The following is a 116,277-nucleotide window of genomic DNA, read 5'->3' on the forward strand; positions in this document are numbered from 1 at the left end:
GGTACGCCAAAACTTTGACATAGAAATATGAGTAAGCTTTGTGCTAAGGAATTCGCATGGGCGATTTCCTCCCATTGATTTGTGTGGAACCATCAGCAGTCATAAATTGAATACATGCACGTGTAAGCGATATTTTGACCTAGTTGCATTATAATGTGTGCCAGCCGGTCGACGGGCTGCGCAAAATATGCCCGTCCAAATGTTCGTAAATATGCACATCATGCTGCATTATTGTTAAAACTAATAATTATTGAGTGCGACATTAGGCAGGAGGACGATTGATCGATCAAAGTCCGGCCCCCATATGAACTTGGAATTTTGTCAAGTGGTCCTATGAATTTGCAGCCTAGGTTTATTACTCTACCCTGGGCTACGAGCCAAATCAAATAATGCATGATTGGTATTCTGGCTGAGTTCATGACCATGATTTTTGTGTGTGGAGGTAATAGGCTTACTGAACTTTTGGTGCAGCTATTTGCAGTTATTTTTTCCTAGACTATTTATGGTCTAAAAATGGGGTAACCTATTATTCGATCTTTAATGCAAAGGTGAAAGAGATTTAGTTCTTGTTCGACGTTTAATTTTTATTGTTAGATTAAAATCGATCTGTAAATAATTGAACCATGAAGTTAGAGGAACGAGACTCTTATTTTAAAACCAATACATGATATATATTTATATTTGACTCAATTAACAAAATGAAAAGGGAAAGAGAAAAGTCGATACAATATAGACAAAGTAAGAAGGTGACACCTCATAATTAACTATCGGATAAATGTAATTAATGGCTGGAAGTCATAGACATGAATACAACCAAACCAAAAGGTGCAAGTTGCACAAGAATCCATTTCTTCCTAGCTCTAATTAGGGCACGCCAAAAATTTGACATAGAAATGTGAGCAAGAGTTGTGCTGGTGCTATCTATGGAATTCGCATGGGCGATTTCCCCCATTGATTTGTGTGGAGTGACTTCTAACCATCAACAGTTACAAGGAGAAATGTTAAGGAAACTATAAAGTGAAATTATTTATATAGATTTTCTGTCACTTTATGTTTTTGCATAATGTTTTATAATGTTTGTCATGAGAATTAGCGTTAAATTGTGAGGTGATTGAGAGTCTATAGAGTCACATTTTAAGAGAGTCTCTTTAGCATTTCTCCAGTCACAAATTGTATACATGCACATGTAAGCAATTGTCTGCTTAGTAAATTCCGTACAAGTAATTGAGACGATAATTAAAAATATTATCATAAACACAAAGAAAATTTTAAATAGAGAAAGATTAGGCGAGATTAGCTCTTCAACAACGGTCGCATGCGAGGCACCTACCCTATTACGAAGGGGAGAGAACCATTACAAGCAAAAATCCCCTGCTCGTCCCTCCTCCACCAAAGTTATTGATAACAAATAAAAATAAACGAAAAAGATACGCACTAGAGGACTATGCCAAGAACTTCAAAGATAAAAACGATCAACGAAAACGATAATACGAACAAAACAAAATGTCACGAGCATAAGCAGAGGCTACAAAATTTGGAATTGTAGACCACTAGTAATAAGTCTAACTTTCTGCCCCAAAAAAATCTAAAGTGTCTGCAACTTGATTTCCATCTCTATAAATATATGTACTCCATAAATCGCATTTGACAAAGTCGCTAAATACAACTTTTTCAGTCCATCGTAGGCTACCACGGGACTGCTTACCTCTATAATTTAACATGTGATAGTGACAAAATTTGACATTTTTGCTAACATTAGCTCTATAATTTAACTCACGGTGACTATTCTAAAAATCCCCGCCTAGGCGCTAGGCGGCTAGCCATCGTCCCGATTAATGCCTAACCATTTGAAAATTAAGAAATGACACAGACCTGATGAAGCACCTGCCTAGACAGCCTAGGCAACCGCCTAGCCCACCCAGACCCGCCTGGGCACCCGCTTAGGTTGCAACTCATTTAAACATAAAGTAGATAACTTTCATTTTGTATTTTATTTTTTTTTTCAATAAATTGTAAGAGACTTACTGAATAGTTAAATGAACACACATTATATGCTTGTTCCCCATATTTTTATTATGTTCCAATACTTCATAATATATATGTCATTCTATTTTGTAGTTTATGATCAAATTATATATATTTTAAGTATAAACAAACACTTATTTACACAAAATATAATATATTTACTTACATCCGCTTAGTCCGTTAGGCACCCGCCTAGACCCCGCCTAGTTGCCTAGGCGCTAGGCCCCAACCCACAGCCCGACTAACGTCTAACGTCTTTTAGAACCTTGCACATGATAGTGAGAAAAATTGACATATTTGCTAAACCCAGATCGTATCTAGATCTCAAAAACCGGAGCCTAGGGATCAAATCATCCGGGCCATTGAAATTTGATCCAACGGCTACAAACAGGGGACCCCTCCAAAAGTTAATAATTGTAGCCGTTGGATCAAATTTTAACGGCTCAGATCAAATGATTCCCGGGCTCTGGTTTTTGAGATCCGGATAGGATCTGGGTTCATATTTGCTATACATGCATTTAAGAGGTGTGAGCTTTGTCGTTGCAAGCAAAAATCACGTGTATTAAAGAATATTAATTTTGTGTATCTAAGCATATCACAATTAAGATAAGTAATGATCACTCTACAGATAGAGAAATTTTTCGGTGTGACCGGTACATGGAATGCTACACCACGTGTCACTATACAAATGGTGGGATATGTGTGTTAAAAAATTAATAAATTTAAAAATAAAAATTTTCATCATTTATATCAAAACACATTATATACCTCCTGTATTCTGATCACAATAAAAAATTTCTCTTATAGAAGTGAAACCAGTCAAAAAGAGTCACTCACTCTCTTGATTATTATAAGGTCTTACATCATCGTTATTCATTAGGTGAGAGGATACATTTCATGACACCCGTTGCAGTCAATTCAAAAAGTGTTCACCATTTTTGGCACACTGCAATCTTAAAGCCGTGCGGAAATCTGAATGGTCACAAAAGCTTTCAATTTTTGTCCAATTTCTTCGCAGTATAGTCCAATACATGGGTACGTATATCATCTTCTGAGAAAACGAAGGAACATATCCTCTTTCTTGCAGACCTTGACAAGATTTAACACTGCTCGATATAGCAAATAGCTATATGACAATAATCAGTAAGGTGACAAGAAGTTCACCCTCTCTTACCATCAATTATTGTAAAGCCCAATTGTTTGTGTATAGACGTGATATTACGTCATCAATCCGAGCAATCAAGGTTATTGAATGAGCAGAGTTTTAAGGCGTTGAATGTAAAATATAAAATTGATTTCAATTACTTTATATTATATGGTTGTGATATAATCCAAATTGAGTTGTGATTAATTTATATTTATAACATGAAGATCATGCCATGCATTCAGGTGTTGGATAAGAGTTGTATTAGTCAGCAAGCAGAGAGAAGGAATAGCGATTAGCCTTTGTGCAGCGTGGTGGTCAGCACGTAGCAAATGGGATAAAGATGAAATTAAATGGGATGGTGATCAGAATGGTTTTGTGGGATAATGCAAAACTACCAAACAACAGGGTGCTCGTGCTGTATTTAAAATGATTTGGATGGAAGTGAAATTATTTGGATGGAAGTGAAATGATTTCAATGAAAGACATTTTGGTCAAATGTCTACGTTCTGAACAACATGGAAAAGTTAGTGCTCATCGTGTTTAAGACCACAAGGCTGTACGTGAATATTTGTCAAGAGAGTTATAGTGCAATTTGGAATTTTCACTTTGTGGCTGAGTTACTCTGGCCCTAGAAGCCTCTGCAACGTGAAAAGAACTCTTAACTCAACACACAAAAATGTCTTGTATAAATTTTCACTCTACATAAATCTTCTCAAACTTTTAACTTGCCTAACTTCGTCAACACATCTTTAGTTTGGATTAACAGCACTATGTTGACAATGATCGGTGATATTTTCAATTTGAATTAATAGAACTGGAGCCGTAGAATTAAGAGACCGAGAAGCATCTTCAATTTGGAGTTTGGCTGACTACTTATCCAAGTTTCTGTTAATGAGAAGTCCTCGTCTTCTCATTGAAAGATGTCATCTCATTAGCTTCTCGGCGAGTGAGGTGTTACCCAGTTACTTAGTGTTCAGCATATCGAAAGCTGAACCTCATTCATTCTACTCGCCAACCATGATCACTCAGATACACAAGTCAACAGTGTTTGACAACACCGCCACATTCATTCTACTCGCCGACCGAGCTTGGTGACGAGTTGGCACGTCCGCATTCATCATAAGAATGTAGTTAGCTCATTAGCTATTTGGCTTGCGCACCACGTAGGCTAAATAATTTTTAGAGTGAACAGTTTAATCTCATTTTCTGATGATGGTCTTCTTACTCCGACTCCTTACTTTAACCCCTTCTCATTTATGTCTATGCGGTTAAAAGTTACGAGCCATCAGACTACTTTCTCCAGAGTATCGTGGTTAGTCACTTGATTGTTGAAGCATGTCTTGCATAAAAACCTCATGAAGTTTCATACTAATTGAATCAAAGTTTTGTGTATAAAACCTCATACCTATTGAATTACCCTATTAGTGATTAAGTTGAGAATAACACTATCGATGTTGATTACTAGTGAATTGTTGGATTGTCTCCGCAACTTTGAAATGGACTCAATCATCCAAATTCCAAAATAACAAGAATATTATATAATTCAACCTATAAAAAAAGATTTAGAAGTTAAAGAAAATTTAAAAATATATATCATCGAATATCAGCTAACCTACATTTTTATATAGTTTTGTTAGGAAGGAAATAACAATTATCTTCCTTAGGAATGAAATGATCCTTCTACTATTTTGTCTCATGCCGGTCATATTGTAGAAGACACGAAGGCTTTGCAATCCACACGATCATTAGAAATATGTTTCGTCATGTTCGCTGCCAAGCTAACAATGTAGTTCATCTCCTTGCATGATTTGCTGTCCATGGTGAAAGATCTTAGCTATGGTTTGAAGACCCGCCAGATTTTAATTCTGATTTACTTTTGAAGGAATGTAATTCTGTTTAGGCTATGGCCTCTGTGTTAGAGTGATTGGATTAAGTTGATCACGCAAACACTCCAAATATACGCATGCATGTCGATTCTGCAACGTACGAGAGTTGGCAAGCATCAACCTTAGCCAAATGCACACACCGAATACAAATACAATTATTTGCGAAACTCAAGGCCTAACCCTAACCCTCCCAAAAGAGGCAAGCCTAATTACACAACCCAACCTTTCTTATCTATTGGGTCTCAATTTTGGAAGAACTCATCGTGTGAATAGTTTGTGCAGGGACCACATAATTTGTAATTCTGGAGTACCTCATGGAAGTGGTCGCATGTGCAAAAATTTATGCATGTATATGCCTTGTTTTGTGCTTCTTAGTTTTGTTTGGAGCCTGCTTATAGTTACATAGGTAAAAAAAAAGTAGAGAAAGATAATTAACAAAACTAAGAATTAAAAGAATAGTGAAGCAGTAATTACTTTTTAATTTATATATATATACTAATTTTAATTATTAGGGTATACTTTTTATTCCCTACAAAGCCTCAAACACATGGAATCAATCACAGATGTCTTCATATTTAGAATAAGGAAGCCGGGAATGTGGTGGAAAAAAATGGCTATACGGCCTGATGATGTAGATCAAATGACGGAGTGGTTTGAAGATCAAAAGAGCTAATTGGACTAAAAGAACATAGCTTTATAAATTTAAGCTCTAGTGTCCGACTTGTGTCTATACATGACCCTTTATTTCGAGGAGAATGACTATACGCATCAAACTCACTTTTTGAAGTTTTGGACAATTTCAATATTTGGTTATTTCTTAAGTTATATTCTTACTTGGACTCCCATTGCTTAAATTACATTTTAAATTTGTCATCTTGGCCTTATGTTGTTATCTTTCATGTTCTTACCAATTAAACTCTAAGGTTTTCTTCTCTAGTGGATTTCAATGTTCTTGTTCTTTAAGAATAACGTTGTGTATTCTTCTCTTTGTCACACTGCGTCACCCACTAGCCCTCCTTACTTATCAATATGACCCTTGGTTTTTTCAAGCTTAGGATTACAGGTTTTAATATAGATCACCCACATACTGTTTTATTAAATTTGCATGGCATGAAAAGTCAAGAATCATAGTAGCTTCAATATATCAATTTCACGCAATGAGTTTAGGGCATGTTTGATAAGCATTTTGTTTTGGTTTTTTTTTTTTTTTTGTTTTTTTTGTTTTTTTTTAAGATAGAGACACAAGAAATGTATACCGAGAGATGAGGAATGTAGAAAAGTGGAGAAAGGGTGGACACAAAAACAAAAAAAACAAAAAAACACTCACAATGGCAATGGCTAGTCACCATCTTGTTTTCCTGGGTTTTGGCCCCTACAGTAACCTATATATCCTACTAATTCGTGACTAGTTGCTTTAGTCACTCTCCAGTTACAAATGAAGAGAAGGTAGGAAACAAAAGCCAGAAAAGAAAACCTACTAAAAATTGTTTTCACTTTTTACTTTGTTGTACCATATATTGGATCTTAGTATTTGGACTTCATGACCTAGTCTATGATGTATGAAGTGAAGGAAGCCGTTATTTTATAAAAGGGATAATTCATCCTCACTTTAAGAGGAGTAAAGAGAACTAACCCTAGCCTCTATTTCCATGCACATTGTAACCCTCAATTTACATGGTGAAATCGGATCGACACCAATGTAAACGTAGCTCCAACTTGGGGTGAACCACGATATATCTTTGTGTTTTTGTGCGTTTGTATGATTTACGGTCGGATTTACGTTGGTCCAAGATCAATCTGATTTTGTGCATCAACATTTGGTGCCGTTTGTGGGAATCCACATGAAAAGCTACGTTGGTTCTCTCTTAATATTTCATCCCACAACCGTGAAACCCTCACAACCTTACCACACTCCACTGTGAATCTACAAAACCCAAGAACCCAAAACCCCCTCTTTGGCTTTTCCAAAAAACCTTCGTAGCCTCCATCGTGCCTCTCTCTTCTCATTTCCAAAACCAACGCAACCCAGTGCATCATCATTGGTAATCCAGCCATCTGCAACATTGCACACTGTTCCTTAGTTTTGTCCCATTTTTCTGTAACGGTTCATAAACCATGGCGGCATTTTGCAGGACGAAGAACGAAAACAACAAGGGGAAAGAAGACAGAGGGTTCGATTGGGAACCAAAGCCGAGTACTAGGCGAATCAGCAAGAAAATGGGGCCAGGAACCCATATTGCAAAGGTAGTCGAACTAAGCAGCTTTGTTGTGCGACTCGAAACTTTCAAATTCCCATAATATAAGGTTTCGACATTGTTGGCGAACTCGTTACCACTGTCTTTGTCGAGATCAGCAATGGTGTTCCTTCTCTAGCCTTTCCCATTAAAGAAGATAAAACCTTAGGCCATCTCAAACCGATCTGGCTAGAGGGCCATAATGTTAAAAATAGCCCAAAATGACACGAAAACCGTCTCCAACCGAGGGCTACGCTAAAGGGCTCATGGGCCGCACCAGGCCAAAATTGTGCAATCAAGCCAACCGGCTGGCTAGTTCTTTGAAGCTCAACGATTAGCTGATGTCATGTTGACTTCAGGTTACCGTTGGATTTTAATTTTTTTTTTTTTGACAAATTTTTTTAAAATAAAACATAAAAAATTCTATTTTTTTTTTTCTTTCCTATAACTACCTAAGCCATTAAACAACATTAAAGAACACAATCTCCACCCTAGTACTAGTTGGGGAAGTTATTCAAACTTAAACAACATTAAAATATATATATATATATATATATATATATTTAACAACATAAAACTTAAACAACATTAAAAATATATATATTTAACAACATAAAACTTAAACATCTACTCCATGCTTCTTTTGGCCCAAAGATGTGCAACAAGATCATGTTGTAGATACTTGTTTGTGGCACGCAAGCGTATCATCCTATGGCGCCTCATGTACTCATTTAAAAAGATATTACCAATTCCTGGATCCAAATGCAAACTAGGCCCATCATATATTTTTACACGAGCCATCTTTGACCTATTTGGATCATCTTGATTGTCATCAGACTCTCCAACAATATAGCCATCATGCTTATCCTCTACAATCATGTTGTGTAATATGATGCACGGTATCATGATGGAGTTCAATTTATCTTGACTCCACCCTCTTGCAGGTTCCTTGATGATATTTCATCGTGCTTGTAGAGTACCGAAAGCTCTTTCAACATCTTTCTGGTATGCCTCTTGGTGTAAGATAAACACATTTGGGTGTTATCCATAGGGTTTGCAATTGCTTGGGCAAGTGTTGCCCCACTTTGGGTAGATGTCATCTGCCAAGTAATACCTCATATTTTACTAACACCCGTTGATGTAATAGTCAAGTTGAGGTGATTTACCCTCCGTCAGGTTGTTGAAAAGGGGTGAACACCCAAGAACTATAATGTCATTTTGGGATCCTTGGACTCCAAAGAAAGTATGCCAGATCTATGCGTTAAACGAGGCAACCGCCTCTAACACAATATTTGGCTTTCTCGATCTTCTACTAAAACATATTTGCCATCCGGTGGGACAATTCTTCCACTGCCAATGCATGCAATCTAATGACCCTATCATGCCCGGAAAGCCACGATCTTCAGCTTTGTGAAGGAACCGATCCATATTTGCTTGATTTGGTTCACAGAGGTACTACTCTTTGTAAATCTGAACAACTGTATGACATAATTTAGCAAGATTATCAAGGCCTATAAATTCAAACATACCATATGTATCATCCATCACATCAGCTAGGGAGGCATATGCCAGCATTCAAAGTGCAATAGTAACTTTTTGATGAGGTAAGAAACCAAGGCAGCCTGCTATGTCCAGCTTCTGTCGAAAGTATGGATTGAATGTTGGACATCATGAAGTAAACGCTTGAAGACATGACGCCTTATCCGGAAGCAACATTTGAAATTCTCTTATGTATACACCGAGTTGGGGTTGAAGTAGTTGTTCATTAGAGTCTCATGCGCCATTTCTTTATTTTGTGGTTTGTAAAAACAACCAGCAACAGAGCCACCCCATTGAGGATGTTTTTTAGTTGGCTCACACGCCATGACCCCAACCATGACTGCGATATATGTTGTGTTGCACCATGCTTCATCTTCTTCATCAAACTCCTCATCTTCTCGTCTCATATGCGCCTATTTATCTTCCAATTCATAATTGGATGAGCACCCCCAGTTGGAATCCGAAGAGGATCCAAAGTTGGAATTCATTGCAAACTTAAATTAAAGGATATTTAAAAAAAGAGATATTGGAGAGGGCAAAGATGAAGGTGTGTGAATTATATCCCAATATCCACCCTATTTATGGACATTGGAAGCTGAAGATAAGAAATGTCATGCAGATAAAAATCCTATCTAAAATTCGCACAACCAATTACATCTCAACATATGGCACTCGAAATCTTATCCGCAAAATTATTGAAATTACATATCGACAAGAAATTTGGAGAGTTATTCACATATCGACACATGACACTCGAAATCCGAGCCGAAGAATTATGAGATTACCTATCGATAAGAAATCTGCAAAGTTACTCACATATCAACACTTAGCACTTGAAATCCTATCCGAAAAATTATTGATAATACATATCGACAAGAAATTTGGAGAGTTACTCACTTTATTGACACATGTCATTCGAAATCCTATCCGAAAAATTATTGAGATTACATCTCGAAAAATTATTGAGGTAGTTTAATTTAAGTAACTATATTAATTTAATTAAAATAATAAATTATATTTGGCCTATGGCCCTTTGGCCCCCTCGGTTGGAGATGGTAAGATTAAAATATTAATTTCTTGGAGAGCTATAGGGCGAAAGGGAGCCTTCTGACCCTCCCGAAATGGCCTTATCTTTTCCATTACAGCTCATATATTATATATAAAGAGAATGGAAAAGGTGAATAGTGATTTGGTGTCACCATACTTCAACAAAAATATTTGGACAAAAATGCCCTCAAAACAAAAAACTTCAAAGGCATTCTGCATCAAATAAGGTAGGGGCATTTTCTTCATTTTAACAGTATTTTTTTAACAATTTACTTTTTGGTGCTTCTTTATTTTTATTTTTATTAGTACCTCATAATAAGCTAACAATAATATGATTCAATTTCTTTATTTTTAAACACGTTCAAAATATGGTTTTTCGCACGCGGATAACAATGTGATTAAATAAGTTGTCAAATGATTGTTTGTTATTTTTTTTTTAACAAACGATATTATCTACACTAAGGGGGAGGGTGGGCTTAGCCTCACAATGATCTATCAATAATGTGATTCAATCAGTTATTTGCTAAATATTATTTTCTCTATTTTTAAACACATTCAAAATATCTTAAAAGGCGTGTAATACAAGTTATAAAAAAGGTATTTCGCACACGGATAATAATATGATTAAATTAATTGTCAAATGATTATTATTTTTTATTTTAAATAAATGATATTATCTACACTAAGGGGAAATGCGGTGGGCTTAGCCTCACAATAAGCTAGCAATAATATAATTCAATCAATTGTTTATTAAATATTATTTTCTCTATTCTTAATGTAAATTCTATAGAGACCGATTTTATTATGTAAATTCAGCTACTTTAATTGGTTTATGAGGGGTTTTTTCTAGCATGATATAAAATTATTCATTTACTTCAAATATTTGACTTTCCTTTTGTCAATTTACGTATATAAATATATTTAAAATGCGTAAGTTGCTAGTAGCACACCGTGATTTAAAAAATGTCTTATGCACGCGTGTGAGAGCGTGCATGAAGGCTAGTTGTTTATTATTTTAATATTATGTTGACCGAAAACATATCACATCACATACCATTTTTTTATTTTAATCCATAGACACATGGATAGGCTGATCACATTCACACACTTAAATCTGTACACTCACCATGAGTAGGCTGATCACATTTACACTTTAATCACACTTTAATCTGTACACTCACTATGGGTAGGCTGATCACATTCACACTTTAATCTGTACACTCACTACACCATTTATATTATTATTGTTATTATTGCATGACAATTGCTAGTCATATGGCAAAGGTTGACAAATCTCATACCTGAATTCTTACAATTATTATTTTATTTGACAAAACCAGTTCAATGACTTGTCCTCTTGTTAAATAAAAGGGAACTTAAGTTTTCAAATCATTTTCATTAGTTTTTCTTAAATAAAATGATGATACACAAATAAATTTTTATTTTATAATTTTTATTTTATATTTTATAATTTTTATTAATGTTCTATTGATATAATAGTTTTATCATGGGACATGGCAACAGCACCATATGCATTCTATGGCATGTAACCTGTTACATCTTATTGAATCTGCATTCAGCATGCCATGTTATTATATTTATAGCATGAAATTGTATAGTCACACTATTTAAGGCATACTCATATGACAGTGTTCACAATATGTACACATTGACAATTAATTGCTTATAGACAATGCTCATTCATTTGACTGATTAACCAGGAACCAAAATTATAGTAGTCCACACTACTGAGCCACATGCTTATGGTGACAAAGATTTAGTCTAAACAATGGCTTCTTGTTTGACCAGACACCCACTTGCTCGGACACTCGCTCATTTGGATACTTATATGCTCGGACACCCGCGAGCTCGAACACCCATGCGTTCGGGCACTTACGAGATTGGACATCCACAAACTTGGACACCCTTCAGCTCGGACACCGACTCACGAACCCAACTTGTGGACCTGACTCAAAGACTTTACTTATGGCCCCAACTTAAAGACCCGAAGTGTGGACCTGATATGCAGACCTGACATATAAACCCAATATGCAAACCCAACAAGCAAACCCGAATCATGTCGAGAGTTAACTTATATTGAGCGCACACTCACATAGACGCATACTCGCAACAAGGAACGCTACAAGCTGAGCTATCTCGCAACGAACATAGCCCCCAACCGAGTAATCGCCTCACCCCGAGCACCGCTATAATACCCCGTATTTAAAAAATGGTTATATATACATATGTATGTATGTGCGAAGTTATTTTTATGTAATAATATGGGTTCCTTATATATGTTAGTAAACACGAAAAGTTCCTGAAAACAAGAGACAAGAATAACGTGTACAAAATATATTTTTTGGTGTTTATGATTTTGGGGTTACAATCTCTTTGTAATTTGTTCCTCTGATTCTATCTTCGTAGGGTGTAGGTTTGTGGATGAGCTGTTGATCCAAAGGGCCGTCGGGGCTTGATCTAGGGATGAACAGTTGATGAACGGATCTTCGAGGGCTTTTGGGCCTAATCTTGAAGACTGATGGATGAGCGGATCTTCAAGGGCTTTTGGGCCTAATCTTGAAGACTGGGATGAGCGGATCTTCAAGGGCTTTTGGGCCTAATCTTGAAGACTGATGGATGTGTGGATTTGTTGAGGTTGTTGATCCAAAGGGCCGTTGGGGCTTGATCTTAGGACGAACGGGTGATGAACACTTTCTTCAAGGGGCCGTCGGGGCTTGATCTTGAGTCAGTTGGAGTTCTTCAAGGGCCGTTGGGGCTTGGCCTTGAAAGAGGATTTTACGAAGAATGAAGAGTATTTTCTTGATCCTTCGGGATTTGCTTGAGAGCTTTAGAGTTTCGAGGCTTCAAGGTTTTGGTGTGATGTAAATTCCTTTCTTTCTTTCTTTTTTTCTTTCTTTCCTCTTCCTTCCTTTCTTTCTCCCCCTAAATGAATGTCTTGGCTTCCTATTTATAGAATTTCAAAACTTGATTTTTGGATTTAAATAATCAGATGAAATAAATCATTTCTGCCAAGTAATGACACGTGTCCTATTTGATGACTTTTCCAATTTATTTCGATTTTTCATTGAGTCACACGCTACATGTAAAATTTATGTGACACGTGAGTGTTGAAATTTTAATTATTGGTCAACATTCATTTCACCGAAATTTCGATGTCCACAAATGCCCCCACTTCAAGGCGCGTCGTAGACATGTGCTTGTCACGTGTAGAAGATGCGTTTTGAAGTCCCTTAATGTAGATGTCAACCCAAGGGCCGTCGAGGCTTGATCTTGAATTGAGCTGGAAATTTCTTCAAGGGCCATCGAGGCTTGATCTTGAGTTCGACTGGAAGATTTTCTGGTTTCCTCCAATCGTTGATTTTCCACAAGCTTAATCTTGAACTGGGCTGGAAGATTCTTTTGGTCTCCTCCGAAGGTCTGAACTTACTCCTTTTATCTGGAGTTGAATTTGATTCAAGGGTGGTGAACACTTGATTTTGAATCGGACTTGTGATTTCTTCAAAGAAATAAAATGTTTGCATTTTTGAATTTGCTCTTTATTCTTCAAAGCGTTTTTTTTTTTTTTTTTTTTTTTTTTTTTTTTTTTTGAGATGTGACTGTACTTGAAGTTTTGAAGTTTCAAGTTGCCTACGTACCCTTGGTTGAGGAGGGATCAAGTCATGACGTAGTTCAAATGAGTGATGGTTTTTTATGATGATTTTGCCGTACACAGTTTATGCTCTTGCGGGCCAGGAGCGTGACGCGTTTGCTTTAGGGGTAGTAGCGCTTCAAAAATCTGCCGTTGATGGGGCCGATCTTCAACCCGTCTTCTGCCGTGATTAAGTAGGCGCCACTGGTGTAAATCTCTTGTATTACGTAGGGTCCATCCCATTTTGATGTGAACTTGCTTTTTGTCTTATGGGTTGTAATGATAGGCCTACGCAATGCCAGCACGAGATCTCCGGCTTGGAAAGACCTTAGGCGGACTTTCTTGTTGAATGCATTGGCTAACCGTGCTTGGTAGCATTCCAAGTGTTGTTGAGCTTCGAGCCTTCTCTCATCCAGCGCTTCCAACTCCTGAAGGCGCAACTTTGCATTTTCTTCATCAGTCAAGCCTTCTTGTATAGCCATCCTTAGTGAGGGGATTTGACTTTCAAGCGGTAGAACAGCTTCTACGCCATATACGAGAGAATAAGGTGTAGCTTGGGTAGGAGTCCTATGTGTAGTCCTATATGCCCAAAGTGCTTCACTTATTCTTTCATGCCAGTCTCTCTTTGTTCGGCCGATTACCTTTTTCAGGAGGTTGCACAGCGTCTTGTTGAATGCTTCTGCGAGGCCGTTGGCCGGAGCATGATACATGGAAGACTTGTGCTGCTTGAACTTGTATTTGTCGCAAAGCTCATCCACGAGTCGGTTGGAAAACTGCTTTCCATTGTCCGTGATAATGTAGCGAGGCACCCCATATCGGTGGATGATATGCTCCTTGATGAAACGAACAACAGTTTCCTTTTTTACTTCCCTTAAAGGTATGGCTTCAGCCCACTTGGAGAAGTAATCTGTTGCAGCTAGGATGTAAGCTTCCCCTGCAGATGACTTTGGCGTAATTGGTCCTACAACGTCCAATCCCCATGCGTCGAACGGCCATGAAGCAACTGTAGGGTGTAATGGTTCAGGCGGTTGATGTATGAAGTTGGCGTGGAATTGGCAGGCTTGGCACCTTTTGGCATGTTCCAGGCAGTCCTTCACCATGCTCGGCCAGTAGTAACCCATTCTTTTAAGCTGGAAATGTAGCTTTGGTCCAGATTGATGTGCCCCACACACACCTGAATGTGCTTCTTCCATGGCTTGATTAACTTCTTCCTCACCTAGGCATCTCAGGAGCAGTCCTTCAAAAGAGCGTCGGTAGAGTGTTCCTTTGTAGTAAAGGAAGCGAGGTGCTCGTCGACGTATTTCGGAACGGTGTCTAAGATCATCGGGAAGCTTTCCGTGCTCTAAGTAGTCGATCAGCGGCTGTCTCCACTCTTCAGTATCGACTGGAAGTACTGAGATGACATTTGTATCATCTAGTGACATTTCATTAACGAGCGGAATCACCCATCTTTGGCAAACTGGCACGTCTGCAACTTCATCTTTTCCTAGTGTCATACTTGAGGCTAGATTGGCGAGAGCGTCTGCCATTTGATTTTCCTTTCTTGGCACATGTTCTAGTGTCACAGCTTCGAACCTTTGTAGCAGTTGGGTCGCTAGCCGGAAGTATGGGACGAGATCATCTTTCCTCACCTCATATTCAGTTAAGAGTTGATTGATTATGAGCTTGGAATCGCCATATACCTCAAGAGCTGTGATTTCCATGTTGATCGCCATTTGGAGCCCGATGATCAATGCTTGGTACTCAGCAACATTGTTGGAGCATAGCTCATTCAGTTGGAAGGAGTAAGGTAGTATGTGCCTTTGTGGTGACATAAATACTACTCCTGCCCCCGCTCCGTCTGCTCGTGCGGATCCGTCGAAGAACATCGTCCATGTCGGGAAGATGTCGATGTAGAACACCTCCTCGTCAGGCAAGTCGTCTGAGATTTTCCAATCAGCCGGGATTGGATGATCGGCAAGGAAGTCTGCTAGCGCTTGTCCCTTGACGGCTTTAGCTGGGACGTAGATGATCTCATATTGATTAAGAAGCAAAGCCCATTTAGCGAGTCGCCCTGTCAAGACTGGCTTAGTCATAACGTATTTGACAGGGTCGGCTTTAGCAACCAAGTGGATGGTGTAAGCATGCATGTAATGTCTGAGTTTCTGAATGGCAAACACCAAAGCGAGGCACATCTTTTCTATTGGGGAATAGTTCAACTCAGCGCCGGTGAGAGTTCGACTGAGGTAGTAAAGTGCTCCTTCTCTTTGGGATTCATTCTCTTGCGCCAAGAGTGCTCCGATTGAACTTTCCTGAGCAGCAATATACAATATGAGTGGTTTCCCGGGCACAGGTGCCCCCAGGACAGGTGGACTTGACAAATATTTCTTTATGCTTTCAAAAGCATTATGGCATGCTTTGTCCCACACGAATGGAACATCTTTCTTCATAAGGCGACTAAACGGTTGACAACGCCCTGCGAGGTTGGAGATGAAGCGTCTGATGAAGGCTAGCCGTCCTTGTAGACTTTTCAGCTCGTGCAGGTTTCTTGGCTCGGGCATGCTTTGAATAGCCTTGATCTTTGATTGGTCTACTTCAATACCACGGTGCTTGACGATGAAGCCGAGGAATTTTCCAGAGGTGACGCCAAACGCACACTTTAACGGGTTCATCTTGAGGTTGTATTTTCGCAGCCTTTCGAACACTATTCGCAGATCCTTCAAGTGTTCTGATCTTTTCTTCGTCTTAACCACCACATCATCTACGTAACATTCTACGTTTTTGTGTAGCATGTCATTGAAGATTTTCTGCATTGCGCGTTGATACGTAGCTCCAGCGTTCTTTAGACCAAAGGGCATTACCTTGTAGCAGTAGATACCTTTTGGAGTACGAAAGGCTGTTAGTTCCTCGTCTTCGAGGGCCATGCGAATTTGATTGTATCCAGAAGAGCCATCCATGAATGATAATGCCTCATGGCCAGTGGTTGCATCCACCATGATTTCAATGATTGGCAAGGGGAAGTCATCCTTTGGGCAAGCATCGTTGAGGTCCCGGAAGTCTACGCAAACACGTATTTGTCCTGATTTTTTAAGGACAATGACGATGTTGGAGATCCACTTGGGGTATTGCACTTCTCGAATAAAGCCTGCTTCGATTAGCTTGTCGATCTCGACCTCGATTTGTGGGATAAGCTCAGATCGATAGCGTCTTTGAGTTTGCTTTATCGGCCGTGTTCCAGGCCTGACCGCAAGATGATGAACAGCGATGATAGGGTCCAGGCCGGGCATTTCTTTGTAGGTCCAGGCAAAGACGTCTTTGTACTCTAACAACAGCTGATAATACTCCTCTATCTCGTCTGTACTTAATAATGCACTTACGAAGATAGGTTTTGGTTCCTTGCTTGTACCTAAGTTGAGTTCCTTGAGATCATCAATTGTGGCTTGTCCCCCATCTTCGAGCTGTGGTGGTGCAGCAGTGACATCTTCCTCGGGGATTTCGTCTTCTTTACCTTCTTGAACCGTGACGTGGAAAACATCTTGGATCTCCTCTTCGGTGCTGTCTTCTCGGGCTTGTCGGCATAAGGATTGTCTGGTGTTCTGGGAGAGGCGTTCCTCGCAATCTTCATAGGAAGGAGCCTTGACCGGGTAATTGAAGAAGTCTTCTGGGAAGAGGTCGCACATTGTGATGGGGATGGACGATCTTTGTGTCGAAATTTCATTATCTCCAATACTTTCACATTGTTCTGGAGGTTGACAGGAGCTGTTTTGCCCCCTTTTCGACTGATAAACTTGTGGACAAGATGGTTGCTGCTTGTCCAATTTCTTCGAAGCGATCTTCGAAATGCATTCCTCACAATCTTCATAACAAGGAGCCTTGATCGAGAAATTGAAGACATCTTCGAGGAAGAAAAGATCCCGCATGAACGATCTTTGTGTTGTAATTTCATCATCCTCAACATTTTCATGTAGCTTTGAAGGTTGACGGTAGCTGCTTTGCCCCCTTTCCGATTGGTGAACTTGTGGACAAGACATATGTTTCTCGTGCAGCTTCTTCGGAGTGACCTGAATCCATCCTTCATCTTCACTTGACTTGACTGACATGGTTTTGGAACATGCCCCCAGCGGTTGAGGTGAAGACTTTGAGTCGAAAGAGCCAGAAGTGACATCTTTCTTAGGGATTTCATCTTCAGTGCCGTTCTCTTGGGTTTGTTGGCATGAAGATTTGCCAGTGTGGACGATGATGCGCCTCCTTACCTTTAGTGGTCCTTTTGTGTCAACCTCTAGGATTGCTTGGCGCTTCATCCTTGAAGGAATCAAGCTTCGAACGTCGTCCTTTTCTCCTAACCCATTGAGCTTTTCTTCCTTTAGTGTTGTCTTCCTTTTTCCAAAAGGCTTCCCATTATCTTCAAACCTTTCTGAAGCTGATCGTCGCAGAGGAGAGATAACTGTGTTGCTTTGTTTCTTAGGCTTTAACAACCTTTCAAAAACAGAGTTTTGGGATGTCGGCGCGTTAAGCCTCTTGAAGACAGAGGTTCGGTCTTGACCACCAATGCGATTAAGCACTGAAGTTCTGGAGCTTGACTGGCTCATCCTATCGAAGACCGACGTCCGAGGGGAGGGTTTAGGCTCTTCTTGGTCTTGTTCAATGCTCATGCTGACATATTGAGTGCTAGTGTTTTTCGCTTGGCTTGAAATCATCACAGGTGCATTTGGTGTGAAACCAAGTCCGGCTTTGTTGTTGTCAACTCCGTAACCATGCTCCTTCAACTTCTTTTGAGTTTTGGTGAGGTTACGTTCTTCGTCATTGACAGTGTTTGAAACTTTCTTTCCAGCCACCGCAGAAGAAGCGAAGTCGTACCCGGCTTTTAACATGAGTTTGTAGGCGTTAGGGTCAAAACCTTCCTTGGTCCTCTTGGTTGGAAGAAAGCTTGATTCCACCTTCTTTGGTAGAGCTTTTATGAAGCCTTGTGGTAGTCTTGCGGCCTTAGCACCCCCTAGCTGTGTCAGAGGCAAAACTGCATTCGTCTTGAGCAACTTCACGTTATCCGTGTGCCACTGTGTGTCGGCTTTTCTAGTTTCGAATGGAGATTGACCATTCTTTCTTCTTGACATCGGGATATACCGGAATATGGGTGCGTTCGGTCCTTCTGACGGCATCCTACTCCCTTTGGTTGTTGCAGGTTTAGCAAACTCGTCATCATCTTTGCTTGAAGATGGCCCAGCCTGCTCTTTTTGTTTTTTAGGCATGGCTTGCCACTCCTGCTTTTTAGGTGCTGCTCTGCCCGTGGATTTGATCTCTTCCGGAAGGGCTTCGGGTACCGTCTCTTCATCCATGTAGAACTTGGCATCTGCAAAGTGTGATTCGGCTTCGGTGAATGGCTTGGTATCACCTTGGATCACCTTCACTCCTTCTCGGTAAAATTTTAGGCATTGGTGAAGGGTGGACGGCACTACCCCATTTGCGTGGATCCAAGGTCTTCCTAAGAGCAAGCTATAGGAAGTTCTTGCATCAATCACGTGGAATATCGTGCTTGATTTGAGCTCTCCCATGGTCATCTCTACTCGGATCATACCTATCGCCCTTTGTCCTCCTTGGTTAAAACCCTGGATCAGCAGACGGCTCAGGGATAGTTCATTCACCTTGATGCCGATTATGGTCATTGTTGATTTTGGCATGATGTTTATGGCTGACCCACCATCCACAAGCATGCGGTTGACTTTGTATTCCTTTATGTACCCGGAGACGAAGAGAGGACGGTTGTGAGGCTTTGATCCCAACAGTAGGTCTTCGTCAGTGAAGTTAATTACGTCATGGGTGGCACAACATGTGGCACATTCATGTGGCTGAAGCTTCGAGCCTTCGTCGTTACTTTCTTGCACTTCGTGGTCGTCGGGACCTGCCAAGACTGCTGCTAGTGCTCTTCGCATCTTTTTTGGCAATGGTAGCGCTTCCTCGATGCTAAAGTGTGTTGGCAGACCTTCTCCAGGTGTAATGGTCTTTTCTACCTCAGTGGCAATAGCTTTGCCTTTTGAGGGCTCTTCTATTTCTACTTCAACCATGTGACAGGCCACGGTAGTGCACTGTTGGAAAAAGTCATTCGGGAAGTACTCACGCAAGGAAACGGGAATGCGTGGCTCCTGCTCCATAGGTTCCCTAGCATATGTTGTTTTATTATGCTTTATGTTTCTTTTAGGCTTCGCATTGTTGCGGCCGTGGTGATTTCTTCTTTGTTCCACCTTTGGCTGTATGACTTGTGGTCTTGGTTTCCTTGTATTTTTGTAGGTTACCAATATCCATCCTTCTTCATCATCAGCATGTGTATCTTGGTCGCTTCTCTCCAGTGATGGTTGTGTAGGAGGTGCCGTGCAACTTAAGCATTCACGGGAACGGTCAGGTGTCATTTGGAGAGGCACAGGATTAAACGATCCAAACGCAATTGTAGTGGTATGCGTTGCGGCCGTGTCCTCAAGGTCGAGCTCAATTTGCCCTTGTTGTGCTAGCTTCATGATGAGTTCTTTGAGAACGAAGCACTTGCCAACAGGATGGCTCACAATACGATGATACTTGCAGTACCTAGGATCGTTTGTGCGATTCATTTCTTCAGGACGCTTGCATTCGGGTAGCTCAATCACCTTTTTTTCCAGCAAGTCATCTAACATGGCAGCCATGTCAGAGTCAGGAAAAGGGTACGTTTTCTGTTCCAACTCTCTCAAGGTGCTCTTGTATCTGTCTTGGGTGCGAGAAGGCTCACTTGTCTTTATCTCCTTCGCTTTCTTCTTGGAGGAGATCTTGATGGGCGCTGAGGAGGTCTTGATGGGCGCTGAGGAGGTCTTGATGGGCGCTGAAGAGGTCTTGATGGGGGTAGTGTTGACGATGAAAGCTTCCTTAACGGGCTTCTTCCCGGTCTTGTCTACATTTGGGGCGAATACTTTCTCCTTATTGAAGTTAGTAATTGGCTCCTTTTTCCCATGATTAGCGATACTCAGCTCCATGTCGTGGGAACGAGTTGCTAGCTCTTCGAATGTTCTTGGTTTTATGCCTTGGAGGATGTAATGTAACCCCCAGTGCATGCCTTGAACGCACATCTCAATGGCAGAGGTTTCAGAAAGCCGATCTTTGCAATCCAGACTTAAGGAGCGCCATCTATTTATGTAGTTGACGACAGGTTCATCTCTCCACTGTTTCGTACTGGTCAACTCTAGCATGCTTACAGTACGACGAGTGCTGTAGAAACGGTTGAGGAATTCCCTTTCTAGCTGGTCCCAACTGTTGATAGACTCAGGTTCGAGGTCAGTGTACCAGTCAAAAGCGTTACTTTTCAGCGAACGCACGAACTGTTTGACGAGGTAGTCTCCCTCTGTCCCAGCATTGTTGCAAGTTTCAATGAAATGGGCGACATGTTGCTTTGGGTTGCCTTTTCCATCGAACTGCATGAATTTTGGGGGCTGATAACCCCTTGGCATCTTCAAAGCGTCAATCTTCTTGGAGTAAGGCTTTGAGTACAATACGGAGTCATGCGAGCTTCCTTCGTACTGTGTCTTGACAGTGCTTGCGATCATCTCCTGTAGCTGCTGGATAGAGAGAGATCCCATGAATGCCGTTTCTTGGTCTAGCTTTGGCTTCTCTTCAACTTTCTCCACTGGTGGCTCCTCTTCTTCGTCGTCTTCTTTCTTTAATAGGCCAATATTTGGGTCGACTTTCACGTCGGGCAGCGCATCTAGTTGGTTGACAAGTGCGGCAATCTGCAAGTCCTTCTCCTCCACAGTCCGTGTGAGCTTTGCGATTGCTTCATTCATCTGAGCTAGCTGCTCCTCGATTGAAGTTGCTCCAGTGGTCATAACTTGCATGGTTGTACTGCCGCTCGAATCAGCGTCGGAGAGTAGGGACTCTGAGTATTTCCTCGGGCCTTCCCCCCTTGATGCCTTTAGCGAGGCTAGGGTGATCACAGGCTCGTACCTCAGGTGCTCTTGTTCCTTTGACAGAGTCAATGCAGGGGCGGAAGCCGCGGCAAAAAGAGCTCTTGCCTTACTTCGGGTTACGATGCCCGAAATATCACCACTTGCGGCGATGATGTTCTTGTTCTTTGCTTTGATTGCAGGAACAGCTTGATCCTTTCTTGATGCCATTTGCGTTTTTCGATGATTGGAGGATAGAGATGAGAGGTAGAGATTGTCCCACTGGGCGCGCCAAATTAGTAAACACGAAAAGTTCCTGAAAACAAGAGACAAGAATAACGTGTACAAAATATATTTTTTGGTGTTTATGATTTTGGGGTTACAATCTCTTTGTAATTTGTTCCTCTGATTCTATCTTCGTAGGGTGTAGGTTTGTGGATGAGCTGTTGATCCAAAGGGCCGTCGGGGCTTGATCTAGGGATGAACAGTTGATGAACGGATCTTCGAGGGCTTTTGGGCCTAATCTTGAAGACTGATGGATGAGCGGATCTTCAAGGGCTTTTGGGCCTAATCTTGAAGACTGGGATGAGCGGATCTTCAAGGGCTTTTGGGCCTAATCTTGAAGACTGATGGATGTGTGGATTTGTTGAGGTTGTTGATCCAAAGGGCCGTTGGGGCTTGATCTTAGGACGAACGGGTGATGAACACTTTCTTCAAGGGGCCGTCGGGGCTTGATCTTGAGTCAGTTGGAGTTCTTCAAGGGCCGTTGGGGCTTGGCCTTGAAAGAGGATTTTACGAAGAATGAAGAGTATTTTCTTGATCCTTCGGGATTTGCTTGAGAGCTTTAGAGTTTCGAGGCTTCAAGGTTTTGGTGTGATGTAAATTCCTTTCTTTCTTTCTTTTTTTCTTTCTTTCCTCTTCCTTCCTTTCTTTCTCCCCCTAAATGAATGTCTTGGCTTCCTATTTATAGAATTTCAAAACTTGATTTTTGGATTTAAATAATCAGATGAAATAAATCATTTCTGCCAAGTAATGACACGTGTCCTATTTGATGACTTTTCCAATTTATTTCGATTTTTCATTGAGTCACACGCTACATGTAAAATTTATGTGACACGTGAGTGTTGAAATTTTAATTATTGGTCAACATTCATTTCACCGAAATTTCGATGTCCACAATGTTATGAGTACAAAAATACTCGTATTTTTAGCATGTAAGTTAGTAGAGATTCTTTGACTACAAAAATATATCTAAGCCTAGCTAGTACTTTTAAACCCAAATTTCTCCAACTAGAAAGGTTTCTAGTGTTTCCCATCCTCATTGTAGTTTTATAATTTTGTACATAACTTATATATGTATTAGATTGTTTTTGGTAGGCCTTAAAGTTGTTTTTACTTGCTAAATGGCAATTATCATTGCTATAGCCGAGCTTCAGGTGGGATTACTTGAGTAGTTTTTGCTTGATTCATTTTTCTCCCAAGGATGAGGTGGAAGTTGGAAATTAATAGAAGTTAATGCTTAGGGTGAAGAGGTGGAGGTCTTAAGGGTGAATTGGCAAGTTTGTAATCATTAGGAATGTAGGAGTTAATGATTTGGTGATGATTCATCCCCCAAGCCTGTAGAGAAGTCAACGATATCATTTATGATATCTTGGCTTAGTTTAGGAAATAAATTTGTATAGATTTATTTTCCTGTTCTATACCTAGAATGTATGATTTTACTTCTCTGTCAAGAGTTCTTCTTTGTATAAATGTCTTGGTATCAATAGAAGAAAATCACTTCCGTAAAATATATTTTTACTCTATTTTACATGGTATCAAGAGCTAGGTCAAAATCCTAGTTCTTGCAACTACCCTTTTTTTACTATTTTTCAATAGCTTTTTCCGTCAACAGTTATGGCCATTGACGACCTTTCCAAAGGTGTCACGACTGATGCCAAGGATGATGTTTCGAATCCATTGTTTATCCATCATTCAGATCACCCATCTATGATGTTGGTTTCGAAACCCCTTAATGGGGACAATTACTCTACCTGGTCACGTGCGATGAGGATCTCCTTGAGTGCCAAAAACAAGCTCGGCTTTGTTGATGGTACTGTCACACAGCCTTCTGAGAAGATCAAATCGGACGACCATGCTACATGGCATAGATGTACATGATCGTTGAGTGGATTATCAACTCCATTGATTCAAAAATTTCTAATAGTATCCTCTACATGACTGATGCTCATGCAATTTAGGAAAAATTGCAAGAGCGTTATTCACAAAGCAATGTTCCTTGGATTTTCCAGTTACAACGGGACATCGCTTCACTTACTCAAGACCAACTTTCAGTTGCTGCGTACTACACAAAGTTGAAGAAATTATGGGATGAACTGGCATCTTACAGTGACTTTACTTCCTGCACATGTGGAGTGCAAAATGAAAGGAACAAGTTGATGCAGTTTCTCATGGGCCTTAATGAGTCATATGGTGTCATTTGAGGACAAGTCTTACTGATGAATCCTTTACCCATTGTTCGTCAGGCCTATGCTTCAATTTCCCAGGAAGAGAAACAACGATCTCTTATTGCTTCATGTGGAGTCACTGAGACAGCAGTTATGGCTGTTCGATAAGGTGGTTTGCAATCATCTAGATCCTCCAGTCCCAAGCCCCTACATTGTACTTATTGCGATCATGACTATCACATAATTGATACTTGTTACCAGCTTCACGGATATCTACCGGAGCATCATCTTCACAAAGTCAAGCCTTAAAAAGGAAGCAAGCCTTCTAAAAAAGAAGGCAGATCCTCTTTTTCTTCAGCGAATCAAGTTTCCGAATGTGCCACTTTGGAGGAGATGAAGTCGGTGATGTCCGGGTTATCTAACACCCAATTCCAGCAAATCCTTCACATAATGAATAATAAATTAGGTGATGCATCTGTTCCTCCAAAAGCTAATGTCGCTGCCATGAAGACAGGTTTGTCGACATCCCCTTTGCCTTTACGTCGATGGATAATCGATAATGGTGCAACGGATCATATAACCTCCTCATCAGATTTACTCACTAATGGTGTAAAAAACACCCATTTGTCACCAATTTTGTTACCAAGTGGAGAACAAGCTCGCATAGTCTCCACTGGGAATGTCCATTTAAGTTCTACTTTTTTGTTGCACGATGTGTTATGTGTGCCCACTTTCAAAGTAGATTTGATGTCTGTGAGTTGAATTACAAGTGGAGTACATTGTTCCGTAACCTTTTTTCCTTCGTGGTGTATTATGCAGGATTTGACGACGAAGACTGTGATTGGTTTAGGTAAGCAACGCGGAGGGCTGTATTATTTGGTGGCATTGACTCACACAACCTCTTGTAGTCCACGCCGAGTCTACAACTTTGTTCTCTCCCTTATAAAGTTATGGCATCGGCATCTGGTCACTTATCATTGTCTAGACTAGATTTCATGTCAAAACACCTATTGCATTTTCTTTTTAAGTCAAATAATGCTTGTGATGTTTGTCCTTTAGCCAAGCAAAGTCGTTTACCTTTTGGTGTCAGTTCTATTACAACTACAAAACCGTTTGATTTGATCCATTGCGATATTTGGGGTCCTTATAAAATTGCTTCTACTTTTGGAGCAAAATATTTCTTAACTATAGTGGATGATTATTCCCGGTTCACATGGATTTTTCTTATGCAACACAAATCAGAAACACAACTTATCCTTAAAGAATTTTTCTCTTTTGTTCACACTCAGTTTAATACATCCATTTGCCAAATAAGAGTAGACAATGGTGGAGAATTTTTTTCACTTTGTGGTTTCTTTCAAGACCATGGAGTAATTTATCAACACTCTTGTGTCTATACGCCTCAAAAAAATAGGGTAGTCGAGCGCAAGCATCGTCACATATTTGAAATTGCTCGTGCCTTGCATTTCCAAGCTAATCTTCCCTTTCATTTTTGGGGTGAATGTGTGCTAACGACTGTCCATATCATTAATCGTCTTCTTACCCTAATCATTTCCCATCAAATGCCTTTTGAACGGCTTTACTCTAGACCACCTTCTTTTTCCCATCTTAAAGTATTTGGATGTCTTGCTTATGCAACCGACACCCATATATCTCACAAATTCCCCCTAGTTCACCAATGTGTCTTCTTAGGGTACCCCATTGGTCAAAAGGTGTACAAACTTTACAATTTTACCACTCACAAATTTTTTACTAGTCGCGATGTTGTTTTTCATGAACATATTTTCCCTTACCATTCTTCTCCATCTTCTACCTCACCCATCACTGCACCAACACCTACATCATCCCCGACCATCCTCCATTCCTTACATGCACCTCCATCACCACTACTTCCAGACCCCACTTTACCATGCCTTTCTTCACCTCTACCTCATTCTCCACCACCTGAGTCTAGTGATTTTCCTGCTGCCATCCTTCAGCCCAAGTCTTTTCCAGATTCTTATGTCCTTGCCGAGTCTTCTCCACTTCCTGTTGTACTATCTTTAAAGTCTATTTCTGCACTGTCTGTGCCTCTTGCCTATCCTACACCGATGTTTCGTAGCTTTAGCCGTCATTCCTCTTCACCTCTAAAGTTGTGGGACTACGATTGCCCTACTTTCAAGCTTACCCAACCAGCTTTTCTGTCATCTTCGTTGTTTAGTCACACCACAGGTACACGTTATCCATTTGCTAATTACCTTACTTATCATCGTTTCTCACCCGCACAACAATCTTTTCTTGCAACTATTACTCAACAAGTTAAACCTCAGACTTATGTCAAAGCTGCTGCTTCTCCTCATTGGCAGGTTACTATGGCTTCCGAATTACAGGCTCTGGAAGCCAACAATACTTGGACTCTTACCCCTCTTCCCGTTAGCAAATCTCCATTTGGTTGTTGTTGGCTCTACAAAATCAAGCATCGATTAGACGGCTCCATTAAACGTTATAAAGCTAGTTTGGTTGCCAAGGGTTATACACAGCTTGAAGGTATTGACTTTCATGATACTTTCTCTCTCACTGCCAAAATGATCATTGTTCACTATCTCTTAGCTCCTGCTGTTTCCCATCACTAGTTCCTCCATCAACTTGGTATCAATAATGCGTTTCTTCATGGTGATCTTTATGAAGAAATATATATGCTTCCTCCTTCGGGTCTCCGGCGACAAGGGGATAATTTAGTTTGTCGCCTTAACAAATCTCTATATAAATTGAAACAAGCATCTCGTCAATGGTTTGCCAAGTTTTCAGAAGCTATTCAATCTACTGGTTATGTCCAATCAAATGATGATTATTCTTTGTTCACACGGCAGCAAGGCAAGTCTTTTACAGCACTCTTAATTTATGTTGATGATATTTTGATCACTGTCAATTACCCTAATGCAATTGAGGCTCTCAAAACATTTCTTAATAATCATTTCAAGATCAATGACCTTGGTGACTTGAAATACTTTCTAGGCATTGAAGTGTCACGTTCGAAGAATGGGGTTTTCATTTCCCAACGTAAGTATGCTTTAGAGATTTTGAAGGATCGTGGTCTCTTGGGAGCTCGCCCAGTTGAGTTTCCCATGGAACAGAACCTTAAGCTTTCAAACAATGGTGAGTTGCTTAAAGATCCGGCACAATATAAAAGGTTGGTGGGCCGATTGATCTATTTAACGATTACTAGGCCAAACATAACATATTCAGTGCATGTCTTAAGTAGATTTATGCATGAACCTTGCCGTCCACACATGGAAGCAGACATCCAAGTTTTGAAATATATAAAGAATACTCATGGGCAAGGTTTGTTTTTCTTTTCTAAAAATGACTTGACCTTGAGTGCATATTGTGATTTGGATTGGGCAGGATGTTCTACGACAAGAAGATCAACTACAGGGTATTGAGTTTTTTTGGGCTCTTTGTTGATGTCTTAAAGATCAAAGAGACAAAAGACCATATCTTTGTCATCACCTGAGGCCGAATATAGAGCCATGACTGGAACCTGTTGTAAATTATCGTGGCTTCGATATCTTCTAAGGGACTTGGGTTTGTTGCATCCAAATGAAGGGAAAAATGGTGGGATTTATATTCCTTAAGAGTTTGGACGTGGCTTTTGAGAATTTGTCCACATGTATGGTAATGATTATAACATGATTAGATATTATTGCTTCCAATTACAAGATGTACAGGTGTAGCAAAGAATTTGGGACATGTCATTGAAGGTTTAATTGTGGATTCCATTTCTTCATCCATAAAAGCAGAGGGAGGAGAGAAATGGGGGAAGAACAACACACACACCAACAAGAACACACGGGGAAAAAAGAAGCAAAACCTCCTCTTCTTCATAGACCACTCTTCCCATCATCCTTTTCTTTTACCTTATGTAAAGGCTCTAAGCCATCTTCATTGTATTTTGCAAATCTCTCTTACATAATGAAAACATAAATGCATATGCAACCTTACTAGACGTAGCCAAATTGCTGAACCACTTAAATCTCCGTGTTCCTTTGTCTAATTGCAATAAATTTGAGTTGAGCAAACCATTTAAACATTGAGTTATTAAATAGAAACATAATGGAAAAGGAGGGTCGACCAAATGAAGAAATGGTAACATATTGCTTATCATTTACATTAAAGATTATTATTTTGTTAATATTATGATTATATTACTCTTGTTACTAATCAATTTGATTTATGTTGAAACTTATAGGCTTGTTAAAGAAAATGTGAGTATTGATGTGCACATGACATATACATATGCATTGCAAAGCAAGAAAAAGAGTTGTGTTGTGTCAAGTGCTCACTTGTGTAAAGTGTTTAAGTTGTGAGGATATTCAAGGGCTGAAGTTTGCCTTTAATATAAATTAATGAACCTTGTATATGTCAGGCGTAGGGTGCAGGGCTTGAGTATACAAATCGGTTGATTATAAAATAAAATAAAAAATCTTGTATATGTCAGGCGTTGGGGGAATGGCTTGAATATACATTTGGGGTGTCGAGGGAAGTGTCTGTATAATAAAGTGGATACTGAGAGCTTAATTACAAAAAAAAATTGGGTTAAGGGATAAATGGGAGTTAACTCATATTCTAACGTATCTGGGTATAAGCATGGTATGGGACGTGCAGGCTTGGGTGCCTTAGGTATGTGTTGACGAGATTATAAGGGAGTGAATACATTCATGCATCTCATTTGCATATATTTTATGCATTTGTAAGAATTCTTACAATTTAATTATTATTTTGTTGGTACTTTTTTATGTGAATTAATTTGTGCACTATAGTTATTCCGCTACGTATTTGATAAATTTTATGTAAGATTTTGTTATCTAATGTATGTGTAATCGTTATAATTTTATTTTATTTTCCACCATATCTTGGTTGTAGAATTTATTTCTATAGCTAAGATATGACTCACACCCTAGCTCGTGAATAGCCTTTATTCTCGGGTCGGGGTGTGACAACCACCTCTATCCGAGCAGCCTCGTAATGTGTGCTACCTCTAGCTGAGTATTGCTTCACGTTGAGCATCGCCTCATGTCGAGTATTGATTTCTGGACGACATTTAGTCATTTCAGCCCGTACATGTATTGGATTTGAAGTCTCTAGCCAAAATACTCTCTTGATTGAAGACTTGAAGGACTCTTGTTGTACCATATATTGAGCCTTATGACCTAGCTCATGATGTATGTAGGAGGTGAAGGAAATTCTTATTCCATAAAAAAGATCCTTCATCCTCACTTTAAGAGGAGCAAAGAAAGTAAAGGAGGGAAAAAAGAAGAGCAAAGAGAACTAACCCTAGCCTCTATTTCCATGTACATTGTAACATTCAATTTACATAGTGAAACCGGATCGACACCAGTGTGGACGTAGCTCCAACTTGGGATGAACCATGATATATCTTTGTGTTCTTGTGCGTTAGTGTGATTTACAATCGGATTTACGTTGGTCCAAGATTGACTCGATTTTGTGCATCAACATTCTTCATGCATATTTGTTCCACTTGTGTATATAATCCTTCTATTTTTAATAAAAAAACATTGAAAATCAAAAATTCAAAATTCCTACTCTACAGTTATTTTCATATCATACATCTCTAATACAGATCAGATTCACATATGTTTGTAGACCCTACTTTTATTAAAGAGTGGAGAGATTTCTTAGTGTGCCAGAAATACAGCCAAGTACTCCAAGTGTAATACTATAATTGTTTGGAAACTTGAGAAAAATAATTTGAACCAATTGTATTATGACATTGGTGTATTGAACCGTGTTTCCGGCATCTTGAAAAATTTCTCGTAGAGGTGATAATGTGATATAAAAGATGTGATGCGTGTAGCATATATTACTCTTGAAACTAAATTATTATCTAACAGATCCTTTAATAAACATGTAATAAAAGTCAAATGCTCTGTATACAAGATTAGTCTTGCTCCACACAACGATGACTATTGGATTTATGAAATAAATTAATGTACATCATATTTGGATATGACAGTCACTCGTACATGACTCTGTTGCAGCAAAAAAGAGCTTCAGCTGGATGCATTTAAAAGAACAAGAGCCTGGCTAACCTCACAAACAGAAAACACAAGTAAATTGCCACAAGGCCACTCCCCATATATCTATCCAGCTTCATACCCTTCTTTGGCAAGATCACAAGTGCCCAAAGTAAACCACCCATCAAAAACCCTATTGTTTCGTAGAGGGAATGGTCGGTAGGTATGACATATGAAGATGGATACTCAAACCATGATGACAGAACCAGTGACGTTCCCACTCCCACCAATGTGTTAAACATGGGCCCCGCATAGCATCCTGAAATAGCAATTTGGGCCCCATCTGTCCCACCCTTCACTGCCATTGTAGCATTAGCTATCAAATCATTGAGGGAGTTACCCCAAGCTAGGACAGTAAGTCCTAGAATTGAAGGGCTTATCCCTAAAATATTACCATATGATTCTAACAAGCCAACCAACTCTTCAGCAGTAATATATGTCCAGGCTACACTCATCAAAAACCCACCAACAAGCCAAGGGAACAAGCACTCCTTTGGTGGGCTACACTTATTTGTAGTCACGTATGCAAGGTTACTCAAAATTAACCCAATCAGCACTGCTGTCATGTAAGTTACCAACTTACCTCTTGAACTCAAATCTTCCCTCTGTGTGTTACAAAGGGCTGCCAGTAACATTGGTGCCAAAGCTACAGAAATAACTGCATAGGGCTTAGACCATCTTTCTTCGCTCACAACAGGTATGGTCAATCTTCTAGGCAAGTAGAGAGGTAGCTCCAAGATATAAATCAATTTTCCCAAATAAAAAAACCAATAATTTTGTTCTTGATCATCATGAAGACCCGTTTTCAAATTTGCGTTGGAAACGGGTTTATCATCATCAACATAGCCAAGTAATGGTATACTTGCAGTACCATCCGCTAAATCATCAAAACTTTGCACCACTGGTAAAGACTTTGAAGCTGCAAGATTTTTGTTCCTTTTGTATATTTGAGATACTGAAACGGTACCAACATAAACAAAGTAAATAGCAAGAAAAGAAAGGGAACCCCACAAGTTGATCCTCCCAATGACTATGATTGCCAGAAGGGATGAGAGAGAGAATAAGAAGAAGATGACATCCCTGACAAAGCTGGCCTCATCAACTGAAACCTGGTGAGGGCTTATTAGTATACTAATAACTCCCACCACAATGCTGGACACGAAGAAGGCACCTCCTAATACACTGTTGAGGCCAACATCGCCGTCTGCGGATTTTGTGAACGCAACGATGCTGGAAAAGACATCAGAGGCCCCGTTCCCAAGGGAGAGGAGGGTGACGCCGGCGATGGTAGGAGAGAGCTTCAAGATATTGGACAAACTCTCTAAGGAGGAACAGAAATAATTAGCAGCTGTGTTGCCCAATAGATAGAACAAAACAATAAGCCAAAGTAGAACTGCAGCATGACCCAGAATTGGAAAATTGCCAAGACTGCAGTAAAATATTTTCAGATAATGTATATACCCTTTAGGGTTGCAACCTGTGTGGGTTTTCACATACAAACACCTGGATTTATAATCTGCGTGTTGATGGAGATCTTTGCAGCCATTAACAGATTTGATATCCTCACTGAGAATATTTGCACTACTAATACTATTGGATTTACGGGTTGGTAAGTCTAAGTTATTAGGATGGAGATATGTTGTGATGAGAGAGAGACATAAGAGAAAGAGAAAGGAAATGTTGATGAATATGGAGAGTTTCTTGAGTTGAGGAATGGAGGCTGAGCTCGCCATTCAAACCAAACAAGAGAGAGCTTGTAGAGAAAGTGTGCTTAAAGATATGTAGATATAATTGGAGTCCACCAACTTTGGAACTTCTGGGGAATCTGTTTTCTGGTGGAGGTAACGTGAAGTATTAGCTTATATATATCACCTAAAGAAATGGACATTTATTTTTTGGCCGTTAAAAGATGAAGAATTGAGTTTATCATAAAATTAATTGAAAATATGAGAAATACCATTTTCTCATATGTGATAAATTTTCAAGTCTAATACGTGGACAACACAAATCGGATGATATGAAACACGTGTGTCATTGGGCTTCCACATAAACAATATACTTTGATACCATGAAAAAACAAAAAAAATGGATTTATGAAAAATATTAACTAAATTACTTATAAGCACAAGAAAAGTCTCTCATTTTCCTGACTTTGGATTCAATCTCAACAAAAGAAAGGGATATATATGAAATATTTCATATTAGAGGAAGTAGGTGTTTGAAATTTTGAATTACATATTACTCAAGTACTGACCTCAAGGTATTTTAATTTGTTTGTGGTAAAAGAAAATGTTTTCGGTGTTTAGGATTAAGCCAATCAACATGTAAATTATGTTTAAGGGTAGAAAGTGAAGGTACGATACTTGGCTCCTTCCCTCTACTTTCTAGTAAAGAGCCAAACAATGCTCTTTTAAAAGTTCATGAGTCCGGACTTAATTCGATAAAAGTTTTGGGCACCTTCATTTCTGTACGTAGGAGGATAGGAAATAATTATGATATATGGTTTTGTACACAAAAGAGGTTAAAAAACGAAATTTCCGAAAAGCATTAGGGAGAGGGGGTGCCAAAACAAAATATATATATCCACAATTCCACGTGCAATCACATCATCCATGGCCTCATATTTTAACAGGCAATTTACTTACTGTGAGTTGCACTTGCACACACCCTTTTGGCATCCTTCCGTGGTATGCCGACAACCTCAGGCCGCAAACAGACAATGAAAATTTGTATTTCCCGTAACTTATTTGATCAGATAGTGGAAATGCATGCATGGCAGTAGAGAGCTAGATTATAATTAAGACATTACAAGAAACCAGAACTACTTTGGCAGCACGCTATTGTTTCTTATGGTGGTGCATCTGGGAGAGTTTTTTTTTTGGGGTGGGGTGGGGGGGGCGCGGCGGGGCGCGGGGCGCCTTTAAAGTTTCATGGAACTTTGAATGAATTGTTAGGAATGCACTAGAAAAATTATATTTGCGTTTGAAAATGATTAGATGTAATACATAGGTTGAGGAGTTCATGGGTTGTCAAAGTTTTAAAGAGACGGGTTGAATAGTCCAACATCGAGATCGGTGAGACACAATTCCAACTTATATATTATTGTTTTCTCAAGTTGCCCCTAAACTGTAAACCCGAAACCCTAGCCATATACATAAATTAATTATTTTACTAAAAAAAAAGTTCATATATAATTCACTGAACGCTAAATTACTTTCTTTCACGTATGATTTCTCACAGCCATTTTGAAAGTAATTGTCTTCACAACATAACAACTTCATAGTCCAAACCAATTGTTAGGAATGCAGGCAACTCATGAATAATACTCTGATCCTCTCATTCTCAAAAAGTTTTATTCATAACCTTTTTTTTTATCAATCCTAGAACATGTCGTGTAGAATACGCACATGTAATTCGTCTCTAACTACTAAACCATTCCGTGTAGTTATAACCCTTTTTTTCAGAATTAAAGAAAGTATGTAGCATATTGATTGGATCGTCATCTGATAAAGTCGTATAATGTAGTTACTAGTACCAAGGGCGGAGGTACGCTTGGGTTGGACTGGGCTCCAGCACAGGGCAAATTGTGGGTTTTAAAAAAGTGCCATGTAATTTTATTGGTCTAAGTTGCCTTTTAAAATTTAGCCCAGCCTCTTTTCGAAAAATGAGGCCAGCCTTTAATGCTTCTCTATTGAAATTTTTACGCACCATTTTTAGCCTTTTATACACCTTGTTGGAAAATTTGGGTCTAATTGCTATAATAAATCACATAAAAAATCACAAAATAATTCATGCAATTATATATCACAATAATGCATGCACATGAGTAACCAATGTTAAATGAACATGATAGAATGGATTAGAAAAACTTAAAAAATACGATCGAGGCAAGTGTTGGACACTTTGTCCTTAAGTTTACGCACCACTATAATGCTCATGGTTGATTGGCGCATATTTCCCAAGATACAACGACCACATCCTTGTAATAGTAGCACTCCAAATCACAAGGCTTCATGAACCACAATTGTGTTGAAAACTCTCTCATATAGACTCAATGAGACTCTCTAATATTTAGTACACTCTATGTATGATTATGTAAAACAATAAAAAGTTATATTTTGTGATTATAGGGGATTTCCCTATTTATAGAATGTGAGATACCTCTTTGAAAAGCATGTGACTATTCATGAAGAGTCAAAAGTTGCAACTCTTCATTTAAGTAGACATATCTTTTTACCAAAAGGCTCCACTTCTAATTTCCATTCAATTAATAAATTTAATATAATAATATTATTGTAAAATTTTCCAACAATCCCCCACATAAATGGAAATTGACGCAATACCATGCAAATGACAATGTATGTCACATACCGGGCTCGACTCCACCGTAGCACGATATTGTCTGATTTGGGCCCCTACCACACCCTAGTGGACATTTGGGTCGGGATGTGTCAATGTAGACACTAGAGAGAGAATTTAGTAGGAAAAGTACCACATCGAGATTGGTGGCTTTTGGCTTTGAACCTTCCGTAGTAAATTACTATCGGATTTACTTGGCTAATCAGTGAATGCGATGTCTTGAACTGCTCAGCCATTTGTGTAAACCAAGACAATAGTAATCACACAATACCCTTCCAGACACCTCGTGGTTGCTCTGTTGTGTTCATTTTGGCCCTGAACAATTCTTGGTTTCTCATGAGCGCTTTTAGATAACTAAGCCCTTCAAAAAATTCTCACAAGAATGACCCCATTCCTCACTCAAGATAGGTGACTTCCAATTAAGAGTATCCTGCAATACCCCACTTGTTATTTCCAAGTATATGAATCATTAAAAGCAAAGCTTATCATATATACACTGCAGCTAGCAATGTTTCATCATAGGACATGGGTAGGAGATTATCTCCGCAGTGCTCCCATTGAATCATCCACAATTCGGTTGTCCCTTTAAACCTAGATCTTGGGATCTCCAGTCAGCTAGGTTGGGTTGCCATTATGGCGATTCTTAAGACGTAGGCTTTTAACCCATTCCCCTCGATGATACAACTTACTCTCTAGTCAAGCCTTTAAAAATTGGTGCCACCAGGTTGACTATTCATTATATGGCCATCACAAACTTTATATCCATGCATGGAAATTATCTCCTTTGAGAGTAGTTGTTTTCCAACGTAATTTCTCCAAACATGTGTGTTTGGATTTGATAAGTAATTTTGCTAACACTCGGGTAAAATCCCCCACATTTAAAGTATTTGCGAGAAGATCTCCAACCTTTCAATACCTTAAAACTTCAATTATAAGAGATAATCGTTGTCTCCTTTTAGAAGCAAATTACTTTTACATTATTTTTAAGTATATCCTATTTCTCAAAATAGCTAAGCCACCCCCACAATTCACACATATTATAGTTGCTTTAATGCTATTGGTAACTCACTCATCAAACTTAAGAAGTAAAAAACTATCAAGATGAAGGACAACATCACTCTTTGTGATCATAATCCTGTACCAAATTTGTTGAACTAACCATGACTAACATAAACAAATAAGGCAAGACTTTCACCGTGACTAATTGGGGTTAACTGCAAGACTCTATTACGATGTTCATAATACTTGACGTCTTTTACTATTATTTCTAGTCTCAAGATGTAGTCTGCATATTTTATAGTGCCACAAAGTTACGGTCTGCAAATGTTCCTTCTAATGCCCTGCAATACCTTATGGCGAAAGGAGCATAGGCATTTTATGCTTCAATTTTGGTGACCATCATCACCTTATTGTGATAACTAGCAACAAATAGACACGATACTACTATCATGCTCCGTCTTGAAAATGTTCAAACACCTTCTCTTTACCAACTATATAATTGTTGGGTGACTGCACAGTCTGCAGATGCTTGATACATGACCGAACTCAAACGATCCTTATGCGGTTATCCAGACCGGATACCACATCGCCATAGTACCTTTTCCAAGTGAAATGGTGCGTAGAAAACATGATTAATCTGATCATTAATTGTAACTCTAGACCGTGCATGGTTTAGAAATACCAAATGAGATTACCTTAAACAATTGCAAGAGATTCCAAGAAATACATATATCCCAAAAAATCACATACGCATATGTTCTAATATGTAACGAACAAAACTCGTGTCCTTAGAATAATGTCAGAATATTTAATATAATAATAATAGAGTGAAGCCGTATCTTGATTAGTATACCCAACACCCTCACGGTTTGCAAAGCCAAAGCATTTCACCATTTCATATATTATTCAACTTAATTTCTATTGCACGTATAAGATTATTTTTATTTCTTTTCACCAAAAGAAACCAATGCAAAATAGAGCAGAAAAGCATGAAATCACATAATTACATTCTGTACGTACAACGTACTCAATGTATTTCTTCCAAAAGTAAAATTCATTAATAACTTAGTTGACATACAAAATCTACCCCAGTCAAACAAACAGTTCATGCCAAACATCGTAACCTTAACGCTCAGGCATCACAAAATTGAAATTCAATGCAAGGCAAAGAGGTAACCAATTAACCAAGAATATAATAATTATTTTGGCAGTAAACAAAACAAAACCACCTCTTCATATGAAACTTGTCTTAAGATTGTTGGAAAAATTGGGTCTAATTGCTATAATAAATCACATAGAAAATCAAGAAATAATTCATGCAATTATATATCACAGTAATGCATGCACATGAGTAACTAATGTTAAATGACCATGATAGAACGGATTAGAAAAACCTAGAAAATACGATCGAGGCAAGTGTTGGACACTTTGTCCTTAAGACAAGTTTATGCCCCACTACAGTGCTCATGGTTGATTGGTGCATGTCTCCCAAAATACAACGACCACGTCCTTGTAATAGTAACACTCCAAATCACAAGGCTCTATGAACCACGATTGCGTTGAAAACTCTCTCATATGGACTCAATGAGACTCTAATATTTAGTACACTCTATGTATGATTATGTAAAACAATGAAAAGTTAAATTTTGTGATTATAGGGGGTTTCTCTATTTATAGAATGTGAGATACCTTTTTGAAAAGCATGTGACTATTCATGAAGAGTCAAAAGTTGCAACTCTTCATTTGAGTAGACATATCTTTCTACCAAAAGACTCCACTTCTAATTTCCATTCAATTAATAAATTTAATATAATAATAATATTGTTAAATTTTCCAACACACCTCCATATATTCTGGCCGTTGATTTAGTTTGATTTATTCAATCCAATTGCTATAAGTTCTAAAAGAGCATGTATGAGAAACTAAAATGGTGTATGAAAATCACTTCTATATGAAATATGATAAAGTTCTAATGTGACTATTCTTGCCAGGCTCTCTCGTGTTGTGGACTTTTGTCCTATGTTTTTTCATGTCTCTCTTCGGATTGAATTTGATTTTTTGCAATGACGACGATCCATGCGTGAAGATTACTAAAAAATAAAAATAAAAAATAGCTTGGTTTTGTGTTTGAATCACCCTCTCCTAATAAATCCGAGTTTGAATGTGAATCGTACTACTTGGATGGTTCATAAACCTGAATCAACAAGCTCAAACTAAAATTTTATGTCATCATTATATCATCCTTCTTCAAACCAACGGGTTGCACACGCATGAACATTCAACTGATTAGTTAACATCAATGTCTAAGTGTCCAGTTCATACTGGTTACTTGTTAGGACTACGGGATCTACATGACAATGGATGAAAAAGTACATAACATAATATATCCAGAGAAAATATAAATAGTATCCAATGAAAACTAACAGCACGATATACAATGAATGGTCACGATCACAAATTCTCTAAGATCTCCAGAAAAAAGATCCGGCGAGGATCCTTTTCCTATCCAGAGCTGCCATTCCTGCGCGCAGGGCATAGTCAGTTCACATAAGATCCTTCATAAGTAACCAGTTGCAGGTCCTTGTTGGAAGTGGTAAAGAAATCTTTTTCAACAAGTAAAAGTTAAACAGAAGATAAAAACTCACAAGCTCCATGAGCACTAATAAAATGCAGCTCTCAATTTCCAACCAAAACCAAAATTAATCTAGCATTTATTTAAGAGTCAAATATTCCCCCTAAGAAAAAATGTTGGTCACTCTTGTTACCAAAATCCTAGGCAACCAACAAGCATATCCCTCTCATATTAATATTGAATTAATTAATTTTTGTCAATGATCAAAGAAAAAGCTTCGAAATGCCCAAAAAATCTCTCCCAAAAGGGTTATCATTTTACTAATTTTCAGAATCAGAGCAACCTCATAAATTTTGAAACATAATTTAATAAGTCATATAATATTGGATATATTCGGAATTGTAATTGGCACTTTAAGATTTTTAGACATAATTATTTATGACAATAAGATTTGTAGAGTGCCAATAACGATTTCCTTTAAATATGCTCGAACTTTTTTGTGCAGACAATTTATTGTCATTTTTATGTATTTTCGTATATGCTTACGTATAAATTCAATTAATATTTAATATACTACTATGCTTACATTGAGGGGGCAAAATGATAGTCCTTGTTAATTTCAGAGGCAAAATGATAGTCCTTGTTTAAGACTTTCTTATTCTTTTTTTTCTTTTTCTTTCAACCTTGCGCGCCTTTGAAATAAGCGGATAAAGTCAGCTGCTGCTGCCTCTCTCTCTCTCTCTCTCTCTCTAACCAGTAGAGTGAAGAAGCGCCACACTGATAGAAGCAACAAATGTTGGCAAACCCTAACAGTTGCAGGCTCCACTGCCCCAATCCTTCCCAATTCCTGCATCCAAACAGGCCCAAATGTTTCCTCTTCCCAAACTTGCCTCGTTCCCCCTGCTTCTCCAGCAAGTCCAAGTTCTGCAATTTGTCCCTGCTTCTGCCCAGAAAGACCAGCAAGAAGGGGCTTGGCATCAGAGCTTTGTCTGAGCCCGGCGGTGTTCCGTCGAGCGGTCCTCAGGGCTACCCTCAGCCGTACTCTGTCAAAATCCCTGTTGGTGATAGACATGTGAGTCGAGTTTTCACAAAATTTGGTAGCTTCATCTTTGAAGATAATGTATTTTGCATGCTTATTAGCCGCCCTTGTTCCGTGTTCTTTCGTGTTTTTCGTATCTTTTCGTTCATTGGATAATTGGGATTATCCTAATCAGTTTCTTCTTCTGTTTATATGCATATTTAGAGAGATTTTGGATAGGATTTGTATCAAGTGTGTTGAATAAGTACTACAAAACTCCGTAAAGCGGTGTTAAAACTAAAGGAAATTGTATTCAGGAAGCTTTTGTAGAAACTCAAATGTAGTTTCTTCTGTTACAAATTAGTCATATAGCTGAAATGGACGACATGTTGAAAGCGGAGTATAATAGGATCGAAAACCCAATTTCAAAATACTTCTGGTGTTCAAACTTGAAAACGAAACAAACTTAAAGTAGAGGTGTTGCTGATTATTTCGAGTGTCATATGAAGTACTAATCTGTCACTTCACATTGTTCGATTATTTTCTTTTGCGCTACTTTGTATCTTCTTCAAAGGGCTCTTATCATGTGTTCCACTCATTTGCGCCTGGCAGTGCCTTATGAATTACTTTCCGGAAAAATTAACTTCTGCAAAATGCATTTGAATTGAATTCTTCCATGATTGCTATAGATTATTTATAGAATGCTGGTATATGGAATGTCCCTTAGGACTGAAAAGTGTCCAAAAGTATTGGTTTTACAGAACATGTTTATCAGTTCAGTTAAATTGTGTGGATAATTGTGACGCATCTACTTATTATTTAACAGAAAAAGATAATACTGAATTAAGCTCGATTGTTTTATCAAGTAATATTTATTTGGAATCTTTACAGATTTTGGTTGAGACAGGTCATATTGGGAGACAAGCCAGTGCTTCGGTTACAGTGACAGATGGAGAAACCGTAAGTTATTTGTGCCTGAAAGCAAATGGTTCCTTCTCTAGTCTTGTACTTTTTTCCAGTACTCAGCAGACAACTTTGTTCAGCATGTCATATATATACATATATAACTGTTATATTATTTGAGGAAATTTACATGTTTTTTCTTTTACGATACTGATTTACTAAGCTATCATTTAGAATTTCCAGTTTTAAAGTGAACTTATGCCATTTCCTGATTTTTACTTATATTTCGAATTTCCATAAATTTGGAATATTGATGTTTCTACTAATATCATTTCATCCTTTCCTAACTCATTTTGTCATCTAATAATAGAAAGCTCTAAGGTTTTGCATTTGATATGCGGTAAAAATATGTTTTTGCTGTGTTGCTTTTGATAATAATCTTTAATTCCCGCTGTTATTTTGTAGCTGAATTTAGGTATTCTTCCTTTGAAGATTTAGCAGATTTATGTTTCTTGTTGTAGATTGTTTATACATCTGTTTGTCTGGCCGACACTCCAAGTGAGCCTTCAGACTTCTTCCCTCTTTCAGTACATTATCAGGAGCGCTTTTCAGCAGCAGGTCGAACTAGGTTTGTCTTGGACTTTATTCCTCTTTGGTTAGTTGGTTAGACTCTTACTTATTGCTTGTGCAATTTAATACTTTGTATTTGACATTGTTTTAGTGGAGGCTTTTTCAAACGAGAAGGAAGGGCGAAAGATCATGAGGTACTTGCCACCAGCTTTTAGTATTAAGAACCATTGATCACCCCCCAACCCCCGCTTGACAGCTGGAGTTGTCTTGATTAATCATAGACATGCAGTTTGAAATGCTTGTTTCATGCGATTGCTATCACATTGCTTTATAGGTCTGGTGTAGTGGTGTGTTTATCTGTTCTTCCTTAGAAAACATGCAACAGTTTGCCTTCTTAAGTTTTACATGTAACGTTTAGGTTCCAGGAATGAAACAATCAAAGGTTGAATGCTTACTGTTTCTTTTTATTGAAAATGATGTTTTCTTTGATTCCTCTTTAGAGGTCTGTGCTCTTTTATCAGCCACTGAAAATTCAGGTATGCCTTTTGGCCAGTTGGTAGCTCCTCTCCTCATCAATAAGGGTGGAAGGTGTGGTTGTGGGTTCACGTCGTGCTGGTTCTGAGTTTATTTACCAAACCAAAAAAAAGAAAATCTAAATGTAGTATGGCTTCTTATCAAGCATGTGTATTTCAGATCAGATTTAAGAGCAGAAACGGTAGCTTGGAATTATTGTCCTAAACTTTCTAAGCTTTTCCTCTCTTTTGAGTTCCCATATTGGGAGATCGTCTCACTACAAATCCCACGTAAATGTACTGTTACGTATTCATGTTACATAACTCAACATTCCACCTTTTTTATTTTTAAATATTTGTTTAGCTTTATTTGAGAGGTCTGATTCTGTACTATAGTGGATGGAATCAATCTGTCTGGTTCTGTGCAGGTTCTCATTTGTAGATTGATTGATAGGCCTTTGCGTCCAACTATGTTGAATGGCTTCTACCATGAAACTCAGATACTCTCTTGGGTACGTTCCATATGAGTGTCAACTGCATATATGTATGTGTTTTTAGATTTGTTAATTGCTTTATTTAAGCAAATAACTAAATAGGTGGCTGTGTCTATTTTATAATTATTTAAAATTTAACTTATCAAAAGTTTTTATGGTGCATGTGGATAGAATGCAATATAGAAATAAGGTGCCATTATATTGCTTGGTTTATTTTTCGTCTTGCTAACAACTTCCCCCTACAGGTTCTGAGTTATGATGGTTTACACTCTCCTGATTCTTTGGCAGTCACAGCAGCTGGAATAGCAGTGTAAGTCAGGCTGTTCCCAATTCTCTGGAGCATTTATGACACACATCTTACAATTTAGTTCACCTTTCTTACAAAAGAAAGTGACATTTTTTGTGCCTAATTATTCAACTTCCACAGGGCTCTTTCAGAAGTTCCAAACTCAAAAACCGTAGCAGGAGTGCGAATTGGTCTTCTTGGTGACAAATTTATCGTGAATCCAACAATAAAGGAGATGGAAGACTCTGAGTTGGACTTGTTGGTTGCTGGCACAGATAATGCAATACTGATGATAGAGGTAAGTTACTGAAAAGTTAAATGTAATGTTTGACAATTCCGAATTCTCAGCCTCTGTAATTTTCCTTAGGTGTAGCGGAAGGAATGTCTATTGCAGGGTATGGATAATCAATATTTAATTTATCTGTTCATTGATATGCTATTGTAATTGGGGAAAAAAAAACATGTTTTAGTAATTTTCATCTCAATTTACACCATGTAGAAAACAGTATTTAGAAAGGGTACTTTGCTATCCAATACATAGTCAGCAGTGAATCAAATTGCACCCTTGCTGTTTGTAATTGAAAAAAACAAAAAAATCTGTTAGTAATTTGCATCACTTCAAGTAGATTTTTACTTAGTTTTGGGCTTTTAAATTCATTTTTTATCTGCATTACTCATTATACATTTGACATGAAAGTATTAATTAACAGTTTTCATTCTCTGGTGGTAGATATAGTAGTTCCACAAAGTTTTCTATGTTTCCTTGTCTTCATGCTGACTCACACCCATTGGTGTAACATCTTATTTGCAGGGCTATTGTGATTTTCTCACAGAGGAAAAGTTGCTGCAAGCAGTAGAAGTTGGGCAGGTTGTTACTTCTTTTGAGCATGCAGTCTACTGGCTTGCACGGGTTATAGTTTATTATTTGTTTTAGGTTAAATAAAGGATTAAGCTAAGTTCAATTATCTTGGCCTTGCCAAGACTAAACCCTAGATCTTCTAGTTAGACCAGCAGCAAGCTTGTAGCTTGTATGTTATGTACTGTATGGAAGTTATATTTATATAAAATAAAAAAAATCCAAACCATGTGTACTAAGTTGTTGCTGGGAGATCTGCAACTCTATTTGGTTGGTAAAAGAGTTTTTTTTGTTAGTTATTTATTTGATTGTTTATTAGAACAATCCCACAACAGACACAAATCCACATTAGATGTATAAACTTTACTTATACACCAATGTCAGGATGCCATACGAGCAATTTGCAATGAGGTAGAAGCTTTGGTGAAGAAGTGTGGAAAGCCAAAAATGCTTGATGCAATCAAATTACCTCCCCCTGAGCTATATAATCATGTTGAGGTATGCTTTCTCTCTGTTTTTTGTAACTGAAAGATATCACCTTTTGAATTAGATGATTGCCAATTACCTAGTTTTCCATAAGAAAAGTGTTTTTCCTTTACTTTTTGATATGTGCCAAGCATTAAGTACTCACGAATTATAGATTACCATGTGCAGGAAATTGCTGGTGATGAGTTGGTAAGAGCTCTGCAGATTAAGGGAAAGATTCCTAGAAGGAAAGCTCTCTTGTCATTGGAAGGAGAAGTTTTAACTATACTTACAGAAAAGGGATATGTTAGTAAGGATGCAGCTCCCGGAGGCAGTGAAACGATACCGGATATATTTGAAGATGAAGAAGAGGATGAGGAAGTGGTTGTGGATGGTGAAGTGGATGAGGGTGATGTTCATATAAAGCCTAGTTCACGAAAGTCAACCCCCTTGGTATAGAACAGTTCTTTCTATTCTGCATTCAAGTGTTTTGTGGTTATGTGAACGACATTATCTTTTATTGTAAATATATATATATATATATGTAGTGTATGTATTTATCCAAATTTCTGTTAATATTTAAGAAAGATGGAATTATCTTATTCTTATATGTTTTCTTAACTAGAAGTTTTGATTTGTTGATTGCTCTGGAATGGTTTGTATTATTCTTGGTCTGTCTCTGAGTTTTCTGAACACATGATTGTGAGTGCAGTTTTTGATACAGTAATTTTTATTGTTTTCTAGTTCTTTTCTGAGGTAGATGTGAAGCTGGTATTCAAAGAAGTTACATCCAAATTTTTGCGAAGACGCATTGTGGAGGTATGAACATTTTCTTCTAGTTAGATAAGCTTTACTTAACAATATTTGAGGTAGATGTGAAGGTGGTGCTTACTTAACTAGGTATTGTATTATAGGTTAAACTTATGACCTTAAATATTTAAGTATCAAACTGATAGGAACCTTATTTTTAACTGTGAAGTAGATTTTTGTCATCTAGCTGTTACAAGTGCTATTCTAGTTCATGTCTTAAATTTTTTTTGGTTGTTACAGGGTGGTAGAAGAAGTGATGGACGTACCTCAGATGAGATACGTCCAATTAATTCAAAATGTGGACTGCTTCCAAGGGCACATGGAAGTGCTCTTTTCACACGTGGGGAAACACAGGTTTTGAATTTTATTATTCAGCATGACTCGATAACTTACCTGGTTGTGTTTTGTGTACTGTAGCTACTCTTTTCTATTGTGATTAATATGTGTAGTTAAAACTTAAATCATGTGTAGATAGTTACCTGTTGTTCATGTATTATCGCCTTTGCGACATGTGCGCTTGTATTTTAAGGATTTCAGCATGATTTATTTCTTCCAAGCACTTAGTTCCATGAATGGAGCTGTCCCAATAGTAAAAGCCAGTTACCTCTCATATGACTTTAATATTATGAATGGTTTAGTAGTATTCCTCTTCACTTATAAGTGAGAGGTCTTAGGTTCGATTCTCACCGAAGGCGGGTTTGAACCATATTATTGCTAGCCCATTGTCAGGCTAAGCCATCCCCTCCCCGCTTAGTGTAGATAATATCATTTGATTAAAAAAAAAAAAAAATATATATATATATATATATAGTATGAATGGTTTTACAAATTAATGTGAATGGCTTTTGAAATAGGGTTATGTCTGGCTATCCCAGTCGTCGAAGCTAGTTACCTCTTATATGTTGTTAATGAGATCAGTATACTAGTGATGGAGCCGAAGAGTATCATTGACTTCTTTAATTCGTTTAAAGCCTCTCAGTTGGCTCTCATTTGTACTAACTAAGCCTATTGCTAGTCTCTTAATGCACAGTTTTTATTTATAGATTTTTTAGGTTGTCACATTGCCACTCTTATCTTTATTTAGTTTAATCTCATATCTTGCCAGAAAATGAATTTCTCAGGCAATCATTTAAAAAGTGTTATTTATTCAGTTATGTGAGTATTTCAAGGCTGTAAATGTTTTTAGTTTAGCTTCATTAACCATTTCTTTTCATTTTTTCTTTTGTAGTCATTGGCTGTTGTTACACTCGGGGATAAACAGATGGCACAGAGGTTAGACAACCTAGTAGGTGATGACGAATGGAAGAGATTCTATCTCCAGGTCTCTCTATATATCTCTTATTCTTAGTAACTTCACTATGTGGTAAACATTTTATGGCAATGTAGTGGCTCTGGCACACATGTAGTTTCATACAGATATAAATATGTACATCTGTTCATGATGTGATATTCTGCCCTTCTTTTCTGATCTTAAGTAAATTTGTCTTTTGTGATTTCATCTGTTTCCTTTAAGCATTTAACTTATGATTGTCATCTATTGTCGTTTTCTTTTGTGTTATTTTGGAAGTTATCGTCATAATTACCAACATGGTCATAATTGGAGTTACAGAGAAACAAGTTGTTTGATTTCATAACAATTTTCTCTGTTTGAACTTTGGAATTACCACCAGTCATTGATGTTTGAACTCCACTATGTAAATCATGCTGCAATTATTACCATTGCCATTTCAAAATATTTTTGCATTTCTTCATGTTATAAGCATTTGGGAACCTGGCTAATAATGTTTTGATTTTTCAGTACACATTTCCCCCTTCTTGTGTTGGGGAAGTTGGACGGACTGGAGCCCCTAGTAGAAGAGAAATTGGCCATGGAATGCTTGCTGAGAGAGCTCTTGAACCAATTTTGCCTTCCGAAGATGATTTTCCTTACACTATACGTGTCGAGAGTACAATTACTGAAAGCAATGGCTCTTCAAGGTTGACCTTCCACCGAATAATTAATTTCATTATCAAATATATTTCACACATCTATAACATGGTCAATATTCTTTTGAATGGTTTTGCACATATTAATCCAACTTATACCACTAAGATGTACATCTTAACACCATTCTTCTGCGGAATACAGTATGGCATCTGTTTGTGGGGGCTGCTTAGCTTTGCAGGATGCTGGGGTTCCAATCAAGTCCTCTATAGTTGGGATAGCAATGGGTATGGTTTTGGAAACTGAAGAATTTGGGGGAAATGGTGCTCCACTAATTCTGTCTGACATAACTGGATCTGAAGATGCATCCGGGGATATGGATTTCAAGGTCTTATGTTCTAGAATTTATTTAATTCACTATCCTAGAGTTTTTGTTGGTTTTTCCTTGATTTTGTTCACATCTGAAATCATCTGTTGTCAAAGTGGTCTGCAAAGATCATGTTTTATGGCATCATATTTGTATTGAATAATTCAGTGATTGCAGGTTGCTGGAAATGAAGATGGTGTAACTGCATTTCAGATGGACATAAAGGTCAGCCATCACATATGTGCTGTTTCCGTTGTGTGGGATTTCTGTGCATTTTAGTGAGTAATAATCAGAAGCACTCCTATCTTAGGTGAGCGGGATTACATTACCAGTTATGAGAGAGGCACTCCTACAGGCAAAGGATGGCCGGAAGCATATTATTGGTAAAGTTTACTAATTTCTTTTCTCTCATAAAGGTAGTTGCACTGATTTACAAGAGTTCCTAATAAGTCTAGTAAAAGTAAAGTTATTACAAAGTCAACTCTCCTAACTAATTTTACACTAATTATAACCTAATTACAGCAACAAATGCTAACAGTTTTTGTTGAAAATTTATATCCTTCTGACAAAAGTTCTACTATGTAAAAGTGCTACAAGGTAACAATACTGCCTCCAAGCCACACCCAAACATGTGCCAACACAACTAGTAAATTATCTGCAGTTGAATTGATTAAACACTGTTTTTGCTTTAGACGGCTGCATGTGTACAGATGTTGTTGATCATCTTAACTTCTTGGAGTAGAGCTAGTGGGTCAGTTTATATGTTTGTGTGTTACACTTTTGTAGGTTCTAAACAACTACAAAAGATGTTTAGTTTAGTTGTTTCGATTGTAGAGATATCGTATTTTGTAATATTTTGTTCTGTCAGTAGAAGTCTGAAGTTAATTTTTTGTGTTTCTGTTATTTTGGGTAAAAAATTAGCGGAAATGTTGAAGTGCTCACCTCCTCCTTCAAGATCGCTTTCTATGTATGCACCACTGATTCACATAATGAAGGTTTGTTGATTACCGGAACAATATTGCTACGCAAGTAATAAAACTGATGATCTGAAGTATGTAATCTGGTTCTTGCTCACGACCTGATATTGTGATAGGTCAACCCTGAGAAAGTAAACTTAATCATTGGTAGTGGTGGGAAGAAGGTGAAGAGTATTATAGAAGAGAGTGGAGTAGATGCCATCGAAACACAAGATGACGGGATTGTAAGAGCAGACAATTACCCAGTCAGACCATATTATTCCCTTAAAAATTTCACCATAAAACATTACTTATGTTCTGGGTATTGCAGGTGAAAATTACTGGCAGGGATTTGTCTAGCATAGAAAAGTCTAAAGCTATTATTACGAACTTGACAATGGTTCCGTCAGTTGGCGATATCTTCAGGTAGCTGTTTCTTATGTAGAAAAATATACACATTCACAAAAGATACTGTTATTGCCTTTATAATTCAAAAGTATTAAATATCACAGCTATTGCAATTTTATTTTTTTTAAATTGAAAAGCATCATAGCTACATTCTGCATTATCACTTTTACATATAGTTTATACAGTTGGAGAACATTCCTTGATCTCTTTCAAATATGTTGTCAAGAACCATGCTGTATATAAAGTTATGTAAAATACACGTCAAGTGAAAGTAATGGTAATGGTAAATTCTGAGGAAATGTAGTAATTATTAATTATATTTAATACCATGACAATTATAAGGTGGTAGTGACATTTTTTTCTGAGTCAGCCTGCTTGCAAAAATAGAGAGATCTCATTTAATCTAAAGCAATTTATGGAACTATTCTCAATAATCTTATGGACTAAAGACCAGGATCTAATACTCCCCTTTGATTTTGTACCTTTTCATATTTATTTATTTTCTGAGGCTTAGTGAAAGAGTATATCAATATATTAGCTGAAAACTGGCCAAAGTCCCTGTACTCATAAGCACTCCAGGCACTCTGTTGCTTACGAGAAATTGTAGGCTATCTGAATTTTGTGTCTGCTACTACCAGAACGTAGCTTCTACTCAAGTGTGGTATGGGAACTCATAACTGATGCATGTTGTCATTCATTAGTGTATCTGGAAACAGGACATCTTTTTCATATGCCTTCTGTGTGGTTAATTATGGTTTAGATTACTAGCTAACTGTTTGACTTTCTGGCTTTGATGTATCAGGAACTGCGAGATCAAATCAATAGTTCCATATGGAGTATTCGTGGAAATAGCACCTGGGCGAGAGGTATAATCCAGTGCATCCTTAGTACATTATTTATTAGTTCTTTTGCCCCTGTAAGCGTTATAAACCTAGTGTTATATAGAGATAGGCCTCAACTTATAAATAAATGGGGTTAAATCAGTACATCAACAGAGATCTCACTTCTCAATCTTTTACAGGGACTTTGCCATATTAGCGAGTTGACTTCAGAGTGGCTGGCCAAGGCAGAAGATGTAAGCACATAATGTTTTTCTATATTACTATATGTGTGTGAGTGTGTTATGATCATGGAGATAAAAGCTTTCTTGTTTATTTTTTTAACAGGCTGTTAAAGTTGGAGATCATATTGATGTTCAACTTATTGAGGTACGTTCTGTCATTCCTGACATCTTTAAAAAAACAAAACCTAACGTGAACTGTTCAGTGATAAGTGATTAGTTAGTGTCAAATATTCATCTCAGTGGAACAATAACATTTGCTAACAGCCAGATCAATAAGAAAATTGTAGAGTTTCCTTATCCTAGAAGCGTGAAGAACACGTCTTTTCTAATAAGATAAGCAAAATCCATTATAGTCTATGGTCCTGCAAACTCTGGTCTCATTAAGGGAAGTTTGAATCCAGTCCTAACCTTTGCATCAAGTTGCTACCTCATGACTTGAGCCTGTGTAGTTGTGTTTTCTAGGCTGAAACTTTTACCATTGCACTCGACGAACTTTCTAATACTTCATCCTCCATTGTAAGGCCCCTTTCAAAGCGAAGAGTCCTTGCACATTGATAACATGTTGACAAGACCACTGATTAGAGTTGGTTCAAAAACTTTATGCCGATGCATACAACTGCCAGCTTTTGATGGCAACAACTCTAGCATTCATGTGAGAATTTGAAGTACAACTGTCCTTTGCACAATCTGTCCGTTATCCCTGGCGTGAAAATTTTGGAAACATTCCTGATGTCGTAATTTCAGCAAACATTGCATCATTGGTTTTAAGAAAGCTCTTTTATAAATAGACTACTGACAGGAGTAGTTGCAGACCAGATGGTTTGTTTTTTCTTGTTAGGTAATCAGTTTAGTTGTTTTTGTAAATTTTTGTAGTGTTTGTTTATGTAGTCTGCCATAACCGTGACGGTGCCTTCTTTTTTCATTCCTTCCTATCTGTTGATCAAGTTTTGCTTTTACCGGGCCAACTATGAAGGACTATAATCAGATAATTTGGCCGTAAAATGCAGGTAAATGAGAAGGGGCAACTTCGCCTTAGCCGCAAAGCTCTACTTCCAGATACAGGTGTAGAGAATGCCAGTGCAAAGCAGTCTACAGGTGACTCCAATGATGTAGCTTCTCAAGAAACATCTGACAAGGATTCTCCAAAGAGGGAAGAGCTCCCGCAAAAGAAGTTTATTCGGAGATTAGTCAGCACTGCCAAAGATAGACCAAACATCAACAAAGATAAGACAAAGAAGAGCAACAGTAAAGTAGCCAGTAGCATCTCCAGCAAGGACGAAAATACTTTAGTGAATGGAGAGGCTAACATTGGATAGTATGGAAATTTTCTTCTACTAACTCACGAGGATTATTTATTGCTCCTGTTTGTTGAAAAATGATGGTGCCATGCCTTCAGCTAAGGAAGAAATGGTATGAATTACCTACCTATATATTCTTTAAATGTCATATATCAGGTTCATATGATCTACATGAAGTAAACTAGATTTTGAGCACGATATATACGCTTTATCTGTATTACTTAAGCATTCACTAATTGGAAAAGATGGAATCTGCTTTCGACAGGAAATCATTTATTAGCATGTTCCACCAAAAGGCTCGCGTAGCGTGCATTGACGTGAATGTGTCACATTTTACCAAGGAACCTGAGTAAGTGTAACTACATCGTGTGTTCTTTAGGAAAGCTGGGAAAAGTTGCTGAAGCAATGATTCTTACTTGCTCAAGACTCCATATGATGTGGGGTAAGCTTCCTTGCTAGATGCTTGAGAGTTTCTTTTGCAGTACAGGAGGATGCCATGGCGCATTTTTTGTTCAGATTTCAACACGGAGTTTCATTTCCGTTGGCTGTCTATTGCAGCACCACAATAGTTTTGCTAATATGTTGTAAACGATCACGGTTGAGCGCCGTCATACGTTTTCTTTTAAGTTTTTCTTGGCTGTCACTCAAACACCATCCGACTCTAGCTATGGACTGATGCTTGTAAATCTTTGAGCCATCTATTAGTCTTGTAAGCGGAAGAGGGATTGTTGCCTGGTTCTGTTGCTCCTCGAACCACACACCCGACAATGCTGTCGGGTTGTACACAACCACGTTCAGAATCGGATTGTGTATCCAACCCGCAATCCCAACCACTGCGGCATTACTAATCAAAATAGTGCCGTCGGGAAGTAACTCACGAGGGTTTGGGTCGGTTATTTTGATCTGCCCGTATTTTTTTTTAAGGAAAATTAATGAAAAGGGTTTGAAAACTTTAAGTTTTAATCAAAGAGACAAAAAATTGTTGTAAGTGAATAGTACCATGAGTGATTTTTTAGAGTAAAAATGTTTTTTTTCGTTAAAGTGAACAGTATCAAGAGTTTTTTTGTTAAAACTCTTTTTTTTATGCTTCCACAAAAGTCCGGTTTACAATCATTGAAACAAGACCACAAACCAAAACCTCTGCCTCCATATTTTGTGCTTGCAAGTTTTTGAGCAACGGGAGTTGAACTTAAGACTTCTCCACTAAAAAATAACTTGGTTCAAGCCTTTTTGGGCAACTCAAATGATTTTTTAGAGCTTAAGTTTTGCTCGTTTGTTAAGTGAACTCTCAACTTTTGTTTGACTCAACTAATAAAACTGAAAAATTAATATGAAAAAAACAAATAAAATATGTTGAAGCTTTTGCCCAAAAAAATATATAGAATAAACTGCTGATTTAGTGTCTGAATTATCACCTCAATTAAATTAGATCTTTAAATTATTTTTTAATAAAAAAGATCCTTAAATTGATTAAAAACTACTATACGAAGAGCTATTTCATCAAAAAATTTGTCAACTTATATACAACTTTAAGGGCTTATAAGCGAGAAAATGACACTCTCTAAAATGTGTCATGTGATTTAAATTAATGAAAAATTGAATACAATAGTTTTGAACCTTACATTAAAGATGTAATTGACAGACTTTTATTAATTTAATTATTAAGGACTGATTTTTTTTCAAAAGTAATTTAAAAATATAATTTTTATTTATATAATAATTTAGAGACTAAATCACCGTTTATATTTTGATTTAATAAAAGGAGTTCTAGCGCAACATTTTCAATAATTTTTATATTTTCATGTTATTATTCACTACACAATTGTTTGTTTTTTTCATTAAAATTTTTTTTTTTTTTTGAACTTTTCGGTAGGTTTTTTTATAATTAAATTAAATGAGCCGCACCCCAACAAATCCAGCCGATTTACAGCCCCAAACGCACCAAGAGAGAGAGAACAAGTTCCCGCCACTTTTGGCGTCTCCTTCTTCTCTCAGTGAAGAGTGAAAGAAAAACAGTATTCTCAGGATGTTGTGGGTCGACAAGTACCGACCCAAAACCCTAGACCAGGCAATTGTCCACCAAGACGTCGCCCAAAACCTCAAGAAACTCGTAAATCCCTAACCCCCTTCCTCCTCCGATCATCTCTCTACTGCCTTCAACCTTCAATTTCTAGGGTTTTGTATTTTTTCTTTATCTAATTCGTTGGAATTTTCATTTCTAACAGGTCGCGGAGCAGGACTGCCCCCATTTGCTATTTTATGGCCCTTCTGGTTCCGGCAAGAAAACCCTAATCATCGCCCTTCTTCGTCAGATTTTCGGACCCAGTGCCGATAAGGTCTCCGATTATTTAACTCTCACACTTTTTAATGTTTTTTAAACTGTCTCCATGCGCATTTCCAGTTACCGAATTGTGGGTATTTGAGAAAATTCTCTCTTTTATGATGGATTTTGAGAAATTCTTGTGATTTTGGTTGGCAGGTGAAGGTGGAAAACAGGGCATGGAAAGTCGATGTAAGTGAATCGCCCGCTTTTTAATTTATATGATTGATCATTGATGCTGCTTCTGCAGAAACTATTGTTGATTTGTTATTTAGATTTATTTGCATTTTGCTTATTATTATCTATCCGTGTTTGGTTTTTCGAAAAAGGAACAAAGTCTTCGTCTTTAAAGGAAAAAAAAAGGTTCAAACCATCATCCATGTAATCGATGCTTTAGGAAATGCTTCTGATATCTCAGATTTGCCTATTCCTCTAATGTGTTGTTCCATTTGTGGCTTCACGAGCTCTTGTAGCATCTGTCACCTGAAAATCATAGGTTCTAGTTGAAACTTGATGAAAGGCTGAAGAACACTGACGTCTCCCATCTTAGCTCAGTATAGTGTATCAACCCAATTTATTTGTTTTTTTCATCTCGCTTTGTTTCAACATACTTTTGGGCATTCTGACTTTAAGTAACATTGTTTATGTTATATAATAGATCTAGAGTTTTTTATTCAGATATCCTCCTTGTTTGATTTGAAATTGTTGATGCATACTATGCATTTTAATTTTTAACTAAAACTTTCCACTTTTAGTATGTTTAATTTGCATTTTATTTTATCTGAAATTTTCGCATGGTTTATTTTCAGGCTGGGAGTAGAACGATTGATATAGAGCTGACTACATTATCGAGCACCAATCATATTGAACTGAACCCCAGTGATGCAGGGTTTCAAGACAGATATATTGTTCAAGAGATAATCAAAGAAATGGCTAAAAATAGACCCATTGACACAAAAGGGAAAAAAGGATATAAAGGTACCTTCAATGAATTTACACTTACCCAATAGGTAAGTAGTTGGGTATCCAATTGTTTAAGTATTATATACTAATACTATGTCCTGTTTTCAATGTCAGTCCTAGTGCTGAATGAAGTTGACAAACTTTCAAGGGAAGCACAGCATTCTCTTAGAAGAACTATGGAGAAATATAGTGCTTATTGCCGGCTAATACTATGCTGTAACAGTTCTTCAAGGGTTACTGAAGCAATCAGGTCTCGATGTCTTAATGTGCGAATAAATTCACCAACAGAAGATCAGGTTTGATTTTTCTGGCTTCCAACTAGTAGAACTGCTTGTGTGAAATTAACTATTGTCGAGTGTGTTGCCTTCCACCGTAATCTATCCTTCATTTAACGTATATCATTTTTTTGGGTGCCAGATTGTGAAGGTATTGGAGTCCATCGGAAAGAAAGAAGGGCTGCAACTTCCTTCAGGATTTGTTGCTCGTATAGCTGAAAAATCCAATAGGAGCTTAAGGAGAGCTATATTGTCATTGGAAAGTTGTCGTGTTCAACAGTTAAGTGCCATAGTTCTTATTGATCATCAGCTGCACCAAGCAGTTCTTTTCTGTCTTAGGCTAATGTGCTTCATGTAGCAATTGCACAGTTCCTGATACTTAAGGTCTTTCTGTGTACCATTGATGTGGTTGCAGATATCCGTTTACAAGTAACCAGGCCATACCACCTATGGATTGGGAAGAATATGTTTCTGAAATTGCATCTGATATAATGAAGGAGCAAAGCCCTAAAAGGTTTGGTTTTTCTGCATGTTATCAAATTGGCATTTGTTGTGATATTTTTTTTCTCTGCAGTTCAGTTTAGAATCGTCCTTTTGTAGTTTAATTATCAAACCCAACCTGAGAAAAGCACACAAGAAAAAATTGAATTCCACAGATGTATGTTACACATTAAACCCTTCTACAAGGTGGGAGGGTAAAAAAGGAATAGCTTAGAAGCTAAAAGATGACCATGCCATTCATGACAGCATTCATGGCTGCCATTTAGCATAAAACAGAATATGTATTTACGGGATCATGCCCTTCTCTTATCAAAAAGTCACTTTTTTGGAAACTTATAATTGAATTCAAAATTAATTCGATTTGAATACATTTATCATATTTGTCCTTATTATGTCATCTTCTCACTAATTGAGTTTTGTAATTGCATGACTAGCAACCTGCAGGCCCTTGTTCACCATAACACAATCATATTATATGAAAAGAAAGATGATTGTAGAAGTTATTTTGTTGCATACGGTTATTGATGTCTAAAGTTTTTCTTTTCATTTTGCCTACACTATTCACGCTTGTAGAAGTAGGAAAGATGATTCTCCATCTTCTAGTGTTTCTTGGTACCCTAATCAAAGATTGTTCTGTTGCTTTTAGGCTTTATCAAGTGCGGCAAAAGTTATATGAGCTGCTGCTTAATTGTATTCCTCCGGAGATCATCTTGAAGGTAGAATTTTCTTTCCCTATAATATTGTTTCATACAATTTTCTCCACATCTATTTGCTTTAGGCCTTTTCAAGTGCAGCAATAGTTGAATAAGCGACTTCAACTTCGGACATTATCTTGAAGCTTATATATTCTGTTTCAGAGACTTCTTTTTGAGTTATTGAAGAAGTTGGATGCGGAGTTGAAGCATGAGGTTTGTCATTGGGCTGCATATTATGTAAGTATATAATCTATGTCAGAAGCCTTGATTTCTGACAGTAGTTTAATGTGGTTAGATTAGGCTTTATATATTTTTCATCAACATCTCTGTACTTGTAATCTCTTGTGCTGTGTATACATGATTAAGAATCATGAGCATACTGACCTCATTACATCGGGCCACAAGTCAAAGTTTGGGAATTGTGGAATAAAGTCAGGTCTTGGTTTCTCCAATTTTAATAGTATTTACATTGCAGATTTCTTTTTCTTTTTTACAGGAACATAGGATGCGTCTTGGGCAAAAAGCCATATTTCACCTTGAAGGTACTTTCTTCTCTCAAGATTCTGGTTGAGATAATGATAAGTAGAAATGAAGAATCATTACGTATTAGTTCAATTGCTTGCTCTCGATTTATAAAGAATCTCATTTAGGGTTCTTGAAATCTCGTTAAGACTTTAATTTTTCTTTTTCTACCCATGATGCATGATGTTCTGTGTTGTGATCGTGTTTCATCTTATGTTACGTGTGATTTCATCATAAAGTGTGAGGCGTGAGTTTTCAGATCCGTACTCATCCATCATGTACATGTTTTGCCTTTGGTAGCATGTATATTTAACATCAGACCTCTATCACATCACACATTTTTCGTATGGGTTGGGGGGCATGTGCTCATGAATATGACGACGAAGTGGCTTTCTAATCTCTAATGGGTTTTCGCTTTTCTCTCTTTTTTTTGTTTTCAGCGTTCGTGGCCAAGTTCATGAGCATTTATAAGGCATTCCTCATCGAAGCGTTTGGCTGAGCAGTAGACTGGCATAATGGCCTTCAACCAAACATTATGGCAACGAATTGTGTGCTGATGTTACTAGACATTATGAGATGTGTACTTGCAAACCGGCTTTGTAATGCAGTTGTATTTTCACTCCATTTCATTATTATTACTGTACTACCTTTTTAAGTTCTAATTTTGTCGGAACTCTTTTAGTTTCTTCGTTCAAATGGAGGGCTAGAGTACATCAACGTATGATATATCGTTATTGAATTTAATGGTTGGATGTGCTTGTAAGAATTCCACGGAATTTAACGGGTGGATACAGGGTTTGGGGCACTTTATGTTTTGCCCCCCGATATTATATGCGTTTGCTTGACTATGCAGAAACCTAGGTGATGTTTGTGCAACATTCTTATGGAAAGCTATTTTAGAATCAACTTTCATCTGACCAATGTTTAAGCAACCAACTTTTCAAACATTTAGGGCTTAATTGGAAAAGTTTCTTCGGAAAGCACTTCTGCTTTAAAGCGCTTATAGTAAAAGAACTTGAATTGCTTCCTTCCATAAAACACTTGAAGTGCGTTTTGAAACACACACCAACTTCTTTTGCAAAATATGGTCAGAAGTGCTTTTGATGATTGAAAATTACTAAGTTATTTTAAATGCGCTTCCAGACATGCCCTTAATAAACCTGTAAATATGTCAATGAACACGATGGATGAAGGCAGAATGCTTATCCCGAACTCAAGCAATCGGGTTGCCATGGTCAACACAAACATAAAGATACAGCAATAGCCGCAATGAAAATAAGCACACTTGATGAACTACATTGCTGGGGTGTCTCAGCATTATTTCAACATATTTACCAAAAAAGTTCTTTAAGTCTTCCAACATGTAAGTTCATAGGTCCAGTGCCAAAAGAGAGATCTTCCTAATACTTAGAGGCTAATATTGACATCGGAAACCATTCTCCATGCATAAACGAGATCTGATCAATCACCTCCCACCTGCCTCTTCCAGGAGTCTTCGACGATCAATTCATCTACGCCCCAGTCTTCGTAGCTGAAAATATTAAACCTCATTTAATGTTTTTCTTAAACCACCTACAAATCTTAAAATACAAGTTATGGAAAGTTTTGTGCCCGTGTGTGCAATCATGAACAAGCTTCTCAAAAAACTCGTAAACTGGTAGTTTGAACCAAGACCTCTCAAATCATAGGCAAAACTAAAACTAGAACCTCACCTTCCATCAGGCAGGTAGCGGCGTATGGTGAATGGTATCTTCCGCTCACGAAGCTCCTTCATAGCAATCTATGAAATTCAATATTCCAGAGATTTTTGTTAGCACACTAGAGTATAGCACAAGGGAACAATACCTGTTCTATCAATTAGATTACTTTGTGTACTAACAATTAGACAATATGTAATGTCGCCTAAATGGTTTAATTTAAACCATCATATTTGACCATTGGAGCAATGTCGACCCCATGTTAAATTTCTATGCAGTCAAATGGATTAACGATATGTGATTCATGCCGGCACTTTTTATAGCAACTTATTTGTTTCTGACTGTTTAAAACAACTAAAAAGTAGAAAATGAAGGGAACTTTTTCCCTCCCAACCCAACTGTAATAGCTACAGAGTAAATTAAGGAAATTCAACAAAGCGTATACTCCTCTCCAATTCTGAGTGGCATGGCTGGCTTAACATGTCATTGAGAACAATAACCAAAGAAGTCATTAATGTTATATTTCATGCAGTGATATTCTTCTTCGCTGTTAATCCAGATAACTAGCAAATCTTACTTGGTTATAAGCTCTACTACCCTTATAGAGAAACAATCTCATTTCTCGTAAGAATGAGAAACATAAAAAATCTCTTTTCTCTCCCATGTAACCATTACTAACATCTAGCTATATGTATGCATCTGGAGTGGAGAGGCCCAACACACACCTAAACCATGCCTACATATGTGTGTGTGCGCGCGCGCGCGCGCAAGGCAACTATATATACCACGTTCTTTAACCTCCCAGAAGAGTATAAACAAATGAACACAAGGGATGAACCACCAACTCCATTTGTCTGTTCACAGTTCATAGAGAGATGACACACACAAACCACAGTTGATTAAACTGAGAACCGAAAAGATATACTTTGTTCTTATGACATATACTGATATCACTCCTTTAGAGTCATCCTTTCCATTTTCTCCATCATTTCCTCCTCTTCCTTAATTAATTACCAAGAAACACCAGTTGCTGACATATATAATCAACAATCAGAAACCTATAGCCTTACCCACTCCCAAATATATCAAGATTGATAATGCAGCACCTAATGTCACATTCATTGAATTGGGTAAGGATGAACATTATTCAAGATATTCACGCTCGTATTTTCAATAGCTACCAGAATTAAATATTTTTAATGCATTGCATCATTCATGTTGCTGTTGCATATCTACATTGTACTACGAAGAATTAGATGCTACCAGGACAATTAAGCACTCACGAAAACAGCATTTCTACCCCTATTTCCATTCTGCAACACTCTAGCTACCAAAAACTTTTGAAGAAATAGTCAATAAGGCGGTTGGTGAACGTTGTACATATATCATTATCGACATTTTCATCTTTTGACGATATAATCTCACATTACAAGTTTTAGTCCTTAATTTACCTCAACTCAACGTGAAAGCAGCAAAATGACAAGATCGAAACAGAGGCTAATAGATTTACAAGTGATAAATATCTGTAGGGGAATGGAATCTTACCTCAAGCGGGTCAGTCTCGCCCTCCAATTCAACCATAACAGGGGCATTCATGCTGTTCATCCAACCCAAAGATTAAAATTTTGTCAGCGTCCATCGAAGCCAAAATCAAACAAATAAAAATTGTAGACAGATAACGTAAAGTTTGGAAATTTGAAATACCTAATCTGCAGAGCACGGGTACCCAAGATTCTAGCACGCTCATACTTGGTCATATATTTCGAGGTTTTCCGAGGCCGTTCCACGCCCTCTTGTTCTTCCTTCTCCTCGGCTTCGATGGGATCTCCTGCAACATCATCATCATTGTTCAAATTGTCAACATCCTCCTCCTCTGCCCCTTCCTGCCCATCATTCCAATTAAAACTCAGAAAAAAAAAACAAAAAAAAAAAAAAAACATTATATTTACCAACAAAAAGGGGAAAACTAAAAAGAGTAAGAACCTTACTTCAATTTCGGGCTCTGGAGGTTCATCCTGGTATCTGCAAAAAAAATGAATAATAAATCAGTATACCTCACATACGCAATGACAGAAAATCTGAGGAGAGAGAGAGAGAGAGAGAGAGAGAGAACCCCATGTCAACGTCGTTGTAGTCGTCGTCCGCCATTGTTGATGGGTGAAGAAGTTCTGGTTTAGGGTTTAAGAACTTTCGAGAGAGAGCGTCTGGAATAATGTGGGAAGGGATTAGGGTTTGAAATAAGGTTTTTGAACGATCAGGTGTGGCAACGACCACCGTAAAGTTTCTAAAGTCCAATCACAGTATAACAACTGGCAATTTTTTTAATGAGCCGAGGGTTTAAACGGTTTTTAACACAGACCGCTTTCCTCAAAGCTTCTTCTGCTAGACGCCGTCGTTTTCCCCCTTATATCCTCAGGCAATCCATCTTCTTCTTCTATCTGAAACCCTAGCTGGCGCTTGTTCTCGTTCGCCATTATGCAGGTAACTATATATCAAATCGATATTATCGCCCTAATTAATCTCTTAAAACCCCAATTTTCTGTTTGTTTGCTGAGAAAATTGAGGAAGAAAATCAACATCCATCTCCCTCAAGCTGTCCTCTTGAGGATTCCAAATTCATAAACCCTAATTTTTTTCTTCGTTTACTTAAAATTAGTAATTAGAGCATAGCTAATTGTTTTTATTTTGATTGGTTTAGGCCAGTGACAGGTTCAACATCAATTCCCAGCTTGAACACCTTCAAGCTAAGTACGTTGGAACCGGGCACGCCGACTTGAATCGATAGTGAGTAGTTAAATCTCTCTTCCTTTCAATTCTTGAAGAACGAAAAACAATTAGAGCTCGTTGGATATATTTTTAAAATGACTAAAAGCGTTTTTGGTGAAAATGTTTTTGGAACCAATTCTTAGTAAAAATACAAGGAAATTCTGAAAATGTACTTAAATGCTTCATGGAAGAAGCACATAACTGATGCTTCTTGCAAAAAGCACTTCAAGTACTTTTGGAATTCTAAATCATTTTCTCTAAAAATGCTTTCAGTCATTTTAAAAGCACATCCAAACGAGCCCTTAATCTTTTGCGTTTATAATTTTGCTTATGTGTTAATCTTGAAACTATCTCGTCTCTGTAATGTGTAGTGAATGGGCGGTGAATATTCAGCGTGATAGCTACGCTTCGTACGTTGGCCATTATCCGATTCTCGCATACTTTGCTCTTGCCGAGAATGAGTGCATTGGGAGAGAACGCTACAACTTTATGCAGGTTCTCTTTATTCCTTTGTTTTTGTGCTTATGTATGACTTTGAGGATAACTAATTTCGTTGGGTGTTTGGCTTTAGTTGGCTTTAGGAATTGTATTCTGGATATAGTCTCTTGCATTGTTGTGAGTGATTTCACATTTTCTTACTTGTTTGTACCTCGTAGTATTACTTATCCATGTGTGTTAGCCCCGTTCGAACCTTAACTCATATACACAAAAAACTAATCATACAAGAACTAGAATTACTAATCAATTCATTTAACATCATGATTGTACAAAGACCTCAGTATATAAACTGAGTTTGCAAGCTGAAGCGCCTAACTAAAACCAATCTCTCATAAATTTACTAAAATAACCGTAGCTTCCTATCAATTTGTGTTTTGCGGTGGTGTATGTGATATTGACAAAGTATTGTACTTTTAAATGTTTTCTTACCTTGTGTGTTGTACTTTTTCGCGGGTAAACAAAAGCGGCTCTTAGCCTTACCCTGTGCGGTATAAGATCTTGAGGGAAAAGAATGGTCGTAATAGTTTCTTTGGAGTGAGTTTTTTTATTTCATGGTTTGGCTAAAGCTATCTAATTCTGTGAGCAGTTTTGCGTTGAAGTAATCCCGTCTGCTTAGTGTTTTCTTTGATGGTACGTGCATCTTTTGTATCCAATCGTAGGAAGGATTGCCCTTATGGTATAAGGTTTAAGCGGCCAAACAGTTGTGTAGCCAGTTAGTTAAGCAAGCATGGATTAAGATTTTAATAATCTTGCTTATAGGTACACTAAAAGCAGGATGATGTTGAATTTAATAGGTTTCGTCAACAATTCAATCGTACATGCCTTTAAATTTCACGGGATGTAGGTTACGTATGAAATGTGGCTCTTGTGCGTACAATGTGTAATTGTAAATTTATGTGACTAAGACTTAAGTGCTATGGGTTTGTGTGCGCACACAAACGCAGACACATGTTTTGATACTAATTATTTGTTAGGCTTCCTCGTGTTAGTTTCCAAATTCCGGTATAATTTTGGTTTCTTGTTAACATCACTTGGTCCAGTCACGTAGTCTATCATGTTACGTGCGCCTTTCGTATTTTTCCCTTTATTTGTACGCTTATCATCTGATGCGTAAGTTTGTTCTAGGTAATTTATGATGGCTGTCTATTATTAGGTATGATTTGGTCTTATAGAGAGATTGGATTACGCGAGTTATAGTATTCGAGCACTCAATACGTGTTGTAATGAATTGGTTGGTTTTCATTTTTGTTGTGCAGAAAATGCTTTTGCCTTGTGGTCCTCCCCCAGAAAGAGAAGACGATTGAGAACGTTATGAGGAGTGCATATCCTGTTTGCTGGAAGTAGCCATCATATCTCTCTTGCTGCCCTTATAAAAATGGTCACTGAGTTTGTATATCTAAATCATTTTGGTCATTCTGTAAAATTTGTCAATATTCTCATTAAGTGAAGGGGTTTGTTTGACAAAAATACATTCAAAAGGTGACCACAATTAACGTGATAATTTCACGAGGATATTGACAGATTTTTCACGAAAAGTTCAAAATGATTTACGATGTACAAACTCATTGGTCTCTTTTAATTTTCATATCAGAGACTAAAATGAAGAGTATTTTCAATCTTACAATTGGATTGGATACGGTTTTATTCAAATAAATCGGTTCTGAAGCGATTATTTAACAGCCCTAGCTATTTCACCAAATGGGAAAGCTCAACTAACATCACCAAAAGAAGTCACAACTATGGATTATCACAACACATAAAAACCTATTTGAAATGAAGCAGACTTGGGCATAAGAAAGTAGGCTAGAGTAATGTGTTTCTCCTTCGACATTAAAGTCGAGTGTTTGATGTCTAAAATTTAGTTGGAACTTAACATAATTAACATGTATTGAAGTGGATCCCTTCAGATTATTGATTGTTGCAATTGAAATATTATAGCGGGAGTGACTACAATATTTGCACGTATTTAACACAATCATCATCTGATGGTAAGTATTATAGCTAAATTCTAACTGTAACAAGTTTTTCACGTAATTAACATGTGTGTGACATGTGCGGGTAAATATGTATGTCACATATGTGCGGGTAAATAGTGAAAATTGATACATAAAAAAAAACCATGTACATGCTTCAATTTTTAATTTAAAAAAAAATGACTGAATCATGTTATTATCCTTTAATTGCAATAATAACTAAATTTTGTTATAATTGGAGAAATTTTTCAACATGCGGAGAATATAACTCGGTATATCAAGGTGTTATAATATAATTGGTTGGAATTTAAAAAAATTTCAACCACTCATATTGGAAGGGGATCCTATCCGGGTCCCTTCCACCAAATCCTCACGATTCACAAATCTGGGCTCTTGAAATTTGATTTAACGATTAAAAATAAGAGGTCCCATTAAAAGTTATAATAACTTTAGCTGTTGGATAAAATTTTAAGAATCCTGATTGGTGGATCGTGAGTATTTGATAGAAGGGATTTGGAAATGATCAATTTTCACTTATATTATGATACTGGATGTATCGAGCGACAAACTAAAAAGTTTTTTCAACAATTGAATTTGAAACTATAAGGATTGAAGTGAAACTTCGCTCAAACTACAAAGCTTAAAATCATAATACTGGGGAAGTGTCCTAGAAATAAATCATAATACTTGGGCTGAAAAGTTAAATTTTAAGGCGCGCGTAGAGCGCGACTGAGAAAATAAAAAAAAGCCTGTCGACACGCGCCGTAGCGGACGGTTTTGCATTTTTCCATGCAGCTTTTCCTTCCATACGACGTCGTGTCGTCTTCTTCCCCTTGCCAAGTTCCAATTCCGCTCCAGAAATAAAGAACCCTAAATCCCCAAATTTCCCGAAACCCTAAAAACTTTGGCATTCTTCCGAATAAGGTTCAGCTTGTAAGTCTGCTTGGTTCTTTAATTTATCTCTCTCCTTTATTTTTGCGTTTTTTGTTTATGCTTTTCCTCTCAGATGCAGTAAATACCTGAATCTGTTGATTTGAATCCAGAAAAATATAATTTTAGGAGAATTTTTCTGATTATTTTTGTGTGTGGTTCCTCTGGAAATAAGACAGCAATTGGGATAATGGTAGTAGTTGCTACAGGTTGCACTGCCTTTTTGGGCTTGTTAGGATTGGATTGGATTTGATTGGATTACTCGAAAACTTCAAGGTGTATCGAAGGTGGCGGTGAATGATTTTTCTTTTTGAGAGGGTTAGACATTAAGGATATTCCTTCTAATCCTACCATTTTAGAGGATTGGAATGGATAAGTTTTGTTAATGAGTAATCCTTCTTCTTTCTTCAAGATGGACACGATGTTGTTATTTCTTCCGTCAACGGACATTGATTATAGCGAGTTATCTAGTTCAATCCAATCCTAGACACTAAACGAGTCCTTTTTGACACCCAAATAGTTAGTTGCTTTTTCAGTCTAATGGTTTTTATTTGAAAGTTTGAGGTTCGTTTAATTATTATATGTTTTGTTTGTTCAATTCAAAACACGAACTTGTAAGTTGGAACTGTAATTTATTGTCTAGAGTAGATAAGTTGACATTATCAAAGAGAAATATATACTGTCGAGAGATTGCATGTCAGTGTTCCTTCCTAGGAGTTATTATTTATGATAGCACGAAGAAGAACTCCAAGGAAGGAAGCCCAGTTTGTGGAAGTGGGGGAGTAGATCTGTTGATCCTCTGTCTTCTGTCAATAAAACCCTATTTCTTCTTGACGCAAGCCTTTATTCCTTTTTCGACATATTGGGGGCTGCCCCTTTCTTTGCATATGATGATGTGATGTTTGCCTGTTTGGTGGTTTATGTAATGAAAAGATTATGATGTTTTGGCTTCAAGTGTCTTTACTTTTTAGCTTTTGTTTTGTGATCACTGCATAGTTTTTGCCATTTTATTTCAAATAATTTTCAGCTGTCCTTCATCAGCTTGGTATTTAAAAAATCCCAATTTCAGTACTATGCCTTAATTTGTCTTCTGTTTCTTACGTTCCCCAGTAGATTCTGACACATGTTCGGATCAGCCAACTTCGCACTAACCCTGATGATGTGTGAGATTTGGGATGCATAACAATGGCTCCGTGTTTTCTTGTTTGAGGTATCTCTTTACTCACACCTACTCCTACATTTCCATATAATTCTTTGATATTAGCTATTTTCACCTCAGGAAATTAGGGGGATAAAATGAATATCAGTCAGTGGTTGTATTTTGGTTTTCATTGTTTATGTTTCATGTAATTGGACAGGTCGAAACCAGTAGGGCAAAGTACACTCTTGAGGGTGGGGTTTTGTGAATATTTGGATTGTAATGGATACCAACATGACTGAAAGGACATCTCCGACAGAAACCAAATGGAGAAAAGTGGCTTATGGAGGGATGCAACCTGGGTTTGATGACAATCACACTGATGAATCATTTCTCGAAGAGATGGTCACAAATGCCAATGTGCGAAAAAGGGACATGCTAAAAGTGATGCAGGATTCAGTTTCCATCTCCCAATATCTGTGCATCGTAACTCTCACTGGTTTGGTTTGGATCTACACCCTCAGATCAACTCTAAATGAAAATTCGCTTTTGCTTCTAGATGTCACCCTTCTCGGGTTGGGGTTTCTCATACTCATTTTAACTCAAGAAATGTTTTCCCTCAATCTTCTTTTCCATTACATCCTCAATATTTCTTTTTTTACCACCGGCTTATATCTTCTAGCTCCTATTTATCAAACTCTTACAAGATCCATTAGCTCAGACTCTGTTTGGGCAGTAACCGTCTCACTCCTTGTGCTTCACCTTTTTCTCCATGACTACTTTGGGTCCACCATAAGAACTCTTGAGGCCCCAAACAATCCGACATTGACAAGTTGCATCTCTTTAAATGCTTCTGTTGTGGCCTCGGTTTTCATGGCTTCGCGCCTGCCTTCAAGTCTTCTTGTATTTGCGAACATGCTTTTCTCCCTGCAAGTTTTTCTTTTCGCTCCGTTGGTAACTTACTGCATCAGGAAGTATTCCTTCCGTCTGCACCTCTGGTTTTCGTTTAGTCTGATGGTTGCAACCTTGGCTTTTGTTTACACGCTGCACTTGTTTCTTTTCGTGATGCTGTTAGGGTTGTTGGTTTTTGTAACTGTGGTCTGTCCGTATTGGCTGATACGGATGCAGGAGTACAAATTTGAGATTAACGGTCCGTGGGATGAGGCTAAGCTTTGTTTTGAGATTGTAGATTGAGATTTTGAGTGCCGTTAGGACTGTTTGTTGTAATATATGTAATTTCAATGTAGAACATACAAATGCTGTGTAAACATTATCTTCTGTATCTCTTACCGTTAATCGTGTTTAGTGATGTTATACTTATCAACTTATGTCATTATAAATCGGTTTTTCTATGGTGCACAGTCGTTATATGCTTCAATCAGTAGATAGGTCTCGAGTTCAAATATCCTTCCCAACTCAACCAATACCCAATTCTCATTAAGGAAGAAAAAGGTCATAATGTTTCTTTTCTTCTATTTTTCTTAAGTACCTACATGCACTCAACCTTTCCTCCTGCAGTCCACCGATCGATGCAAACCCTTTTTCAACACAATCAAAAAGGCGCAGGGGAGCAAGTGGGACGACGAGTGCGAGAAAGCGTTCTAGAACAATTATTTATCATCAATTTAAGCTTTGGATCAATTTCAACAGTCAAAATATGTGTTTTCTTCTTTGTTTTTCCTTGACAAACGGTAAGATAATTTACATTAAACTACAAAGACAAGATTTAAACACAGTACCTCAAAATCAGTGTTAAAAGTCAATAAACATATGAATATGAAATGGGTTGCCCAGTTGAAATACCTAGCCCACCAAGCCCACCTAGCAGCCCAGCCCACAACCCATTCCTGTCCAATGTCCAGATCCAAAAAAAAAAAAGAAAATGTATAAATTAGAAAATTATAAGGGCATTTGGTTCGAATAAGTCGTCGAGTCCCGAACGCGAGCACGCAGCCTCCTCAGTCTTCAGCACTAAGTCCTCCCTGTAGCTCGAGCCGCCGCTCCACCGCCATTCTGCAGCACTCCTCCACCCAGCGCCGCCCTCTGTAAGTCCTTGCTCGTAATTTCACCTTCTTCTTCTTGTTTAACTCTTCTGCCTCTTGTCTTCTCTGTTACAAGGAATTCGGTGAACGTATTCATCTTTCCTGTTTGATTTTTTTAGCAAATTAACTTTAATTATGTTTCTAACTTCTTATTATTTCCGAATTAGTGACTAAATTGTTACAAATTTCTGAATTAACCATAATTCTGGCAGGTTACTAGGGCTTTTGCAATACTTTGTTCCCAATTTGTTCCAACAAATAGGAAAAAATGCAGAAGAATAAGGGAAGACAAAGAGGAGGGCCATTTACGAGACGAACGGATAACAAGGAAGAAAACTCAGATACCCACTTCCAAAAAATGGACTTGAGGAACATTGCTAAAGAGATTGAGCTTTTGGGTATGTATATAATCTGTCACTATTGTTTTTCGCATTCATACAGTTCCTTTTGTTGTAATAACCTAAGATTTTTCGGTGAAACAACATTTTTATAGAACCTATAAGCCCAATGTGAGTTCCTTCTACAAAGCGTATTGGTTTAGGGTGTTGTCGTACCGAATTTGTTAGGAAGATGATAGAATTGCTTGACATGCTCCATGGATAATGCCCGTGAAATGCTCATGTTTTCGTTTGATGCATCACATTGATGGGGCCTAGCTACTTAAGATTATTTCAGTGGTCAAGTGAATCTTTTGTATTGTTCACTCAAAGTTTTGTTGTATGGTGAGACAAAAGTATCATTTCGTGGTGTGTGGATTTTACTTATATGTATAAGTAATGGGATTGGACAACGTCATGTGTTTGATGCATTTATCTGTACCTTTTCAGTTATGTTTATGCTAATTTTAGTCTGCCCTTCCACTTCAAATTACTGCATTCAGGTACTTCTAATATGACATGGAAGGAGAGAAAGGAGTTGGAAAATAGGAGGGTGGTTTCTCTAGGCGGAAAGGTATAGACCTATCCCTATATTTAATTTCAAAAGTATTAATCTATGAACTGCTTTGTTTTGATTTATGTTTTTGTTGTAATGGGAAAAGGATTTAGTTTTAGGAAAATAAATGGTGAGAGGAGTTCGTTAGTGCCTATTATTTCCACACTCCACAAGCCTTGTTGTCATGTATCTGTAGCCTGTTTGTGCCACGTTGATTTGGAAGTCTAAGGTACCCCATAAGGTACAAAATACTTGCTTGGATAAGCTTGTGGAGAAGTTTGTACCTGTAACATTATCTAGAAGAACGAGGCTTAGTGTTGGCTTATCACCTGCTCATAGGAAATATCACCTTTTGATTGCACTATGTGCAATGATCTGATTGATAGTATTGACGATATTTTTAGTCGCTGTGATCACTTTGAGGCTTAGGTATAGATTGTTCTGGAAAGCAAGGTCTGTTCAGGGCAAACAGAAAAGTGGAGGACAAATAAATTTTGTGGAACAGGGGAAAGTTTCTGGTTTTCTGTAGGCTTCGAGTCCAATTAATTTAGGGACGTTCCATTGTTTTAGATTAGTGTGGGTTGGAGGGCTGATGTAGCTTAAGTCAGCTGTTAGTTTTTGAGGTGTGTAGTCTGTTGTAATGACGGTTTGGTTCTGTTAATGTATAAACGTGGTGGTTTTGATTGCATTTTCAGTGGGCTGCTCGCTTGGTGCAACGGACATTTGTTTTATTTATTACTTGAGTTGAATATGGTTTTTATGTTTCCTGTAAATGGGAATGAAATTTGCTTAAGTTTGCAAATAGTGCTAGTAGTCAGCTGAAAGCACACAGCTTATATAACTAAAGAGCAATAGGACATTGGTCTCCTTCAGCTGAGCACCGACTAGTACTACTTTTTTCAATATGGCCATGTATGCATTCATTTACAAGCTCTCCAAAAGTATTCATGAGTGCTTGCTTCCTTGAAACAGCCTCAAAAGAACCGGCGACTACCTCTAAGTGTAGCAAAACTGGTCATGAAGAATCAAAAGAAAAGGGAGCAAAAACTGCAAGAACAGGTGATTTTCTTCTTCCACTGTCCTTTTTAATTTGCAAATGGTAGTTTGGTCAACTTGAACTAACTCGATACTCAATCTGTATAGAACATGGTCCTTGGACGTTTTGGTGGGAATTCAAGTGGCAGTTCTAAGAGATCCACAGAGAGGAAGAGGCCCGAGAACAGGGGTTTGAAAGGAAGCGAAGGACACTTTAAAAACGGTGTACTTGATGTGAAGCATTTGTTACGTCCTACTTCATCTGGAGACACATATGCTGGTCCGAGTATGTTCAGAGGGAAAACTAAGGGGAAGCGAAAGAACAACACAGGTAAGAAGATCGGCGGTATGGACTAGCATAATGACGGAAAATCATTTTAAACAAGAGCAGAAAGATTTTGCTTGTGTTGGTGATGCTCCTATCGGCATTGGAACTCAAACAATACTAGTGTGATCCCATGTATCTTGGCAGCCACTAGCATTTAGCGACAACTCTTTTTCGGGTTTGTTATTTACTTCCTTTTAGTTCGAAATCTGTACCTCTCTTTACTGGACCGGATATAAACGTACACACCATGCAATTTTTATCTAACAGATGCAGTTTCCGTTTTCATGATTTCATCGAGCAATCAGATGCCCGATCGTGGTTTCCTGGTTTCGTTCGATCTTCATTGTCGTGCTCTAGAATTCATTCTGTAGAGTACTTATGAGATGTGTATGTTTAAGTCAATTTACCTATGTAAACAAAATCTCGAGTGCTTTCTTTGCCGTTCAACTTTTTAACATTTGACAGAAATTTGGAACAAATGTTAAAAAGTAAACGGTAAGCCCCAAAATTTGATTTTCAGAGTTCAAATCCCTAAATTAGAGGGGCAGAAAATGTTTATTTAGAAGTGCTACAAAATCTCAATTTTCTCATATCGGACCGTGAGGTTTTAAAATTGTTTCCATTTATGCATTTCATCTATTTAATCATATGATTCTTAATTTTTTATCTACTATTATCTAAAAATAATCAAGTTATTAATGACTAGGCGAAACCAAGAAATAACCCCTCACGTGCGAAATTATAGAAGATCTCCTTTAAGATCAAACAATTCTATCGAATTGAGTATGATTGTATGTGCGATAACATCTACTATACCATGAATATAAATTGATGTTATGACATGTGAGACCCACTTTCAGGCTATGCAGAAGTCACAATTACACCAATCGGACCAAAATAAGTGATTGTTTTAGAATAGAGACTATTAATTGAGATGTTGAAGCTCTATTATATCTACTTTTGGTCCATGTGGTGCTAATGTGCATTCCACAACTCATAAAATTGGACCCAAACCCAATTTAACGAAGGACTGCGAAGTCAACCTGATGGAAGGCATAGATTGATAAGATCTCAAGATTTTATGATGCAATGTGAAAAGATTAACACCCGTAACCAGTTTTAAAAACCATTTCAAACCTGAACGGTGTAAAATGAAGTGGTTCAAAAATAAATCATGACATAAGTACAAATACTTTCAGAGGCGACCCGGTCTTGAAAACAATACAACACTGAGTGAAATCCAAACACAAAATACAACAGAAAGTACAAGATTTAAAAGGATAATTGTCCACCGGGCTAAATTGTCTATCCAGTCAGGTCAAGCTATCCGATTCCAAACTGAAAGTATTAGATTAAGGATTATCCTCCACCGGACTAAATCCTCCACCACTTCCTCCAAGCACCCATGATATCCACGTTTCAACCGAAGTTCTTCAAAACTTCAACCTTCAAAGAGTTCTGATAACCAAACATGAAATCATCATACATTGTTAAACATCTGCTACGACTAAATTAACGAAACAAGATTAACGTAAACTTACCGAAACAAGACAGAATCAACCATCAACGTCCATCTGTTGAGTTGTTGGGGGTGGTCCGAAAAACTCTACACGAAAAGAATGGGAAATGTTTGAAGAAATGCATAAATTCAACTCGGGCCCAAATTACAAAGAATTTGAATTGTTACCTGACTCGATTTCTTCGTAGAATTGTGTGTCCCGGATAAGTGTTTCATCATCATCTACCAAGACGGGAGAAGATGGTAGGGTTCGTAGCCAATCTTGCGAGCACATCAACGCCTGCGCAAACTTAGGAGTGTACGAGCTCCAATGCTTATTAAGAGCACGCCCTCCTGTGCCTGTGCTAAATGCAGACTCAGATGAAGCCATTGTAGGTAATGGAATGGCAAACACGTCCCCTGCAATGCCCGACAAAATTCGATACCTTGTAGAGTGTACTTTCCACCAATGCAGCATGTCGAACTTGTCATTTGCTGGATCCTCGCAAGGGTCCAACAAATACTTATCCACCTCGTTTCTTGGAAGTAAACCTTTCTTTTCTTTGAACTCCAGAAACTTATTTATCCACTCATCGTGACACCGATCATCATCGTTAGAAGCTTCGGGGCAACCAGGGGTGGAATCCGATGCACTATAAACCTCGTAAAGACGAAGCAACAGCTCTTTGAACCCTTTCACCATCTCTTCAACCGTGGAATCGTCATATATCTCACTTAAACAAAATGACACATAATCCAGCTTAAACCGCGGATCAAGCACAACTGAAACAATCAACAGCTTGTTGCTGTCAAGAGAACCCCAATATTTGTCATATTTTCTCTTGATACTAGCCGCCATTTTTCCCAAAACTGAATCTTGATTTCGGCTCAATGTTGTCAACTCCGATTGAATTGAACACATGGTATTGAAATACACATTCGAAGTGACACACGAAGCGCTAAACTTCAAGGTCGCATCATAAAAGATCTTCAAAAGCATAACAAAAACCCGAACATTTTCCCAATCATCGACAGTAGGTGGCCCTTTCAATTTTACCCTACTGATCCAATCCTCCAAGAAATAGGTAGCACAATCTTCATCATCTTCTTCTAGCCTCTCAAAGGCCCTTTGGAACTTTAAGGTGTCTCTCAACATCAAATAGGTTGTATTCCACCCAGTATGATCATCCGAAACCATTAGACCTTCACACTCAATTTCTTCCTGCTCAATAAATGCTGTAAATTTCGATAATCCTTTGGGAAAAATCTTTACATATCTCACAGCATTGCGAATTCTATCGATTGATTCATGCATATCTCTCAAGCTCTCGTTCACAATCGAATTCACAATACGTGTATAGCACGGCATGTGTATAAATTCACCATCTAACAAATTCCCAGCCAAAATTTTCAACTTCGTTTTCATAAAGTTGATAGCCGCATCATTTGCACTCACATTATCAACAGAAACCGTCAACACTCTTTCTAAACCCCATTCAACTAAACACGCTGCGATGAGTTCTCCAACCGTCTCCTCATTCACATCACGTACAACGCGAAAGTTCAATATTTTCTTATGCAGCTCCCAGTTACTATCAATAAAATGGACCTTCAGAGCCAATTAGTTTATATAAAGCCATATTCGTGACAAACCAAAAAGTGAAATGATTGCTCTTTTTGAAAACATCATACAACAATAATTACACAACTATTGCCCTTTTGAAAACTTCACATAACAACAATTACACTACTGTTCTCAAGTCTTCCTCGTTTAAAGCATGTGGGCATTCATTCTCACAATTTTACGACGGTTTTATTATTTTATTACTTTTATTATATAGTAAACTTTAGAATTGGTCCCTAAGTTATCACCTAGTTTACAATTGGTTCTTGAACAAAAATTCATTACTTTTGGTTTCTTGAATTTAACAACACATGCACCGTTGATTGCCTACCATTATTTATCGTAAAAATTATGTTAGTATGTTTTCAATATGTGTTGGGAGATCAAATCTAAATCAAGATGAAATTCCAAGAACCAAATCTAAACTATAGTGAAAGTTTACATATCAATTGTGGCTCCTATGTTCCGCGCCATAATCAAATTGATGAAAAACATTTCAGATTGACCAATAATGCACGTTTTGTTAAGTTCAGAATTCTAATCACAGTAATAACTAATAACCTTCTCTTGAACACAATATAACAACATTGAGACACACCCAGAAACAAGATACAACAGAAAGTAGAAAGATTTAAGGATAATTGTTCCAAGTTCCCATGATCCATGATTCGATCTGAAGTATTCAGGTCAAGTTATCCAACTCCAAACTCACTCTCCACTGCCAATGCACACCAGAAATCTTTCACCACTTCCAAGCTCCCATGATCCATGATTCGATCTGAAGTTGAAAACTTCAGATCAACTAAACACGACTCAATAGAAACTGTCGACACTCTTTCTATGCCCCAATCAACTAAACACGACTCAATGATTTCTCCCAACTGTATCCTCATTATCATCAGGTACTTGGCAAAAGTTCAACATTTTCCTACGAAGCTTCCAATCACTATCAATAAAATGGACCTTCAGAGCCTTGTAGTCGATTTGTTGCATAGAAGTCCATGTTTTGGTGGTAAGGCAGACCCTCTGCGAATTTTCAATCAACAAGCTTTTCAGTTGCTTCTTCTGATCCAAATAAAGCTGGTATGCATCTCGAGTAAGTGCTACTGGAGATGGGACATCAAACTCAGGACGAAGTGATTTCATAAAAACTTGAGCCCCTTGTCCTTCTAAAAAGCTAAGGGGCAAATCGTCGATAATTATCATCTCAGTGCATGCTCTGATATATTCTGCTTCACTTAACCACCCTCCCAAAGAATTCTCACCAGAACAACTAGGAACTTGCCCTAAGAGTCCCTTATTTTAGCTTACAAAAGGGGCACATTGTAACTGCTAAGTATCCACAACATAGTTCCCCGTTGTTAGAATCCCTACCTATATAACGGACTTAGTGATGCTAACCTTCGGGGGTTCTTCAACTATTCCTAATCTAAATAACAGAAAAAGAAGTTTACTCAGCTACAAATCTCAACACACACACATATGTAGGCTTGTTAAATGACAATATGAACTACTCGCAACCGGCCTATGTCTATATAACAACAACAAAGCCTTATTATTCCACTAAGTGGGGTCCGCAACGGGCCTATATCTATATGACAGAAATTTCCCAAGGCATTAATCTTGGGATTAATATACATGTCAATGATGTCATCACTATTTTCTGGTAATTTTCAACTTATATGCCACAGATGGACTTGCAATTCTAAGAAATGGAAAGCTGCAAATACCCATCACTCAGTTTACAGATTTATGGTTTATCACTCACACCCCTAACAAAAAAAATCAAACTAAAAATTAAAAATAAAAATTCTCCATTTGGGCATGTACAAAAATCATCAAACATGCTAGGAAACAAAAAAAGAATTATGCTTTTCATTACACATAAATAAAGTTACAGTGAGTTGGGGCATTAAATCTTCCAAGGTTTCTAACTTTCAGATCTACATAAGTAGTGACGATAAAAATAATAATAATTATGGTAGCCGGTAGGCCCTGCATGGTGCCGGAGAAAGTTTCGAGCTTTTGAGCTGAGAGAACCAAAAGGGCGGGGAGAGCGGGGTTTCAGTCTGCTAAAGGGTTTAGCTTTTATCCACGCACCGATACTTTTAATAACACGTGGTGTACCATTTGAAAAAAAATATTCCCTAAAATTATGCTCGAGAAATGCCAGTGAGCAGCAGATTCAAGATTTGAACTTTGTGGTCTTAGTATTAAAGGTCCAAATATTTTTTCATAGAAACAGAACGCTAAGTGTATACAAAAAAATTAAGTTTAATCAGCGAGACATTTCTTTGAACACTTAATGAGCTTGTTGTCATCAGTCGAACTAAATTGCACACATATCAAAAGATATTGACATATGTTGAAACAATATGATGAGTGTTATTGAGAGAATTTACCAAGTGATGCAACCTTTGATATGTCAATTTTTGGTAAGCATAAAAATAACTCATACCAAACATTTTAGAGATTAAAGATACCAATTTAGTTTCAGGAGAGTAAAGTGTGAAAAAAGATAAATTCAAAGACAAAACAATAAATAAGCCTAAAAAATTAAATAAACTAATAAAGTGAATATGGCCAAAATAACAACAGTAAGCAATTGAAAATGGAGGGTTTAACAAAACACTCCCAAAACCTGTTTAGTTTTAATGAAAAATCATATTTATATATTTTTCTAGTAGCATTTACCATACCTTTAAAAATAATTTATCTTCGTTAAAAATGAAGGTTTTTTTAGACTTTTCCTCAGTTTTTTTATAAATAAAGTCCAGTCCAATCTTAAGTCGAATAAATAAGTTTACTTCAGTTCCTTTGACTATTGATCATCCAAATTTCCATGGACGAAGCTCAACCTCCTACTCCTACTCCGGTAATCCCTCTCTCTCTCTCTCTCTCTCTCTCTCTCTCTCACATCCGATCCGATCGATCGAATTTGTACGGGAATCTGACTGTAATTTGTGAATGGTTGATAGTTTCTGGAGGTAAAATGTCAGAGTTCAGGGATGACACGGCGGTTCGCAATGGGGACGGAGGCAGGATTCGCAGTCTCACTCATAAACAAGAAATTGGGTGCGGGGGACCCACTTGCTCTGCACATTGAAGCCGTCAAAGAAGGCGAGGAGCCCATCAGTTTCGGCCCCAGCTCCGCCCTCGTCGATTACGGCAGTGGCTGGCGGTTACAGACCGTTACCCAGCTGGATTCACCTGGTAACTCAATCCCTTCTCTTCAATCACTCAATTCCAAGTTCTGTACTTTTTGTGTTTTCGAGAAAATTGGAGCATTGGTTCCTGAACTATGACTGAATTGTACCTTTCGTCAATGAAGTGCACTTGACCCCTTTAACTCTAGGATAATTGGAGCGTTGGTTCCTGAACTATGACCTAATTGTAGCTTTCGTCTTTCATATTCTGAATTGAAATCGACCAAAACCGGTGTAGGAATCTGATTCTAACTCGTCTTTGAATTGAAAGTCAATTAAAATCAGTATAGGTATCTGAACTCAACGAAATGTGTAGCATTAGTCGTTCATGCCAACTTTGTAAGAATTTTTGTAAATGAAGTGCACATGAGTTTGACAGAAATTCTCGCGAGTTGGCCTGAAGGACCAATGCTCCGCATTTTGTCAAATTTAAAAATTGGATGTTTAATTCAGCGCCAAAGCTACAATACAATACCAATGCTTCTATATACTCTTTATTTTAGTTCATTTTTTGGGTATTTGTTAAAAATGATTAAATTGTGGGTTGTAATGATTTTTTTTGTCTTTGCTCGAGTACAGGGTTTGGAGGTGAAGGGGTTGTGAGGCCAATGGCAATGCCAGTTCCCGATGTAACGGTATGATCTTATTCATCTCTTTCTGTATGTTAACTGTTAAGTGAATAAGAATTCTGTTTGTCGTTTATTGTATAGATGAGTTCAGACTGGACATTTGTTTACAGTGATTATGAAAGGACAGATTCAACCTTTTTTTGTATATACAAGCGATATTATACTTTAAATTCAAACTCAGGTGCACAGGGAGCCAATAGGGCTATGCCCACGTCTGCAAAAAAAATCAAACTTTAATAATACGAATTCAGGTTGTTAATTAACAAGTCAGTGGCTTGATTGGATGACCTTGTGGAACGTTCTAGGTTATAAATAGATTTTTGGAAGAAAAATGGGTCTAAAACCAAGACTAGATATATACTTTAGATAGTATCCACGGTCTGGAAGCTCAGTTTCTCGGGCTCATTAGGAAGGAAAACATTAGAGTGTGCATTGAAGCAGCTTGGTGATAGTCTTGACTCTTGAGCTTAAGCCCAGTACGTTGTTGTGTAAAGAGATGGAAATAATAAAAGAAAGGATTAGTCTATATCTTAGATTTCTAGGCCATGTCTCGGATAGCAAGGGTTTTGATGGGAGGTGGAATTGTGGATTGAAGGTTGTTTAAGTTCAGTAAACTATTCTGTTATTTTAGATGGGAGGATGATGGTGAGGCAGGGTGATCCGTCGTCGTCGTTTCTTTTAAGTTGTAGTCTGTGTACTAAGTAGATTGTTGGAGGGAAAACATACGTCTCATCTCAAGTTTACAGATTGGCCATGATAATTGAACTTTCGCAAGTGAATGTGCGGACAAATACCATTACACAGATAAAATCTCAAAGAAACAACTCAGAAAGTAAACCGAAAATGTGAGTCTTGAAAATATGTTCATATGCACTTCTAACCAACCAGTATTCATACTTCATAGGGGTGAAGTTTTTGTCTGAAATGATTAAGTAATCTACATTTGTGCACATGTAAAAATTTAAAATACCTTATTTGTAATGTGAGGAATGAAAACTTGCACTTGTGATAGTTATGTTTTCTTTTTCATCTAAACTAAAGTTTTTGTTTCACGAAAAGTAATGTACGATCTTAAATGATTTTTAAAAGGGTATATTTGATGACATACAATCAAATAAGCGATTAAGGGTAGCGTTCTGCCGTTTCTAAGTTGAACGTTCTCTTTATCAATTGTTGACCTTTTAGCTTGTATTAATATATGTTTATGATTTTCTGTAGCGTTCTGCCAAGTTACATGTTCCAAAGAGGGTGTTGAAACCAGCAATCAGTTTTACGTACATTGGAAAAATAGTGTTAGCTTTCGTTTTGATTTTTGTACTTGGTGCCATTTTCACGTTGGCTCTCGAGAACCTTCCTGGAATGATTTCTTTTATCGGTTCATATATGTAATTCTTTTTATTATCCTCTGAGAAATGTTAAAGATTATTAACTTATCTCAATCATTTTGTATCAAAGAAATGAGAAATGAAAAAGAATAAGGAAAAATACTTTCCGATATGTATTGTCTCCAACATAATGTATGATGTGGCGCAAATAATTTTCTCTACACTTACCGCATCGCAGAGCCGAAAGGTAAGCTGAATTACTGAACATAAGTGTTTGTTTTGGTAAGTAGCAAACCGAGAAGATATCCAGGGGGTTCAGACTCCATATACCGAACTTTTAGAACCACATTCTACCCAGAACCAACCCTAAACCATGAACTAGACATGTGTTCGGCTGTTCTACTGCATGTGTAGGCTGAGTAACATAACATTCGGTGGTTGCGCGCCAAACTTTCAAAGTTAAGTTCATCAATCAGCTGCCGAATACTGAAACTTTATCGAAAATGTATTTTGCAGCTGCAACATGATGCATCTACAACAAGCAGTGGTGTTGCAATAGATAGCCTTTTGGACACCACAAGTGAATTCATCACTGATGAGGTAAAAGTTCTGTTTTGTTGTAACTTATTGGTGGTGTATGGTTGATTAGAACAAATATACATACTTTTGGCAGGTATTCAAGAGTCGAGAAGAATTGGTCAATTGGATTCGTGTACAAGGACGGAGTTGTGGTGTGGGGGTGGTCATCAAGAGGTCAGATGCTGCTGGAAAAAATAGATTACGACGAGCTAGAATTAATCTTTGCTGTGAGCATAGTGGATACTATACTAAGAAGTCTAACGTAGATTCAGATGGCCAACAAGCGATGAGTTTCAGTGCAGATATAGATCATCGGAAGAGAAAGCGCCCTAAGGCCACAGGTACGAAAAAGTGTGGTTGCCCGTTTTTATTGAAAGGTGTAAACGTTGGTCCCGGAGATGAGTGGAAACTTGAGGTTGTATGTGGGGTGCATAACCATCCTTTCGGAGGAGGGTGTCTTGATGGGCAGTCGCATGTAGGTACAGAAGAATATGTTGAATTTGAATGAGCTTAGCCAGATCAAATAAAACCCCCTTTGTTGCATCTTAATCACTGCTTAATTTGTCGTGGATGAGTTATATATCCGACTGAAGAAATATCTTAAAAATGGGAATTGCGGATGTGCTCTCTCCATGCACCTAAGTTCGAAATCCTCCTCTTTGCATGAGTTATATTCTTATCGAACCTATCGGACAACCTAGCCAAATTTATCAGAGTTCCAATGAGCTTGAACAATCCGAATATGAGCCAATATTTGGGTCGGACTTTTCATTAAATACGACCTTAGGTGCATGGAGGGAGCACATCCGGTCTGAAAACGAAACAATGTATGGCGTTGTGCAAGGAAAGAACATTTACAGACAGCAGATTAAACACAGAACAGAGTACAATAACCATTTCCAGTATTATGGATGAACGGTTATGGCGGGTGGGTAACCGTAATTATTTACCAATAACCGTTTAAGCCTTTACCTGCTGGATAATTGTATAAATAGATATACTCATACCCATAACCGTTTATTAACGGTTAACTCTTCCTAGTTAACCGTTTAGCAACATTGGTAGGGGTAGCATTGGCTTAATCTCCATGCATAAGAAAAACGATGGATGGATGTGTGCGGTAAACGTCGAGCCTTCTAAGCCACAGTGGTTGTAGCACCATGTCATGTGAAATACGTCTCTGCGATTTCTGGTACTCTCTTTCGGTTGGGTTGAATTTGTATCGAAAACTTGCTCGAATCGAGAACAGAGAGAAGAGGTAATGTATTCGAGCCTCTGTCCTAAGGAAGGAGAGTGGAAACTTTCATTATTGCACATTATTTACATTGCACGAACACGTCCAGCATCAAGAAGACAATAAGCTATCATACAATGGACTGATTTCAGTCCTTGCTATAACAAGATTACCAACAATACATAATCGGAGTCAAAAGCACGCAGTAGGACACTTCACGATCGCCAGATGACATAGTACACGATATAATGAACCAAGTTCGTTCTTGCATTTCCTGTACAAGTTGCATTTCCTGTACAAACTTATGCTACATAAGTTTCTGAGCTCCGAAAGATCTCATCAGCGTGAGCTACTGGCACGTAAACTGCATCCTCCAATGAGCTGTGTGATCGGCCATAAAATACGTAAACCACCACTCCTATTAGCAGCCATACAGCAACACGCGCCCAGGTGTCCGCTCTGAAAACAAAACAATATACCAACAATTTTAAAGGAAAGAATATTTACAGACGACGGATTAGCCACAGTGCATTCAGCAGAAATCAATTCTGATAATATTGAAAGTGCTTTCCCGGTGCACACACAATACGAATTATCTCAATTCTGATAATCTTATGCGACCAGAGTACAAGAACCATTTCTGGTATGTAGGATTTCCCTTTGATACAAAAAGTACAAAAATAATTTTTTTTTTTAAATGTGAAAAGCTATGAGAAGCGAAAAGGACAACGTAATTAACACTAAAATGGAACGGACTATTTAATTGGATAGTTACCCAAGATTTATCAGTAGGTAGACGTTGATGAGAATACAGATGATAGGTAGCAATGGGACAAATGGGCATAAGAAACCTGAAAGGAAACCAATAAATCATTGTTATTAAATAGTCAAACAGTACTTTCCTCAATGAACAATAACCTAACCATTTAATCCAACGCAACTAAACACGAGATGAAGATATTGTTGAACGTTTTAATTATTAGCTCGCTAAGCCTACAGTAACCAAATTAGAGAACCAGCCTCATGAGCTACTCTTTCGAGGAAAAGCTGACCACATCGACTACAGCTGATATCTATACGTATGTGTTTGTGTGTACTAGTAATATACACTTTACAAGTTCACTATTTACAGCTTGCGGACAAGGTTGCATCCCCTGAAGCCTTTTCAGTGATATTTGTAAAATAGTGAGCATACCTCCTGTGTGCCCAAAGGTGTGTCGTGCATCATCTTGATCAATACATGTGAGTACAATCAGACCTAACAAAAGAAGAATACCGCCACCTCCACAAAATGTATAGCGAAGAAAGCTGAAATTAAAACCAAGAATATTTTTGTTGAATTAATGAATAGAGAATTAAACTATATACCAAGAGAAGGTAAAACATAAAGCATATTGACATAAATAAAAAAATCATAACCAAAACCATAAATCTTGGCATATCAATTTTAGAATCTAGAATTTGTTTTTGCGGATAAAAATGAATCAAATGCAGCCAGAAAAAAATATCATTCTCAGAATTAAGTCTAGGACTGAAATTCACCCACCTGGGAATGGCCAAATCTGAAGCTGAATATGTCAGGAGAAGCACGCCAACACATGTGAACATTATGGTCCAGCCAGCAATTTTACGCCTTTTAGCTTCACTTAGTGTGTCTGTAATAATTAACACAGCAAATACATATTTCAGAATCAGCCACATAACAGAAAAGTAGAGCAGAAACTATTCAGAATATAAGGTTGTTTCTGACACAAATATAAAGACACATATATCCCATTGTCATACATACTTTATAGACATGCATAGATACAAGGAAATATTCTCTTGCCCGACTGAGAATGTAGACTATTTATAAGGTTGTTTCTCGATTATGGCAACATAACTACGATAATAGGACATTTAGGTGTATGTGTGTGTGCTCGTGTGGTTCTGTATGACCCTTCTACTGTTGCAGTAGCTATATATAATGAAGTGAGAATACAAGACTATAAGGAACTTACAGTTAATAAGAGGCAGTTGCTTTTTTATCAGAGGAAGTTCAACCGTGATATTCACTTCCTCGAGTAGAGGTTTGGTAACACTAGTCTTAGGATCTTCAACATTGATCTCTTGAGAATTCCTTCCATGTCGTAACCACACTGAATCTATTGACTCCCGAAGAGATGAAGGCATAGGCAACTCATCTGGCGGAACATATCTGACTATCAGTACAGATATTGCTACCATAGTGAATGCAACAAGTGTACCCACACTAACCTGCACAACATAGGTACTATCTAAGTCAGTCTCCACATTTACATTCACTATCACAGAAAAAGGTCGATGTCAACTTAAATAAGGGTTAAACACATGGATTTCCATCTTAAGTTGAATTCCTTGAGTCATTATCATGAACCACAAAATAAAATCCTCAACGGTATCAGAATTTGTTAGAGGATATAAATATTATCAAGGATCAATTATTGTGAAAATAAAAGAAAAAACTTCAAGGCTAGTTCACATGCAGTGGGAATCCCCCTTATAAAGCGAATGTCTGGTAAACCACAATTATAGCATTACAGTAAGAATACTCGCATGTCCTTTAGCATAACAAAGAGTAAATAAGTTATACAACTTATCAACAACAAAGCCAGACCTTTCCGTGAAGGTCAACTTACCATTCCTGCCAACTGTGAAACATCCATGAAGAAGGCCAAGACTGCACAACAAATCCCAGTTGCTATTGTACTCTTGACAGGAACCTGAGTTTTTTTACTAATATCTGCAAAAAATGGTGGCAGCAATCCATCTCTAGACATGGCCATCAGGATTCGTGGCTAAGAAACACAAGAAAATATCTTAATCAGTGTTACAGTACAGGTGTGTGGGGGATTCATGGACAATAAACAAGCTGACACAGCCTGAGACAATACACGATGCATCTCGAAAAGTAGGAGATAAATGGAATATTAAAAAAGATCAAATAATACCTGAGGAAGAATAGAGCCCATCAATGTTGAGCAGAGAGCAGTAACAGCTCCAACAGTTATCACATACCTTCAAAACATAAGCAGGAAATTTAACTTAGTTGCCCAAAGACGAAAAGGCAATCCCCACAATATTTATTCACTTACGCTGCCCATTGCATCCCATGACTAGCAAATGCACTGGAAATTGGTGTATCAGGATCCATTGCATAATAAGGCACTAAACCAACTATGACCATCGAAACCAACATGTACAACGCACAGCAAATAGATAGTGCAGCACCAATACCAAGTGGCAAATCTCGTTGAGGATTCTTCACCTTTTGAAAAACATGAAGGCATAATTCAGATTCTACACAAGTTAAAACATTTCCACAAAACTTATAAGATTGATATTTCGGATGACATAACAAGAACCTGTTTACCTCTTCAGCAGTGCTGGCAACTGAATCAAAACCAATGTATGCAAAGAAGACAGTTGCAGACCCAGCAAGCATACCATTCACCCCAAAAGGAAAGTACCTTTTACATGAATAAATTGGAAGGAAACTCAAAATTTATTTTTGAAAACTACATGAGTTGATATAGGAATAGGGATGAAAAATACCCAGTAGGAAGTTCATATCCAGTCCAGCCAGACTTGAAACCCAAATAAGTACCAGCTACTACAACAAATATCATTGCACATACATTCGCTATTGTCACAATGCCTTGTGCTACTGTACTCTGCATAAATGGAGTGTTCCATTAAAGAAAAAAAAAGAGAGAATATTAATGAAACAGAAGAAATAATTACGTTTGCCAAGTTTAAGGATTGATCTGATACACAAAAGAAAACAAACAAGATATATGCATACCTCCTTGATTCCCACACACAAGAGCCCTGTAACAATAAATACTAGAATTGCTGCACATGGGTCAACCACAAGACCAAGTGCAGGAATATGCTGCCGGGCTATAATAGCAGGCAGACTGTCCTCTCCTCCAAAAAGCAATGCCTTCAGAAAGAAAAACAAACCCATTTAAGGATAGATGTCCCAACTTCTCTTAAGAGATTGTCAGAGTATGCAGGAAGATCTTTTTTTATTTGAGCGGACATTATAATCTTTCTTGCAGAATACATAAGTAGATATTTTTAAAAACTGTACCAAATTAGGTGATATGCCCCGAGCAACAGCTGAGCCACCGATTGTATATTCTAGAATCAAAGCCCAACCAACTAACCAAGCGACACTGCAAACAATGATAGTTTTAATATCACTAACTGACGTACAAGAAAATTTTCAATGTAATTAGTTTGGTACAACTGTGCAAGCATGTATTGTTGAATAAGCATGATAACGTAACTCTCCCTTTTCTTTTCCAATTGCTATGCTCAACACTTTAATGACAAAGAAGGAATGAGAAATTACCCTTCTCCAATGCATATATATGTATAGTGATAGGCACTCCCTGCAGAAGGGCACCGACTTGCAAGTTCAGCATAACAAAATGCAGAAAGGGCTGCCGCAATTCCAGCTATTAGAAAGGAAATTGCTAGTGCTGGTCCAGAATGCTCTCTAGCAACTGTTCCAACAAGAATATAGACTCCTGCTCCAATCGTTGAGCCAACCCCTAATCAAAGTGCATGATAACCTACGGTTAATTATATGAGAAAGACAAAATAATTCATGATAAAAAAAAAAACAGAAGTAGCCTGTTTCATTATTTCAGTACCGAAATGTGCTGTATGTAGAAAATAAGAAACCATCAGGTAGAAACTAGTAAGAATATTAATCGACAATATTATTATGCAAAGGGTTAGTAGTAAGTAATTCTTCAATAACGGGTGCACAGCTACAAGGAGAATCTTCATACCATAAACCTGAAATTTAAAGTGAGGCACCGAACACACGAAGATAAAATCTCAACAGATTATATGACTGATTAGAAATGCTTATGAATTGGCTAAATGTGTATTCTAACAACCAAAAGCGTTTTTTACTATAATTGATAAAAATTAAAATTAAAAAATTAAAAGCTCTTCTAGGTCCTAAAAGTGCTTTATGAAGCAGTTCATGTTGGGCTCACAAGTGCTTTTAAACGACTAAAAGCGCTTTTAAATAAAATGATTTTGGAACCAAACCTTAGTTAAAATGCAAATTAATTTTGGAAAACACTTGAACTGCTTCTAGCAAGAAGCACATAAAGCACTTCTAGGTCCTAAAACTGCTTTTCCATGAAGCACTTGTATTTTTAATAAAAATTTCTACAAGTTCATATGAAATAATACTTCTAGCAGAGGCAATTAAGACCAGAAGTATTTCCTACAAAAGCAATCTCAAACATGCCCTATGTAGATAAAAAGTCATAAAGTTGAGACGAAAATATATAACTGCAAGATGAAAATTCAGACAAAATTACATGAATATAGCAGACAACCAAATATTCCATCAGCATCATCATCTTATCTAAAATTACAAACCAGATATCAAAATATATGATTGAAAAAAATAAGAGGGGAAAAGCAACAAGCTTTTACCAATTGCAACAAGATGGGGAACAGTCAACTCCTTGGCCAATTGATGAACCCCTGACTTCACATGAACAGAATCCACCTGTTTCCGCCTTATCAAACTATGCCGGCCGCCCCATGAACCGCCGTTTCTTCCACTTCCTCCGCCGCCCCCTTCCCCTTTTGAATCAATCAATAAACCCATCAAACAAACACCACAAAAAACCCAATTTCCTCCCAGAAAGCTCCAAACTTTGATCCTCCCACACTGATTTTTCTAATTTTCCTTGTCCAAACCAAAGATTACGAGCTGGGTTTTTCTGTTTCGATTGGTATTTCGATCCTAAAGGGCTAATTCTACAGTTTAATCTGAAATTTGAGAAAAAAATTGAAAATTTATGTACAGTAAAATTCAACCTGCCAGCACACTCCCGGATGCATAATATATAATACAGATTTCTGAAAGCCTTGCACCGAAAGGGAAGCTGGCAGATTAAGGAAAGAAAGGGAGGATTTCTTCCCTTTTTATTTCTCTCTGGGTGTGTTGGTCTGTTTGTCGATGATATCACAAAAGTTGCTGTTTTTTTCTAATTTTATATTTCTTTTTTTGGTTACCATAGGGGATTGAATCGGTCCAAATAAACAGGAATTTGGGTATTCATTCATTCTTGGTTCTACAATCCTATTGGATATGAAAAAAAAAAAGGTGGATTAATGTGTGCAGGGGACACGTATTCTATTTGGAGAGCGATTTTTATTTTTCTTTGAGGATTTATTAGGAAAAATTACACGTAAAATATACTTTTAATACTTAATTTCTACTAATTAATAAAACATTATTTTTCAATCAAAATTCTATGAAATTATTAGTTTAACATTCTAATTAAAGCAGAACATGAATAAGAAATATGAAACAGAAATGTAATTTCACACATCTAAATTTTACGTTTTTTTTAAGTCTTACCTGATCCTAATATATCTCTAATTATAAAAAATAAAAAAATAAAAATTTCTCACTCCCACATTCTTTATCTCTCCCTTCCTCTCTCCTTCTATTTTAAAAATAAAAATAATAAAAAATTTCACACACTTTGTGTGTGCCCATATGTTAGTTTCAGGCCCTTTAAGGAAAGAGATTCTTATTTCCTCTTGATCATTAGATTTGACTTTAATGAAATTATATGGTTGAGATTAAATAATATGACACAGAATTTCATTAAAACCTAATCTAACGGTTAAAAAAATTTCCTTTTTTTTTTAAATAAAAATCTCCTCTCTTAAAGGTTTCCTGTTAATTTTAAATTAAGATAACACTTTGTAATTTTCAAAGAGAGACAACTTTTTTGACACATATTTGATGACATCATGAATATTATTTCAACTAACGAAATTACCCCTCCAGGCAGGCTGCACTTTACTTTCATGCTTACCACGTGGAATCACTCATATTCCTAAAAGTAAGCAGCCATTCACATTTTTCATCTCCCTAATTGGTGTCAATCCTTCAATCATTGCTCTTCAAAATTCAAAATTTTCAGACGCAAATACCTCTTTAACCTGCCCACCCAAACCAAAAACTAATTGTGCTGGGTGAGTCGAAGTAACAAATTGTTCACTCGGTGATGGATTGGTCGAATGATGATGACTCGAGCATAATTTATCGGCTTACGGGTTGCTTTTAAACAGGCCAACCCACCCAATGCTCAGTCCTAGTAGAGATGAGCGAAGTGAACAATGCTTGGAGAAAAACAATTTTGATGAAGAATCGTATGTGTTTGATTTTTTATTTATTTTTATTCTGATGGACCATAGTTGGATTTCCAATACAAAAAGAGTTGGATTTCAAATGAAAAAAAGAGTTGGATTTGTTAAGTGAGGTTAAGCAGTAATGTTATTTTTGCCATGTTTTTATACCACACCATTTTATGTAACACTGATATGAATAGCCACATCATTTAAACTAATCATAATTTAATTAAATTAAAAACATTTAATAAACCAATAATTAAAAAAAAAAACTGGAATTAAATAGTGATTATAGCATACGAGGAGTCTTCTCCTTCATTTCCCGTTCAATCCTGTTTCTTCTCCCGTTTCTTCTTCCACACCAGTTCTTTCACGTCATTTTTTTTCACCCTAGTATTTTTTACGTTAGTGTACACTACCACTCTCTCTTGTACTTTTGTACCCCACTTGTATTACAAACCATGTCATCATCAAGCTTCCAAGAACAACAAAAGCAAAGTATGATGAAACACTTCTTTGTGAAAAATCGTGCCAAATAGAAACCAGCAACTGAAGGCAGCGGAATGAACTGCAACACAAAGGACAACCAATGATCATTGCTAGTTCAACATTCAAATTAGAGTTCAGAGGCACATCACAATGCAATAAACTCATGTATTCAACATTCCAATTACAAGCCTAATACACGTTCAGTTTGGAATATTTTACCTACAAAATGGCGCGAAAGAACTGGCATGGAAAAAGAAACGGGAGAAGAAGCAAGAAGGAAGGAGAAGACTATACCACAATCATCATTTAATTCTAGTTTTTTTTTAATTACTAGTTTATTAAATGTTTTTAATTTAAATTAAATTTTGAATAATTTAAATGATGTGACTATCCACATCAGATGCTACATAAAGTAATATATAAATGTGGTATAAAAACATGGTAAGAACATTTAATTCTAGCTTCTTCTTTTTTAATTATTAGCTTATTAAATGTTTTTAATTTAAATTAAATTCTAAATAATTTAAATGATGTGACTATCTACATCAGATATCACATAAGGTGATATATAAATGTGGTATAAAAACATGGTAAGAATAACATTACTGGAGGTTAAGTGGAAGGCCAGTTGTCAAACTTGTTTACAAAAAATATACAAAATTGGTTATACTTAAAAATTATACAAAACTGATTTAACATATATTTGAAACTAATTTTGCAAAAATAGTCAATAACAGGTTAGGCTAATGGCATGTATGCAATTTTATTGAAAATATACAAACTAATTATACTAAAACTATACAAAAAAAAGATTCTACTAAAAAGTATACAAAACTGATTCTACATGAATTTGAAACTGATTCTGCAAAAATAGTCAAAGATGAGTTGAGCTGATTCTACATAAAATGGTCAAAGACTGGTTGAACTGATTATACAAAAAAAGGTTAAACGGGTTCAACTAATTCTGCAAAAAAAAAAAATGACCGAATAAGGGTTCAACTGATTCTGCAAAAAAAATGGTCGAACGAGTTAAACTGATTCTGTAAAAATAATCGAGGACGGGTTAAAGTGATTCTGCAAAAATGGTCGATGATGGGTTGAACTGATTCTGCAAAAATAGTCGAAAACGGGTTGAAGTGATTATGCAAAAATGGTCGAAGGCGGGTTGAATTAATTCTGCAAAAATGGTTGAAGACGGATTAAACTGATTATGCAAAAACGGTCAATGACTGGTTGAACTAATTTTGCAAAAATGGTCGATGACAGATTAAATCGATTCTGTAAAAATGGTCGACGACGAGTTGAATTGATTCTAGTAATAAATTATACAAACTAATTCTACATATAGTTTCAAAACTGATTCTGCAAAAATAGTCAAGGATAGATTGAGCTTATGACACATGTTAATTTTGTTTGAGTTGTGAGGATTAATTTTTATTAATAGCCTTAAAGTCCTAGGGGTATGATTGATATTTTAAAACATTGTTTCCATGTTTTTGAGCTAAAGTTTAGTTATTTTTAATGTTTTTGTCTCTACTTAACATGTTTTAAAACTAGTTGAGTTATTTGAAATATAGTGAAAGTTTTTGTCTCTATATATAAAGCTCCCTAATTATTAACATATTTTAAAAAATAACTATTGATATATTTTAAAATATAAAATAAATACATATAATTAGCACGGGTACGTTTAGCAAAATTAAAAATCGGTACAAATAAATAAAAAATATGGGCACAAAAAAGAATTAATATATGGGTACAAATTAAAACTGAAAAGAAAATTGGAACAAATTAAAAATAAAAATGTATGATAAAAATTTGAAATAATTAATGACGTTTATTAAAATCTAAGGACCTTGATAAAAAATTGGAAAAGATTAAGGTTTTAATCAATGGAATAGGAAAAATAGGGATGGGAACTTAATTTTTCCATAAGAAAAAGACTTCAAATTGAATTATATTCCCCATTTTTGTATTTGTGGCGTTGTTTTTCAATAGTAGTCAAGATGATGAGTTATTTTTCAATGTACCAAGAAAGCAGGGTGGTACTCCACGTGTTTCAATACAAGTTGTAAGATTCTTGTGTTAAAAAATTAATGACATAAAAAATTAAATTTCCCACCGCTTACATAATAACACGTAGTGTACCACTTGTGTTACGGGCACAAGGAAAAATTTCTCCAAAATGACAACCAAGCTTAAGAAATTGGATGGAGAGCTACATTTATTATTGTAGGTATATAGAAAATGTAAGGAAATTTTGATTTGGTAATTGAAAACAACTTTTTAAATATAATTATTGATAACGTAATCTTCCCAAGGTTTTGATCAAATGATCACTTATGGGTTCACAGTTTTCAGCGCAATGGGTGCTTTTACATGACCAAAAAGGGTATAAGTTTCAAACCTTATGAAACTGAACCAAGAATTAAACACTACTTATAAAACTTGACCAATAAGTAGACATTATTCATGAAACTAAACCAATAAGTAGACACTATTTATGAAATTGGACTAATAAGTAAACATTATGAAACTAAAACAAGAATTAGGCACTATTTATGAAACTGGACTAAGAACTAGACAATATTTATAAAACATGACCAAGAACTAGACACTATGTATGAAAGTGAACCAATAACTAGGCACTATTTATGAACCCGAACCAAGAAAGAGACATTATTTATGAAACTGTACCAACTCCTATAAATTATTTATGAAATTAGACCCAATAACTAGACAGTATTTGTGAAACATGACCAAGAACAAGACATTATTTATGAAAGTTAACCAAGAATTAGGCACTATTTATGAAATTGGATCGATAAATAATGTAGTACCGTTCAATTTCATAAATAGTGCAATTTTATTAATAGTGTTCAATTTCATAAATAGTGTTCGATTTCATAAACAGTGTCTGTGATGGACGCAAAGATCCTGCGCTTCAGGTTTTTGTTTTTTTATTATTATTGAAATTGTGTCATTTTCATTAAAATTTAAGTTCTTTTATTCTTTTTATTAAAATTTAAGGGGTTTTTATTATTATTAATATTTAATTATTTTTCATTAAATAAAGTTATAGCATGATTTTTTGTTAAAATAAACTTAACCCAATCCCTTTTCATGAATGTTTTTATTTTTATAGGTAATAAGGACTTTATTAACAAACCATAAGAACTACATGGGGTAGGCATGTCGAACGTAACTAAGGTGTCATGCACGCCAAAAAAAACACCACACAAATTTACAATGATAAACTCATCATAAATACAATACTATTCTCCAACCACCACGGAGACCCATATCTTACCAATGAAAATGAAAACAATTTTGCGAGTAGTAAAATCACCATGACAACATTGCGAGGAAAGGATTACACCATCTCCAACAAATATCGAGCTTCCTTCTCATAGTCCCTTGTCACGCACACAAGCCAAAAACAAAAAAAAAAAACAAAAACCAACCTTAACTATGAACAATAGTGTTGCTTAAAGATCCAAGTTTGATCGGTAGGCATAGTCATCACAAAGGCTCTCCTCGCAAAAGCGAGAGCATCCAAATCACAAAAAACTCTTACCACCATAGCGAAAGAGTGACTACAAGTAGAAAAGAAACACGAAAAAAAATAAAAAGAAGAGACCAAGAGAGATTAGCGTGATCCCACGGCCAAGTGCTAGAGTCAGCAGATGAGGGTTTTAGGGATAGATCACATGCTTGAGAGTTAAAAGGAATGGAAGAGGATCCTCTTCGGATGCACTTTGTGGGGGATTTTAGAGTTCCCCATATCCTAGTCATTCATCGTACATCGTGCAGCCAATTTTCGCAATATATTATTTGTGTTTAATTTTAAATAAAAAAAGTCAAATAATTTATAATCACACGATATACGATGAATTATTAAAATGTGGGATTCATATGATCCCCACAAAATAGATCTAGATAGGATCCAATGCCAAAAGGAATTACAAATAAGTGATAACTATTATAAAATCAGTTGTACTTATTCTTTTTGAACGGCTTCATGATGTTCTTCATGAATTTTTGTGGAAGATGATTTAGTTTTTGTGGACATAATTTAAAAGAGAAACGAATCTAAATATGCAAATTATCAAAACTTAATCATGGCATTACGATATGATCTATACTTTTCTCGAACGAGGGTTCTCTTTATATGGATTCTAGAATATTCTAATTGTATTCGTTCATCGTATATAATGCAATCAGAAATTATTATAAATTTTTTTTTTAAATTAAATATAAACAATACTTGATTAAAACTAATTGTACAATGTACGATAAACAAACACGATAAAAAATTCTCAAAATTTTTACAAAGAGAATCTAGATAAGATCCTCGTTCCTTTTTTTCGACTCAGATACAAAATTAACATGTCGATAGACGGGCCATCGAAACGTTGTCAAGCCCTAGATTTATCTTAAAAAAAAAAAGTTATGGGTACCCATAAGCAATCGATGCGTATGGGACTAAACTGTTGACAGTAATGTTTATTGACATTGAATGGTACACACAAGATTCAATTGAGATGGTGACAAAATTTCCACTCGCTCAACTTGTAAAATAAAGTAATGTATTGTATTAAATGTATAGTTCAAGTCAAGAAATGGGCAAATAGTAAATTGCAATCATCCCCCTTACGAAACTGACGTCGGCGCGTTTACTGGCAAAAATCTAACTCAAATAATTCATATTCTGATGGATGATTTAATATTAAATTAAAGAAAAACTTGTTGCTGTCGAGAAAAAGAGAAATAATAGTTTATCGTAATTTTACTTTAATTGGCATCGCTATCTATTATGATAAACTTCACTGACAGATTGAACATATGATAATTATCAAGCTCGAGTATTGGTGTGGTGGGTCGATAACCGTTACTTACCACTAATTGTTCATTTTTAAAAATAAAAAATACAAAATTTCATACCTATTTTTACTTTCTACACATCTTTTTATTAATTTACATATTTTATTTTTTTTATTCATTCTATTCGAAAGTAAAAAATTAATATAAGTGTGTAGGAGATAAAAAATGATGCATTTGATAGCACCAACCTTTCTTTTACTTGGTTCCTTGAACACGGGCTTTTAGAGTCAAATAATAATTCGCAATCATGTCCCATACGAAGCTGACGTGGGCGCGTTTATTGGCAAAAAGCCAACTCAAATAATTCATCTTGTGATGGATGACTTAATATTAAATTAAAAGAATCACTTAGTATTACCGTCTAATAATACGTATTCTTTTTCACTTGCAAGTGAAAAGTTTTATATTCGATTCTCGCTAATGGTAAATTTGAACCACATTATTGCTAGTCCATTATAAAACTTAGCCTACTCTCTCATGTAAATACTATTGTTTCTTAAAAAAAAAATTAAATTAAATTAAAGAAAAACTTGTTACAACTTAGCTTCGTTTTTTTCTTTGGATGACGTTAACTACACACCTATTTTTAACTTTCTATACATTTTTATTAATTTACATATTTTGATTTTATTCGATTTGACGACTAAAAATTAATATAGGTGTGTAGGAGATACACAACTTTTTATTAATTTACATTTTTGATTTTCTTCTATTCATTTAATCCAACAACAAAAAATTAATATAAGTGTGTACGAGATAAAAAATGGTGTGTTGATAACACCAACCTTTTATTTTACTTGTTCCTTGAACACCGGTTTTTAGAGTCAAATAATGTTTTCTTAGATAAAAAAAAAAACGTTTGAACATTGGTTAAGATAACCGGAAAAAACTGATGTCAACTTTCAAATTTTGTCCAAATTGAAGACAGCAGTACTCGAGGAGAAGACGTATCCCTTCCACACCGCACGATAGGATATCAACACCTTATAACTAATCTATTAATTCCGTCAACTCTGTCAAAACTAAAAGTTCTTCAACATGGATATCCAATCAAATTCAATCTTAGGCACCAAACGCGACGAAACGGAACATATGCTCACCATGGTCCTATGGTTAAAGTAAAGAAAACAGAGCTTGGTTTTCTCTATCCTTCTCTTTCAAGGCTTACTTTGTATTGCAAAGAAACTGAAAGTAATTTGGGTTACTTACAATGAGATGAACATTATGTTCAAAAGTTCCAACATAAAAAACTGAAAGGCAGACTAGGCCGCGTGGTCTGACGAGGAACGATAAATCTCATTAGCATAAGCTGAGGATACATAAACTGCATTGTAAAGTGAACTATGGCTTCGGCCGTAAAACAAGTATACCAATGCTCCTATGGCAAACCATACAGAGACGCGGATCCATGTGGCAGCTCTACGAGTATGAAACATGTTATCAGTTGTGAATATAGCATATTTCGAATGTCATGGATCAATGTATTCAGATTCTGGTTTTGGATTTTGATATGAATTTGCTTATTTGCGTGTGTGTTGCGAGGGGAAGGGAGGACTCACCCGAGACCAATTAGTAAGTAGGTATTTATGAGAATGCAAGCAGCAGGCAAAAATGGAACAAATGGACAACTGAAACCTGCAGAGAGAAACAAACGGTTGTGGAGTCGTAAAAATGATTTGCTTCAACTTTCGAGGATGAAGTCCACTCCAAACACAAGCAGGAAACAAAGAGATGGAAATTCGAGAGAATCGAGGTTTCTAGATGAACCCATCAACATTGACTAATGCCATCAATCTCAGCAATATTTATAGGATAGATATTAACCGTACCTCCAGTGTGTCCAAAGCTGTGCCTTGTATCATCTTGATCAATACAGGTCAGCACAATTAAGCAGCACAGCAGTAGAACGCCAGACACTCCGCACACTGTGAAGCGAAGAATGCTGGCACAGTAAACAAGTTGGCAACATTAAACTAAAATCTGATGGAATTGTTAGATATATATGTCTGAATCTCTGATCTCATCTCTTTCGACATATGATTTACAAAGACAAAACTGCATATGTTTCTAATGGAGTATACCTAAATCTTAGACTACCTAGATAGATCTTAATAGGATGTTGTTCAAATTTTAATAGCTCCAGTATCATTTTATACAACCACAAGCCCAAAAATCTAAAAGCTGTTAGGGAACGGGCCAACAATGTCTATCAAGCAAACAAAAGCTTTGTCTTAAAAATTTAACAGCCTATCACGAGTTGAAATTCTAGTCAAAGTACAAAAGGCCAGCCATTAATCAAACATCAACCTGCGTAAAATGTAATTTAAAACATGACAAACCTGGAAACGCCTTTAGCTGAAGCTGCAAATGCAAAGGTAAAAGTCCCTATACAGAGAAAGGCTATGGCCCAGGCCGCAATCTTCCGCCTTTTTTGTTCATTTCGATTGTCTGTATGATTGTTTGTAGTAAAAAAGAGGAACATCATATAACAATTGTCTAGGGTAGAACCTTAGTCAATCCAAATTGTAAACATCTTCATTTAACATGGGATGTGGCCCTAGTGGCTAGTGGAACTAAGACCATCCTAACTTCAAACAAAATTGACACGGTTTGGATGTTTTCTAAAGTAGTTTTCTGTAATTTTAATTTCTTCAACCAGATCGTCATAGTTAGGTTTCGTTTACAATCAAGGTAAAATCAAAGAATCCGTCAATCAGTTAGACTGAAATATCACGCACCTCAGTTGCATGTGGGACATAAGGCAGGGACCTTTGGAAACCAAAACTAACTATAGTGAGCTCATTGAAAAAGTATTTCCTCTAACTGATTGACGGATTCTTGTAATTATCCTTGATTGTAAAGTTGTAAACAAAACTCAACTATAAGGACCAAATTGAAAAGAAGAAAAAAACACTAGAGAGATCTAATTGAAAAAAAAATACCCTAACCAGAGGGATTGGTCATTTCCCCTATTTTTAATCCTCCATGTTCAGTGAGATTCTGCTTATTCCAAAACACAAGCATCATGAGTTCGGTACATTCAGTGCATAATCTGTTTTCCCATACTACAAATCACGTGAGCTACTATTACCTTGTGATAAGACTTTCTGAATCAGAGGATAGCCAAGTGATGCCTCCCCTATTTCACGTAAATATTGACTATCATCCTTAGAGGAGCCAGCAGGAAGTGGAAGGTTTTCTCTGTCACTTTCCTGAATAGTACGACCAGTTTGCAATGATGCTGACGTAATGGACTCTTTAAGTGCTGATGAAAGTGGCACTTCATCTGGTGGCACATATCGTAGTATCAAAACTGAAAGTGCAGCAGTTGTAAATGCAAATAGTGTACCAACGCTAACCTGTACCCACATAATAAACACTTATGAGGATGAAAACGTGAAAACGACAAAGATTCATCTCCCTAGAGAATAATAAATTATAAATATGTGCTCAGCTTTTATCTCCAGTCAAAAAACTTTGGTTAACTTACCATCCCTGCCAATTGGGAAACATCCATAAAGAACGTCAGAACTGCGGCAAAAATGCCAGTTGTAACAGTGCTCTTCACAGGAACTTGGGTTTTTTTATTAATGTCTGAAAAGAATGATGGTAACAATCCATCTCTAGCCATTGCCATCAGGATCCGTGGCTGTAAAATTGAAATAAAACAAACCGAGAGATCTCGGATTACCAGGTGGAATAAACCTCTGATTCGTGATAATGCAGAGAACAAAGTGCCTCCAAATAAATGGAAATTCAGGTGAGGCAAGCTCCTAAATTTAAACCGGCAACCTAAATACTTTTTAGATATAAGGAAGGGCGCCTTGTAGTCCTGTCTCAGTATGGGAATGCAAGCAAAAAGACTTTCAAACAGCAAATTATTTTGGCATTGACACAAAATCTTCAGGAAGATCTATATAAAACTGTCAGGAAAGTTCTATGGAACCAACCAATATAAAACTGAAAAAGCAGTAGTAAATGTAAAAACTTCCTAAAAGTGCTGTCTGCATAAACTCCACTATAAAGAGATTTATAACTATGCTAAATTAAAAAAGAAGGTACTACTGACACACCTGCGCAAGAAGCGAACCCAACAAACTTGCAGAAAGAGCAGTAACTGCTCCCGTTGTTATAATATACCTGCAGTCCATACATATGAATCTTAAAACAAATACTTTTAAATGGAAGGCACTCAAAGTCCTAGTGAATGGAGTACCAGAAACAAGAAGAAAATATGCTTACACTGCCCATTCCACCCCATAGCTTGCAAATACTGAGGAAATGGGAGTATCTGGATCTAAGTCATAGTATGGTACTAAGCCGGTAATTACAAAAGATACAAACATGTACAAGATGCAACATATAAACAATGCTATTCCAATACCGAGGGGCAAATCTCGTTGAGGATTCCTCACCTGCCATAAAAAATACTCTTAAATTCTTGAAGAACAACACGACAATAACATTATATAAAAAATTTGACTTGACATCTGATACAGTAGAACGGCTTTGAACAAGAGATGTGCAAACCATTCATTATGAAATTTTCCTTGAATCCTTAACGGGTGAGTGCCCGCAACCAATAACTTTTATTGAAAACCGAAACTTACCAGCATACATAAGTGTTCATTAAGTGACTCATCTGGTCAATTTTGAGATTCTTTGCTAAATTTCCATTCTTCTACTATAGTAAAGTTTTATATTACCATCATTTAATCCTCTGCCACATGGTGGTTTCTAAATAATAGCTGCCTTTTGTAGACACTTCCAGTTTGCCCAAAAGAAACCTTTGACAATCTAGTGATGCTTTTATTACAACTAATCGTCCAAAAAATAAAAATAAACATTTCAAGCACAACCTAACTGCATATGAATATTTCCAGCAGGCTCCATATTCATCACACAACACAAATAAACTGCTACAAAATTTTTTTTACCTCCTCAACTGTGCTAGTAACTGAATCAAAACCAATGTAAGAAAAGAAGACCACAGCAGAACCAGCAAACATCCCGTTTATTCCAAAGGGAAAGTACCTAAAAAGTTAAAGTGCAATATGAGAAAGTAGTTTCATGAGATTAATCTATAAGAAAGTGAAGACAAAGCATTACCCGCTAGAAAGTTCATATCCAACCCATCCATTTTTTAAACCCAAATAGCCACCTGCTGTCATGATGAATAGCATGACAGAAACATTTACTGAGGTAACAATCATTTGTACCAATGAACTCTGAGAAATCAGGTCGTTCGCTTTAGTAAGAAATGCAAGGGAAAATAAAATTTGAATGGATGAAAAAGATTACAATGATACTTTTGGGAAAAAATTACCTCCTTTATCCCTGTGCACAAGAGAAAAGCAACAATAAGAACTAACACTGCTGCACATGGATCCACCACAATACCAAGCCCGGGGATGGTATGACGGGCCAAGAATGAAGGTAACTTATCCAAGCCTCCAAAAAACAAGGCCTGATTTCAAAGCAAAAAACAGAAGGACCACATGGTATCCATTAACATTGGGGACCTCCCACATTGTTTGCTAGAAAAACTACTCACATTGAACGGACAAATTACTTCGAAACATGTGATAATTTGTAATAAACACCATGAATTAAAACAGATACAGACTTATCTGCTGTGTGAGTATACCATTATCCTCCTTTGTTCTCCAGTAAATTATTTTTAAATTTTTACTGACACTCTTTCACTCATATAAGGAAAGATATCATCAAGTTATTTTAAGTCAATTTACACATGTTGTAACTCACACGAAAGTTAACTTCTGTTCCAATTGTTCTAAAACCAATTCATTTTAAGTGAAAAAGCTTCAGAACTGAAAGCATTTGGGGAAGTCTGCTCGACCTTCAAGACTGAGGATGATATCGTTTTCAACAAAAGAACAACTGATAATACACAGAAGAAGGAAATTTTGAGCAGCAGATGCCAGTATACTAACTAAGTATTTTAGGCATTTCAAGGTTACGTGCCATATAATGGCACAAAGAAGCCTTGTTTCACAAGTATGCAAAGCAAAAAAGCAAGACTGGTCAAATGATACTACAGCTGATCCTCACAGGTACATGTTATTATTATTTTATCTAATGCATTCTGCAGGTAAATATTTTTTTGAATGTATTCTAAAACAATACAATATAACAGTTAAAGTGCCAACATGTCTGTGCAAACCAAAACACAAAAATATAGAAGGCTGTGCTTGGTCCTTGCAACAACCTTTGCATTTTCGCTTGTCCACACTGCGAAAGCTCCCTCTTTATCCAGCTTGTTTTTGTGTGTGTGTGTTCACATATTTCTCAGCAATATATTTCAATAAGCACAATTGCATATGACATTGTCAAGAGAAGACAAGATATATACACTGTACCAGATTTGGGGTTATGCCACGAGCAACAGCAGCACCACCAATGGTATATTCTAGAATCAGAGCCCAACCTACCAACCAAGCAACACTAAAGAAACCACATGACGCGAGTCACTAACTGAAGGTATCATAAACATAAATAAAAAGAAAGATTTTCATGGTTTTGTATCTATTCAAGGATCAATCACAATAACATATCCCCCCACCCACGTCTTAAGAAGCACTTAGCAATATGCCTGAGCAGCTTAACCATGTTCTCAAACTTAGCTCTGTTTTTGTCCTCTAATGAAATTGCCTTTTATTTGAGTCAGAAAATTTACAACCAGTATGCCTTGAAACTGGTCTATTAACAAAGAATTTTGTTACATCAAACAGTGCCGGCACATCATATAAATTAACGTGCACTAAGGATGAGACTCTGTTGGCAGATAGCACGGGTAAAGACTATCAATAGTACAGTACATTCAAATGATTAAAAAGATTTTACATTACCCTTCTCCAACGCATATGTATGAATAGTGATAGGCACTCCCAGCAGATGGGCAACGACATGCAAGCTCTGCATAACAAAATGCTGAGAGTGCAGCAGCTATCCCAGCAATTAAGAATGAAATGGTAAGTGCAGGTCCAGCACACTCTCTAGCAACTGTGCCGACAAGAACATAAACTCCAGCACCTATTGTAGCTCCAACTCCTGATTGATAGGAAGTTTTAAAAGAATCATCTCTATGCTTATAAGAAAATGAGACATACAATGAACCTAGCATGAGCTCGAATTGAATGTTGCACACGTATTTTGGTTCGTCAATGCCAAGCAGTGTGCACTCATCACATGGTTAATTTAACACAATGAGGAAGATCCTAAGAGCAAATTCTTCCAAGCAATTGCAATAAAACCAAATGAACCAAACTCATTTTACATTTAAAAAACAAGAACAGTAAAAAGAAAGAAAGGGAACATATCATATGCTAACAACCCCATTAAACAGTGACTTGAGGAACAAATTACTTTCAATTTACAGACAACAACATAAGAAAACATAATTGAATTAGCTACATTCATACACTACATACCACAAACTTGAATGAACATATCATAAGCTAATAAGAAAAAAAAAGTGCATATGTTGGTTAGGTCCGTTGGTCAGAATTGCGTGTGCACCCCTTACATTTAAGTTCGAACCTGGTCCCAGTAGTTTAGAATATCGCATTATCGAAAATGAAAATAAGAAAACAAAGCAAAACCCACTTCCAGAAAGCAAGGGAGGAAGCAAGTTAATGGAATTATTACCAATGGCAATGAGGTCAGTGACAGATAATATCCTAGCCAATTGATGATGCCCCTCCCTCCTCCCCACATGAACTGAATCAACTTCCTTCCTCTGAATCAAACTTCTAAACCCCCAAAAGCACTTGCTCCCACCAACACTTTGCATATCAGCACTTCGCAAACCCAACCAAAAACACTCAATTCAAAAGCACTTTTCGCCTGTTCACTATATCACTGAAATAAAAAGGAAATAAATTGTGGGTTTTTCTCGGAACAGTTTGGAGATAAGGGAGTTTATGAAGGAGAGGGGGAGCAGGATGACACTGCCACTGGGTTGTTGGGTGAAAGATGGGTGCTTTTCTGGGGATGGTGGCCGAAGGTGATAGATTTCTGGGGATGGAGGTTGATAGTGATGGATATATTCTACCAAGTAAAGTAACAAGTAACAAATATAGAAATTACAGCAGCAGCAGCACAAAGTTGTACACAAAAGGTAAGAACTGGACAACGAGGGGAAGAGGTGGAGAATTGCTTGCATTTTTGCAGTGTACCCAACATTCCAATCTTCACGAACCTTCGACCAATAATTTCTAAGGAAAATATACTTACTCCACCAATTTGCTTGCCACAAAAACAAATTTAATCTAATACAAAATTTACGATATGCAAGCAATTTAAAAATGATTGAAAAATGTTTTTGGTGAGAGTATTTTTAGGTTTATTTAAATATTTTATCGAAAAAATATGTTTCTTGCAGGAAGCATTTAAAGGTTTTTTTTTAGGATTTACTCACAATTGGTTTACAAAAAACATCCATTCAAAACGTTTTCAATCATTTTAAAAGAATAATCACATTGTCAAATATGAGCCTAAACTCAGCCATGGATCGCATTTACTTTTTCCATCAAAGTTTAATAATTGTTGAATTTATTGGTTTATAGGTTGTTCTATAATTCACCGTTAGGCAAAAGACCAAAAAAGGTATTTTATATTTGTTTTATTCAAAGAACCAAAGTAGCGTTTTGCTCATGTTTCAGTGGATTTTCAAAATTGTACAAGATCCTCCTGCGTCACTAGTCTTGAACGATAAGAAAAATGTTACACTGACATCAAGTTGGTGAGCAAAATACACTCGGAATCAATCGGAGCCACACCAAAGTCATGATAACTTATGTACATTTTGTTTTGAAAATCTCCGCCTTAGGCGTTAAGCCCCTAATTAATCTCTAGGCGTTTGGAAATTAAATAAGTGCGTCTAGATCCGCTTAGACGTCCGTCTAAATCGCGACTCTCGCTCAAACAGATGCCTTAGCCGCATCACCGATCGCACTAAATGCACTGCAAAAAGCACAATTTTCTTGGTTACTTTCCCTAGCGTTAACGTTTGCAGCTTTACAAACACAAAAATTACTCTCTAGTTCATCAAACAAATAAAAGTTACAGAAAAAATAACAACAGCCATGCTTTTTCTTATTCTGTCATACATTCTTCTTTTATCACATAGTTTTGCTAGTCATTTTTCCTTCCATCTACTCGCATTCAAACCAATACACACATCCTCCATGTCAATCATCTTGCCTGGGACTCCTACTCCTACTCCTACCTCTCGCATCACCACCGTCGGAAAGCGGGGCCCAAATGCTTTGACTTCTCTCGCCTCCGTTTTCCCAGGTTCGTTGCCTTACGCTCCTGTCATTCGTATCCCCTCCGTCAGAAAACTGGGCCCACACACTCCGAGTCTTTGCCCCTCCGCTAAGTTCCTCGTCGCATCCAGCGACTGTCTTCAGCAGCTCTGACTGCAGCAGCGGGCAGTTTTCCTTGAGATACTCAAAACCATCCGATTCCATGACGGCTGCATCAAACATGTCAATCAGAAAGTGTAGAAATCATAAGTGAGCACAGAGAATTAGGACACTGGCATGTAAAGTGCAATAGAAACGACAGGCACCATTCTCGATTCCCAGGTTTTCGGTAACTGCAGGATCCCCAAATTTTGATCGTAAGAACTCACTTGTAATCTAAGCTTAAGATTTTGATATTTGTATAACTAAATAAATTGACAACGAAATACTAAAGTGAATGCACAATCGTACTGCAGATTCATCACAAACACAGAGAGGAGGGGAAGGGTGGGGAGAACAGAGTGGTTGATGGCTCTACTTCATAAAGCAAACAGCAAAAGCATATCATCCTTGTTTTGGGAAAATAATGCATACTGTTTGTAATTTCACTCCCACAATATGTACTTTCAAAAGTAAAAGCATAAGCAATCAAGGCAGCAAAAGCACTTGCATGTTGTTTGATTGCTCATGCAAAACCTCAATTAGTTTTGGCGAGCAACATAAACCTAACCAGGAACTACAAGTTATCCCAGATATGAAACACTTAAAGCTGCTAGAGAAATCAGAAAGCTCGAAATTGAGTCAGAATCAGATAGGTTCCCTACTCCTACCATCCTCAATCTGTCCTTTTGCTATTGGGTAAAAGGGTCTGCGTGAAGTTGGAAGATAAGTACCCCTTATGTTTGTTATGCACTATTTGATTGGGTCAATCAGCTGCTTTCGTGTATTTGCATAGGGGCAGATGGAGAATCGTGATGGCAATGGAAACAAATCTTTTTTATTTTCCAGGAAAATAATAATATTATCGCAAAGAGAGAAAACTACAGAGGACCAGTATATACACAAAAGGCACTTAAAAAGCAGCTGCTTTCCAATTTGAAAAGTTTGTAGAGAAGAAGTATCCCTAAACTTGAAAGAAGTATACCAGTTTGTGGAGAATGAATTGGTTCTTCAAATTCATTCATATTACTACGAAACTCAAAATCCCAACTCAATAGATACTGAGAAGGAATAACATACGCCCTAGCTATGGAGAAATTGAGATGCTGTGCTAGACTGTATAGTCTAGGGAAAAAAAGGCATAAGGCATTTTCCAGCACCTACCTCTGTTCCCAAAACCTGACCCTTTCATCATTACCCACCAAAATTGGAAGCAAGAAGAAAAACGAGTTAATCCCTTGAGAAATGTCTTTCCATGGGCTCCGACTTGATCCCTTAATGACTAGACTGGAATCCCAGCAGCTGCACTCCCTAATTATTTCTGATAACAGTATACAGTATACCAAAAGGACACACACACAACTTATCCTGATTCAAACCCCTTACCTACCCCTTACATAAAGTAAGAACCATGAAAACAGAAAATTAAACAGGGAGGACATACCAACTAGGTTTTCAGCAGCAAACTTTAGGCATACAGACTTTAGATCCATAGCACGATAACGGTCGGCCAAGGCCAGAATAATGGCAACAGAATTAACAGACATAATCTTGCAGAGAACAGATTCACACATCAGTCTGAGTCGAGGTAAGCCATATTTGTCTGATGCAGCTAGCAACTTCGCAGCTAATCCATCAGATAGAGATGACATGCACAGTGAACTTGCATCTGACAACTCTTCATCTTCAATAAGGTTATCCGTGTATATGAAGTGTAGCAATGCCTGCTCAGACAGCACAAAAGACATTAGATAGGAAAGCAGGATGAACTTTGTTCATAGGAAGCAAACCACCTAGGATAAACTGGTATTATATTATTTCCAAATGCCAAATGACATACTACAACAAATACAACTCAATCTTACAAAAGCATAATTTTAAAGGAAAAGAAATAGTTGAGAAGCGTTACCTTAAAGACCTTGGGATCCATATCTGTAACAACTATATCATGATTCTCTTCTTCCGTTCCATCAAAAAATTCTTTTTCAAATAAAGGAGATCTAGCTGCCAATACTAGCTTGTGAGCATGAAACCTTTCACCACACACATTAAATGTAACATCTGAACCTTCCTCATTCTCCAAAAGCATACCAAAATGATCCCCAATATCAGAATCGGGGACATGTATTGAGTGCAATCTTGAACTATCTATTGCAGAAACCACAACACCAACAGTGCAATTGATTTTCAAGCAATCATCCTTGAGGAAACTAGATGATTCGAGCAGCGTCCTTCTGAAAAATCGTTTGTAGCCCCTAAAACCCAATTGCAAATAAGTTTACTTTAAAATGTATAAACGATACGGAGTTCAAATAGCATTACATAAAATCTACATATCAAATCTGTTAGTAGTCAAATACCATCCATTTCTAAGACAAAAACACAATTGATTACAAATAGCAATCCTGCCACGCCTACCAGTACCAAAGTAGCTATTCAAAATCCTATTCCCAATCTAACAAACCGCCAGTCTCATCGAAGAACTGCAAGAATTCATTCATTCACAACATGCATAAACTCATTTCCAATTAAGTAAAGCATGGAATTAGCGAAAAACTGCGAAAAAAAATATTCATTAATAACATAAGTAAACTAATTTCCAATTGTATACAGCATAGAATTAACGAAAAATTGCGAAACACGTTCATTCACAACATACACAAACTCATTTCCAATTAAGTAAAGCATCGAATTAGCGAAAAATTTCGAAGAATTGAAATGAACCCAGAACAAGAAACCAGCAAAGTGAAATTACCCACCACATGCTGCCCCTGTACTTGAGGGTGTAAGGCCCGCTTTCAAGGGATCGATCGAAATGGCTATGGACCTTGTGCTTGCCATTAGGACCCTGATCAACGAGAGTCAATTCGAAGAGAGCTCGAACGTCGGTGCCCTCGGAGGCGAGGGCAATGAAGACGGAGACGTAGGCGGAGTTATCCTCAGGGTTTTTACCATCAGGGTAAAAATAGATGGCCCATTGAAACCCTCCGACGGTGAAATTCTCACTGGCAATGTGCTTTCCGACCCCAATTCCTTTGGCCAAGGAATACCCTTTGATGATGAAGTTGTGGGACCCATTAACGGTTTCCGTCACGAAGCGCGAGCTCGACGGCGACGCCAGAGACCGGCCGTTCTTCTGCCTGCCGGATATCATCTGTTTCCGAATTGGGGATTGCAAGCTCGAAATCTGCAATTTCACAATTCCAGCAGTAACAAAGGTAGGTCAAAAGCTTTTGACTGGAGAATTTGATTGATTTTTTTCCTGATATTTCTTGCAATTTCTGAGATTTTTGGTTCTTTTGGGTGTGTGGTTTTGGCGGTATTGATGGATTTCACCTGAGAAATTGGGATTGTGCTTTGGCTTGAGAAAGAAGCCGATTTGGTATGTTTCTCAAAGTTTCCTTTTCCCATTTTAATTTTTTTTATTTTTTAATACGCGGGTAAAAACAATTTCGTTCCACTACGGCAAGTGATGACATCTTCTGCACCTAAGATGATTTCTCGTAATTTTGTTTGGAAAAGGATCTTCGTTGGAATTTTTTTTATTGAATTAAGAGGTCTTGTAATTATGTCCGGTTATCGTACATCGTGCGGTCATAAATTATTTAAAATTTAAAATTAAATATAAATAATATTTAACGAAAACTGATCGCACGATATACGATAAATAAACACGATTACAAGATCCTCCGAATCCCCTGGAAAAGGGTATGGCGAGGATCCTTTTTCCATTTTGTTTTTCATAGTATTGATATTTTACTTTATACTAATTCATTATGTGAAACATGAAATCAAATTGGGTATATTTTTGCTTACTAATCTCAAGTGATGGTAATGTTTGTCACTCTATTTAAATTTTGAGATATATGTATATCCACTACATAGATCTCAAAATTTAAACTCGTATAAACAAGGTAGAGAACATTACTAATAATTGAATAATTCATTCATAGAGATAATATACACAATTCACATGGATATAGTAAATCTTGCTTGGGTTGCTTTACTAGACTGACGATCTTACCAGTCTTGATCGTAACAAAGGTAGATGCTACCACATCGAACCTGTTGCTGGAGAAGAAAATCAATTTATTGCTTATGTAGCTTAATCCTTGGACCTTTTGAGGAATATTTGGTTACATCACTTGAGGTAGTGAGCAAAAAATTTTCCAATTAAATTTAATAGTCAATGTAACTTAGTCCGCCTTATGTTATCATTAATTTATCAATCTAGCCACTTAATAATACGGCCGAATGATATTTTTCCTCAATTACAGGTGAAAAATCTTAATTTCGAATCTTAAATGTAGAAATTTGCAACCAATTTATTAGGCATGGTTTTCGTGTTCATTTTCAGTTTCTTTAAGTATTTTATCTGCATCAGAAAACTTCTTGTAGCAATATCATGCACCTTAATTGGGTCTCAGTCCTCTTTTCGTAATCCCAAAAACTTGTAAGGTGCATTTTTCTCATCCCTCTTAAGCGGTGGTAATGTTTACCATTTTATTTATGAACGTTGTATAAGTTTAATTTTGAGATATTTATTTATCCACAACACAAATTTAAAAATTTAAGTTCATATAATGGAGATACATAAGGTGTAGCACCATCATCGAGGCCGGTTAGAAAAATATTTCCAATTTTGAGACACAAGTGTGCATGGGGAGTCTTTCCCTCTCCACATGAAAGAAAAATCCTACAATGATCTCATCACCCTATTTATCTAAATTTTGAGATTAAATTTCGAGATATGCGTAATAAATAGACACAAATATCAAAATTTAAACTCATCTAACATCATTAATAAGGTGACGAGCATTACCACTATTTAAAAGTGGTGAACAAAAATACACCCCTCAAAATTAACGCATGCACTTGAATATTTTGATGATACAAGAAAGGTTTACATCGACTAATGAGATATTTTAACTCCATTAACTAAATTAATCTCGGAATTTCGACTAAAAGGGTGAATGCTCTAAAATAATTCATTAATCTTTCTTTTCTTTTATACAAGTGACATTACGGAGGGGAAATCAAACTCAAGACCTCGACTAAATAGGTGAACACTCTTCACCAACTGAGCCACAAGCCCTTACATGTCGAACAATTATTCATTTCAAGTAATTCCACGTGCAAGGAACTTGTGCTAGTCTATTTACTGCACTTCTCCATTCAACTAAACTCCTGCCAAACAAGAAAGACCCCAAAGCTTCAAGCGCAGACGGAAGGCCGCGAGCATGATCCAACACAAGCTCGCACAGCTCTACATACTGTTCCTCCGGCGGATGGCCTTGCTTAAACGCTTTCCAACAAAAAAGGCGAAGCGCTTCTTCGTGATTCAACGCCTGTGCCCTATAAATCCTGTCAACACGGTATCTGATCAGCAAGTTTTCATCCCCGGTTGTTACAATGATTCTACTTCCTGCGCCAAACCAATCACGGCTCCCAGCCAAGGCTTCTAACTGTTCTAACCGATCCACGCCATCAAGAACGAGAAGAACCTTTTTACAGCGCAGTCTGTTCCGGATTGCATTGACTCCTCTATGTACATTCCATATCTTAATATTCTTATCCATGAGGATTTCCGAAATAAGTTGTTCCTGTAAAGGAACTAGGCCTTGTTTTTCATAAACTTCTTTTATGTTAGCAAGGAAGCTGCTGCCGTTGAACTGACCCGATACCCTGTCGTAAACAACTTGAGCAATTGTCGTCTTGCCTATACCTTTCTCCCCGTAAATTCCTATAATGCGAACATCATTCACCCCCATATCCAAGCAGAGATTCATTTCCTCCACTCGGGAATCGATTCCAAATAAATCCTCGGGCACGCTTGAAAGCTTTTGGCTCAATTGATTTGATATCTCTTTGACAATCTCTTGGATAACTTTTGCCTCGTGCCTACAAAACAGACAGCAAGAACTTTGTGTGTGAGGACTGAGGAGTCAACAATAAGCCATAAACACACAGATACGTAGTATAGTTTAGTTTCTTCACTGAGACTGAAAATTTGATTGAAAGAAGCGAGCCACGATTTCAAGCATCATGTAAAAAATGCACTCTGATTCCGTATAGAGCAGCACATTATTCACTTGAGAGCAACATAGCTACGTAATTTCCTTGAAATTACGTAATGCAAAGAAAGCAGGATCCAAATTCGAAATGAAATCTAACTTTCACATTTCGTGTCCACTTAGTAAATGATACAGTCTTGGTTATACTGACATACAGTGAAAAATATACACAGCTCGAGAACTTAAAAGCTCCAAATGCTGTTTTCAAAAACTCAAGTCTGATTTTTTCTCAAATATCACATAGAAAACATGACTCGATCCTCGAAAAGGACGGACTTATGCACAATTCGAAAGAAATCTCTGTTCCGGTTATCTAAAATTTGATAACTGAATACAATTTCCTCTTTTTTCAACCTATTTATGTAAAGGGTAAACAATGCCAAACTTTATCCTATAGCAGGTGTGCTGCGTGTGCTCAGAATTTCCATTTGGCAACACTGTCTAAGTAGTTACCTTATTTATGTGCTAAACCATACGAGGAGTCAATCGTGATAATGCATCCAACCAAATCCAAATATCGTCATCTATGTGATTTGAATCTGAAACCTCACTCTACTGAGTACCACTAGGCACTACCATACTAGACCCAGGTGTTAGTGATGATTAATCACTGTCTTTTTTTTCTTCTAACAAGGTGACGGACTAGTGGCCAAAAAAGCTTACAGAGACATTTCAGTCTTCCTTAATCACTAACGGATGATTCACTAGCGTCAAAAATCGAATTCAGAACGTGCCAACACCAGGCGTTTCAACTTAACTAACAAATATAGTAGACCACAATTAAATTAACTAATTTTACCAAAAGAAAAACTAATTTTACTCCTTTTTATGCCAATAAATGTCGGATTAGGCGAGCGGCATAAGTAATTAAATTGGTTGATAACAACTTACTTGTTATACAAATCCCACCCAGAAAGACTGGCTGCCTCTCTCAATGCACCCCTCCAGCTCTCCACCTTGTCCATGAAATCCTCCTCATGCTTCCTGAACGCCTTCTCAAAATACTCCCCCCTCTGCTTCCTCACATCCGACGGATCCACATCGTAGAACACCGGAAAAACGATCTGGCCCGTCGATTTCATGCACCGGAGGATCTCCACGAGCTCGTCCAAGCACCGGGCCGAGGCGGCGTAGTTTTTCGAGAAGACCACGATCGAAAACCTTGATTCTCCGATCGACTTGAAGACCTCGGAGGAAACGGGCTTTCCTCTCTCGAGTGCCTGATCGTACCGGAAGGCGATGATCCCCTTCTGGTCCAGGGCGGCGCAGAGGTGGTCGGTGAAGTTAAGGCCGGTGTCTTCGCCGCGGAAGTTGACGAACACGTCGTAGATCCACCCTTCGTTTTCGTTCTCCATTTCTTGAAATTCAGTAGCTCTCTGAGATTTTTGAGATTCGAATTCGATGGAGGTTTGGCTGTGCTTGTTGACTTATATTGACTTTGTTCTGCTGCGTTGGGAATTTGGAAACTCCATGGAATTCTCGTGGAAGATGGAGGGAAGGAGGAGAGGCATCGCTAGGCAAAAGTGGAAACTCAGCTTCTTTCGTAAGCAAACGTGTGGGAAGCGCGCGTGCGGTTATGTCATCTCGGATGCGGTTCGGTTTGATGCGGTTTGACATTAAAAACATTTAGCGATTTGATTTGGTTTGATTTTGACCAATATCAATAAAAAAAATTCAACGTTTCATGAATTTTAACTTTCCAACATTCTAATTCGATCAAAAGAATAAGTTTTTCAGAACACAAAAATTCATGCTAGTGTGGTAGCAAATAATTTTGTTAGTTTCAATGTCATGTAAACATTAAATACAAATAAATCTCCAATTGTTAATAGTCATAAAACTTATAACGTGGTGACGCTAATAATATGTTAACATGTGTACAATAAATAAACTAATAACTAAAATATATATAATCGGTTCGGTTTAATTTTAATGGGTTTCAAAAGTAAGTAAACCGAATAAAAAATAAATAAATAAATCTGTTCGGTTCGATTTTTAAATTGTTTAACTTTTATCTGGTCAAAATCAAACCAAATTGATCAAAATGGTTCAAATTAGTTGGTTTGGTCAATTTGGTCGTTTCAGTCAGTTTGATGCTCACCCCTACCTTCATCTCATTATAGTTTGGATAAGTATCCCTTGTAACGAAAAACAGGAACTGTTCAGTACTACGGTGTGATTGTATTCTTTTCCCATTGAAAGCGAGTTTGAACCAAATCATAGAATATGGACGTTAGGTACCCAAATATTTATAAATTAGTCCGCAGAAATCCTTTGACTCTAACTACAGATCATGATCAACCATTCCATCATCTCATTGTATTTGCATCTCCCATTTCTCATCAGCGGTTTCATGGCGGCAGTAAAAGAATTCGAAGCAGCAGCGGCGGAGACGGCAGCACAGAACTAGAACACGAAGAACGGGGAAGTGAACTTCTGTTACCCAGAAATTACTTGGATCTGTATTACTGCTTGCTGGGAAGCCCTAGTACTGACGACTGAAGAACAGGAATACCGCATACTTTATGACAGAACATACAACATTAACTTTAGCAATAACTTGACAGACAAGGAACCCGGGAAAAGCAAAGTTGCCAAAGAATCAAAACTAGCAATCCAACCAGAAAGGCTCTGAAGAATTTGACTGCATTTCCAATCATCGGATTGACTTTACCGCTTTCCCGGCGTTCGACTTCATCATAACACTCGTAGATATCACGACTTTGTCCAGTTATTATGGCACCTCTTAGTCCTACTGATGATTCATCAAAATCAGCACGGAATATCTCCTCCATGTCTTGCTCGTATACCAGACGGAGCCCACACATTTTCACCTCCAAGCCAGGGACATTGGACTTGAACGAAGCCCGAATGTGTCTACATTTCCACCACTCAAAAAAACTCCCTGGAAACCCGTTGCGTGATAGGTAGCCTAGCCAAAGGTGATCTGACTCGATCCATATGTCTTCGATGAAGGGATAAAGAATGCCAGGGCTCATTGTACCTTTGTCAGTATCCAACTCACACCGAATCACTGGAGCATCTGTTGAATTCAAATCTACGCGGCAGATGGTTGCATTCTCGCAGACTCCGAAAACAGCAGATACGGCAACTCCCTTGAACTTACTACTGCACCAATGTGGACGCACCTCAATACTTAATGAAGTGCCCACACTCTGATGCATGAACCATGTTGGTATTTCACTTCCAGGAATAGCACTATTGAATCCAGCAAATTGTTCCTGTACAACAATAGGTACAACTTTTATCACATGTCTACCTTGCAGGAATATGTATGCAAGGTATGAGTATCAGTCTCATTGGGACATATCATTCGTTTACTAACTCATAAGAATGAAAAAGTAAGTGGGTTCCTTGTCAAAATTACGTATGCCAATCAGGTATTGATCAACCGCCCACCCCGCCTTGTTCATCCCATACCTTAAGAATCTTGTGATGAGTGTGTGTGTGTGTGTGTGTGTGTGTGAGAGAGAGAGAGAGAGAGAGAGAGAGAGAGAGAGAGAGAGAGAGAGAGAGACCTGAGAATCAGCTTTCATTGATGATTGAAGATACTTTCTGAGCATGAGAAAGGTCAGGTTAATGCCTTCATTCCCAGCCAATCTATGGCAGTTAATAAAACTGAACCCTGCCGACACTGAACTGCATGCAGACAATGGATTTGAAAACGTTTGCAGTGACGAACAATCTTGCGCCATTAGTTCTCTTACACTCGATGGAATGTCTGGCAATAATTGAAGCCTCTTGCAACCATTTAAGTCCAGTTCTATAAGCTTTGTAAGTTGACTGATGCTTGCAGGTACACTAACGAAGTTGTTTCTATTCAGATACAGCTTCACCAATGAGCTTAAGCAGCCAAGATCCGAGGGAAGCATTCCTTCTGACAGATTGCAGTCACTTAGATCAAGTTTCGTTAATGAATGTAAGCTTGACAAGCACGGAACCAGAAGCCCCGTAGAATCTTGATGTTTTCTCATGACCAATGTGGACCAAAGGGATGGAATCCACGGAGTAGATGGCAGCCCGTTACATCCGCGGAAAGATAATAACTTAAGGTTCTTCAAGAGTTCAACGGAGGGTGGTGGTTCTCTTATAGCTGTTCCACCAATATCAAGATCCTCTAATGATTCTAAATGCCCCAAGTTATCGGGCAGTTTTTCAAGTTTTGAGCAACCAGATAATGCAAGAACTTTAAGACACTCCAACACACAAATGGAGCTCGGAAGATTCACAAGGCCTTTACAGTCTCTCATACTTAAATATACAAGGCCGGGTAGACGGTCAATTGTTGAGGGAAGTTCTCGTATAGCTGTACCATCTAACGACAGTTTGAACAAGTGTTCCATATTTCCAACAATCTTAGGGAACTTTTTGAGTTTTGTGCAACCAGAAAGAACAAAAATTCTAAGGGACTTCAGTTCTATGGAGCTTGGAAGACTTCGAAGACTTTTACAATCTTTCAGATTCAACAAAACAAGTCTTTTAAGCCCTGTGACGGACGGGTGAATATCAGATAAACTTGTACAACCTTCGAGGATCAGCCTCTCAAGGTTTGGGACTTCACTAAAATCCGGGGTCTTGATGAGACCTTGAGAGTAACTTAGCTTAATGATTTTCAACTTCTCCAGAGGCTTCTATACATCCAGAAGAAAGGGAAAAAAAAAAAAAAGCGAAAAGGAAGAGAAATTAAATTAGCATTTACTGATTTGCAGGCTTTTTGATGAAATCACATGTATAACAATCCACAGTACCTTTATAACTTTCCAGAGTTCTTCAATGCGGCTATTACACAAGCTAAGTTCGAAAAGTTTTTCTGGTCGGAAATTTGATGGGAGAGATCTTGAAGGATATCCGTGCCATTTGAGAACTCTTAACTCGTTTGAGAGATATGTAAGCTCTTCGGAAAGGTGCACATTACCTAATTTGAGCATCCGCAGTTTGTTCATTTTAGAGAAGGCCTCAGTGCTCGTGTGAACCTCCTCGTCTGCACGTGAAGTTAGGACTAAGCCTTCAATGACTTCGGTACCCTAATTAACAAGAGAAAACATCAAGACAACTGCATGATATAGCAGACTAAGTAGAACAGATAATAGTTTTGCTTAGTCGTATGTTAGTATCTGAATTCAAACTGCACCAAATCTCTTACCTTATTATTCACTAGTACATCATAGACATCCTCGAAAAGCCACAACCTGCTGCGTTTTCCTGGCTCCCTATGAGATTCTTGGCGAACAATTTCCCAACCCATCTCTTGTAGTAAATCATGCATCCATAACATGTTATACGAAACACTTATGAGAGACTTATCACTTAATACTCTTATTCCAATATCTGAATGAAAGCCAAAGCTGTCAAGTATCTTTGTTACTCGAGCTTTGTTCTTCCACTTGAAGAAACAAGCGATATCTAGGAACATGTTTCTCTCCATCTCCTCTAGTCCTTCGAAGCTTATTCTAAGTATATCGAAAACTGTTATGTTGGGAACTTCTTTTAGTTTATCCAATGCAGTTTTCCACTCAGATACATTCCTGCGAAACAGAAAGGACCCCAAAACTTCAAGGGCCAATGGAAGACCATTAGCATAATTTACAACAAGGTAGGAGAGGTCTAGATATTCTTTTTCCGGATGGTCTCTTTTAAATGCTTTCCAACTAAAGAGCTCAAGAGATTCATTTTGATTCAATTCCTTAGCCTTGTATATTTGATCCACTCCATGGCGAAGAAGCAAATGCTCGTCTCTAGTTGTTATGATGATTCTACTCCCCAAACCAAACCAATCATGTTTTCCTGCTAACTTTTCTAACTGTTCTGATCGATCCACGTCATCAAGAATAAGAAGAACCCTTCTATGCCGCAGTCTGTGTCTTATTACACTGGAACCTTTGAAGACATCCCATACATTTACATTTGTTTCCATCAGGATTTCGGAAATCATTTGTCTCTGTAAAGAAACTAGTCCACGCCTTTCGGAAACCTCTCTGACATTAGAAAGAAAGCTGCTACCATCAAATTGGCCCCAGATTCTGTCATACAGAACGCGAGCAATAGTTGTCTTACCTATTCCTCCCATCCCGCAGATCCCTATAATGCGAACATCATCTAACTCTGTCCCTAAGTACGTATTTATTTCCTTCAGACGAGATTCTATTCCAACTAGTTCCTTGGAAACTTGTGAGAATGTGTCACTTAGTTTACTAAATATTTCTTGAGAAATTTCACGGATAACTTCTGACTCGTGCCTGCAGGACAAGACATTCTATGTTTTAAGCAAGCAGTAAGCACAAATCAATGAGTGAAAATATTCCGAAGGGCAAAACCAAAAGCTTGATTACCTATCTTGCACATGCCATCCAGAGAGATTGGCTATCTCCGTCGTTGCAGCCCTCCATCTCTGCACCTTCTCTACATTTCCCTTGAAAGATTCTTCGTGAGTAGCAAACGCTTTCCCAAAACTCCCTGTTTGTTTGCGCACCACAGACGGATCCACATCATAAAAAACAGGAAAAACTGTTTGTCCCAGTTCCTTCATGCATTCGCAAATCTTACTAAGCTCATCCAAACACCATGCTGAAGAAGCATAGTTTCGCGAGAAAACAACTACCGCAAACCTTGATTCTTCGATTGCTTTGAGGAGTTCCGGGGCAATGGATTTTCCTCTCCCAAGTTTGAGGTCGTCTCTGAATGTCATGATTCCTTTGAGGTCCAAAGCAGCATACAGATGGTCAGTGAAGTTCTTGCGAGTGTCTTCGCCTCTGAAACTAAGGAAGACGTCATATGTGCATTGTGTTGGATGCGTTTGTATGCTACTGGAAGCCATTCGGAACTTAAGAGCTTCTCGGATTCAAGCTAACGGAGACAAATCAGACAACATTGACGGAAAGTTTCTTGTCAATCACAACTCTTGGATCAGTGTAATATGCAGGTGAATTTCAACTTTGGGAATCCCTGTGAAAGTGGAAAATAATAGTGATGAGAAATGCCCAGGCAAACCATTAAAGAGTTTATACAATATTTTGTAAAAGAAGCAACCCTAAACCAACAAGGCTTCTCACTTTCTGCAGGCCGGAAAACATCTACCGTGCGCAGCCTTACCCGTGCTTCGCAAAGAAGCTGTTTCCACGACTCGAGCCTGTGACCTTTTGATCACAAATGAGCAACTTTCCGTTGCGCCAATCCTCGCGTAAAGTGGGAAATTAATCTTTTAATTTTTTGTTAAATCATGTCACTAATACACAACTTAACTATGGATATAATAATTCAGATGGTTCAAGTTGTCAAAAACTTAATTGAATGTGTGTTCTCAGGTTTTTTGTTTTGTTTTGTTCTTTTTCCTTTTTAATTTGGCAATCTCTTCATCATGATTCATACACACACAAATAATGCAACAAATTCACATACCAGTTACGTCGAACAGCAGCAAAGCAAAGCAAAGCAAGGGCCTCTCCTCTGCTGCTTCTGCTTCTGCTTCTAGAGAGAGAGAGAGAGAGAGAGAGAGAGTAGAGAGAGAAACCAGTGAATCCCAGCACTTCCTAGTTCTTTGTATTTGCTTCACTTCATGGTAAAGTTGTACAGAACCAACGCCAAAAATAATAAAAAATAAAAAACGTTCGAAAAGTATTAGGATCCGATGGAAATCCTGGCGTGTGAATGATTTGGCCTAATCGTAGAAGGCCACGTCGTTTAAGAAATAGAATTAGGGGGTTTATCATTACTATTACATATTTGCCCCCTAAAGTTGTGGGTTTTTACCAGTTTGGGCCCTTACACTTTTTTTCATCCCATGTTGACCTAAACTTTTGAAAATGCACTTAATTGGGATAGAAAGTGAATTTCGTTATATAAGTTTAAAAAATGGCATATAAGATTTTTTTTGAAGGTAATTTGGGTAACTTGTCTACTGTGATCAAAATGTCCATCTACGATATTATTGAGAAACAAATTATTATTATTTCAAACAAACAGACCACAAACTCACATCACCGTTATACATTTACGACTGACACTTTTGTCGAAACAACAATGAGGGGATTGAGAAAAATATAGGTTTTCTTCATGAGTAATTCATCTTCTATTTTAACCTGTACAAAATTTGAAAGTTTTCATCCATCAAATACATTGAGTCTAGTCAATGATCTAATCCAATTCAATCTTAGACACCAAACGAAGCCTACAATTTCAAATTGAGAACACCCTACAATGATGATCTTTCGTTTCTGTTTCTATTTGTGGTGATGCGTAGTAGAGCTTGTTTGAAAGTGCTTTTAAAATTGTTGAAAGTCCTTCTCGTGAAAATATTTTTGAAACTAATCCTTAGTAAAAATGCAAGTAAATAAAAAAAAATATTTAAAGTGCTTCTTTTTATGTGTTTCTTACAGGAAGTACACTTTCAGTGCTTTTAGAACTAAAAGACATTTTCGCTAAAATACTTTCAGTCATTTAAAAACACTTCGAAACGAGCCAGTAATCGTTTCCATGGTCTTTGGGATATTTGAGCTTGTTATTGTTATTGTTGATATGCTTTGCCAAACAAATTTTTTGACACACCCCGATCCAAATATCAGGGCGTGCTGGCCGTCACGTGAGGGTGACGTAGGCAAGTGCGTAGTGCGGAAGTACTAGAGTGAAAATACGAGGATATAAAGATGAACAAGATAATTTACAATAAAAAGATCAGTGAGTGATAGTGACGAAAACGGAAGGAAAAAAAAAATGCAAAGTAGAAGTTCAAGTATCCTAGGTGCAGTCCAGAATAAATAAGTACTACACAAGTGATAACCAGAAAATCCTACATGGAGGGTGCTCTGTCAGAATTGTCCCGATGCCTCGTTCGCCACCAATGTCACCGCTACCTAAAACCTGGAGGGGCGCAAAACAGAAAACGTGAGTGGGCAAAAACAAAGTTTTTCCAAACCATTTCAATATCAAGTAATAACCCTTCTCTGTAAAACCCGTATACTTTCCTAGAAAATACTATACGTACTTGTATATCAAATCATACAAAAAAAAAACGATAAAGCTCAGATATGCCATGCCGGAATATGCCATGTCAAAATATCCAATCAAACAATATAAGCATCAAGCAAGTGAGATAAAACAAATCATAATATGCCGGTAATATCAATACGTCAGCCGGAGTCACCTAAAGTGACATGTACGGCTGAATCTATAGCTCCTCAACCATTATCCTGCATACGAGTCAGAACCACCTATAGTGGTCTGTACGACAGGATGATGTATATAAATACGCTCAGTGCTACGATCACGTGAAGGCTGTGTGATGTATTGCAAGTCACCTACGAGTCGGAACCACTTATAATGGTCTGTACGACAGGTTGACACCTGTTTTGGATCCAAGGTGAGCGTATGGTGCGGGAGATGAATGATCACGTGAAGGCTAGGCCCTACTCTAGCGGAGCATAAACACCGAGGTGCAAGAATATGAGCTATAACTCAATCTTGTCATCATCATAATTATCACTAACAAACATACTCACCTGACTTACTTGAGTGTCCGCGGTACCAAAGCAAAACCAACACAATCACAATAATAATATCAACGATGTTCGACATAGCATTTCAATTATAAAACCATTAAAACGTAAATCTGGAAAAATATCGGTCATATTATATATATACTGAAAACAAAAACCCACTCACTGATACGTAAAAGGATCGTAGCCCCCGA

At 37.3% G+C, this 116,277-nt stretch overlaps 13 protein-coding genes and 1 pseudogene across 18 annotated transcripts; 7 read left to right on the top strand and 7 right to left on the bottom strand.

Moving 5' to 3' along the window:
- Window positions 1-22,804: 22,804 nt before the first annotated feature.
- On the top strand, window positions 22,805-24,702 carry LOC137740587 (uncharacterized; annotated as a pseudogene).
- Window positions 24,703-29,792: 5,090 nt separating this feature from the next.
- Window positions 29,793-31,764, bottom strand: CAX7 (calcium exchanger 7). Of its 2 annotated transcripts, XM_088680707.1 has the most exons (2): window positions 31,426-31,613; window positions 29,793-31,243 (listed from the first exon to the last, which is right to left on the bottom strand). In XM_088680707.1, exons 1-2 carry the CDS (start codon window positions 31,466-31,468, stop codon window positions 29,913-29,915), a joined length of 1,374 nt encoding a protein of 457 aa, XP_088536833.1. In that variant the 5' UTR covers window positions 31,469-31,613; the 3' UTR covers window positions 29,793-29,912. The 2 variants fall into 2 exon arrangements, with proteins under 2 accessions (XP_088536833.1, XP_068342067.2); XM_068485966.2 differs by having other exon boundaries at window positions 29,793-31,764.
- A 6,745-nt stretch (window positions 31,765-38,509) lies between these two features.
- On the top strand, window positions 38,510-50,499 carry LOC137745616 (putative polyribonucleotide nucleotidyltransferase 1, chloroplastic). The gene is made up of 25 exons (XM_068485593.2): window positions 38,510-38,924; window positions 39,762-39,830; window positions 40,295-40,401; window positions 40,495-40,537; window positions 41,284-41,367; window positions 41,595-41,659; window positions 41,777-41,933; window positions 42,447-42,503; window positions 42,876-42,989; window positions 43,146-43,409; window positions 43,701-43,775; window positions 44,007-44,120; window positions 44,995-45,087; window positions 45,565-45,743; window positions 45,895-46,078; window positions 46,235-46,282; window positions 46,368-46,440; window positions 46,979-47,052; window positions 47,151-47,258; window positions 47,345-47,439; window positions 48,224-48,287; window positions 48,443-48,496; window positions 48,588-48,629; window positions 49,492-49,894; window positions 50,048-50,499. The coding sequence occupies exons 1-24, from the start codon at window positions 38,646-38,648 to the stop codon at window positions 49,798-49,800; spliced, it is 2,751 nt and encodes a 916-aa protein (XP_068341694.2). The 5' UTR covers window positions 38,510-38,645; the 3' UTR covers window positions 49,801-49,894; window positions 50,048-50,499.
- Window positions 50,500-51,697: 1,198 nt separating this feature from the next.
- Window positions 51,698-55,713, top strand: LOC137745617 (replication factor C subunit 3). Its single transcript, XM_068485594.2, has 11 exons — window positions 51,698-51,892; window positions 52,008-52,118; window positions 52,262-52,294; window positions 52,912-53,080; window positions 53,180-53,361; window positions 53,483-53,619; window positions 53,756-53,854; window positions 54,488-54,557; window positions 54,699-54,773; window positions 55,033-55,078; window positions 55,499-55,713. Exons 1-11 carry the CDS (start codon window positions 51,809-51,811, stop codon window positions 55,555-55,557), a joined length of 1,065 nt encoding a protein of 354 aa, XP_068341695.2. The 5' UTR covers window positions 51,698-51,808; the 3' UTR covers window positions 55,558-55,713.
- Window positions 55,714-56,311: 598 nt separating this feature from the next.
- LOC137745618 (DNA-directed RNA polymerases II, IV and V subunit 6A) lies at window positions 56,312-59,011 on the bottom strand. The gene is made up of 6 exons (XM_068485596.2): window positions 58,869-59,011; window positions 58,744-58,777; window positions 58,460-58,638; window positions 58,301-58,352; window positions 56,771-56,838; window positions 56,312-56,589 (listed from the first exon to the last, which is right to left on the bottom strand). The coding sequence occupies exons 1-6, from the start codon at window positions 58,901-58,903 to the stop codon at window positions 56,520-56,522; spliced, it is 438 nt and encodes a 145-aa protein (XP_068341697.2). The 5' UTR covers window positions 58,904-59,011; the 3' UTR covers window positions 56,312-56,519.
- Window positions 59,012-59,095: 84 nt separating this feature from the next.
- LOC137745619 (uncharacterized protein At4g14342) lies at window positions 59,096-61,698 on the top strand. 2 transcript variants are annotated; one of them, XM_088681390.1, is made up of 5 exons: window positions 59,096-59,236; window positions 59,454-59,539; window positions 59,893-60,016; window positions 60,606-60,649; window positions 61,276-61,486. In XM_088681390.1, the coding sequence occupies exons 1-4, from the start codon at window positions 59,231-59,233 to the stop codon at window positions 60,633-60,635; spliced, it is 246 nt and encodes an 81-aa protein (XP_088537516.1). In that variant the 5' UTR covers window positions 59,096-59,230; the 3' UTR covers window positions 60,636-60,649; window positions 61,276-61,486. The 2 variants fall into 2 exon arrangements, with proteins under 2 accessions (XP_088537516.1, XP_068341698.2); XM_068485597.2 differs by lacking the exon at window positions 60,606-60,649 and having other exon boundaries at window positions 61,276-61,698.
- Window positions 61,699-62,805: 1,107 nt separating this feature from the next.
- SETH1 (phosphatidylinositolglycan synthase family protein) lies at window positions 62,806-65,400 on the top strand. 2 transcript variants are annotated; one of them, XM_068485823.2, is made up of 3 exons: window positions 62,806-62,925; window positions 64,036-64,132; window positions 64,281-65,400. In XM_068485823.2, the coding sequence occupies exon 3, from the start codon at window positions 64,343-64,345 to the stop codon at window positions 65,252-65,254; it is 912 nt and encodes a 303-aa protein (XP_068341924.2). In that variant the 5' UTR covers window positions 62,806-62,925; window positions 64,036-64,132; window positions 64,281-64,342; the 3' UTR covers window positions 65,255-65,400. The 2 variants fall into 2 exon arrangements, with proteins under 2 accessions (XP_068341924.2, XP_068341923.2); XM_068485822.2 differs by having other exon boundaries at window positions 62,808-62,925; window positions 64,033-64,132.
- A 565-nt stretch (window positions 65,401-65,965) lies between these two features.
- Window positions 65,966-68,686, top strand: LOC137745722 (axoneme-associated protein MST101(2) protein). Its single transcript, XM_068485725.2, has 5 exons — window positions 65,966-66,105; window positions 66,315-66,500; window positions 66,983-67,053; window positions 68,008-68,094; window positions 68,179-68,686. The coding sequence occupies exons 2-5, from the start codon at window positions 66,371-66,373 to the stop codon at window positions 68,425-68,427; spliced, it is 537 nt and encodes a 178-aa protein (XP_068341826.2). The 5' UTR covers window positions 65,966-66,105; window positions 66,315-66,370; the 3' UTR covers window positions 68,428-68,686.
- A 1,006-nt stretch (window positions 68,687-69,692) lies between these two features.
- Window positions 69,693-73,254, bottom strand: LOC137744604 (zinc finger BED domain-containing protein RICESLEEPER 2-like). The gene is made up of 6 exons (XM_088680978.1): window positions 73,251-73,254; window positions 72,922-72,944; window positions 72,484-72,816; window positions 70,086-71,505; window positions 69,940-70,004; window positions 69,693-69,856 (listed from the first exon to the last, which is right to left on the bottom strand). Exons 1-5 carry the CDS (start codon window positions 73,252-73,254, stop codon window positions 69,955-69,957), a joined length of 1,830 nt encoding a protein of 609 aa, XP_088537104.1. The 3' UTR covers window positions 69,693-69,856; window positions 69,940-69,954.
- A 1,020-nt stretch (window positions 73,255-74,274) lies between these two features.
- Window positions 74,275-77,808, top strand: LOC137744228 (maltase-glucoamylase, intestinal protein). Of its 2 annotated transcripts, XM_068484088.2 has the most exons (5): window positions 74,275-74,395; window positions 74,499-74,733; window positions 75,306-75,361; window positions 77,197-77,280; window positions 77,354-77,808. In XM_068484088.2, the coding sequence occupies exons 1-5, from the start codon at window positions 74,363-74,365 to the stop codon at window positions 77,765-77,767; spliced, it is 822 nt and encodes a 273-aa protein (XP_068340189.2). In that variant the 5' UTR covers window positions 74,275-74,362; the 3' UTR covers window positions 77,768-77,808. The 2 variants fall into 2 exon arrangements, with proteins under 2 accessions (XP_068340189.2, XP_068340190.2); XM_068484089.2 differs by lacking the exons at window positions 77,197-77,280; window positions 77,354-77,808 and adding an exon at window positions 76,574-76,852.
- Window positions 77,809-78,540: 732 nt separating this feature from the next.
- LOC137744227 (cationic amino acid transporter 2, vacuolar) lies at window positions 78,541-84,650 on the bottom strand. Its single transcript, XM_068484087.2, has 14 exons — window positions 83,981-84,650; window positions 82,872-83,073; window positions 82,608-82,692; window positions 82,317-82,457; window positions 82,067-82,185; window positions 81,885-81,981; window positions 81,607-81,779; window positions 81,463-81,529; window positions 81,151-81,309; window positions 80,494-80,749; window positions 80,040-80,148; window positions 79,689-79,801; window positions 79,269-79,344; window positions 78,541-78,952 (listed from the first exon to the last, which is right to left on the bottom strand). The coding sequence occupies exons 1-14, from the start codon at window positions 84,156-84,158 to the stop codon at window positions 78,796-78,798; spliced, it is 1,932 nt and encodes a 643-aa protein (XP_068340188.2). The 5' UTR covers window positions 84,159-84,650; the 3' UTR covers window positions 78,541-78,795.
- A 7,560-nt stretch (window positions 84,651-92,210) lies between these two features.
- On the bottom strand, window positions 92,211-99,294 carry LOC137744838 (cationic amino acid transporter 4, vacuolar). Of its 2 annotated transcripts, XM_068484647.2 has the most exons (14): window positions 98,741-99,294; window positions 97,942-98,143; window positions 97,453-97,537; window positions 96,399-96,539; window positions 96,182-96,300; window positions 96,010-96,106; window positions 95,315-95,487; window positions 95,146-95,212; window positions 94,563-94,721; window positions 94,164-94,431; window positions 93,412-93,520; window positions 92,902-93,014; window positions 92,632-92,707; window positions 92,211-92,491 (listed from the first exon to the last, which is right to left on the bottom strand). In XM_068484647.2, the coding sequence occupies exons 1-14, from the start codon at window positions 98,883-98,885 to the stop codon at window positions 92,335-92,337; spliced, it is 1,911 nt and encodes a 636-aa protein (XP_068340748.2). In that variant the 5' UTR covers window positions 98,886-99,294; the 3' UTR covers window positions 92,211-92,334. The 2 variants fall into 2 exon arrangements, with proteins under 2 accessions (XP_068340748.2, XP_088537924.1); XM_088681798.1 differs by lacking the exons at window positions 97,453-97,537; window positions 98,741-99,294 and having other exon boundaries at window positions 97,942-98,075.
- Window positions 99,295-100,008: 714 nt separating this feature from the next.
- BPM4 (BTB-POZ and MATH domain 4) lies at window positions 100,009-103,936 on the bottom strand. The gene is made up of 4 exons (XM_068484648.2): window positions 103,260-103,936; window positions 102,410-102,755; window positions 101,945-102,224; window positions 100,009-100,571 (listed from the first exon to the last, which is right to left on the bottom strand). Exons 1-4 carry the CDS (start codon window positions 103,652-103,654, stop codon window positions 100,285-100,287), a joined length of 1,308 nt encoding a protein of 435 aa, XP_068340749.1. The 5' UTR covers window positions 103,655-103,936; the 3' UTR covers window positions 100,009-100,284.
- Window positions 103,937-105,470: 1,534 nt separating this feature from the next.
- Window positions 105,471-114,122, bottom strand: LOC137744837 (TMV resistance protein N). Its single transcript, XM_088680980.1, has 9 exons — window positions 113,991-114,122; window positions 112,925-113,537; window positions 111,739-112,831; window positions 111,344-111,619; window positions 110,114-111,226; window positions 109,126-109,816; window positions 109,018-109,072; window positions 107,466-108,002; window positions 105,471-106,401 (listed from the first exon to the last, which is right to left on the bottom strand). The coding sequence occupies exons 2-9, from the start codon at window positions 113,407-113,409 to the stop codon at window positions 105,615-105,617; spliced, it is 5,037 nt and encodes a 1,678-aa protein (XP_088537106.1). The 5' UTR covers window positions 113,410-113,537; window positions 113,991-114,122; the 3' UTR covers window positions 105,471-105,614.
- Window positions 114,123-116,277: the final 2,155 nt, after the last annotated feature.

The sequence above is a fragment of the Pyrus communis genome, chromosome 12 (genome assembly GCF_041283825.1).
Source record: "Pyrus communis isolate YQ-2024b chromosome 12, ASM4128382v1, whole genome shotgun sequence".
Taxonomy (NCBI): Eukaryota; Viridiplantae; Streptophyta; class Magnoliopsida; order Rosales; family Rosaceae; genus Pyrus; species Pyrus communis.

Excerpts from the sequence above, each read along its gene's own strand:
- LOC137745617 (XM_068485594.2), top strand. The coding sequence starts at position 51,809 with ATGTTGTGGGTCGACAAGTACCGACCCAAAACCCTAGACCAGGCAATT. Across the intron at positions 51,893-52,007 it reads CCCAAAACCTCAAGAAACTC|GTCGCGGAGCAGGACTGCCC; the intron begins GTAAATCCCTAA and ends CATTTCTAACAG. Across the intron at positions 54,558-54,698 it reads CTCCGGAGATCATCTTGAAG|AGACTTCTTTTTGAGTTATT; the intron begins GTAGAATTTTCT and ends ATTCTGTTTCAG.
- SETH1 (XM_068485823.2), top strand. The coding sequence starts at position 64,343 with ATGGATACCAACATGACTGAAAGGACATCTCCGACAGAAACCAAATGG.
- LOC137744838 (XM_068484647.2), bottom strand. The coding sequence starts at position 98,885 with ATGCAAAGTGTTGGTGGGAGCAAGTGCTTTTGGGGGTTTAGAAGTTTG. Across the intron at positions 93,015-93,411 it reads TCAGCTAAAGGCGTTTCCAG|CATTCTTCGCTTCACAGTGT; the intron begins GTTTGTCATGTT and ends TTACTGTGCCAG. Across the intron at positions 92,708-92,901 it reads CAGCTTTGGACACACTGGAG|GTTTCAGTTGTCCATTTGTT; the intron begins GTACGGTTAATA and ends TTCTCTCTGCAG.
- BPM4 (XM_068484648.2), bottom strand. The coding sequence starts at position 103,654 with ATGATATCCGGCAGGCAGAAGAACGGCCGGTCTCTGGCGTCGCCGTCG. Across the intron at positions 102,756-103,259 it reads AAGTACAGGGGCAGCATGTG|GGGCTACAAACGATTTTTCA; the intron begins GTGGGTAATTTC and ends ATTGGGTTTTAG. Across the intron at positions 102,225-102,409 it reads TGGATCCCAAGGTCTTTAAG|GCATTGCTACACTTCATATA; the intron begins GTAACGCTTCTC and ends CTGTCTGAGCAG.
- LOC137744604 (XM_088680978.1), bottom strand. Across the intron at positions 72,817-72,921 it reads TAGTTGAAGAACCCCCGAAG|GGACTCTTAGGGCAAGTTCC; the intron begins GTTAGCATCACT and ends AGCTAAAATAAG. Across the intron at positions 71,506-72,483 it reads TCGACTACAAGGCTCTGAAG|GTCCATTTTATTGATAGTAA; the intron begins GTCCATTTTATT and ends TTGGCTCTGAAG.
- LOC137745722 (XM_068485725.2), top strand. The coding sequence starts at position 66,371 with ATGCAGAAGAATAAGGGAAGACAAAGAGGAGGGCCATTTACGAGACGA. Across the intron at positions 66,501-66,982 it reads TAAAGAGATTGAGCTTTTGG|GTACTTCTAATATGACATGG; the intron begins GTATGTATATAA and ends TACTGCATTCAG. Across the intron at positions 68,095-68,178 it reads AGCAAAAACTGCAAGAACAG|AACATGGTCCTTGGACGTTT; the intron begins GTGATTTTCTTC and ends CAATCTGTATAG.
- LOC137744837 (XM_088680980.1), bottom strand. The coding sequence starts at position 113,409 with ATGGCTTCCAGTAGCATACAAACGCATCCAACACAATGCACATATGAC. Across the intron at positions 112,832-112,924 it reads GGATGGCATGTGCAAGATAG|GCACGAGTCAGAAGTTATCC; the intron begins GTAATCAAGCTT and ends CTTGTCCTGCAG. Across the intron at positions 109,817-110,113 it reads CAATGAAAGCTGATTCTCAG|GAACAATTTGCTGGATTCAA; the intron begins GTCTCTCTCTCT and ends ATTGTTGTACAG.
- LOC137744228 (XM_068484088.2), top strand. The coding sequence starts at position 74,363 with ATGGACGAAGCTCAACCTCCTACTCCTACTCCG. Across the intron at positions 74,396-74,498 it reads AACCTCCTACTCCTACTCCG|TTTCTGGAGGTAAAATGTCA; the intron begins GTAATCCCTCTC and ends AATGGTTGATAG. Across the intron at positions 74,734-75,305 it reads TACCCAGCTGGATTCACCTG|GGTTTGGAGGTGAAGGGGTT; the intron begins GTAACTCAATCC and ends GCTCGAGTACAG.
- LOC137745616 (XM_068485593.2), top strand. The coding sequence starts at position 38,646 with ATGTTGGCAAACCCTAACAGTTGCAGGCTCCACTGCCCCAATCCTTCC. Across the intron at positions 41,368-41,594 it reads AAACTCAGATACTCTCTTGG|GTTCTGAGTTATGATGGTTT; the intron begins GTACGTTCCATA and ends TTCCCCCTACAG. Across the intron at positions 42,990-43,145 it reads AGCTATATAATCATGTTGAG|GAAATTGCTGGTGATGAGTT; the intron begins GTATGCTTTCTC and ends TACCATGTGCAG.
- CAX7 (XM_068485966.2), bottom strand. The coding sequence starts at position 31,655 with ATGGCGAGCTCAGCCTCCATTCCTCAACTCAAGAAACTCTCCATATTC.
- LOC137744227 (XM_068484087.2), bottom strand. The coding sequence starts at position 84,158 with ATGGGTTTATTGATTGATTCAAAAGGGGAAGGGGGCGGCGGAGGAAGT. Across the intron at positions 81,780-81,884 it reads TTGCCAGCACTGCTGAAGAG|GTGAAGAATCCTCAACGAGA; the intron begins GTAAACAGGTTC and ends GTTTTTCAAAAG. Across the intron at positions 79,802-80,039 it reads TCAGATTTGGCCATTCCCAG|CTTTCTTCGCTATACATTTT; the intron begins GTGGGTGAATTT and ends TTTTAATTTCAG.
- LOC137745619 (XM_068485597.2), top strand. Across the intron at positions 59,540-59,892 it reads CACGCCGACTTGAATCGATA|TGAATGGGCGGTGAATATTC; the intron begins GTGAGTAGTTAA and ends TGTAATGTGTAG. Across the intron at positions 60,017-61,275 it reads AACGCTACAACTTTATGCAG|AAAATGCTTTTGCCTTGTGG; the intron begins GTTCTCTTTATT and ends TTTGTTGTGCAG.
- LOC137745618 (XM_068485596.2), bottom strand. The coding sequence starts at position 58,903 with ATGGCGGACGACGACTACAACGACGTTGACATGGG. Across the intron at positions 58,353-58,459 it reads ACCCGTGCTCTGCAGATTAG|CATGAATGCCCCTGTTATGG; the intron begins GTATTTCAAATT and ends TTGGATGAACAG. Across the intron at positions 56,590-56,770 it reads CGCTACCTGCCTGATGGAAG|CTACGAAGACTGGGGCGTAG; the intron begins GTGAGGTTCTAG and ends TAATATTTTCAG.